Source organism: Mobula hypostoma, chromosome 16, assembly GCF_963921235.1.
Source record: "Mobula hypostoma chromosome 16, sMobHyp1.1, whole genome shotgun sequence".
Taxonomy (NCBI): Eukaryota; Metazoa; Chordata; class Chondrichthyes; order Myliobatiformes; family Myliobatidae; genus Mobula; species Mobula hypostoma.
In genome coordinates, this window is record NC_086112.1 from 46,312,320 (window position 1) to 46,434,215 (window position 121,896).

A 121,896-nucleotide genomic window follows, 5' to 3' on the forward strand; every position below is an offset into this window, starting at 1 on the left:
TAATATTTAGCAGAGGTAAAAAGCCTACAAGTTTGTGCTCGATGACCGTTTGCTATAATTCTTCAAATGTCTGGAAATAAGACAGAATATAGCATTAATGGTAAGACTCTTGGCAGTGTGGAAGATCAGAGGGATCTTGGGGTCCGAGTCCATAGGACAGTGAAGGCTGCTACGCAGGTTGGCTCTGGTTAAGAAGGCAGACGGTGCATTGGCCTTCATCAAGCGTGGGATTGAGTTTACGAGCCAAGAGGTAATTTGCAGCTATATAGGACCCTGGTCAGACCCCACTTGGAGTACTGTGTTCAATTCTGGTCACCTCTCTACAGGAAGGATGTGGAAATCATAGAAAGGGTGCAGAGGAGATTTACAAGGATGTTGCCTGGATTAGGGAGCATGCCTTATGAGAAAAGATTGAGTGAACTCGGCTTTTTCTCCTTGGAGCGACAGAGGATGAGAGGTGACCTGATAGAGGTGTATAAAATAATGAGAGGCGTTGATCATGTGGATAGTCAGAGGCTTTTCCCCAGGGCTGAAAAGGCTAGCACGAGAGGGCATAGTTTTAAGCTGCTTGGAAGTAGGTACAGAGGAGATGTCAGGGATAAGTTTTTTACGCAGAGAGTGGTGAGTGCGTGGAATGGGCTGCCGGCAGTGATGGTGGAGGTGGAAACAATAGGGTCTTTTAAGAGACTCCTGGATGGCTACATGGAGCTTAGAAAAATAGAGGGCTATGGGAAAATTTTAGGTAGTTCTAAGGTAGAGACAAGTTCGGCACAGCTTTGTGGGCCGAAGGGCCTGTAGTGTGCTGTATGTTTTCTATGTTTCTAAGACATTTTATTTTATTATCGCCCAGCCAACAGTTTATCAGTGTTGGATTGGAAATTATCAGTATGAAATGGCATAAGTAATATGGTGGATAAGGCTGTAACGTGGACAAATTGTGAATCTGTAATGCCACATGTTTGAAATGAAGAGTTTTATCTTTCGTTATTAGGTTGACCCAAAGCTGCTGTCAATTGTACATAAACCGGGAGCATAAATCTGAACTCACAAAGTTTACGACAAAAAAGAAGGCAGAATCTAAGCTTTTGCAAAGAGGATTTGATAAAATTGAACAAAATTAATATTGCAGAGTCTAATTTTCAGCTCAAATCCTGGATATTTTGAATAGCTAGAATTTAATATATAAAAAAGAAAGTTAAAAAATGGAAAAGCTGCGTATATTGTTTTATAGCAACATATTCAGTATAAAACAAAAAGATCTAAATATTAAAAATTGTTTAATTTTGAGCTGGAGGTGAGTATACTTATCAATATCATCAAAAGTTAAGGGGAAAGGAAAATGTTCAAAATCTGAGCTAATGAGGAGTCAGTTAAATGTTAACATTTTTCATCTTTTCACTGACCTGCTGTTTCTCATAATATTTGTCAGGAAGCTCTCAGAATTTTGCAGAATGTGCAATGGTATCTGCATCAGGAAGCTGAGAGGGTATTTATAATTGAGAATCTGACATATCTTACAAACTGATTTCAACAGAACCACTTGGATTTATTTTTAAGAGTAAATACATCATTTCCATTTGAAAGATAAGCAGAGTAGAAATGTCAGTCCTAGTGAAAGACACTCTGCAGGCCTAAATCACACTAAGCATGTAAATTGGTTTCATTCAAAAATTTATTCTTCTTTTAAACAAAATGTTGTCTAAATAGAATAAGGTTCTTATTAATCATTGGTAAAAGCAAAAGGAGCAACAGCCAATTAGAAGCGCAATTTTTGATTTTGTGTTTTAAATAATAATCTCCAATAATTACTCTTGTCCTGGGGCACCATGAACAATAGAAAAACACAATGTCATTTATCTCTTAATCATGATTATGAATATGAAGGTGACCACATCATAACATAAGATATGAGAACAGCAGTACATCAAACCTCCCCTCAGACTTATTCCTTCATTTTATTGACTGATAAGATCATTACCATTGACTAACTTTCCAGGATGTTCCCCATTATATTCCTCTGCTATTATCAAAAAATCTGCTTTTCTCAGTCTTAGATATACTTAATGATTCAATATCCGTGACTCCCATGAGCGGCACTTGAAACAGTTATCGCTTCACAGTTCCAGCAATTCAGGCTTGATCCTGATGTCCCATGTTGTCTGTGTGCAATTTGTGCAATTTCTCTGTGGCCAAGCGGGTTTCAAAGTTCAAAATTCAAAGTAAATTTATTATCAAAGTACATATATGTCACCATATCTGCGCTGATTCATTTTCCTTGAGTGTTCCCGTTTCAAAGAAGTGTGTTAAATAGATCTAAGTTGCCTAGGTTTGTAGGTCAGTTTTGGAGTTAGTGGAAAGGTGGCTAAAGTAGGACACAAGGAGAAGTAATGGGGAATGGGATTGCTTTGTGACTCAGGGGGCTAAACAGCCTCCTATTTTGTAAGGAAATGTAGAAACTTGGGAAACTTTCAGTAACTTTCACAGCTCTCCCCATTTGAGTTTTAAATGGGCTATCTTTGATTCTGAAATTAAGCCTCCTAGATTCCCCAATTTGTACAGTTTGGAAGTACCTTAAATGTTTTAACCAAAAAACAAGTTGCTGGAATTACTCGGTGGGCCAAGCAGCATTTGTGGAGGGATAAAGATAATCAGCATTTCCCTCCACAGAGGCTGCCTGACCCAGTGAGTTCCTGTAGCAGTTTGTTTTGTGCTCCAGTTTCTAGCATCCACCATCCCTTGTGTCCTCAAAAGCTTGATTAATTCTTTTATGAATTATCAAGATGGTAAAAGGTTAATCTGTAGCATAATGTTTAGTGTAATGCTTGAGAGAACCAGCGATTGTGATCGGGGTTCAATTCCTGCCACTGTCTGTAAGGAGTTTGTAGATTGTCCCTGTGACCACATGGGTTTCCTCCCAATTCTAAAGACCTATGGGTTAGCATTAGTAAGTTATGGCCATGCTATGTTCATGGAATCATAGTGAAATTTACGGACTGCCCCCAGAAAATTTGTGTTCGTTGATGCAAATGACACATTTAGTTGGACTGTATGTTTCGATGTTTCATAGTTCTGTAACAAGTAAAGCTAATCCTTTAATCATTAATCAAGGTTGGCAGGTGTTATGTTTTGTAGAAAGGAAGGACATCACATTCGTTGATTTCAGCAAGAATGCTAAACTTAATATGAATCTACTTTTCTTCCAACATAAGTGAATAAAGGTATAATCCATTTTTAGCACGTCCACTGAAATGAATAATGGCATTAATATCTAACATTATACACGAGAGAGATATTAAGAGCCAAGATTTATAGAAAAAAAGGTTACACTTACCAAATGCTGATTTCTAGAGGGCAAGCTAATTCCAAACCATAGTGATGACAGTCTGTGTACATCTGCCATAAATTCTGTCACATTGTGTTGGGGAGTGTTGGGGAACAAATCCCACCTTCAAGGAAGATGAAAAGCTCTCTGTTTATAAACTATGCCATGACTCTGTCAAAGGCATTGGAACACTATGTGGATATTCTAAACTAATCAGAACCCAAAAACATATCACTTAAAATTAATTATTGAATAATTAAAAAAATAAAAATATAACTTCAAATATTTCAAAATAATTTGAAACATTTAAACTATTAAAAATATATAAATTTGCTAAGATTTACCCTAATACCTTACCCGCTGCAAGAGTTTGTGGTTAATTCCACAATCTAAGTGCTGGGAACAGCTACAGCTTTACATTCACACACTGTGTTTCTCGATCCTTCAATGAACTGTGACCAGGAAATTTGGAAGTTCCACTGTCGTGCTTGCCTACACAGGAATCCTGAATCCTGCAACACTTATCTGGGGAAATCCCAGCAATTCTACACAAATTAGCAGCATTTCCTCACAATATTTGGGCTATTCATTCATAAATATGTAATTATGGGCGAAGCACGGGACCTTCTCTCTTCCTTTTCCATCTGAAAGATGTCTTCACTTAACCACCTTTTGATTAGAGAAACATAGAAGTTACTTCTTTTAGTGTTCAGTTGTTGTTCCAAATTTTTGACCAGAGTTAAACATTGGTTTAATTTGAAATCTCAGATCCAGTAATTTTGTTGATCATATGTAAAACAATATGAATGTGAGTTGAGTATAGGAGCAAAGAGGTCCTTCTGCAATTGTACAGGGCCCTGGTGAGACCACACCTGGAGTATTGTGTACAGTTTTGGTCTCCAAATTTGAGGAGGGACATTCTAGCTATTGAGTGAGTGCAGCGTAGGTTCACGAGGTTAATTTCCGGGATGGCGGGACTGTCATATGTTGAAAGATTGGAGTGACTGGGCTTGTATACACTGGAATTTAGAAGGATGAGAGGGGATCTGATTGAAACATATAAGATTATTAAGGGATTGGACACGCTGGAGGCAGGAAACATGTTCCCGATGTTGGGGGAGTCCAGTACCAGAGGCTACAGTTTAAGAAAAAGGGATAGACCATTTAGAACGGAGTTGAGGAAAATCTTTTTCACACAGAGGGTTATGGTTCAGTGGAATGCTCTGCCTCAGAAGGCAGTGGAGGCCAGTTCTCTGGACTCTTTCAAGAAAGAGTTCGATAGAGCTCTTAAAGATAGGGGAGTGAAGGGATATGGGGAGAAGGCGGGAAAAGGGTACTGATTGTGGATGATCAGCCATGATCACAGTGAATGGCGGTGCTGGCTCAAAGGGCTGAATGGCCTACTCCTGCACCTATTGTCTATTGTCTATTGAGTATTAGATAAAAACAGCAAGATGTATGAATCATTCATTATTCACATATTCTGATATTTCTGGTAATGTCTTATCCCCTATTCCATTGCTAAAAAATTAATAGTTGCTTGTTCAGCTGTGATATTGCTGACCCTGGAGCTTATGAACAGCCATCCAAATTAGTCCAAAGTTTTTAAAACCTTCATGTCAAAATCCTTTCTTTGGCAGTGTGTTTGGTCATCAATTCCGTGAGACTGAACTAAAAAAGAAATCATTTCCGAGCTGTTTTGCTTCACTCTGGTAATTTGTTCGGACCCTTTTGGCCTGATTCCCACACCAAACGTGCATTAAAAAAATAAAAGCTCCACCTCAAGCAAAGTGGAGAAAATTAGACCATGAACTTTCACTAACTAGGAGGACACTCTTGCCGTTTATCCCTCAGCCCATGTCACGGCATATTACTGATTGTCCCTCTATTACTTCCCATGTCACAGCAGACTCTCCAATGAAGCCAAACCTATTGAATACACCGGCAGAGTTCATCGAATCCTATTATCTGCTAATACCTTGATCCACTCACATCTCCCCCAGACCCACAAATTTTCCACATTTAGAGCAGGGCTTCCCTACCTTTTTTATACCATGGATCAATATCATTAAGCAAGGGTTCCATGAACCCCAGGTATCTCTGGAGTACTACAGCACAGTAAAAGAGCCCTTTGACCCATCTAGTCCATGCTGACCTGGTATTCTGCATAATCCCACCTACCTGCACCCAAACCACATCCCTCCAAACCCATCCCATCCATGTACAGTGCCTATAAAGTGTATTCACCCTCCTTGAAAGCTTTTACATTTTATTGTTTCACAATATTGAATCAGAGTGGATTTAATTTGGCTTTATTTGACACTGATCAACAGAAAAAGACTCTTTTGTGTCAAAGTGAAAACAGGTCTCTGCAAAGTGATCTAAATTAATTACAAATATAAAACACAAAATAATTGATTGCGTAAGTATTCACCCCCTTTAATATGACACACCAAATCATCACTGGTTTTAGAAGTCACATAATTAGTTAAATGGGGATCAACATGTGCAGTCAAGGTGTTTCAATTGATTGTAGTAAAATTATACCTGTATCTGGAAGGTACAACTGCTGGTGAGTCAGTATCCTGGCAAAAACTACGCCATGAAGACAAAAGAACACTCCAAGCAACTGCACAACAAGGTTATTGAAAAGCACAAGTCAGGAGATGGATACAAGAAAATTTCCAAGTCACTGAATATCCCTTGGAGTACTGTTGTCAATCATCAATAAATGGAAAAATATGGCACGGCTGTAAATCTGCATAGAGCAGGCCGTCCTCAAAAACTGAGTGACCGTACAAGAAGGGGACTAGTGAGGGAGGCCACCAAGAGACTTATGACAACTCTGATGGAGTTTCAAGCTTCAGTGGCTGAGATTGGTGAAACTGCATGTAACAACTGTTGCCCAGGTGCTTCACCAGTTGCAACTTTATGCAAGAGTGGCAAAGAGAAAGCCACAGTTGAAAAAAACTCACATGAAAACTCAGCTAGTTTGCCAGAAGGCGTGTGGGAGACTCTGAAGTCAGCTGGAAGAAGGTTCTATGGCCTGATGAAACCAAAATTGAGCTTTTTGGCCATCAGACTAAACGCTATGTTTGGCATAAGCCAAACATCACACATCATCAAAAACACACCATCCCCACCGTGAAGCATGGTCGTGACTGCATCATACTGTGGGGATGCTTCACTGCAGCAGGGCCAGAAGGGCTTGTGAAGTTAGAGGATAAAATGAATGCAGCAAAATACAGGGAAATCTTGGAAGAAAGCCTGATGCAGTCTGCAAGAATACTGCGACTACAGAGATTTATTTTCCAGCAAGACAATGACCCCAACCATAAACCCAAAGCTACACAGGAATGGCTTAAAAACAACAAAGTTAATATCCTGGAGTGGCCAAGTCAGAGCCCAGACCTCAATCCAATTGAGAATTTGTGGCTGGACTTGAAAAGGGCTGTTCACTCACAATTCCCATGCAATCTGACAGAGCTTGAGCAGTTTTGTAAAGAAGAATGGGGAAAATTTGCAGTCCAGATGTGCAAAGCTGATAGAGACCTATCCACTCAGACTCAAGGCTCAAGTAGCTGCCAAAGATGCATCTAATAAATACTGACTTGAAGGGGGTGAATACTTAAGCAATTAATTACTTTGTGCTTACTAATTGTAGGTAATTTAGATCACATTGACACAAAAGTATTTTTCTGTTGATCAGTGTCAAAAAAAGCCAAATTAAATCCATTGTGATTCAATGTTGTAAAACAATAAAACATGAAAACTTCCAAGAAGGGTGAATACTTTTTATAGGCTATCCAAACATCTTTTAAATTTTACTGTTGAACCCGCATCCCACCACTTCTGCTGGCTGCTCGTTCCACACTCAATTCCCTGAAAAACATTTCACCTTTCACACTAAGCCTAGTCTTAGTCAACCTGAAGGGGAAAAGCCTGTATGCATTCACCCTCTCTATCTCCCTCATAGTTGTGCATACTTCTATAAGATCTCCTCTCATTCACCTGTCCTAACCTATTCAAACTTTCCCTGTAACCCAAGTCCTCAAGTCCCAGTGACTTTGAGCTAGTACTGTGGTTTATCACCCACACAAATCCTACAATCTGTAACATGCATATCATTCCTGTAAAAATATATCATTCCATGACAGCTGTCAAAATTGGTAGAGGACTCTGTGCATAGTTAATTCAATATACATTTTTCATGAATTGAATAAGTTCTAACCTATTAGGTAACCATGTATTTTAGCACTTCGGTTTGGTTTAACTCAATTTCCTTTCCAGGGATTATTGTGTCAAATCCTGCCAAATATGGAATGATTTTACAATGCCCATCATTGTATTTATTTGCTAGCAGATCCTCGAGGAATGCGTGCGTTATTCTGAGCTCCATTCTGAGTTTGGTTCTATTTCTCTGTGAAACTTATAGTGTGAGGTGTACAGCATTTTAACAATGGAGTTGAAGATGTGCCAGAATCAGTACAGCTGAGCAAAGCTAGAGCCAAACAAGTTTTTTTTGTATATAGGCAAAAGCATTCTGAAATGAGAAGTATTATGTTTCCTTTAAGGAAAAACAGTCTTTTTAATGCAAAGCTTCCCTGCCCCTTGAGGGTTTGAATTTTCAAGGAATCTGAAGAACTGATGATAAATGTATCAGCTGCACTTAAGCAGCAGTTTTCATAACATAGAACATAGAACACTACAGCACAGTACAGGCCCTTCAGCCCACAATGCTGTGAGAACTTTTTAACCTACTCTAAGATTAATCTAACCTTTCCCTATTACATAGCCCTCCATGTTTTCCATCCATGTGCCTATCTAAGAGTCCCTTAAATGTCATTAATGTACCAGTCTCTGGCACCACTCCTGGTATGGCATTCATGCACTCACCACTCTCTGTGTAAAGAATTTACTACTGACATCCCGCCCCCACACGTTCCTTCAATTACCTTAATATTATGCCCCCTGGTATTAGCCATTTCTACCCTGGCAAAAAGTCTTTGGTCATCCACTCAATCTACACCTCTTATCATCTTGTACATCTCTATGAAGTCACCTCTCATCCTCCTTCGCTCCGAACAGAAAAGCCCCAGCTCGCTCGACCTATCCTCATAAAACACAATCTCTAATCCAGCCAGCGTGCCGGTAAATCTCTGCACTCTCTCCAACATTTGTACATCCTTCCCATAATGGGGTTGACCAGAACTGAGCAAAATTTCAAACTATCAGGGTTTTATAGAGCTGTAACATAATCTTGTGGCTCTTGAACTCAGTCACCTGACCAATGAAGGCTAACACACTATACACCTATGAACCACTCTATCAACGGATGCACTTCTCCGTGGATTGTCACCTTGTCGCGGTGGAGAAGCTTGTGTGGTCCTGAGATCCCGAGAGCGATGCCGTCTGGAGCTATGCTCCTGGTAGAGTCACCCATGGCAGTAAGGTCGAGGGTGAGGTCCCTGACAAAGAACAATCCAACAAAGACCTCAACGGAGGAACAGGCGGACAAAGTTACTTCAAACTCAATGGCTGTGAAGGCGGATGAAGGCTGCAACAAATCCATCAGCTCCAATCGTCGTGGTTACCATGCTATTGGAATCAGTTGGTTGATTTGTGAAGTATCGTGTGCTTCTTGGAGTGCAACATCAAGTACATGTTAAACAAATATACACACAGGCATCTTTGCTCTGTAGGTCACTTGATCAACAGAACGAGGACCATCATCCTCGACCTCCGGATAGCCACCACGACGATGACAACGGGTGCAGCAACTTTGTGGTCATGGACCCCAAGATCTCTCTGTTCCTCCACATTGCCAAGAATGATGCCATGAACCCTGTATTCTGGCTTCAAATTCAAACTTCCAAAGTGAACTACTTCATACTTCTCTGGGTTGAAACCTATCTGACAATCCAAAGCAGCTCACAGCCAAGAGATTACTTTGGGTCTGTGGTCATTTGTGTTGCAAAGAAATTACGTCCAAATGTTTATATGCAGATGATAATAAGATGACTAATTTGTAATTTTTTTGAGTGGTGGTGGCATCCGTTAGTCTCGCGAGAACATGAAGCTGCGCCTGGAAAGTCTTCACTCTCCAGGGCGCAGGCCTGGGCAAGGTTGTATGAAAGACCGGCAGTTGCCCATGCAGCAAGTCTCCCCTCTCCACGACACCAATGTTGTCCAAGGGAAGGGCAAGGGCTGACACAGCTTGGCACTAGTGTCATCGCAGGAGTTGCCAGAACGAGGTTGAAGACAACATTGGACTGCCTTAGGGGCTCCAGCTCCGGAATTGTCCTCAGGGTTTACTCCCGAAGCCTTTCCCATGAGTGGGTATGGCCGCAAGACAGTGGAGGTTTGAAATCAGAGTTCTTCCTCTCTTAGATGGACTGCCCTCCTAGCAGAGTGGTAAATATTGGATAAGGTACTTCTTTAAAGTTTCATGGGGTCTTTTAGAGGGCAGCAAAGCCTTGAAGACCATTTTATAGCAGAGTCTCGTTCAGTCCATGAGGACAACTCAGTTGCAGTCACTCTGTCCCATCTCACCCAGCTTATCCAGGGTCTCCTTCACTATTCAATGAGTTCCAATTTAAGCTTGAGGAATAGCATCTCATCTTCCATGTGTGCCCAGGAATCATCACTGTATTGAACCGTTTCAGATCATTTGTGTTTTTTTAATTTTATCATAATTAGACTGTTCGACAGCAGGTCCACTTCAGAATCAGAATCAGAATCAGGTTTATTATCACCAGCATGTGACGTGAAGTTTATTAACTTAGCAGCAGCAGTTCAATGTAATACAGAATATAGAAGAGAAAAAAATAATAAATAAAATAAAAAACAATAATAATAATAAATAAATAAGTAACAGTATGCGTATATTGAATAGATTTTTAAAAGGTGCAAAAAGCAGAAATACTGTATATTAAAAAAAGTGACGTAGTGTTCACGGGTTCAATGTCCATCTAGGAATCGGATGACAGAGAGGAAGAAGCTGTTCCTGAATCGATGAGTGTCTGCCTTTAGGCTTCTGTACCTCCTACCTGATGGTAACAGTGAGAAAAGGGCATGTCCTGAGACACCACTCCCTAAAGATGTCCTGGATACTTTGTAAGCTAGTGCCCAAGATGGAGCTGACTAGACTTACAACCTTCTGCAGCTTCTTTCGGTCCTGTGCAGTAGCCCCTCCATATCAGACAGTGATGCAGCCTGTCAGAATGCTCTCCGCAGTACATCTATAGAAGTTTTTGAGTGTATTTGTTGACATGCTAAATCTCTTCAAACTCCTAATGAAGTATAGTCACTGTCTTGCCTTCTTTATAACTACATCAACATGTTGGGACCTGGTTAGATCCTCAGAGATCTTGACACCCAGGAACTTGAAACTGCTCACCCTCTCCACTTCTGATCCCTCTATGAGGATTGGTCTGTGTTCCTTCGTCTTACCCTTCCTGATGTCCACAATCAGCTCTTTCATCTTACTGACATTGAGTGTCATGTTGTTGCTGTGGCACCACTCCACTAGTTGGCATATCTCACTCCTGTACACCCTCTCATCACCATCTGAGATATTAACTCACCACCTTGTAATATTACATCATTTTTTCTCTCTCCACACTTACTGCCTGATCAGTTGAGTAGTTACAAAATTCTCCTTTTGGCTCCAATAATAGCTCTGACCATTTCACAGCTTTGACGTGCCTGCACCTGCTTTCTCTCCCTTCCTGTTCTAATCTATTATCGAGCCAGCTCGCTAAACATAAGAATCGATAGGGGAACTCTGCCCTCACTCTATCAGAGATATCCTTCCCTCCCTCACCTTGCCATCCCTCTCCCACCTCCAACCTTCACAGTAACTTAAAGCCTACTTGTTTGCTCACTTTCCCACACAAAGGGTAGAAGTGGTGAGCATGGGAAAGTACAGGAGAGGCAAGGGAGGAACTAAGTGCTCCTGGCAGATCATATGAGATCTCAAGGCGAAGAAATGAGAGAGGTGAGCTGTTCCAAGGGCCAGCAAACTAAAGCACTTTTCACATAACTTATTCTAAAAGCACATGACAAGTCATTGGCAGAAGCAGTGTGCAGATGTTAATGGATGAACGTTTTTTTAATACAGTATCAGGCTTCCAATTCGAATGCCAGTTTTCCTTTCAAAGGCATCTTTAATTTTCACTGTAATAAAAACAAGACTTCAGTCAGCCAACACAAAGAACATTTGATTTTAATTTTGAATTAAATTCTGAAATTCCTTTAATTCCCCACAATGCTTGTTGTTGTTTTTGTTCACCATATAGAATATAGCTGTGCAAGCACATATTTGCCATAACACAATATCATTCTTTTTACAAAAGCAAGATCACTTTATCTGTGATGGAAATGTCCCCAATGATGATGAAAGGGTGGCGGTAGATTTTGAGCTGCTTTTACACAATGACCCTGCTGGAATTGCAAAAAGTGGGTAACTGAATGCACAGGATAGTGGGCTGACATGCCAGTGGGGACATTGAAGGCACCTGGTGTGATGGTAGCCAGGACAATTGGAAAGGTGCCTCTCAGTACAGCAGAAAGTAAAGAGACTAATGAGGCCCAAAGAGAAAGCTGCTAATTTTTGTAAGTTCTCCAATAAGTTTGCAGAGGAATTTAATATCTTCTGGGATCAATTAACTCTTCCTAGTGCAGTGATGGGGCCTTTGTTAGTCACTGGCCAAAACTCCCACCCCTCTTTTATTGCAATTTTTGAAGAAACTCACACAGAGCAGAAATCTAATAACATTTCAGTTTTCAGTTTACAATCTCATTCAATCTCTGTTGGAGCATCTGATCCAGATTTCCAAACTACTACATACCTGTACTCCCTCAAAATTTAACCCACCGCGACTTCCATAATTGTATGAAATCAAAATTTATTTTAGTCAACTGGAAGAACTCAATGGGTCAGGCAGCATCTACAGAAGCAGAAGGATGGTTGATGTTTCAGGTCAAGATCTTGCATCAAGACTGAGAATGTAGACAGAAGATAGCCAACGAGGGTGTGAAGGGGTTTGGAGTGAAGCAGGGGCTGTCAGATGATAGGTGGAACCTAGTGAGGAGATGATGGACAGATGGAGACAGGTCAGGTGGGTTTAGGGTTGGGGCAATGGCAGCTGATCAGTCACAGCTGGAAGTGGATATGGAAACAGGGCAAAGGGGAGCAAACACAGTCAGGTATGGGAGGGTGGTTGTGGGGAATGTGGAGTTGTGGGGAATGTGGAGTTATGAGACAGCAGCTAGAATATGATAAGTGGAAATAAAGGAAACTACTGTTGTAGGATCTGGTGTAATGAAGATGCAACTGGAATCAGATAAGGGTGACAGGGTCAGCAGATGAAACCAGGTAGAAGAGATGAGCAGTGTTGGTTGGGGATTGAGAATGGCTGAGAAGTGGTTGGATGAAGAGAAATGAACACAGGAGATTGAGGATTACCCGAAACTGGGGCTTTCAATATTCATTCTATCTGGTTCTAGATTACCCAGGTGGAATATGAGGTGTTGCTCTTCTACGTTGCACTCGGCTTTGCCATGGCAGTGGGGGGAGGTTGAGGATGGACGATCTGTGTGGAGATGGGAGGGGAAGTTGAAATGGTATTCAACTGGGAGCTCAGGATGACCAATGTGGACAATGTGGACATCCTCTCACTTAGTTCCACCTGCCAGCCACTGCTTCACCCCACCTCTCAACTCTTCAGAGTAGCATCTCCCCTCTACCCCTCTACCCTCTGAGGCAGAATCTTGACTTGAAACATCAAAACCACCTCTCTGGCTCCACAAATCTACCTGACCTGCAGAGCTGGTTCAGATCACAGCATCTGCAGTTTCTTGTGTCCACATTAAATCTATTCATTCATTGTATGCCGACGTTATTATGCAGCAAGGTATGCTGCTCAGTACTGTAACCAAGATGACAAAAGACATCTGGTGATAACATATACAACCTTAAATCTTTGTGTGACATAGGAAAGTGATAAACAGTTGTGGAGGTTATTTCATTCTCATCTTTTCAGCTAACCTGCAAGGATATTTCTTTAGTCACATACATTTGAAATAAACTGTATATGGATAATTTACTTTATTAGGCTCTGTCTGAGAAGAGGTGATAAATAGCTTCCCTAATAGATGTAATGGGACAATCTACATTATTTTCTCAATGATACAAAAATATTGTTCCTCTTCTTCCATATTTGCATATAGTAGCTGCTATCTGACGAATGAATCCTTCTAACCAATCTGGAATTGATAAGTTCCGGAAAACTCCCAACTCGTCTCCATGGAAACCTCTGTAGAGCTGAAATTTGTTTTTCTGATAAAGGTCACCAATGATGCAAGAAAGCCACAGTGACAGGCCAGGATGGGAAAGCAAGTGACTGTCCAGTTCAGTGGGAGACATTGAATCAACAATCTCTTTCACGTCTTTTCAGAAAGATATCATGTGCGTCAGCACACAGCTCAAAACCTATTGTAGTGTCTGGACTGCAAAGGATAACATTAGAGGACTAACTTCATCTTGTCCTGTGTTTTATATTCAATTTAAAAACTAAATGCTAATTACCTGCTACACTGTTCTTAGTTGGATGTAAGCGATAGTTAAAATCTTTAAATAAGATAAATGGATTCATTCTCAATTGGATTAATGAATTGAAATAACAGACTAATTCTACACTGTTACGCTGCTGCCTGGAAGAGTTCCTCTTGCCAAGAGACTCTTTGTCACTTTATTATTTACTGTCAAAGTCATCTTATGTACAGATAGTTCTGTACCTAGTGTATCATTATATACAATCAATTATTTATATAGGCTAATCTTTGTATTAGGCTAATCTATATAATCTTGAAGGTCCTGTATTGTGCTGTAGATTTTCCGTGTTTTCTGTTTTCTATACACAGCCACACTCTAACAGTTATTTGTACATTGTATTTATAGGATTTCTTTTATATTTGTATTTATTGTGCTCCTTTTGTTTTTTTAATGTGTTCTTTCTCCTTATTGTGTTGTGTTTATGCAGCATCGGATCTGAATTTAGCAATCCTTTTGTTCTCTTTCGACTCGTGCACTGAAGTTGACAACAGGCAATCTTGAATCTTTGCTGTATAATTCCTACTTGTCTTCAGTGTTCTCAGCAAGTGCTGGGTAGAAGTCATATAGGTTCTGTCTGGCAGGTGCAACAGAGATTTACAGAGCAGGGAAGCAATAATCAACTTCACCCAATCACCCATAACACCATCATCACGATAACTGCAAACCCATTATCACTCCAGAAGAACTATCTTTCATTCATTTATTTTGCAAACGTATTTGTATTTACAGATACAGGCCCACCCTGCCCAATTGCTCCACCAACCCACACATTCTTGGAACGTGGGAGGAAACCGGAGCACCCAGAGGAAACCCATGCGGTCACAGGGAGAAAGTACAAACTCCTTACAGACCACGGCGGAATTGAACCAATATGTCACTGGTGCCATAATAGTGTTACACGACCACGCAGACCCCAAATTTCACAGGCCCACTTGTCTCCCCCTGCACCCTCTCCTCATCCCTAGCCCCTGATCCTCCCTTCCCTGCATTCAGATCATTCTCCAGCATAACTTCTGCATAATCTCCGCTCCCTGCCATGATGGCGTCTCGCACTGTTTGTGCATGAACAGTGGATACCGTCTTGGCATTCATGATAATGGGATCATTGAGGATGAGGAGAGAGTTATGGAGCAGCAGGTATGTAGAAAACTTCAACTGAAGAGCTGAAAGAAATCGAATTATATCATTGACTGTTGTTACAGAATCCCTGCCATGGTCCAGGGATTCTGTAACAGACTCTTAGGCCTGACTTTCCTGTGCATGGTCGTCACTGTTCACGTGCAAGTTAGCTTGTATGCAGCAATAGTAGAAACGTGTACTGCGTAATGATTGACATTACATCTGTGTGTCCAATGTACTTCATGCCTATGACCCTCACATGTACGGAAGCATAGGTCTAAGTTCAAAACGTGCCATGTACAACACTATGACAGCTTGGGGCATTCGGAGGTCAGAGTTCAATTTCGTAGGGAGTCTCTGTACATCCTCCCTGTGGAATGCGTGGGTTTTCTCCGGGTGCTCTGGTTTCCTCCCACAGTCTGAAGATGTACCGGATCGATTAACTGGTCATTGTAAATGTCCCGTGATTAGGTTAGGGTTAATTGGGGTTGTGGGGTTGCTGGGACAGTGTGGCTGGAACGTTCAGGAGGGCCTACCCTGCGTTGTGTCACTAAGTAAAATAAGTAATAAATATTCAGTGATGCATTTCATACTTCATAAAAATCATGTGGTGATTGGTTGAGTTCCTTAGCCTCAGAGTGTCTGGAGCATCCAAACAACGTGACTTTGAAGGCAGTTTCCTTCTCTCACCCCAGACAATGTGAAGGGTGAAAGTGCAGGCACATTCCAAACCATGGGTTCTCACTACCCCAGCCCAGCCGACTGGTCTAAGGAACCAGCTGGACATGGAAGATGGCAGGGAACCCTCCAAAAGTGTGGAGAATGGAGAAACAATCTAACAGAGTTGCATTATTACTCTAAAATTGTTAAGTCTGATCGCACCATATATTTTTATTATCAGTTCCTTTGATAAGGTCTCCTTCCTGCAATAAAATCCTAGCTCTATCCACCTTTAGGAAGGCTATGTACCCTTCCAGACAGCAGCTGAACATTCAGCTTACACTGCACTACTTCGAGGCAATTGTATTGTACCTGTGAGGCTGCAGATGCTCACCCTGTTGAATACAAGTGAAATGCCACCCCACCAACTCTGCCTTGCAGAGCCATCTGGAGGGATTTATACCTGGCATTCAGAGCCAAGCTGCAAGGAGAGAATTCTGAGGAACCTTATGTAACGCCCTGGTTGAGATTTTTACTGCTGCGCTGTAGGTGTTTCATTTCGGCAGTTCTGTAACAGCAGTCTGTTCTGCTTTCAGCTTGTTTGGGTTTGATTTGAGATAAGGGGCTTTGTTGCTCGACCGGAATGTGGTGTCAGCCAATCAAGATGGTGAAATTGGGCGGAGAGTTTGTGTGAGGGACACTGGTGTGGGCGGGGGTCCTTGTTGGCAGGAGCTGGGAGAAGACAGGAGAGAAGATGGCTGAGGACGACAACCCTGTTGCACAAGGTGCTTTGCGCAGATGAATGGCTTCAAGGAGGAAGGACCAATACTCCGTGGGAGAGCCCGTTTGGTCAAGGAGGATTTCGGGCGACACTCGGAAGGTGCAGTGTGTATGTTGAAAACAACGGCTTCTGGAAGAGTTAAGCTCCACTGTGCACATGTGACTGTTGTATAATGGGTCCTTGCTATTTTTTTCTTTTTTTCTTTTAATAACTGGTTACTTAGGTTAACATTCTTAAATATTCTTCTTTATAATTGTATGCAATGTACGATCTGTTATTTCTTGCTGGCAGGTGATTGCCGGGGGCAGTAAATCACACGGCATTCACCCAAACCGGGGTTTGGGTGGGTGAGACATCCCAACCTCATGGATTTGGTGGGACCAAAGTCGTATACAGCCTAGATATACTGAGCCTGAGAAAGGTGGGTTTCTTGCTGCGGAGTTCAGTGGCTGTTAGTGAGGGGCTAACAAACCGCATTTCCAGAGGTGCTCAGTAAAAGGGGGTTTCACTTTTATAAGAGCCAAGTTAACAACTCAAAATTTAGAAATGATGAAAGTCATTGGAAGTTCAGAGATGGGCAGTATAATTATCTAAAACATGATGAGTTAACACAAACAAAACCTCAAATTATTAAATACATATCTGTTTTTGATTTTAAAAATTTAAGATTCTGGTAATAATTATGATAGAACAGATGAAGGAGCTCAATTGGCAGAACTGATGATATCAATAATGAGTGTCCATAAATCCGATAAAGCCACAAGGAATCTATTCTAACTCAAAGCAATGTGTGCAGCTATTTTTGAATAAATGATCATGTGCATTGTACATAGTTACTCTGGAAGAAACAGTTTTATAATAGAATAAATGAGCAGATGTCATTAAAATGAATGTTACCATGTTCATTTAAATAGTTATCTTGCCGTACTTATCGTTGTTTAGTAATTTTGCTCAGATATGGTACAGATTACCAAAAAGCAAATAGTTGCAGATGCTGGAAAATGGAAATAAATATTGGAATTATTTAGCAGCTCAGGTAGCATCTGTGGTCTTTGAAGAACCAGTCTTTGACCTAAAATGTTAACTTTCTTTTGTTTCTCCACAGACGCTGCCTGACAATACCTCCACATCTTGCTTCTGCATGCAGATTATGTTCTGTGATGCAGATGAACCTATGATTCCCAGAGTTTGATTTTCAGCCCTGCTCTAGCCTAGTTAATGCATTATTCGAAAGAAATAACAAGGATCAGATTAGGGAAAGAGGAGGGGAATATGTTTACAAAGTCGGCTCAATAGAAATGATTGTTAGTTTTGTTCACTTGACCATTTTTTTCCATACAATATTTTACACTTTCATTTCACTCACTCTCTAGCTTGTCTATCTGTTGCAATGAAAGGAAGAGCTCTGTATTGTGTGGGGTTTTCCTCTTTACTTCCAAAGCAGTGAGTGTGTGAATATAAATTACTGTATACGTTGACATACTAGGACTACAATTCATAGTCGACTGTACAAATTTGCAATGTTATAATTGACCATTGTGTAGAACAATTCAATTCCAAGAACAAAATCCTGTCGTATAATGTAAGATTTATTTCAGCATTATTACAGCATTAATTTCCTTTTTTCTTTTGTGGAAACATAACATTTAAATACAAGATCATAAACTTAAAATTGTCTGACCTGTCAAATAAAATCAATAATATTTAACAGACATGCAGTGGGGATGGAGGATTTTAATTGGGTTTTATCTGTCCATCAACATGGTTTAAGAAAACATGGTTTAAGGAGGGAGGAGAAGATGGTGGCGCGATGAAACTTGCAGCAGCCACTCCAGAGAATTATATCTGTTATCTGTCAAGTAGGGTGCTGTGCACAATCCTGATTTGATGGAGACAGACGTGAGAGCATGGAGGAACATCTGTGAAACTTCTGAAATACCTGTTTCGCTGCCGCTGCTACTGTGTGATTCATAATCTCCGGAGGGGAAGGCCCAGAGTCCTCGGCTTTGCTTGCTACTCGGCAGCTGGGGCGGGGTCGAAGCGCTCGGCAGAGATGGTGCTTGTGCTCGGTGTCAGAGACTCGAAGTTTTTGGACGGGCTCAGAGTCGGCTGCGGTCGGGTGCTTCTAATGCATCGGCAAGTTTGCGGCGCTTCGAGTTCGTGGCAGGGAGACTTGCCCATGGTCTGCTCTTTATCAAATTACGGTATTGCTTTGCACTGTTGTAACTATATGTTATAATTATGTGGTTTTGTCAGTTTTAGTCTTGGTTTGTCCTGTGTTTCTGTGATATCTTTCTGGAGGAACATTGTATCATTTTTTAATGCATACATTTCTAAATGACAATAAACGAGGACTGAGTGTCCTCATAATCTAATCTAATTCTCAACTGGTGTCATCAGCTTGCATCATGGGTGCACAGCTCCAGTTGTAGTCATTTGCTTACCACAGTGAATGGGAAGAGGCAGGTCAACTTCAGTGCAATGGAGACTATTCCCTAACACAAGGACTAAATGTAGGAATGAGAGGAAGATGAGGCATGCTTAGGAGAAAGGAGGAGATGTGTAGAGCAGGCTGTCCTTGTGAGTCGCAGGGAGATAATTGTGTTCCTGTCCCACTCAGCACTCAGTGACTTTGGATGGCCCCCTCTTCTCTCTATGACAAGCTGCTGAAATACTATCATACTGCTATTCTGGGAGGATGAATCTTGACATGAATTGAGGATATGCTGGTTAGACCTTACAGACATTTCCAGATTGAAATAAATACCGGATCACAAGCTCAAAGAACTAAGAGATTCTGCCTAATTTATATAGAACAATATTTACTTACAGACTACAGGCTACTCTTAATGAGCAGCTAAAGTAGCAGAGAACCCCATCAAATAAAGCAGTAGGCCCACGTGATTTTTTTTAAAAGAAACTCCCTATTTTGAGCATAACCACTTAGAAGAGACGAGAGTTTCCATTCACCTGGCCGTAATCCAGTAAATTGGTCAAGGAAGGAGTTCTTGCTGAGAAGAGGCATTCTTTCCTAATTTCATAGATCTTTGTTGCATAAGTAAAAACACTGGAGGCTTAGGAAATGAAGCAGTTTGTCTGACAATGTTGCTGGTTTAAAGCAAGTTACAAACTGGAAGTACAACTGTCAGATTGACCTTGTTCTCAAGCCAGAGGACGTCAGCCAGCACTGAAATATAAGGTTAATATAGAGCTGATGTTTTCTTGTAAATTAGTTAATAATGAACCTTAAGGTGCAAATTCGATCTAATGGATATTGCAACTAATCGAAACACTGTTCAGCTTAGCTCATTCAAAGTTACGTCGCACTGGGTACTGTCATGTCAAAACTGTTGTACATTAATACAGCATAACTGACCTGTGAGCTTATAATGCTGAAATTGATAAGAGACAGTGATATATTGTGAGTTAATTAGGTGGCCATGGAAATAAATAAAATTTACAGAGCTCTAAATTGCTGACTACATTTTTTGCAACTCATTTCAAGCTGACTTAATACAGAAATAATTAATTTAGAAACAACTGACCTTCCTATTGCTGAATATTAAGAGAATAAATTAATTACTCTGATATTTGGGATTTTTAAAACTCAAAGCGTAGTTGTGTAGTGATCTGAATGAGTGAAAATGAATAGTTTAGAAAGAGGGCAAGACAATCATTTTGAGCTTCTATTCATGACAATTTCCCATTGACTAATCACTTGGATATTGCATTTCAAACAGTTTAAACAGTTTAAAACTAGTCACAAGAATACCAGTCACCAATCTTTGTATCAAGTATTACCCTACTCATCTGTTAAACAGTTGCAGTTTGTGATAGTAGAGATCTATATATATATATAAATAATACATTGAACAAGTTAATAAGAATTCATCATAACATATATTGTCGAAAGTAATTTCACATCGTTACTAGCCTTTGAAACACAATAGAATGCACTCATAGGTTAGTTCTTGTAAATGCACAACCTTCATGAAACAAATTTCTGCATTTTCTAAGTAGGGGAGATAAATGTCTTAGCCTTTTAAAGTATAGTTCTTGAAACCAAGTAAACAGAGATGACTACACTTTCTATAAAAAGTTGAAAGTAAAAGAGTTTATGAGGAGCTTTTAAGAGATGCCAAACATTTTTCCATTGCTTGTTTATTTCTGTAATTTCCAGAAAATTACAACTTTTTTTTAACACATGTTCAATGTAGGAAACGTAGTAGGCTTTGCTAATTGCTCAGGCATCAGTAAGATGGGAAAAGCAGAGGAAATGCAGGGAATGGCAATCCTTCCTATTTTAGTTCATGTCTATAATGCTGCTGTCAGGAAGGGGTTTCTAATTAGAAAAGTGAGTGCAGATGGTAGTCCGGAGTACTCTGAGAACATTTGCTCAATGATTAGTTGAAGGTTAGACTTAGTGGGTGGGCAGCATTGGCTCTCACTGGGCTTTCAAAGCACGGCCATTCATGGCCAGCCTCAGACAGTAACCAGTTTATTTATTTAAATAACAAACATCCAACCCTGAAACAAGTGCAGCAGCAGAGGACACATCCTGAATAGGATGAGACAGTGTCTTTATTGCCGCCCACCCACATAGCCTCAGACATGTTTCATAGGTGACTTGCAGCAAGGAAATGCCAATATCCATTCACACGTCAACTAGAAAGAAGTCACAAATGCCTGTTTTACCACAGTCAGTTCCTGTTCACTGAATGTCCACACTGTTTTAATCGCTTTTGATAAATATTTACTTCAAAGGAATTCACACTGAAATATCCATGTATGTTCTTTAGTAAACTAATCTCTTTTGAATCATTTTTTGCAGTATTTCCTCTTTCTCCTGAGTTAACTCACAACATTCATGTTAACCTCTTTGTCAGGTAGACATGGAGCCTTTCATCCAAGTTTTTCCAATATTTTATTTTGACCAAACCACCAAAAACTCAACTGCAGCTATGGGGGAAATACCCCACCTCCTCTCAGAACTATTTCCTGCCAGAACTCAGGACAGGTAAAGCTCTCACTCTCTGACTGGAACTGTGGATATTACACAAGACTGGATTTGATGGCTGGTGTTTAATTACAGTCCAAAGATCTGACTTTCTAAACAATGGTTCACTTTTAATGTTCTTCCACATAAAAGAGGACTTTGAAAGGAAGATTAGTACAGAAACATCAATTTAAATAAATAATCTTCATTCATGACTCTAAGGAACACGGTGCAGTTACTAATAGACCATTTAGTTTTCTCTCTTATTCCCTCTTTTTGCCCATGTTTGTTAATGGCAATTTAGGCTGGAGTATGAACTCATACTATACTTGCCAGATGCCTGCTTCTTGTAAACCTGCAGGGAAAAAAAGCATTTTTCAGGTTTTTTGACAATAGGGAGCTTGCTTGATGACTGCACACAAAGGTGCACATTTCATTGGGTTCAGAACTTGCTAAGTATCCATTTTCTAATCCCACTGCATTTCCCCAAACCTTGGGTCAGTCGTTATAATATTGCTTGGTACTCTGAGCTGTCCGTTTCCCAGGGTTGAAATGTCCACTATCAGAGGCATGCATTCAAAATGTGATGGGATAAATTCAAAAGAGATATGGGAGGCAACTATTTTTTATTCAGAGAGTGATAGGTACCTGGAGTGCCTGAGGCAGTGGTAGGGGCAAATATGATCGAGGTGTTCAAGAAGCTTTTAGATAGGCAATGAGTGTGCAGAGAAAGGGGGGCTGCGAACATTGTGCAGGCAGGAGGGATTAATTTACATAGGCTTTTAATTACTACTTTAATTGGTTCAGCACAATATCATGGGCTGAAGGCACTATTCCTATGTTGTACTGTTCCATGTTCTGTCCTGGGATTGAAAAAGAGTTTTAAACTCAGGAATCGATTTCTAAAATTTCATAGAAGTATCATGGAACAAGAAGTAATGTTAACACTGATTAGGTTTGGGATAAGTGAGAGCAAGGATAGGGTAGAGTGAGTGTAGAATGAATTCTTGGCATTCATTAATATTTATATAGAATGGGTGTAAAGAGGTCAAGATTGACTTGGTAATTAGAAGCAGAGGGAATGGTGGAGAATTGTTTTTGTAATTCGGGTCCTGTGATGTGGGGGGTTGCAATCGTTACTAGGAATTACTGCTTATGATATACATTCAGAATTTAGATGTAAATATAGGAGGTACAATCATTAGATTTGTAGATAACCAAAAATGGTGATGTTGTTGGTAGTGAGGAAGATACTCTTAGAACACAGACTAATATTGATACATTAGTACAACGAGCATAGAAATGACAGATGGAATTTAATCCTGATAGGGTGGTATGGTAATGTAGCATTTAGCATAATAATTTTCAAGTACCAGCAACCCAGGTTCAGTTCCCGCTGTGGTCTGTATGTTCTCCCCGTGCCTGTGTGAGTTCCTTCAAGTCTCCTCCCATATTCCAAAGACATACAGGTTAGTTGTTTCTGAGCAAGCTATGTTGACAGTAGAAGCGTGGCAATATTTGCAGGCTGCAGTACTTACAGTGAAATACAATATGCTATTTGTGTCACGACTATCACAGTCCAAAGGTGTGCTGGGGGCAGCCTGCAAATGCTGCCGCACTTCTGCTGAAACATTCAGCTGAATTCTAGATTCAACTAGAATCTAGGCTCTGAGGGAGGAGGTTGACCAAAGTGTGGTTGCTGTATTGAGATGGAGAGTTGGTTGAGAGTGGCAAGCAGGTGGTCAATAGTTTCCTGCTGCTTCTGGACCTCGTACTCATGTCAGCAGATATTTTTCTTTAGGCAAGCAAACCGTGCTGAGTCAATCACAGGTTTGCTCATCCTGTCAGGAAATGCAGAGCAATGGAGACAATTTAACAGTGAACAATAACTTCAAGAATAAACTACAAAATAACAAGACACAAGGAACCACAAAACAAGAAAGAACAAATACTAACACAACAAGGCAATAAGGTAATTGAAGGCTAGGAGCAACTGGCTGAGGCTGGCTGGTTTGATGTGTGAACAAGGATTGTGGATGAGAGCTGGGTTTAAATAGGCTGCAGGTGCTGAATGGGAAATCAGTGGCGGGTGATTCCTCTTAGCTGAGTGGGAACTGGGAGGTGCCTGCCTGAGCAGGCCTGAGTGTGTCATTGGTGAAGGTAACGAATGAGGTGGCAGGATGATTACTAATCTAGTAGATTACTCTATCCTAGGTAGTAACCTTCCTGATATTGATTATTGTTGGAGCTGCGGTTATCAAACTAACTCATAAACTGCACTGTAGATTTCAGGGTGTCTTGCTGAAGGATAACCAGTCTCTGACTTGCTCTTGTATCCTTGGAATTTAAGTTTAGTTTCCAGTACATTTTGACCCTTAGAATACTAATAGTTTGGTCTCAGTGATGAGAAAGCCCATGAATAACAGGGTTACATTCTTTTTTTTATTCTTTGAGGTGATTGGGTGCCAGTCATGTTAATTTTGTTACTTACCACTTAACAGCCCATGCCTACATATTGAATTTGGTGCTTTCTTCTTGAGAAAACAGTGACTTTTTCTTTGCAGAACAGTAACTGAAAAATATGTGGAGCAACATCTAAAAAACGGCAATACAAGCCAACTTGTGCAGGAGTAACTATGTGATTCTGTCATGTTGCTGTGCACAACCTGATGTCCAAATTTCTCAGCAAGGTGATCGATTGTAGACTGCAGATTGAATATGTGCCTTGTAGGACAGGGGATGCAAGTAAAGCACATATTTGAGGGCTTCTAATGAGTGAGTATTTACATCCAGAGATAGAAAATATTTCTTAAACTTGGCCCTTTACCCTGGTAAATGGTGTGACTTGTAATCTTACCCCGTCACATTCCTGCTGCCCTGCTTCCCATTCCAGTCCTATGGATATGGTACACAGAGCTGAGCCATACTGCCATCTTCTGACAAGCAAAACCCACTGCTATCCTCCAGGGAGGAGGCTCCAAAGTTTCAAACAAACTCGCCCTCTTCACACCCAACTCGCACAGCATAATTCCTACTTGTCACAATTGTAGAATCAGTTTCAACCTTTTAAAATGCTTATATATTGAAAATTCTGTTAGCCTTCACATAGGCTGACAAGAGTTTCAAAACATTAAAATCACATTCAAGGCTTAAGTTCAACTCCAAACATACCACTTATCTTGATATGATTATATTTAGTAAGATTTGATATATTTGCTATTTTTGCATTCTGCATTAATCTACACGTGATGCTAAACAAAATGAAATTCAGTCTTTATGTCAATAAGTTAAACACCGCTGAATGTTGGTCCCATGTTCAATCTAATTCCACTTTACCAGAACGGCATTACTGACTCCCGAATTCCACCATCCAGTTTACCAATCAATTCAACAAGAGGTATCTTTTCATTCATCTGCTTTTCAGCAACCTGCACAATCCAGACCTTCTACAGACAAGTTGATTGAACTTGCTGTACATATGAGTCTACTGCCTGTTCACTACATTGTTATTCACAGCGTTTTCTGGAAGTCTGATGCCTACAGTCCAGTATTGAGGAAAGGGCAAATCCAATCGCACCTGCCTTAAAGTTGCTTGGCCAATCTTTATCCAGTATTATTAACGGGCCAGAGTTATGTACTGTATGAGTAAATCAGTTTGACGTGCTATGGATTGAGATGGGGAAGAATGGCAGGTATGATGTTGTGGGTATCACTGAGTCATGGCTGAAAGAAGATTATAGTTGGGAGCTTAACATCCATGGATGCACACTGTATCAAAAGGATAGGCAGGTAGGTGGGGGGTTCTAATGGCAAAAAATAAAATCAAACTTTTAGCAAGATGTGACATAAGATTGGAAGATGGAGAATCAGGGTAGGTAGAATTAAGGAACTGAAGTGGTAAAAAGACCCTGATGGGAGTTCAATACAGGCCTCCAAACAGTACCCAGGATGTGGACTACGAATTACAATGGGAAATAGAAAATGCATGTCAAAAGGGCAATGTTACAATAGTCATGGGGGATTTCAGTATGCAGGTGGATTGGGGAAATTAGGTTGGTGCTGAATTTGGATCCCTAGAGAAAGAATTTGTAGAATGCCTACAAGATGGCTTTTTAGAGCAGCTTGTAGTTGAGCCTACTAGAAAAAAGGTGATTCTGGATTGTGTGTTGTGTAATGAACTGGATTTGATCAAAGAGCTTAAAGTAAAGGAACCGTTAGGAGAGAGTGATCATAATATGATGGAATTTACCCTGCAATTTGAGAGGGTGAAGCTAAAGTCAGATGTATCAGTATTACAGTGGAGTAAGGGGAATCACAGAGGCATGAGAGAGGAACTGGCCAAAGTCAATTGGAAGGCGACACAAGCAGGGATGACAGCAGAGCAGCAATGACTGGAGTTTCTGGGAAAAATTCGGGAGGTGCAGGATAGATACATCCCAAAGAAGAAGTAGGATTCTAGAGATAGGATGACACAACCATGGTTGACAAGGGAAGTCATAGCCAACATAAAAGAAAAAGAGGGGACATGTAATATAGCAAGAATTAGTAGGAAGTTAGAGGATTGGGTCGTTTTTAAAAATTAACAGAAAGCAACTTAAAAAGCCATAAAGAAGCGAAAAGATGAAATATGAAGGTAAGCTAGCCACTAATATCAAAGAAGATATATAACGGCTTTGCAGATATATAAAGAGTAAAAAAGAAGCGAGAGTAGATATTGTACCGCTGCAAAATGATGCTGGAGAGGTAGTAATGGGAAACACGGAAATGCTGGATGTACTGAATAATTATTTTGCATTATTCTTCACTGTGGAAGAAACTAGCAGTACAGGTATACAGGAAGTTCGAGATTGTCAGATGGCAAAAGTGAATGCAGTTCACTTTTGAGATGGTACTTGGGAAGCTGAAAGGTCTAAAGGTGGATAAGTCACTTGGACCAGATGGACCACGCCCAAGGGTTCTGAAAAGGTAGTTGAAGAGATTGTGAAGGCATTAGTAATGATCTTTCAAGAATCACTAGAATCTGGCATGGTTCCGGACTGGAAAATTGCAAGTGCCACTTCACTCTTCAAGAATTGAAGGAGACAGAATAAAAGAAAATATAAACCAGTTAGACTAACCTCAGCGGTTGGGAGCTTGTAGGAGTCGATTGTTAAGAATGAAGTTTCAGGGTATTTAGAGGGACATGATAAAATGGGTCAAAGTCAGCATGGATAGAGCATTGGCTGACTGGTAGGAAGCAAAGAGTGGGATAAAGGGAACCTTTTCTGATTGGCTAGCGGTATTCCACAGCGGCTGGTATTGGGACCATTTCTTTTTACTTTGTATGTAATTATTTAGATGATGGATTGATGGCTGTCTGGCCAAGTTTCCGAAAATACAAAGGTAGCTGGAGGGGCAGGTAGTGTTGAGGAAGCAGGGAGTCTGCAGATGGACTTAGACAGATTAGGAGAATGGGCGAAGAAATGGCAGATGGAATACAGTGTTGGGAAGTGTATGTGCATGCACTTTGTAGAAAGAATAACAGCATAGATTATTTTCTAAATGGGAAGAAAATTCAAAAATCTGAGGTGCAAAGGGACTTGGGAGTCCTTGTGTAGGATTCTCTAAAGTTTAACTTGTAGGTTGAGTCAATGGTGAGGAAGGCAAATGCAATGTTAGTATTCATTTCAAGAGGACTAGAATATAAAAACAAGAATGTAATGCTGAGGCTTTCTAAGGCATTGGTGAGGCCTCACGGGGTATTTTGAGCAGTTTTGGGCGAACATTGGAGAGAGTTCAAAGGAAGCTTATGAAAGTGATTCCAGGATTGAAAGGCTTATCATATGGGGAACATTTGAAGGCTCTGGGCCTGTACTCATTGGAAGTCAGAAGAATGAGGGGGGGATCTCATTGAAACCTATTGAATGTTGAAAGGCCTAGGGAGAGTGGATGTAGAGAGGATGTTTCTTATTGTGGGGGAGTCTAGGACCAGAGGGCATGGCCTCAGAACAGAGGGACAACCATTTAGAATGGAGATGAGGATGAATTTCTTTTGTCTGTGGATGGTGAATCTGTGGAATTTGTTGCCACAGGTGGCTGTGGAGGCCAGTTCCTTGAGTGTATTTAAAGTAGAAGCTGATAGATTTTTGATAAGTCAGGGCTTGAAAGATTGCAAGGAGAAGGCAGAAGAATGAGATTGAGAAGGAAACGAATCAGCCATAATCAAATACTGGGAAGAGCTGATGGACAGAATGGCCTAATTCTGATCCAATGTCTTACGGTCTTATTGTCTTATTATTGTTGATGATGAGAGAAGAAATAGAGGAAAGTGAGTTGAAACATGAAGGAATGCCATCAATTGCAGTAATTTTAAACACAAAAGGATCCAGCCTGTTGTGCTGAACTGCATGTGGTGTAAGGGTTAGTGTTAGGTTATTGAGATACCTTTCCGTGGGCCTTATTATTGTGCAGTGCAGTGCAGATTGCAGGCCTTCTCACAGAGGGCAGTTCATGCCTCTGGGGTGTGAACAAAGTTACAGTGCCTCCAGGAAAGATGATGGGTGTGGTGAAAGTGAAGCCAGTGACAGGAAGCAGAATGCAAGCCCCAAACTATGAGAAGCAGGTCAGGGATGGTTTTAAGCTCAATTTGGGCAAAATCAAGAAGTCAATGGCAGGCCATTTCACACTGCAGTCTGGTACACTGAGCAGTTTGAGACTGGTTGCCATGCAATAAGATTGTCTGTACTACAGCTGCAAAACTATACACTTCACATCATTTCAGTCAATAATAATACATTTGATTTTGATTAAATTCAGTTGTGCTTCTTCTAGTGTGTTACTTAGAACTCAAACACATTCAATGGTTATGAAGTGGGCAAATAAGATCTTGAGAACTGCTGTGGAATCCAGCATCGACCCTTTCTGCACTATGGAACCCTACTGAAGCAGCCATAGAACTCCCATTGAAATTTGTGGTCATCAGCAGAAAACTTGCATTCCGTTTTTTGTCAAAAGTATAGTGGAATAGCTACTGTGGAAACACCTTTTTTAGTAAAATAGCGCTGTTCTGCGAAGTTTCCACCAATACTAAACATTCAGCAGAAAGATAATTCTGATCAACTTCCTCTGGTCTGCCTTCTGTCTTCACGAGGTGGGGGCGTGTGTTCTTCTGCAACAGTTCTGGAAGAGTTTAGCAGGATGTGAGGTGTCCCTATGGAAACATGGAAGATGCTGTGGGAAATTGACAAGATGTATACTGAAAGATTCATGAACCCATGAACTTAACCTCACTGTTCCCTCTTTGGACTGTTTATTATTTATTTCTGTTGTAAATTATAGTAAATTTTATGTCTTGCACTGCACAACTGCCTCAACACAACCAATTTCACCACATATGACAAGGCATAATAAACCTGGTTCTGATTGTTCCAATCCTGGCGGGCTGGGGGGGTGTCCTTTGGTGCAGATATACAGAACTCAGTGCCATAAGTGATAGTCCATTTCAGTTGGACATATACAAGAATTTCTTCATTCAGAGGGTTGTAAGTCTTCGGCATTCTCTGTCCTCAGGGAGTTGTAGTGACAAAGTCATTGATTATCTTAAGACAGAGAATGGCAGATCTTTCAATTACAAGGGATAGGGCAGAACAGATTACAAGGGATGGGCTGACTGGCTCATGCCTGCCATTGTTTCTGATGTTCTTACAGTACGTGCTTACAATACACTGTGTCTGCTCAGCTTCTGGCTCAGAAGGCAAATGACTCCAGAGGAACCTTGATCATCAAAAGCAAAACTCATTGGCTGTGGCTGTAGTGAAAACAGAGCCTCCTTTCATATTTCTCATATATATCATATTTCATTGTGACAGAGAGGTTGCCATTCAACCAGCTGAGCCTGTACTGTCCCCACAGTGTTCCCATCCCACTACCATATTTGAACCAATCAAGGTTTTCAAACGGAATTGAGTAGTTTGTGGAAAAATAAATTGTATTGGGAAAGGAACAGGAGAATGGGGCTGATAGAGTGGCCCATCCGGGATCCAGTATATGGACAGGATAACCACCTCCTGAGTTGCAGCACTTCTTTAATTCCGTAACTCTGGATGAACCACTTTAAATGATAAACATTGTTTGTTCCTCTTGATCAATGCTGGGTTTCTGCGGCATTTTATGTCTGTTGCTCAAGATTTTCAACATCTGCGGAATCTATAGTCTGACTTTAAATGATGATCCTTTCTCTTTTTTCCAATGTTATCAAAGCACTTAGATTCCAATTGTTTCTGGAAATCATTCCATTTCAGACTGGATAAATAACGGCCGTAAAATACTGAGGACAGAAAGAGGACCAGTGGGATGGCAGAACCTTGAGGGGGATTCGGGTGGTGGCCAGCTAAACCTGCTGGGCTTGGCTTCATTCCTCAGATTATGCAAAACCTTGGGAAACATGGGGCCTCCTCATAGGAAGTGACAGAGCTGGGCAACTTCTTGAAGTTCCTGGTTGAGATACGTTTATAAGGCTGAAAGAATTCTTATGAGTTTCGAGCTCGTGTGATTTACTGGGATTGGAATTTGCTGGGGAAAGGAGTGCCAAAGAGGACTGATTGCCTTTTCTATTATTTTGTGGAGATATATAGAATGGAAAGAGGCCACCAAGTCCACCCAAACCCTCAACCACCCACTTTTACACTAATGTGCTCTAACCCCACATTGATTTCCCTGCATTCTCATCGAATTCCTCTAAATTCTATCACTCACCTGCAGACTAGGGGCAACTTACAGTGGCCAATTCACATACTAACCTTCATGCCATTGGCATGGGAAGTTGGAGATAGGGAATCATTTCTTCTTGACCTGCAAGGAGACTTGGAAAAGGAACTTTATTGTGGGATCAGCAGTTCCCTCATCCAATTCACCAGGAATCAGGAACAGAAACTTGATATCAGATTTTCAACTCCACAACGGTACCTAATTTAAAAGTCTTTATAATTGTCCCATTCCAGTTGAAGACGAATCCACTAAAGTATAGCAACAAAAAAGAACATGATGTGGTCATTGTCCCCATGTTTCATATACCTAGATCTTTAACACACATTGGCCCCACCCCACAACCCCACAATTCTTGCTACAGATCTTCTCCTGCCTTTTATATGAAGGGTTAATACTATTTCCAAAAAAGTCCTAATACAAGAGTATATCTGGCCCATCCAGCCTGAGGTGGTTCTTGAAAGCTTCAAACAAACGGTGTTTAGCCTTTCCTCTGTAAGTTATCGTCTTTTCAAGTATTTATCTAAAATCAGACTTTTGCACAATTTTAGTGTCCATTAGTGTTGCAATGCAGTGGCAGGCATTTCACTTCAGATGAAGGCACTACTTCCCTCTCTCCCTACTCCAGCAAGGGTAGGATCTTTGTAGGGGACAGATCTTCCATGGAGACTCAAGAGAATTCGGATGCCAGAAACCTGGAGCAGCAGACGAAGGAGCTGGAGGAACACAATGGGTCAGGCAGCATCTGTGGAAGGAAATGAACAGTTGATGTTTCAGGTTGGAACCCTTCATTAGGACTGGAAAGAAAGAGGGGAGATAGCCAATACAGTAATATGAGGGGTAGGGGTGAAGCAAGAGATGGCGGGTGATAGGTGGATCTAGGTGAGGGGAAAGAGCGATAGGTAGCTGGAGGAGGTAGTGAGTGGGAATGAAGTAAGAAGTTCGGAGATGATAGGTGGAAATTACGAATGGCTGAAAAAGATGAAATCTGATAGGACAATGGACTGTGGTCTAAAGGGAAGGAGGTGAGGAGGGAACCTAGAAGGAGAAATGTGCAGGTAGATGGCGGATCGAGAGAATGAGAGAGAAGAGAAGGATGAGATGATGTGCTGAAATCCGGAGGGAAACACACAGAGGGAGATCACAAAGCCGAGGAAAGAGGACCAGGTCGAGACAACAGAGACTTTTGGAGAAGAGGAGTTCGGTAGGTAATACCGTTCCGACTGACCGGAAGTGCACTGAGAGCGGTAAGCGTAAAGGAGTTAGGTGCTTACTGTTCTGGCTAACAACAGATGGTGCAATCCGGGGTATATCACGATTGAGGAACGTGTTTGCAGACTGGATATTGAACTTTTTACTGTTGGGCTTTGGCCACATTCCACCGTGATACAATACTTGGCGGCATGGGAGGTCGTTCCTGCCTGTGGCCATCGAACGTGCAGCTCCTCCCATGGAAGGTCAGACACCCTGAGCCAATAGACTGGTTCTGGACTTATTTTCCATCTGGCATAGTTTGCACTTTGTTGTCTGATTGTTGGGGTTTTTTGTATTGCTATATTTAAGCTCCATTCTTGGTTGGTGCGGCTGTAACGAAAGCAAATTTCCCTCGGGATTAATAAAGTATATCTATCTATCTATCCATCTAGTAGAGCAAGGAGAAAAAGAGCAGGACAGAAGGGAGTGGTATTGGTAATTCAAGAAATCAATGTTCATGCCATCAGGTTGGAGATTACCAAGAAGGAACACAAAACTCCCATAGAATATTAACAAAATATTCACATTAGCCAGACCATGAAAAACCAACTGTAGTCTAGACCACAACCACAGGACAGGTGCAGAGTCAAAGAGCCAAGTGTATGTTGGAAGATCTGCTGATGGGTTTAACATGGAGCTGATCCCAGGTGAGCATGATAGTTTCCTTCTCTTCCAAGTATCCCATAATTGTTCCTCAGGACATAAATGAATCCCGATTCTTTCTTCACATACTTTTTCAGATGGCTTAAGGTACTTCAGTAAATCCTTGTATGAAGATAGTTTTGATTCTTCTTTCAGACTGTACAGTTATAATTTTGTTTGACATTGTTAAAATTAGGTTATAAGTAAATCTAAGATTTGGATTTTATTTTATAAACTTCATCAGACGAACCAGTCATCTTACAAGAGAGAAAGGTAAATGCTGAATGAGACATAATGGTTGCATCACCTGTGTGGGATCTTAAACAAAACCTCTAATTATATGCATGGAATGCAACCCAGGTAGGTCCTAAAGACGTTTAGTTAAATTCCTCAATACTCCCTACCTGTCAAAGAAATCCAATCCAACCTGTTGTCAACACTTCAGTGAAATTGTAATTTTAGTCAGCACTGATGACTTAAAGCCATTTTGGGACTCTCATAAGGGTGAGGACGTTGCATTTTTTTTTCGAAGCTATTCAGAGGATGCTGTTGAAGTGTTTTCTCTGTCCTCATGGATGTCCTTTGGTGACAGAGTTTGGAGGAGAGTGCTTGCTATGGTGCCCAATATGTGGACATGTCCCAACCATGAGAAGCTATTTGAACATCATCAGACTGACACTGTTGGGCTGGGAGAAGACACTGACATTGAAAGATAGAGGGGACAGAGTAATAGGAGAGTATAGGACCAGAGGGTGCAACCTCAGAATATAAGGTTGTCCCTGTTTCCAGGCCTTCCAGTTTGAGCTCAGTGAAGATCCCGGGTACCTTCATTCAATTGATGGCTTCTCCTTCCAGAACCTTTGAGAAATGAAGAGGAACGTCTTTACCCTGAGTGTGGTAAATCTGTGGAATTCATTACCACAGAAAACTATCGAGGCCAAGTCATTGGGTATATTTAAGCAGAGATTGACAAGTTCTTGATTAGAGGGTCTAATGGACAAATTCTGCTCCTATGTCTTATGGTCATATATAAAATTATGAGAGGCATGGATAGGATGCTCAGTCAGTTTCCCAGGGCAGAAATACCAAATACTAAGGATCGAATGTTTACGATGAGAAGGGGTAAGTTTACAGGAGATATACAGGGCAAATAGTTTTTACACATAGAGTTTAGGTGCCTGGAATGGCCTGGTATAAGGTGGTGGTAGAAACAGGAACCTTAGTAACATTCAAGGGACATTTAAATTGACACATGAGCAGGCAGGAAATAGAAAGATAAGGATAGAAATATATTGTATAAGAAATGTAAAATGGGATTAGCTTATTGGCACCATGATCAGCACAGACATGATGGGCCAAAACTTCATCTGAGTGTTTCAAACATTTGTTGCTTTAATTTCAGATCCTGGGTGCCAACATCTCTGAAGATCTATTCTGGGTCCAATATATTGACGCAATTATGAAGAAGGCACGTCAGAAGCTATATTTCATTCGGAGCTAGAGGAGATTTAGTATATCACCAAAGACTCTGGCAACTTCCTACAGAAGTGCTGTGGAGAGCATTCTAACTAGTTGCATCACCGTCTGGTATGGAGGGGCAACTGCACAGGATCGGAAAAAGCTGCAGAGGGTTGTAAACACAGCCATCTGCAACATAGGCACTGAGCAATGCTGAGACGTCCACAGAACTGAGGGCATCTTCAGAAAGAGATGCCTCAAAAAGGTGGCATCTATCATTAAGGACCCCCACCATCCTGGGCATGCTCTTTTCTCATTACTACCATCAAAGAGGAGGTACAAGCACCTGAAGACACACACTCAACATTTAGGAATAGCTTCTTCCCCTCCACTTTCTGATTTCTGAGTGGACAATGAACCAGCTCATGAACACTACCTCACTATTTCTGCTCTCTTTTCACGCTATATATCTAATTTATTTTATTGTAGAGCAAGGAGCCTACACCTCCAGTCTAAATGAAAATAATGTTGGCACCCTGAGAAGCACCGGGGTTTCATACGTCACACATCAAACATGAGGGGACGTACGCTGACAATCGGCAGTCAGGACTGACTAAAACTATAATTTTACTGAAGTTGTGGTAGAAGGTTTTTAATAGGCAGGAATATTGAGGATTATAGATCCAAGGTGGGTGGATGGATTTAAGATACCAATCAGCCAGTATCATCAACAATAGCATGAGAATCGGACGTTGGCAAGATGACACTGGAGTGGGACAACTCCCTGAGCTGACATCAGCAGATCCATTCATTGCACTTATTATAATTGTTCTGCTCTCTTAAATCTCAGCTCCAAGAACTGTAAGAATTACTAAGAATGTTCTACATAATATTCTGTTTTTTTCTTTTTGCTACTTCAAAGTACTTTAGTCTGGAATGATCTGAAATGCTACAAACAAGAAGATTGATTGATCTTAGAGCAGGTTTAAAGGTCGATACACTATTGTGGGCTGAAGGGCCTGTACTGTTCAAAACCTATCCAATGTATCTCAGTCCATGTGACAATCATCAACCAATTCCAATTTCAAGCCATTATACAGCCGGGCTCGGGGCGGAGTGGGACTACACTCTGTGTTCCAATAGGTTACTACAGAGATAATTGGTAGATGAAAGTCCCAGCAGATCACCAGCCCTGTCAGCAAGAGGAGAAAATCCTCTTGTGCGATGATATCGTTGTCAGCAGCAATGAAGAGTTCCTGCTTCTTAAACACCAAGGGGACCCCCTTGACTGCTGGATTTTCCATTAAGCTGGAGAAGAGATAGCAGATTTATTTGGCTAGCTCTGCGATGTAAAGTGTTGCAGGCTTTTATCTTAAAGCCTGCCTTCTTTACCCCCAACACCTCCAACTCCTCCACCCTGTTCACAGCCTTAATGAAGAGGGACGCTGTACGCTGAAGTAGCCCTGTTTCAGATTCCAGGGAACAACTGTGTGCAGTGACATTCACTCTGATAGCGTTGACTTGCACTGTATTGTGCAGCAGAAGCACATATGCATCAGAACGTCAACCCAGTCACCGTATGCCAGTGTGCAACAGCAATGCCCCCATCAGAAACTATTACTATTCAGAGCTGTGCGGGGGCAGCTGAAACTCATTCTCTTGGGTGGTATAGGGGGTGGTGGGGGGTGGGGGGGTGACATCTGCTTGATCCGTGACCTCACAGCTTCAACCCCCCACTACTACATCTCCAGGGCTGCACACTGTGGTTCATTCTTTCATCCACAGCACTCCCAGGGCCTGGCAACCAGCTCTGCTTCAATATGTAAACAAAACAGAAATAACGTCTTTGTTTCTTTCCTCAAATCTCTCTGCGAGCATGTCGGCAGACGTCACACTAATTTGGGCCTATATTCTCTGTGCATGTCGTCCTCTTAGTTCAATAACTAGCCCATCCTGTAGTGGGGTAACCACTTTCGACTATGTGTTACAGGGACTACATGGGGACTTTCATCTCCAGTTTAAATCCAGCCCCAGATAAAAGCTCCTTCTGTTTATCAGTCAGAATGTTCCTTCGCAGTTAGTGCTTGGGGTTGACACAGTGGGAAATGATGCACAGCACAAAACTGCTCCTACTTCAAGATCAATTGATCTAAGCATTCTGTTAAAACTAGAAACAGTATTGTTGACACAAGAGACAAAAGAGACAGCAGGTGCTGGAATCTTCTGCAGCACCTTGTTGCCTCTGTCTGTCACCTTCCAGCCTCTGTCGCTATTACCACTCTCCCCACTGCCATCTGACTATTGCCCCTCCTCACCTGGATCTACCATTTACTTGCCAGCTCTTGCTCGACTCTTTCCCCTCATCTCCTTTTACTGGCCCCCTCCCTCCCTCTTAACCTGAAATGTCGACTGTGCATTTCCCTCTATAGGTGCTTCCTGCTGAGTTCTTCCCGCAGTCTGTTTTTTTTCCTTCAGGAAAGAATATTGTTGTTTCTGAGTTTGGATTGAGACCCATTTGTGGGTCAGAGAAGTTGAAACTTTATTTTGCATTTGGCTCTTCTACAACTGATCGCAGTATGTTTGATGGTTAGTCCATTTTCAGGCAATAATCTCGTTTCCCTGAATATTAACATTAACAAGCTATTAAAGTTTTTCGCCAGTAATATTTACAAACTATTGCCTCCCTTAGTTTCTTCTCTATTTTCCTTGCTAGCCCATGATATCCCATTCAAACTACAAGATGCACTTCTCAGTACAGTGACCCATCTCCCGTGAGGAGGGCAGTCTGTTTCTGGAAGACCTAATCTAACTTAGCGTTCTGTTCCCTTTGATCACATTTTGATCACCATTATAAGACCACCATCCTGTCAGCACTAAGTGATTCTGTGCAGGCGCTGACGTAAAAATAGTTGTATCGGTTAGGAGTCAAGCCAGACCAGATTCCTGGTGGCACTTGAAGTCTCGGATCCTTTTCAGGAGTCCATCCTTCTCAGTTAGATTTCTACTGCTGACTATTAGATCAGAAAAATCGGAAGCTATATCTGAAAGGTGTTCAAGCATCCGTGGGTTCCATTGCTATTGTGTCCTTCCAGTATTAAAGAAAATGAAAATTGGCACAAGATTATCCAATTTACAAACTTTGTAAGAGGAAGAATAGAAAGGCAGTATGTTATTTAAGTGGTGTTAAACTATTGAATACTGGCTTACAAAGAGATATGGATGTCTTGATGCAAGAAACACACAAGTTGGCAAGAAGGTGCAGAAAGTAGTTTAGAAGAAGCTGAAATGTTGCCCTTTATTACAAGGAGAATGGAATAGAAGAGTAAGGAAGCTTTGGAGCATTCAGTGAGTCATTTTCGGTGAGATGCCATCTGGAACATAGCACACAGTTGTACATTTGACAATGGATATACTTGCAACAAAAATGGTAAAACAAAAATACATCAGGAAAATTCATTGAGTAATTGTATTGGCGAATGAGAATAGGTTCCTTTTAGTTCATCAATCCAGAAGATTGAACATGTATAAAGAAACTAACTGGACCTTGAACAAAATTTAGAGTGATTCAGGAAATGCTGCCTCTGAAACATAACTGAATATGTCCACAACTACTGTTTTAAATGTGTTAACCAACCAATAATAATGCTCCATCAATTTGTAAGATTTGTGTTAGTAATGTAGAAAAGATTCCAAAGTGATTCAAATAGAATGAACTGCTGGTGTAGTGTAGGCAGCCATTGATCCCAGGGGATCATGGGTTTGCACTGTGTGGACCATGTCCTCTCCAGGGTGCAAGCCTGGACGGGAAGATTTGAAGAACCAGCTGTTGTCTATGCAGTGGGTTCCCCCTCTCCACGCCACTGATGTAGTCCAAGGGAAAGGCAAGCGCCAATACAGCCTGGCACCAGTGTCGTCGCAGAGGTTGCCAGAGTGACATTGTAAACAACATCAAACTGCCTTAGGGACCCCGGCTCCAGACTTCTTCCTTGGAGCACAAAGTAGGAACTGTTGGACAGGGTAGGAAAAAACAACTAAATACTTGGGTCTTAGAGGAGAAGGTGGGCTAGCAGTTCAATGGCCTTACAGAGGAATCTCCAGCTACTTAACTAAATAGTTAAATATCAGAGGTCCAATAATGGAGCAAAAGTGGAAAGGAAATAATGAATAATTAGCCTAGAAACAGAGGAACAATGTTTAGGGCAGATTTATACATCTAGATAAGGTTGTATAAGCAGGAAAGGTCAGGGTGCATACCAGCATTAACTTATGCCATAGAAGGAAGCCATCTGGCCTAAAGAATCTATGCTGGTTCTCAAAACAATCCCATCAATCCCATTCTCCCACTTGATTCCCTGTAATTTACTCTCCCTTACATGTTCTTTAACATGACCTGATTCTTCCAACAGCCATCTATCGAATATAGAGTGGACATGGAATGGATATTTCCGATAGTGGAGGAGTCCAGGGAAGGCACAACCTCTGCATACAAGGCTGGCCCTTCCAGAGGAATTTCTCCAGCCAGAGGGTGATGAACTTGTGGAATTCATTGCCACAGACAGCTGTGGAGGCCAAGCAGTTGGGTTTATTGAAAGCAGGGGTTGATAGGTTCTTGACTAGTAAGGGTGTCATGGGTTACCGGGAGAAGACAAGAGAATGGGGTTGAGAGGGAAAATAGATCAGCTATGTTTGAACAACAGAGCAAACTCAAAGGGCCAAATGGTCTATTTCTGCTCCTACGTCTTATGGCCTTATACTCTGAATTAACAATCATTTACAGTAGCCAATTAACCTAACAACCGTGTGGCATTGGGACATGGGCTAAAAAACAAATAGATAGGTATATGGTATGTGGTCACAGGGAGAATGTGTTGGGAGATCGCTGGAGCTGTGAATGGGCAGCTGTAACTTCAGTCAAATCATGAAAGTTAGGAAATGAAGTTTCAATTTCAAGCCATGTGGCACTGACAGTTCATGCCAGCTATTAAAGTTCAGGACTCTGAGATGGGATGGGGGAGGACTAGGTGTAGAGTTTTTAAAGTTCAAAGTTCAAAGTAACTTAGAGTTTTTCTAATTAACTGGAATGTATTAAATATAAAAAGACAGCAGTATAAATTTAGCAGTTACCGACTCAGGAAATAGGAATAGCAACAGAGGTTTACCAGAATGTGGCCTGGATTAGACGACCTTAATTATGGGGAAGGGATTTGGTAGACTGGAGCAAAGGAGGTAGATGGATAAGCTGTAAGATGTAAGATATAATATATAGAATCAGTTTGTGCCATTCAGCCCATCAGGTCTGCTCTGCTATTCAATCATGGCTGATTTTCTTCTTCAACCCCAATCTCCCACCTTCTCTCCGTAACTCTTAACCCTTAACCTTCTTATCAATCAAGAACCTGTGAACCCCTGTCTTAAACACACCTAATGACTTGGCCTCCACAGTTCTCTGTGACAATGAATTTCACAGATTCACCACTCCCTGAGTGAAGAATTTTCTCCTCATCTCAGTTTTAAAAACACACATCTTTTATTCCGAGGCTATGCCCTCAGATCCTGAACTCTCTTACTAATGGAAGCAGCTTCTCCACATCCAGGCCTTTCAGTATTCAGCAAGTTTCAATGGCCTTCCGCCCATCAAGTAAAAGGCAAGTATATATGTTTATGAAAGACATAGGTAGGGTAAATAGTCCAAAACTTCTTTCCATGATTGGGGTATCAACAAGAAAGCACAGGTTTAAAGTGAGACAAATCAGTTTTAAAGGGGTCCTGAGGGAAAAGTGGGCAGAAGAGGTCGTGGAATCAGAAACAATTACTACTTTGGGTTAATGATTTCAGTGCTCTACTATTCTTTGATCCTGGGTCTCTATGATTTTATGACAAGGTGATGATAAATCAAAAAACAATGTAAAGATGTGGGGTCACCAACAGCCCATGATCGTACACGATGCTGAGACAGTAATTGACCAGCCTTAGTCGAACAGTAGCCTGCTCATAGAGATAGAGAGTCATAGAAAAGTACAGCACAGAAACAGGCCCTTCGGCCCATCTAATCCATGCCAAACCATTTAAACTGTCTGCTCCCACCATATTCAGAGTCAGAATCAGGTTTAATATTACTGGCATATGTCGTGAAATTTGTTGTGCTACGGCAGCAGTACATTGCAATACATAATAATAGAGAAAAACTGTGAATTACAGTAAATATATATATTAGTTAAATTAAATAAGCAGTGCAAAAATACAAATAAAAAAGCTGTGAGGTAGTGTTCATGGGTTCAATGTCCATTCAGAAACTGAATTGCAGAGAGGACGAAGCTGCTCCCTGAACCATTGAAAATAATAAAAAAAAATTTTCATGCATTTTTTTAGAAAAGCAATCAAAATTGAGTACATTTTTAAGATGGTTAAATTGTGAGCAGTATTCTGACTAAGGATCAAATGACCATTAGTTGCAGATTCACTTTGTAATGCTTGATGCCTTGTAAATGCTTTTACAGGATCTGTAACTTGTCCTCCTTAATCTATTTCCTATATAGCCGCTACTCAGATATTCAGCCTTTTTGCCACTTTCTGATGTCCAACAAATTCCAGCAATGTAATACATATTTTTTAAGATATTATTTTGAAATGAATCTATATTTTTGACTTACTTCAACAGACGGGCAACCAAAATCAAGCAGAATGGTGAAATGAGCTCTCAGGGGAGGATAGGGGTAGTTTGAGAAAAATCTATGGAGAATGACAAGAAAATGCATTTATGTGTTGAGGTCATGAGAAGGTTGAGAATCTGTCCCCTTTTTTTTACATGCTAGAAACTGCTTCAAGTATAACTAACTGTTCCCTAAATACTAACAGATATACAAGAGCATGGGTGGCCCACACTTGAACCTTGTTAACCTCAGATAAAATTCTGGGCATCTTTAGTCTATAAAGTTGAGAAACCAAGACCACCCAAGTTGAAAGCACTGCTTCACCCTCCTTGGACCCGTTAGATCAGAACCCCCTAGAACTGTGCCATGATTCTTTCCACAAAAAAAACACATGGCTTTCCGGGAATAACCCTTCTGAAATGCCTGTGGTGGCAACGGCGATCTTTGTGAGAGAAGCCAGCTTTTCAGCAGCTCTTTTTTTTACAGCAGACAGGTGAAACACAATGTTAGTTGATTTAGTAACTTATAGTTGGGTGGGCGTGCATATTTATCTTCAAACACTTTCTGAGATCACTGCGAAAACTTGCTGGGAGCGGAATAACTGAATGCCGTCCAACTGCAGTGTGGTACTGGTCTCAGAATCACAATTTGTTTCATGTGAAATTCTATTCTAGACAAGCTCCAGGCTCTGTCAACATTCATCCTTGTTTAATAACCTTGGCTACAAAGCCTTATTCACACTAGCAGACTCCCGCTGATAATAATGTATTAACACCAATCCACTCCAATGCTGCTCATCAATATCTAGCACCGGATACTTGGCCAGAAAGGTACCAAGCAAACTTTCAAAAGCATGAACTTTGTGCTGGAATATACAACTCTTTCAGTGGGACCTGGAGGAACTGGTTCCCTGATACTGCTTAGGGCTAAAAGGGAAACTGGCTTCATTCAAGCTGCCTTGTAAAATGAAGAGAGGGGTTAACTGTAGGATCAGAGAGACAGAGAATTTATGTGTTGCAGGATTTTTTTTTGTTTTTGACAATGTAGATTTGCTAGCTCGTGATGGCAATTGAAAGAGGAGTCCATGAACCACCAGAATTTGTTTTATTTAGTTAAATTGGCTGCTTATTTCTATACTGATTCTGCATACGGATGGTTAGATTAGATTAGATTAGATTATTTTAGATTATGAGGACACGCAGTCCTCTTTTATTGTCATATAGTAATGCATGCATTAAGAAATGATACAATGTTTTTCCAGAATGATATCACAGAGACACATGACAAACCAAGACTGAAAAACTGACAAAAACCACATAATTATAACGTATAGTTACAACAGTGCAAAGCAATACCGTAATTTGATAAGAACAGACCATGGGCACGGTCAAGTCACAGATTCTCTCGAAAGCATTCCCTATTGCTTAGCTCATAAAGGTTCCTACCCTGTCAGATATGTTAAGGGTAACACAGTACAGCAATATGTGCAAATAAAATATTTTCAATTACAGTTTTCATTTTCAAACAGAAAGTGCAATCTGAATTGGAAGGGACATAAAATGAGTATTTACAGCTAGGTCCACAGAGAGATTACCTCCTTCATGTTTCTTCGCGCCTCACATGAGCCCCACCTATTTGTTTAATTTTGCTATGCCCTCCTGTCCTCTCCGCTTTCACTCAGCTGAACAACAAACTGGCGCGCATTACCTCGGCCTGCCAGCTCACTACACTGAGCAGCTCTCTTCACGTTCTGCCCGCACCCACAAAACAACAGACGTACAAGGCACCTTTGAGTAATTCTGCTTTGAAATGGCAATAGCCCTCACCACAGCTATCCCAGTTTCCAGCCTGGCTGTAACTCATGGATGTGGTCCAGCACCACGAGGAAGGTGGGAATCGTTATTCCTCACACTTCCAAAGTACCTCACAGCAATATTTACAGATGAAACCAGATTAAAAGTATCTCATTTTCTTCTTGCAGCTGTCTTTTCTTTTGGCTTCTCCAATTTTCACCCATTTTCTCTCTCCTGGAAGAAATACATATCCACACATACTTATTTCCCTTGTTATGTACTTCATGTTATAAAAAGCGAATCTCAGCAAAAGAAAAATTGAACAGAGGAGGAATTATGAACAAAGAATCATCCAGAGTTGCACCCGGTGAGGGAGAGATGTGGGGGCAGGTGAAAAGGGAATGTTTGGCTGGTGGGGGTGGAAGCATTGGGAGAGGAATGATGTTAAAATTTCTGGGACCTGAGTGGTCAGTGCAGGGTGGGGTGGGGTGGAGTGGCTGTTTATTAGGTAGTGGTTTGTGGCCAGTTGTGATTGTGTGGTTGGAGGGTGGGTCCATTACTAGGGATCTGAAGGCGTTGCTGCTGGCAAAGTGCGGGGAGCCAAATGTTGAAAGACGTAAGTAAACTGTGGATTTGTCTGACAGGCATCAGGGCCCAGTGTGTATGGAAGAGGCTAGTTTCAAAGAACCATCAAATCCCTTGGCACAGAATAGGGCCATTTTTGTCCACCTCGTCCACACCAACCATAATGACTCTTTATAGTCATCCCATCTACTTGCATTAGGCCTGTATCTCAGAATGTCTTTCATACCTAAGTATTTATCCAAAAGCCTTTTAAATGATAGAAATGCATCCGCCCCCCCCCCCCACCAGTTCCTCCTTCAGCTCGTTCCAAGCAACCACTAACGACTTGGATAAACTTGGATTGTTAAATCCAGAGGGATGTGGAATGAAATGATGAAGTATATGAAATTAAGAGAAGCATAGACAGGATTTATAGTCAGAGTCTTTTTCTCTCAGAGCAGCAAGATCAACTACGAGAACAGAGGTCCCCAACCTTGAGTCTGCGGAGCCCTCAGGTAACGGTAGAGGTCTGTAGCGTAAAGAAGTTTGGGAACCCCTGTACAAGAGGATAGAGGGGAAAGGTTAAAGGGGTTTTACAAGGTGAGTTCTTTAAACAAGTGTGGTAAAAGCCTGGAATGCGTTGCCAGGGGAGGTGGTGGAAGCAGGTATGGTAGCAACGGTTAGGATGCTTTTAGACAGGTCCAGTAACAGGCAGGGGGTGGAAGGGTGCCGGCCACATTCAGGCAGATGGGACTGGTTTGGTTTGGCATCATGTTCAACACACGCTTCGTGGGCTGAAGGACCTACCCCTGTGCTGTACTTTTCTCCACTCTCTGTGTGGAAATCTTACCCCACAGATCTCCAGTAAATTTCTCCCTTCATGCCTTAAATCTGTGCCCTGTAATTCTGGACTTGCCTGCCTGGGAAAAAAAGACTCTCTTATAATATTTACCTTATCTATGCCCTTCATAATTTATAACTCTCTATAAGGTTACCCTCAGTCTCTTATTCTTCACTGAGAATAAAGTCAAACTACCCACCTCTCCTTGTAACTACAACCTCCCATTCCAGCCAACTTCATGTTCTCAGCAAGGCTCAGAATTGGTCACTTTCAGGGTAATACTGCCCCTGGCCCCTACTGATATCTGGTTTCAGGGACTTTTTGTTAGCAATGATGGAAGTCAGCAAAGGGAACAGTGGCAGACACCAGTCCTAACTGTGATGGTGGCATTGAAGTAATTTCATAATCAAAAAAGTTCTTTCATCTTGTGACACTTAAAGGAGGGCTCTAGGCTGGATTTTACAAATTAGGCCTGTCAGCATAAGTCTCGCCTTTCAGCCACACTGATCCATATTCAGGATGAACACAGCAGCCAATTTTCCTGCTGCAATGGTCGGGTTGAAAAATTATGGGTAACATTAGGCTGCCTTTCTGATTTGTATTAGCAAGTGCTTAGTTCCACAGGCTCAGTTATAACGTGTGAAATTCAGATCAAACTCATTTTGATCTTACTTTGCGCATTTAAGACCCAGGGGTCAGACTCAGATCTAATATCACTGACTTCTACGACATGAAATTTGTTGTTTTGCAGCATCAGTACACTGCAAAGGTGGCATGGCCATGTAGTGGTTAGCACAACGCTTCACAGTACCGGCGACCTGGGTTCAATTCCGTCCACTGCCTGTAACGAGACTGTATGTTCTCCCTGTGACTGCGTGGGTTTCCTCCAGGTGCTCCAGTTTCCTCCCACAGGCCAAAGGAGCAACAGTTGGTAGATTAATTGTAAGTTGTCCTGTGATTAGTCTAAGGTTAAATCAGGGGTTGCTGGGCAGGAAGAACCTATTCCATGCTGTCTCACAATAAATAAATAAAATACAATTACTATAAATTACAAAAATAATTAGAATCAGAGTCCGAATCTGAATCAAGTTTAATATCACTGACATGTGTGATGAAACTTGTTGGCTTTGCGGCGGCGGTACAATGCAATACTCAGTAATAGAGAAGAGAGTGAATTACAGCAAGTATATTTTTATATTAAATAGTTAAATTAAATAAGTAGTGCAAAAATAGAATTTTTAAAGAGGTAGTGAGGTAGTGCTCATGGGTTCAATGTCCATTCGGATATCAGATGACAGGAGGGAAGGAGCTGTTCAGAAATTGTTGCCTTCACGCTTGGGTATCTCCTTCTTGATGGTAGCAATGGGAACAAGGCATGGCCAGAGTGATGGGGGTCCTTAATGATGGATGCCGCCTTCCTGAGGCATCGCTCCTTGAAGATATTCATGGGTGCATGGATTGTTCAGAAATCTCTTGGCAGAGGGGACGAAGCTGTTTCTGAATCGTTAAATCTGGGTCTTTAGGTTCTTGTACCTCCTCCCCGATGGTAGTGATGATAAACGGGCTTGTCCCAGATGCTAAGGTCCTCGGTGCTCAACTTCTCCATCATTATTGTTTCAAAACTCTTCGTATTGAGTGTCTATGTGTACGCCACTATTAAAACACAATGGTAAACTAAAATTTGGCCAGATTTGTGATTTTTTCTAAAGATCCAGAGCAAAGCTGCATTGATATATTCTCCTAGTTGCTTCCCTGCTTGGTTTATCATGATTATAAAGGCTATTTTAAGGATTTTTTAAAAAGATGCACTAGTCTTTAAGAATATTTTGATAAATAGAGCCATTTCTTCTATATTCAGGTGGAAAATGATTGTTTATTGAAGATAAAACAGAGATTGTGTGATAAATGAATCAGGCTTCAGAAGAGGGAGAGATAGTTCCCAACATTGGATGCAAAGAATGGATTCACCTTACCTCTTCACCCACCCATTATCACTCTCTGGTGCTCCTCCCCCTTTTTCTTTCTTCAGTTGTCTTCTGTGTCTTTCACCAATCAATTTCCCGGCTCTTTACTTCATCCCTCCCCCTCTAGGTACATACGTAAGGCTCCTTTTCATTGACTACAGCTCTGCCTTTAATACCATCTTTCTAAATAAACTGATTCCTAAGCTCCAGAACCTGGGCCTTAGCACTCAGATCTGCAGCTGGATCTTCAACTTCCTCACAGACAGGACCCAGGCTGTAAAAATAGGGGACAAGCTCTCCTCTACAATCACTCTGGACACCAGTTCCCCACAAGGCTGTGTACTCAGCCCCCTGCTGTACTCACTGTACACCCATGATTGTGTAGCTAAGTTTCCATCAAACTCAATATATAAGTTTGCTGATGGCACAACAATTGTAGGCCGTATCTCGGGTAATGATGAGTTTGAGTACAGAGAGGAAATTAAGAACCTGGTGGCATGGTGCGAAGACAATAACCTATCCCTCAATGTCAGCAAGAGGAAGGAATTGGTTGTTGACTTCAGAAGGAGTAGCGTACTGCACGACCCAATATACATCGGTGGTAAGCAAGTGGAACAGGTCAAAAGCTTTAAGTTCCTTGGGGTCAATATCACAAATGACCTGACTTGGTCCAACCAAGCAGAGTTCACTGCCAAGAAGGCCCACCAGCGCCTTTACTTCCTGAGAAAACTAAAGAAATTTGGCCTGTCCCCTAAAACCCTCACTAATTTTTATAGATGAACCGTAGAAAGCATTCTTCTAGGGTGCATCATAAACTGGTATGGAAGTTGTCCTGTCTAAGACCGAAAGAAGCTGCAGAAGATCGTGAACACGGCGCGGCACATCACAGAAAACCAATCTTCCGTCCTTGGACTCACTTTACACCGCACGCTGTCAGAGCAGTGCTGCCAGGATAATTAAGGACACGACCCACCCAGCCAACACACTTTTCGTCCCTCTTCCCTCCGGGAGAAGGCTCAGGAGCTTGAAGACTCGTACGGCCAGATTTGGGAACAGCTTCTTTCCGACTGTGATAAGACTGCTGAACGGATCCTGACCCGGATGTGGGACGTACCCTCCAAATATCCGGACCTGCCTCTCGGTTTTTTTTTTGCACTACCTTACTTCCCATTTTTCTATTTTCTATTTTCATTTTTCTACTTATGATTTATAATTTAAATTTTTAATATTTACTAATTTTAACTATTTTTAATATTTAATATTTGTAATCCAGGGAGTGTGAAGCGCAGATTCAAATATCGCTGTGATGATTGTACATTCTAGTACTAATTGTTTGGCGACAATAAAGTATAAAGTAAGTAAGGTTTCACCTATTACCTGGTGTTTCTCTCTCCTCTCCCCCACTTTTTAAATCTACTCCTCAGCTTTTTTTCTCCAGTCCTGCAGAGGGGTTTCAGCCCGAAACATCGACTGTACTCTTTTCCATCGATGCTGCCTGGCCTGCTGAGTTCCTCTAGTATTTTGTGTGTGTTGCCGGGTTTTCCAGCATCTACAGATTTTCTCATTTGTGAATGGATTCACTTTGTATTCCAGCAAATGGAAGAACATTGCCATCTGCTGGAGATCAGGGGTATTAGGCAAACCCTTGACTGTGTGGTTGGAAAGGGACTGGGCCAGATTTATTTAGTGAACTGACAAGCTAATACAACTGCTCCGAAAAGATGGAGCGAGGAGTGCAGCCTAGAGCACCAAGGGCCAGGATGGATGAGGAACTGTAATATATCACCAGCAGCTTTCAGGATTTGGAAGTAAAGATAACCTGGCATCGGCCATTAGGTAAAAATGGACAAAACATCACTAGGCTAATGATCTCAAGACTTCAAAATGCCATTAAATGGCAGGTCAGTGATTCCTATGAAGGGATGATGAAATGATGATTATTCTTTGAATGTAGCATAAACATAATGTCTTGTTAGTTGTGCCAAGCATCATATCCCCAGAGCACTGAAACATAAGATAAATTTACTCAGAATCTGCCATTCTATTTCTTCAGCCTATTCCACCACGGTATTAGATTGCAATTGATCTTAATTGCACCTAGCTACCTTCACTTTTTAATTATTGGTACATAGACTGAAGAATCACATTACTGAAACCTCCAAATAGCCCTTCTTCATGTCATTACATGCACAAGAGTTCCATGTTTTCATGTTGTTTTATATGAAGAAGTGCTTCCTTATATCACTCCTGAATGAGCTGCTCTAATATTATACTATACTTTTTATGGACTTTCTGCCAGAGGAGGTAGATACTTTAAATGCATATTACCTATTCCTTTTATTCAACTTGGTCTTCTATGTCCAAGGGAAATCAGGCAAATTCTATGCATCATTATCTCAGCCCTTTCTTTGTTAGTGTTATTTTGGTAAATGTGCTCTGGACTTCCTTCAAGATATATTAAACTTGAAGAGAAGCAGTCAAAAATTAATAACATTCAAGTTTCTAATGATGTGGAAAGTGAAGTCCTCCACATACAGGTTAATCAGAGCTTTACATATCAATAACATAACCTGTTTCTGCCTGCGTTACAGTCCTATTGAAATAAATAGTGTCATTGCATAGAAAATCTTAGAAAATACTATTTCTTAGATTCATCATGGATAACCTCTTGGAATTACGCATTAAGTGCTGTGTATTACGATCTGCCTAGCCACCTAATCACATCCATGTGACTTTATATACAACATGATGTGTCATCAGTGAACTTTGATAAAGTTATTCCTTCATCCTCATCTTTCGAAAATGTCATGATCACTTAAATATTTTGTTTTGACTTTTTATTAAAGTTTGACTTTATGCAAGAAGGCAAGGGAGGCAGTCTATCATCTGCACTAGGTGTCTATGTTGATTTTGATCATTTACTGTTATCAAAAGAATGTAGCAGCACACACTTGATGAGCTCCTCCATCGAAAACTATCAGGAACTAGTACACGGTTTTGTAGTAATTTAGTAGTGTTGGTAGTGGTCTAATTTATTCTGTATTTCATCTAAATACATAACTTCTTATTCAGTTAAATTATAGTTTGTCTTTCCATGAAATTTTTGCTAATTGGGACAGCCACTTAATTGGGCCAAAATGTGCTGATCCCGGTGTGCCCCAATTAACTGGACTCCACTGTATTTAAAGTGGAGGTTGATAGGTTCTTGATTAGTAAGGGTATCAAAGTTTACCGGGAGAAAACAGGAGAATGGAATTCAGGGGGAAAAATAAATCATCTCTGATCAAATGGTAGAGCAGACCTGATGGGCCAAATAGTCTCCTGTTTCTTATGGTCTTATTGTATCAGTTCTGTACTGGATTATCATTAGGAGACCTCAGTCAGTATGGATCAGTGATAACATCTCCTCTTTGCTGACAATCAACACAGCGTCCTTCAAGTGTGCTCTACTCTCTACATTCATGACTGTGTGCCTAAACACAGCTCGGATGCCATCTATAAACTCACAGAATTACCATTGTTGTTAGCAGAAACTCAGATGGCGACAAAGAGATAGACTGGCCAGTTGAGCAGTGTCACAACAGCAATCTCACACGTAATATCAGGAAGACCAAGGAATTGATTGTGAAGTCGGAAAAACATACACCCGTTGTCGTCGAGGAGTCTTGGAAATTTCGATAGAAGTGCAGTGGAAAGCTTTCTGACTGGATGCATCACCACCTGGTACAGAGGCTCCAATGCCCAGGATGGAAAGAGGCTGCAGAGGATTGTAGATTCAGCCAGCTCCATCACAGGCACCACGCCCCCCCCCCCCATTGCTGAGGGGATCTTCAAGCAGTGGTACCTCAAGAAGGTAGCAGGGTCATTAGGGACCCTCACCATCAGGACACGGCCTCTCCTCATTACTACCAGCAGGGAAGAGGTACAAACCCACGTTCAAAATTTCTTCTCCTCCACCATCAGATTTCTGAGCAGTCAAAGAACACTACCTCATTATTCCTTTTTTTGCACTGTTTACTTATTTAGTAGCTATAGTAATTTTGTGTCTTTGCACTGTAAAGCTTCCACAGAGCAACGCGTTTCATGTCATACAGTGCTGTGCAAAAGTCTTAGGCACATTTATATAACTAGGGTGGCTAAGACTTTTGCACAGTACTGTATGACATGAAATGTGCTCTTTTGTAGTACTGTGCAGCATTAGTACAGTGCAATACATAAAATTACTACAATATAAGACAGTGATAATACACCTGATTCTGATTACGAACTCGTATGAGGCTTAAGAAGTGAAATTACAAGAAATATGAGCGAGGGAACAGAAAACTCATGGATAAGTGAGCTTCAACAGGCATGAGAGATAGGGGAAACAGAGAGAAGTTAAAGAGGATTGCACAGTGAGAGGCAGGATGCAAAGGAACATTTGAAATTTGAGCTGGTGAAGATTTCACTTGAGAAAAGAACAAATTCTTCCAGATTTTGGCAGGATAGATATGGAGTTAATGTTTTCCCTGGCTGATGTTTCTAGAACTATATGTCTGTATTCAACAAAATGACAAATCGCTTTACACATGTAGTGAATCTTTAGAATTTCCTACTGAAGAGGGCTACAGTAACTCAGTGTTGAATATGTTCGAGCAGTGATCAATAGATTTTAGATATTAAAGGAATAAAGGGATATGATTAGTGCTAGTTATAATCAACTGTGATCTTATTGCATAGTAGGACAGGCACTAAGGGCTGAATGGCCTGTTCCTGCTTTTAATGTTCTTAGGTAGAAGATGTGGAACAAGATGAGATGCTCGAAGGACAGTCTGCCAGAGGGGAAGAGGGGAAAATCATGGTGTGATTTGATGGTGAGATCCACATTGCCACCTTAATAGTCTGGATGAGACAAGTGATAGAAGATGTACCCAAGTTGGGAGGATATACTGAGGCAGAAATGTCTTCCCTATTGGCCATATTTCCATAAAGACCATGATGTTGATACAGTTTTACATAATGTCATAGGTAGCTTCGGCATTCTTCAAAGATGAGGTGATGCTGTGAATTTTCTAATGCAAGGGAAAAATTTGTGAAAGGAAAAGGTTTGAGATAACCATGGTTTAAGCAGTAATCTCATCTACTTGCTAATGCCTTTGAATGGAAAGGCATTCTTCTCTGTTTTCACTCATATTCAATCTAGTAAATTCCTCATCCAAACTATTTTTAATTTCTCTTTGTCTCAGATACTCTATCGTCATTGTTTGTTGCTTAACTGCCATCCTTCACTTGTGGGACTACATTCCTGTAGCCATGATAATTCTCTTAAAATATTCAATGTTGTTCAATACCCCTCATAATCATTTCCTTTTGTTTTCTTTCCACAGCCCTTCAAAGTTCGAAGCACATTTATTATCAAAGAATGTTTCAATGATATAACCTTGAGATTTGTCTGTAGCCACAATGCAAGGAACCTAAAAGAATCCAATTTAAAAAAAATAAAGACCAACCCCAATGCACAAAGAAAATGAAAAAACTACAAATCATGCCTAAAATAGAAGCGAGCAATAGCATTCTGAACCAAATTGAGTCCTTAGATCTAAATCCCTGGAACAGAGCGAAGTAGGCCAAAAGCCTCAGTATCAGTTCATCATATCAGCGGGGCAAGTCACCGTGTAGCTCGCAGTCAGGAAGCACAGCAGCTGGGAGCGGTGTCAACGCCGTGGAGAGAGGTGAACATTGCGAGACAGCCAGCGAAATCGGCCGAACTCTCACCTCCGATCCCGACGCCTTGCCTTTCCTTCACTTACATTCCTTTGTTGTTTATTGGAACTCTTCTCACAGAATCTCTCCTCCTCCAAAGCAAAATATAGATTTATACAAAACTAATATGGATATGAATCACTAAGGAGAATATAACTGATAATTGATATTATGAATTACTGTTTCCAATTGACACAAGGTTCCTTTCTCAAGATCTTTGAGTCAGAATTTAAAATCTGCAGCATGGTTATTAGCTATCTCAGTAGTGTGATGTGGAGTTTAATGTTTGAAGTAAGCAAACTAAAGATATGACAATCGACTAATGCTTTGGCAGCTTTTTTCACTTCAAATCAAAGCTTTGATGGTGGAAAACATCAGCATTCCACTGATATGCAGTATCTGTGCCTTGTAGGAATTGCTAGTGTTTGCACAATATGCAACCAGTCAACTTCTCCTTGATAAAGTTCCTCTTCACAAGATCACAAGACAAAGGAGCAGAAGTAGGCCATTCAGCCCGTCAAGTCTGCCCCACCATTCCACTATGAGCTAAACTATTCTCCCATCTAGTTCCAATTTCTGGCTTTTTCCCCATATCCTTTGATACCCTGACTAATTAGATACCTATCAATCTCCTCCTTAAACACCCTTAATGATCAGGCCTCCACAGCTGTATGTGGCAATGAATTCCATAAATCCATGACCCTCTGGCTAAAAAAATTTCTCTTCATCTCTGATTTAAATAGGTACCCTCTAATTCGAAGACTGTGGCCTCTTGTCCTGGACTCACCCACCAAGGGAAACAGCCTTTCCACATCTACTCTGTCCAACTCTTTCAACATTCGAAATGTTTCTATGAGATCCCCTCTCATTCTTCTATACTCTAATGAATACAGTCCAAGAGTCGAAAAACACTCCTCATATGTTAGCTCCTGCATTCCAGGAATCATCCTCGTAAATCTTCACTGAACTCTCTCCAACATCAGTACATCCCTTCTAAGATTGGGGGCCCAAAACTGCACCGTATTCCAAATGAGGTCTCACCAGTGCCCCATAGAGCCTCATCAACACCTCCTTACTCTTATACACTATTCCTCTTGAAATGAATGCCAACATAAGATTTGCTTTCCTTACCGCCAATCCAACCTGGTAGTTAACCTTTAGGGTATCCTGCACGAGGACCCCCAAGTCCCTTTGCACTTCCAATTTTTGAATTTTCTCCCCATCTAAATAATAATCTGCCCGATTATTTCTTCTTCCAAAATGTACAACCGTACATTTCTCAACATTGTATCTCATATGCCATTTCTTTGCCCACTCTCCTAAACTGACCAAGTCGCTCTGCAACCTTTCTGTTTCTTCAACACTTTCTGCTCCTCCACCTGTCTTGGTGTCATCTGCAAACTTAGCCACAAAACTATTTAATCCGTAATCTAAATCATCAGTGGCTCAGCTTTTGCAAATGTTGGAAATCTAAAATAGAAACAGGAAATACTGGGGAGGAAGCTCGACTTGTCAGTCAGCACCTGTGGAAAGAGACGGACTCATCTTTTCAGGTCACTGACCTTCCCTCAGTTTCGCTGGATCATTGATCTGAAATGTTAACTCATGTTCTTTCTCCACAGACACTGCCTGACCACTTTGAGCCCTTCCAGCCGGATGAATCGAAGGTCAGCGACCTGAAAAGCTGAGTCTACCTCTTACCACAGATGCTGACTGACAAGTCGAATATTCTCCACATTACTTCCTGTTTCTATTGTAGATTTCCAAAATTTACAGGCTTTTTTTTTTGTTTTTCAAAGTAATGACAAACTTAAACCTTTAAAAATAGTTTTCCTGTTTTGACTATTCATTCTGTGGCAGCATGGCTCTGCTCACGTTCAGTACCTGAGGGAATTAGCAGCTTCATGATATGTGAGAAATTGTTTGCTAAATGAAACGATAAGGTCAATGCAGCACAAGTGTATATAATCAATCTCAGCTACAAACGGCAGTTTCTAGATTCATTGCCCCTTCCCTGAGATCTCTCTAATATTGGCAAGATTAGATTAGAATTTCCTTCTTAGTACTCAGCCAAGAATCTTAGGTCATTTTCCAGATAATGTATTTCATAATACCACTCTAGAGAGATTCAGATTTGCTCCTTAATTGGCAAGGTGAAGTCTTGTTATCTGTGGGGTTTTTTTAATCACAAGCAAAAAGTCAGAGAATTTTTTCAGCAGCTGGGCATCATACTTTAAAAGGAGCTATATATGCTGGGCAGAAAACTCCTGGTACATCTTCACTGAATTACTTATAAATATTGCAATATAAGTGGAGAGGGGTGGAGATGTGTCTCTTCCAAAGGAGGTGTAAAGCGCGCTAGCCTGCAAGTCACCCTTGGATAAGTGGTAGCACCTGCTTAACCCCGTCCTGATCAGAGTCATGTGAAACCATGGGAGCAGGTGGTGGATGGTCATATGAACAGCTGGTGCATATCACAAGTCCTGGTTGTGCGACCACCAGCACCAGACAGACAATCTTTGAAGAGTATTGGTAATGGCTGGGGTCACACATCTTGTAAAGAGACTGCCCAGAAGAAAACAATGGAAAACCATTTGTAGAAAAATTTGCCTAAAGCAATCATGGTCATGAGACCATGATCACCTGCATCATTAAAGTTCAAGGATACACATTGTATCAAAAGGACAGGCAGGAAGGCAAAGAGGACAGTGTTGCTGGGTTGGTAAAAAATGAAATCAAATCATTACAATGAGGTGGCATAGGGTCGGAAGGTGTTGAATCGTTGTGGATAGAGCTAAGGAACTGCAAGGGTAAAAAGACCCTTATTGGAGGTATATACAGACCCCAAACAGTAGTAAGGATGTGGCTTATTAGAGCAAAAATTAGTGGGAAGTTGGAGGATTGGCAAGCTTTTAAATACCAAGAAAAGGAAACTAAAAAAGTCATTAGGAAGGCATAGATGGAATATGAAAATAGGCTAGCCAATAATATTAAAGAAGATGCCAAAAGTTTCTTCAGATACAGTACATAAAGTGTAAACAACAGGCGAGAGTGGATGTCGGACCATTAGAAAATGATGTTGGAGAGGTAGTAATGGAGGACAAGAAAGAGACAGATGAACTGAGTAAGTATTTTTCATCAGTCTTCACTGTGGAAGACATTAGCATTATGGTGAAAGTTCCAGGAGTGAGGGGTCATAAAGTGTGTGAAGTTACCATTACTCGGGAGAAGGTTCTTGGGAAGCTGAAAGTTCTAAAGGTAAATAAGTCACCTGGGCCAGATGGTGTACACCCCAGGGTTCTGAAAGAGGTGGCTGAAGAGATTGTGGAGGAATTAGGAATGATCTTTCGAGAATTACTAGCCCGACCTCGGTGGTTGGGAAGATGTCGGAGTCGATTGCTAAGGATGTGGCTTCAGGGTACTTGGGGGCAGATGATAAAATAGGCTGTAGTCAGCATGATTTCCTCAAAGAAAAATCTTGCCAGACAAATCTGTTGGAACTCTTTAAAGAAATAACAAGCAGATAGACAAAGTTGATATTGAGTACATGGATTTTCAGAAGACCTTTGACAAGGCTATTTAATAACATATGAGTCCATGATACTACAGAAGAGATTCTAGCATGGATAAAGCAGAGGTTGATTGGCAGGAGGTAAAGGGTGGGAATAAAGGGAGTCTTTTCTAGTGGGCTGACAGTGACTAGTAGTCTTTCACAGGGGCTCTGTTGGGATTGATTCTTTTTACATTATATGTCAATGATTTGGATGATGGAATTGATGGTTTTGTTGCAAAGTTTGCAGATGATACAAACATAGGTGGAGGTGCAGGTAGTTTTGAGGAAGTAGAGGGGCAACAGAAAAATTTAGACAGATTAGGAGAATGGGCATTGAAATGGCAGATGGAATACAGGTGTCCCCCGCTTTTCGAACGTTTGCTTTACGAAACCTCACTGTTACGAAAGACCTACATTAGTACCCTGTTTTCGCTTTCAGAAGGTGTTTTCACTGTTACGAAGAAAGGCAGCGTGCAATAAAAGGCAGCGCGTGTCCCGAGCAGCCACTCTCCTCCAGATTCGGAACGGCATTGCTTTAACACGTTGCATTGAGCAGTCATTAGCAAGATGAGTTCTAAGGTCTCGGAAAAGCCTGAAAGAGTAAGGGTGTTACACTTAGCGTAAAACTAGACATAATTAAGTGTTTCAATCGTGGTGAACGAAGCAAGGAGTTTGGCTTGTGGAAGTTGATGAAGATGATGTTGAAGAGGTTTTGGCATCCCATGACCAAGAACTGATAGATGAAGAGCTGATACAATTGGACGAGGAAAGGATAACAATTGAAACCGAATGCAGAAAGTGAAGCAACTGCAGGAGATTTTCGCTACAACGATAAAGTACAACTTTAATTTTGAAAGGGTACGTAGATTTAGGGGATATTTGCAGGATGGTTTGAGTGCTTACAAACAACTGTATGATAGAAAAATGCGTGAGGCTCAGCAGTCAAGCAAGCCTTCCACATCAGCCACAGCAGACGATGAACCTCGACCTTCGACATCGAGGCGGGCAGTCATAGGAGAAGATGAGCTGCCTGCCCTGATCAACAATGAGATGACACCCCCGTGTCCCACCACACCAACACCCAGGCCCCGGACTGATACTATACCGATTCACAAAGAACGCAGTGGTAGCCAGGAGGCACACAGTACATCTTTAAGAAAAAAGCCGAAATAAACATGCTAATTAATTAGGTGCCACCTAGCATGTAATTGTCGGCCCAGATCAGAGGCGATGCAATCAGCAATCGCCTCTGATCTGCACCGACATTTACGTGTCGGGCAGCACCTAATTAATTAGCATGTTTATTTCAGCTTTTTTCTTAACGATGTGCTGTGTGCCTCCTGGCTACCGCTGTGTTCTTCGCAGCAATGTATTGGGTCGGCGGCCCGGAGGGTGGGGGCCACTGCACCACCCAGCCTGTGACGACTCAGTCTAACACACCATCATCAGTGTGCTCGGCGCTGTTTTCCCAATTCCGATAAGTGATACTACACTGTACATACATTATTTCTACTTTATTCGGCCCATTCAGACTGCTTCCCCATTTCATCATGGCTGATTCATTTCCCACTCGGCTCCATCCACCTGCCTTCTCCCCATAACCTTTTATGCCCTGACTAATCAAGAACCTCACCCTCCACAGCTGTCCAGCCGTCTGTGACAATGAATTCCACAGATTCACCACCTTCACTGGCTAAAGATATTTCTCCTCATGTTTCCTATGCTGGGGGAGTCCAGGATCAGAGGGCACAACCTCCGAATAGAGGGACGTCCGTTTAGAACAGACATCCCTCTATCTGGAGGTTGTGCCCTCTGATCCCGGGCTCTCCCTGCATAGGAAACTTCCTCAGCACAGCCACTCTATCTATAATGTTTAACATTCGATAAGCTTCAATGAGATCCCCCCTCATTCTTCTGAATTCCAGCGAGTACAGTCCTGGAGCCATCAATCACTCCTCATATGATAACCTTTTCATTCCCGGAATCATTCTCATGAATCTCCTCTGAACACTCTCCAATGTCAGCACATCCTTTCTTAAATAAGGGGCCCAAAATGCTCTCAATACAGCAAGTGTGGCTTCATCAGTGTTTTATAAAGCCTCAGCATTACATCCTTACATTTAAATTCTGGTCCTCTCAAAATTAATGTATTTGCCTTCCTCACCGCAACTCAATCTGCAAACTTACCTTTGGAGAGTTCTGCATGAGGACTCCTAAGTTCCTTTGCACATTAGATTTTTGATTTATCTCCCTCTTTAACAAATAATCTATGCTTTTATTCCTTCTACCAAAGTGCATGACCATACACTTTTCAGGAATGTATTCCATCCACCATTTCTTTTCCCACTCTCCTAACCTCTCTAAATCTGTCTGCAGCTTCCTGTTTCCTCAACACTACCTACCCCTCCACCTATCTCCATATCATCTCCAAACTTGGCCACAAAGTCATCAATTCTGTCATCCAAGTCATTGACACACAATGTAAAAAGAAGCGATCCCAACACCAACCATTGCAGAACACCACTAGTCACCAGCTGCCAATCAGAGCAGCCTCCCTTTATTCCAAATCTTTGCTTCCTACCAATCATCCAGTGCACTATCCATGTTAGTATCTTCCCTGTAATACCATGGGCTCTTAATTGTTAAGCAGTCTCATGTATAGCATCTTTGCAAAGTTGTAAATCCAAATACACAACATTCACCAATTCTCCTTTGTCTATCCTGCTTGTTATTTCCTCAAAGAATTCCAACAGATTTGTCAGGCAAGATTTTCCCTCAAGAAAACCATGCTGACTTAGGCCTATTTTATCATGTGCCTCCATGTACCCCAAAACTACATCCTTAACTAGCAATTCCAACATCTTCCCAACCACTGAGGTCACACTAACTAGCCTATAATTTCCTTACTTCTACCTCTCTCCTTCCACGTGTGGGCACGTGGCCAAGTGGTTAGGGCATTGGACTAGCTACCTGAAGTCCGTGAGTTCGAGCCCCAGCTGAGGGAACTTGTTGTGTCCTTGAGCAAGGCACTTAATCAGACATTGCTCTGCGATGACACTGGTGCCAAGCTGTATGGGTCCTAATGCCATTCCCTTGGACATTGGTGTCATGGAGAGGGGAGACTTGCAGCATGGGCAACTGCTGGTCTTCCATATAACCTTGCCCAGGCCTGCGCCCTGGAGAGTGAAGACTTTCCAGACGCAGATCCATGGCCTCGCAAGACGCACGGATGCCTTAATGACCTCCGTCCTTCCCTTCTTGAAGCATGAAGTGACATTTATAATTTTCCAGTCTTCTGGAACCAAGCCGTTAATAATGCCTCCACAGTCCCTTCAGCTACCTCTTTCAGAATCCTGCAGTGTAATCCATTTGGTCCAGGTCACTTACCTACCTTGGGACCTTTCAGTTTCCCATGCGCCTTTTTCCTAGTAATAGCAACTTCACTCACTTCTTCCTCTGACACTCCTGAACTTCCAGAATACAGCTAGTGTTTTTCACAGTAAAGACAGATGTAAAATACTTCTACAGTTCATATGTAATCTCCTTGTCCCCCACTACTATCTCCCCAGTGTCATTTTCCAATATCTAGTCTTGCCTCTCTTTTTATTTACCTGATCAAACTTACGGTATCCTCTTTGATATTGTTGGCTAGCTTACCTTCCTATTTCATCTTTTCCCCCCTTATGGTTTTTCAGTTGCCTTGTGTAGGTCATTACAACTTTGAGGAGATTTGATATGTCATCGAAGATTGTGACAAATTTCAATAGACAATAGACAATAGGTGCAGAAGTAGACCATTTGGCCCTTCGAGCCTGCGCCGCCATTCTGAGATCATGGCTGATCATCTACCATCAATACCCGGTTCCTGCCTTGTCCCCATAACCCTTGATTCCCCTATGCATAAGATACCTCTCTAGCTCCTTCTTGAAAGCATCCAGAGGATTGGCCTCCACTGCCTTCTGAGGCAGCGCGTTCCACACCTCCACAACTCTCTGGGAGAAGAAGTTCCTCCTCAACTCTGTCCTAAACGACCTACCCCTTATTCTTAAACCATGCCCTCTGGTACTGTACTCTCCAAGCATCTGGAACATATTTCCTGCCTCTATCTTGTCCAATCCCTTAATAATCTTATATGTCTCAATCAGATCCCCCCTCAATCTCCTTAATTCCAGCCTGTACAAGCCCAGTCTCTCTAACCTCTCTGCGTAAGACAGTCCGGACATCCCAGGAATTAACCTAGTGAACCTACGCCGCACCTCCTCCACAGCCAGGATGTCCTTCCTTAACCCTGGAGACCAAAACTGCACACAATACTCCAGGTGTGGTCTCACCAGGGCCCTGTACAAATGCAAAAGGATTTCCTTGCTCTTGTACTCAATTCTCTTTGTAATAAAGGCCAACATTCCATTAGCCTTCTTCACTGCCTGCTGCACTTGCTCATTCACCTTCAGAGACTGATGAACAAGTACTCCTAGATCTCTTTGTATTTCTCCCTTACCTAACTTCACACTGTTCAGATAATAATCTGCCTTCCTGTTCTTGCTCCCAAAGTGAATAACCTCACACTTATTCACATTAAACAACATCTGCCAAGTTTCTGCCCACACACCCAGCCTATCCAAGTCACCTGGAATTCTCCTAACATCCTCATCACATGTCACACTGCCACCCAGCTTAGTATCATCAGCAAACTTGCTGATGTTATTCACAATGCCTTCCTCTAAATCATTGATGTAAATCGTAAAAGCTGTGGTCCCAATACCGAGCCCTGTGGCACCCCAGTAGTCACCAGCTGCCATTCCGAGAAACACCCATTCACTGCTACCCTTTGCTTTCTATCTGCCAACCAGTTTTCTATCCATGTCAATATCCTCCCCCCAATGCCATGAGCTCTGATTTTACCCACCAATCTCCTATGTGGTACCTTATCAAATGCCTTCTGAAAGTCAAGGTACACCACATCCACTGGATCTCCCGCGTCTATCTTCCAGGTTACATCCTCGAAAAACTCCAATAGATTAGTCAAGCATGATTTGCCCTTGGTAAATCCATGCTGGTTCGGCCCAATCCTATCACTGCTATCAAGATATGCCTCTATTTCATCTTTAATAATGGACTCTAGCATCTTTCCCACTACTGATGTTAGGCTAACAGGGCGATAGTTCTCTGTTTTCTCCCTCCCTCCTTTCTTAAAAAGTGGGATAACATTAGCCATTCGCCAATCCTCAGGAACTGATCCTGAATCTAAGGAACATTGGAAAATGATCACCAATGCATCCGCAATTTCCAGAGCCACCTCCTTTAGTACCCTAGGATGCAGACCATCTGGATTTGTTAGCCTTCAGTCCCATCAGTCTACTCATCACCGTTTCCTTCCTAATGTCAATCTGTTTCAATTCCTCTGTTACCCTATGTCCTTGGCCCATCCATACATCTGGGAGATTGCTTGTGTCTTCCCTAGTGACGACAGATTCAAAGTACTTATTAAATTCGTCTGCCATTTCTCTGTTTCCCATAACAATTTCTCCCAATTCATTCTTCAAGGGCCCAACATTGTTCTTAACTATCTTCCTTCTCTTCACATACCTAAAAAAAACTTTTGCTATCCTCCTTTATATTCCTAGCTAGCTTGCGTTCATACCTCATTTTTTTCCCCATATTGCCTTTTTAGTTAAGTTCTGTTGCTCCTTAAAAATTTCCCAATCATCCATCTTCCCACTCACCTTAGCTCTGCTATACTTCTTTTTTAATGCTATGCTATCTCTGACTTCCTTTGTCAACCACTGTGGCCACTTTGCCCCCTTTGAATTCTTCCTTCTCCAGGGGATGAACTGATTTTGCATCTTGTGCATTATTCCCAAGAATACCTGCTATTGCTGTTAGAATTGCTGTCTTTTCTGCTAGGATATCCAACCAGTCAACTTTGGCCAGCTCCTCCCTCATGGCTCCATAGTCTCCTTTGTTCAACTGCAATACTGACACTTCTGATCTGCCCTTATCCCTCTCAACTTGCAGATAGAAACTTATCGTATTATGGTCACTACCTCCTAATGGCTCCTTTACTTCAAGATCACTTACCAAATCCTATTCATTGCACAACACTAAATCCAGAATAGCCTTATCCCTGGTCGGCTCTCGTACAAGCTGCTCCAAAAATGCATCCCGTAGGCACTCTACAAACTCCCTATCCTGGGGTCCAGTACCAACCTGATTTTCCCAGTTCACCTGCATGTTGAAATCCCCCATAACTACTACAACATTTCCTTTGCCACATGCCATTGTTAACTCCCTATTCAACTTGCACCCAATATCCATGCTACTGTTTGGGGGCCTGTAGATAACACCTATTAGGGTCTTTTTGCCCTTACTGTTCCGCAGTTCTATCCACACTGATTCTACTTCTCCTGATTCTATGTCCCCCCTTGCAAGGGACTGAATCTCATTCCTCACCAACAGGGCCACCCCACCCCCTCTGCCCACCTTTCTGTCCCTTCGATAGCACGTATACCCTTGTACATTCAATTCCCAGGTCTGATCCCCCTGCAGCCATATCTCTGTTATCCCAACAACATCATAGTTACCCATTCGCACCTGAGCTTCAAGCTCATCCGCCTTATTTCTGACACTTCGTGCATTCAGATATAGAATTTTTAATCCATTTCTCCTCTCTCTGTTTAAATCGCTGCCTATTGTGCATAACCCAGCTCCCCGAACTCTCACCGGGCTATACGCCCCTTGAATTTTGTTGTCCTTCTTAAATTTACTTACTCTTTCTGCACATTTAACTCCATGCTCCGTCAGACCATCCCTCTGCACATGTATCCTCCTTATCACTCGTTCCACCTCACCTTTCTATACTTCATACTTAATATTCCAGAACCATGTAGTCCCCACCTGTCCTTTATACTTCATCTCACTATCCTCTCTCACATTCTGGATCCCTGCCCCCTGCAAATTTAGTTTAAACCCCCCCAAGCAGCACTAGCAAACTTTCCTGCAAGAATTTTAGTACCCCTCCAGTTCAAGTGTAGACGATCCCGTCGGAACAGATCCCACCTTCCCTGGAACAAAGCCCAATTATCTAAAAACCTGAAGCCCTCCCTCCTGCACCATCCTCTCAGCCACATATTGATCTGTATAATCCTTCTGTTCCTCGCCTCACTCGCACGTGGCACAGGTAGCAATCCCGAGATTGTTATCCTGGAGGTCCTGCCCTTCAGTTTCGCATCTAACTCCCTGAACTCACTACGCAGGACCCCCTCACTCTTCCTACCCACGTCGCTGGTCCCTACATGGACCACAACATCTGCATTCTTCCCCTCCCTCTCGAGAATAACCTGCACCCGATCTGAGATGTCCCGGACCCCAGCACCAGGGAGGAGACATACCATCCGAGACTCCCGATCTCCCCCACAAAATTTCCTATCTGCCCCCCTGACTATAGAATCCCCTATCACTACCGCTGTCCTCTCTTCCCTCCTCTCCTTCTGAGTCGAGGGTCCAACCTCAGTGCCAGAGACAGGACCACTGCAACTTGTTCCTGGTAGGTCATCCCCACCAACAGTATCCAAAACGGTATACTTATTGTTGATGGGAATGGCCACAGGGGTGCTCTGCTCTCTGTGCCTGCTCCCCCTCCATCTCCTGACAGTCACCCAGTTGCCAACTTCCCGTCTTTTTGGTGTGACTACCTCCTGATAACTCTTATCTATCTCTGTCTCTGCCTCCGGAATGATCAGTAGTTCATCCAGTCCAGCTCCAATTCCCTAACTCGCTCTGATAGGAGCTGCAGCTGGATGCACCTTCTGCAGGTGTGGTCATCAGGGACAACTGCGCTGACCCTGACCTCCCACATACTGCATACGGAGCACACCACTGCTCTAACTATCTCCCCCATTACCTGATCCCAGATTAATCAGAATAAATGAAAAAGTACCTACCGACCTTACCTTTTTCCCTCAGCAAGCACGTACTCAGGCTCACTGATTACCTCTCACCGAAGACCCCCTTACACCAAAGCCCAGCACAGCTAAGAACTTGTTGACTGCTTGCTTTACGGCTTATTATTAAGGTTCCAGTGCACAGGATCATAAGAGGCTGCCGCCAGTTCTATCACATGCACAACCCTCCTGAGGATATCTTCAAGTGTTGGTGTGTCGTGTAGATGCTGTCCATTTATAAGGATCCTCTCCTTTCGGGAGTTGCTCTCTTCTCATTACCATGATCTGAGAAGAGGTATAGGAGCTTGAAGGTACACGCCCAACAATACAAACTCAGCTTCTTCTCCTCTACCATCAGATTTCCGAACAGTTCATGAACAACACCTCATTATTTCTTAATCTCTGCACTATCATTTATTGTTGCAATGTTTATGTCCTTGCGCTGCTTTACTTTCGCAAAACAACAAAATTTACATCATCTTCAGAAGTCAGTGAAAACAACCCTGATTCTAATTATGAAATCAAGCATCCTGCTTCAATCAGCTCACTGGACACTTTGCTTTAACCCCTGACTTTATTTTCATTAATAATTAATTGATTATTAACAGTAATTAATCCACTTCCATTCTGAGTCACTTTAATGGTTTGGCCTTTATCACCTGACAGTAATCCCATCACCAAACCCATTGTTAGGTGGATTAAACAGGGATTTGGCAATTTAATCAGTCACTAACTGCTGCTTTTTCCATGAGATATTTTGACTTTTGACTAATTGATCAATATTATTTCTGTTCGCTGTCACCTACCTGAATTAAACACATACGGAGATGATTATTGGAGGAATGGCAGAGCAGACTCCATGGGCCAAATGGCCTAATTCTGCTCCTATATCTTATGGTTTTATAATTACATTTAAACCCATCTTGAAAAAAGGTTTATGTCTAGCAAATGAAAAAAAGGAAAATTAAGTACGTTTTTGATATTACAGTCAATGGAAATAAATGATTGATGGAGAATAAGCATTCTGGGCAAAAAAAGTACCTAAATTAGACTTGTGCATGATGCAGGTGAAGCAAGCCCTGTGTGTTCTCCCTACTTTAAAAATGTGATGTCAATGGAGGCTGTTGTTAAAATCCAAAGATTGCAGTCAAAAACTCTGCATTTGAATGGAATATGACCCAAGACCATTAGAGGGAGCATTGAGTCATTTCATTGAAAGAAAGGCTACTGTAAAGACAGTGTTTTATTGAAGAATAAGTGTTGCCACGTGACATAAAATGCCCTCATTTTCAATGTGAAACCAACATTCAACAAGCAATGACAACAAAACAAAACCCCTTTCCCACCCTCCCCTACCCACACTAGCAAGCTGCCCCAGGCACATTTCAGATTGCGTTGGTTGTTAATGCATACAAAGCATTTCACAATGTGTTTCAATGTACATGTGATTAATAAATAATAATAATCTACAGAAAACCAAGACACACAGCATACCCACAGAGCACAATGTAACATGAGGAGGATAATCTTAGAGCCTATTGAAGGAAGTAGAATGACTGATACCAATAACCAGAAGGAGAAACGCAGATAATGACAGCTTGATTTGTCTCCTGGTTGCGTTAGATAATTAAGGACCTTCTTACCCTGAATCTAGAAACCTGTAGCTGACCTCCTGAGCAAACATCAGCCATGCCATATTTGTTGGCTTTGCTGTGCTTTCTTCATGATATGGGATAGGAGATCTCTCTCCAACTTCTCTCAGTGCCCAGCAATACACCATACAATGTGCCATTAAAGCAAGGCGTAGGCTTTGACTGAGCTGAAGCCACAGTGAGAGCTCGCCCGCTCTTGGTTCAAGCTCTAATTTCAGCGTTACCATACATCATTGGATTTGGTCCTTTAAGTCAGTGGTCCCCAACCACCGGGCCGCGGACCGGTACCAGGCCACAAAGCATGCTCTACCGGGCCGCGAGGAAACGATATGATTTGGCGATAGGAGTCAGCTGCACCTTTCCTCATTCCCTGTCACACCCACTGTTGAGCCATTACGCATGCGAGGTCATTACCTGCGCGTCATCCATTTCAGCGTGGGAAGAAGATCAACTCCTCGAGCTTGCAAATGACGGCGGGCTGAAAAGTATGTTTGACATAACATCTCTGCTGGCATTATGGATCAACGTCAAGGCTAAATATCCTGAGAATGCCACGAAAGCACTGAAAACGTTGCTTCCATTTCCAACATATCTCTGCAATGAATGCAACGAAAACTAAATTGCGGAATAGACAGGACATTAGGAACCCCGTTAGAGTATCACTGTCTCTCGTCACCCTTCGATAGGATCGTCTTGTTGCAGGAAAACAATCCCAGGGCTCCCACTGATCCAGCGATATTGGTGTGTTGGAATGATTTTATATGTTCATACGGGGAAAATATGTGCTGCGTGTTTAATATCCAAACGATACTTAACATGTTATGATGCTATTGACTTATATAACTATATAACAATTACAGCACGGAAACAGGCCATCTCTGCCCTTCTAGTCCGTGCTGAACGCTACTCTCATCTAGTCCCACCGACCTGCACTCAGCCCATAACCCTCCATTCCTTTCCTGTCCATATACCTATCCAATTTTTTCTTTAAATGATAATATCGAACCTGCCTCTACCACTTCTACTGGAAGTTCATTCAACATTTACTTCAAGCTCCCCTGTCCTCCCCTGATAATTGATTTATCACTATATTCATGCGAGGAAAATATGTGCTGTGTGTTTAATATTAAATTCGTTAGATAAACACTTTCAGAAACGAAATTGAGTGTATTAGCTAATTATCATCTATATTCCGGTCGTGATTAACACCACCCCGCCCCCGAACAGAATCACCAAAAACGATTTGTAGAAAGAATCGTACACGCATGCGCACTGGTGCCCACGCAAGGCTTCATGGTCATTGTAGTCTTTTCGGGGAAAACCCAGCGTATTTGACTGCTACTCTTGTCCGCTGACAACCCTACCCACCCCCACCCCGGTCGGCCGGTCTGCAAGAATATTGTCAATATGAAACCAGTCCGCAGTGCGAGAAAGGTTGGGGACCCCTGGTTTAAGTTGAAATCATCTTATGCAAGCTCTTTGCATCCAAACCAAACACAGAAGAATAATCAGAGTTGAAATGGTTAACTACATTATACATTCTTGCACGCTTATCACAAACATTGCACCATTCCTCTGCTCCAACTCCACCAAATAGATATAAGGCTATTATAAAGACTTACTTACTATGGTTTTCCAATTCTTATAACAGTTCCAGGGTAGAAGCGTTTAGCCCTCGAGGACATGCAGCTAAGGTGAAAGGGGAAAAGTTTAAAGGAGATGAGCAAGGCAAGAACTTTTTTTAAACAGAGCCAGGTAGATGCCTAGTACAGGCTGGCAGGGTAATAGTGGAAGTGGGATACCACAGTGGTGTTTAAGAGGGTCTTAGATAAACAAACAAAATGCAGTGAATGAAGGGATATAGGGATACAGTGTTGGCCCAGACGTTGTAGATTGCAGGGCCTGCTGTTATGTTCTAAATTTTACATGTTTCATCACAAGAGCCAGGGAATTTACTTTCATTTCAAATCTTTTTATTGTATATAAAGGAAAAATAACATGAGTACATCGAAGTAACAACACCTACAATGCCTCAAAAAAACTATCATCTTAAAGATTGAAAACAAAATTTTGTGATAACAAAAAAAAACAACTGAGCAAAAAAGTAAGAAAAAAAGAGAACCCATTAGGTTTACAACCCCAGAGCCATGCGTCATACAAAAAGCTTCTAAAAATAAACATCAAACCGCCAGCAAGAGAGCCAGGGAATTTAAAATTAGATCATGAATCAATAACATTTGGGATACAAAGCTGGCATCAAGTATGATGAATAGTTGAATAGCTGGTATGATGAATCTACTGGATTGTCATAAAAATCCAAGTGTTTGCTCACCTATCTCAAAAGAAGAAATCAGTCATTGTTGTCAGGTCAGGCTATTTCACTGTTAATTTTCCACAGAAATTTCCAGCCAAATCAATCAGTTCAAGGGCAATAGATTAGATTAGATTAGATTATCTAGAAAAGAAATAAACATACCAGTGATAATAACAACCCATGAATAATTAAGAAAAAATATGTCAGATAAAATAGAGCAAATATTGTTCAATGTAGCTATAATTTGTAATAATGTTGATTTGATCTATATGTAACAGTGGATGAAGGATGCTCATCTGGCTTCAGTTTTGCTTTGAGCAGTACCTTTCTTTGTTAACCCCATCAGTTGCTCCTGAACTGCATCATTGAAAGTAATCCATTGAGGGATTGCTCTGAAACAAATGGCCTGAAAAATGGATGAGTTATTCAATAGACGATCTGATTTGTAGTGGATACTGTATGTTTCTATTACACACTCTTGAAAAGATTACCATTGATCCATACATAAATCTGAAAACAAGATGAACTTGCATTGGAAGTGATTACCTGTAGTTCATGCATCAGACACCCACTACTTCGATCCCCAAGCAGGGCACAGTTCAACGATTCTCTTGCAAATTGTTCAGCGCTCTGAATTGTCAATCCAGGATCAACTTTTGACATTTGACTAGCCACACCGTAGGGCATTACACACTGAAAAACAGAGAATAAAAGGGATCACCCATTTTGAGAGTATTGCCATGCCCCAGCGATCCAGGCACAAGCCTAACCTTCTGACACTCTGTGTGGAGCTTGAACATTTTCTCTGTGACAGTGTCAGTTTCCACCAGGTGTTCCAGTTTCCTCCTTGATAAGTTAATTGACCAGTTAAATTGCCCCTAGAGTGTAGATGAGTGCTAGAATTTGGGGGCAGTTTGCAGGTACAGTATTAATGCACATGTGTCAAGAAAAAAAACATTAGGTGGGATACTGATAAATTAGTGCACGCTAGTCAGTGTGAACTCAGTGAACCAAAGGACCGGTTTCTACTTTGTATCTCTCTTTACGACTTTTAAGATTTGAGACTCAAAATTAGAGTGAGACTTCAAATTAATTATGAGGAAATGTATATATCCATCAAAATATGGGTGCACAGGAAATTCCTAATTCTCAATGCATGGACTTGAACATTGCTTAATCTTGGGCACCTGATATCTAATTGGTATCTTCAAACAGCCTGGCTTGACAGGAAGCTTGAAGATTGGGGATTTATAATGTAGGAAATTCTCAAAGGGAACAAAAAGTTGGAAACATTTGGGAGAGGGGATGATTATGAGGGGCGAGTAGAAGTTAGGTCATAATGGGAAAGTGGGGTAGTTGTAGGGGGTGGGTTGAGGTGGTTTTAGCAGAAGTGAGTCTTATTAAGCTTTGGTCCCACTATTTCACGCAGGACATTATTGTACAGTGAGAAATATTGCTGCCCTTGCAGGCTTTACATGCAGCTAAATATATTATATATTTGGCTGGGATCTTCCATGATTTTTATATTTCATGTGGATTAGGTTTTCCTTAATGCAATCAGCATCAATACAATCTTACTCAAGGCAAAGTAACTGCTCTATAGATCAACAAATATAAAATATTTCCGACGCAGGAAATCTAAAATAAATTTTTAAATGTTGGAAACACACGGCAGGCCAGACAGTGCTACTGGAGGGAGATGCACAGTGGGCATTTCAAATGTCCATTCCTGTCATCAAACTGGCAAAACTTCTCTTTGCCTCTTTTCCATTTTTCTGGAAGTTGAATCTTCTTCAATCTCTATTTTTTTCTCATTTCTAATTAAAGGTCACCACACTACAATGTAAGCCCTATTTTTTTCCATCTATAGTTACTATCTGTTCAGTTGAGTATTTCCAAAATGTAACCATAACATTACACGGCAAGAAATTTGACCCTTTGGCCCAAATTGCTCATGTCAAGCAAGATGTCTATCTGAACTAGTCCCATTTCCCCCACAATTCACCCATAACCTTCTTAACCCTGTTTATCCATGTCTTTTAAGCATCGTAATTATACACCATCCCTGGCAGCTTGTTCCCTGCACGTATTACTTCCTGGAATTACCACACAGATCTCTTCTAAATCTCACCTGAAACTTATGGTCTCTTGTTTTAGCTTGCCCCTTCCCTAGGAAAGAGAGAGTAAACCTACACAAATCATTATTTTATAATGTGAAACATAACTCAGTATTTTTATTGTCCTAATAATGATTTGACCTCTCCTTTAGCAAGTATCAGGAGACCACCAGAATAGTACACACTACTTCTGAGGCACTCCTGGGCAACGTACTGTACTTCACTGGTTCTGCACACATGATAAAGAGGAGCAGGCGGAGATCATGTCCTTGATCTCAACACAACTTTCTTCCTCTCATTTCCCATACCCTTTGAATCCCTTGTACTTCAAATGTCTGTCAATCTTCTCTTCCGGTAAGAAGGCAGTGCACTCGGCCACAGTGGCCTCTCGGGGGCCAACCAAAGGTGTATTTTTTTTAATGTCTTGTTTACAATTGCAAGACAATGCTGGACTCCAAGAACTTCGGGTACTCCAGGTCTATCCCATCAGTGAGCTGCCCGTTGGGGAAGAAGCTAAACTGGGTGAAGAACATGCTGCTGCTTGCTACAGGAAGGCATTGAAGACATCGGAATTGGTGGGCGAAGACGGCGTGCAGTATAACCATAGGTGGTTGTTTTAAATGTTTTTCTCTTGTGATCACAAGACCCTATTAGACATTGATAATGTAAGATACCACAAGCCTGTTTCCCTTGTTTGGTGGCACGACAGATGGCAGGTGAACTGCGTGGCCTCAGTTTTAATGGGGACTGGGCCTCAAGCCGCGGTCTTGCCTGCTGCTGCAGTGCAGGAGAGGAGACACGAGAGGCAGTGTAATGTGGTAACTTTGCTCAGTTGGAGGCTGGCCTCTCCCATCGGTGCTGCCCTCCAGTGCTCGATTGGTGGATTGCATGCATGTGCTTGTCTATGGACTGCTGAGAATTGCACTATCAATTTGCAGGACAGGTCACCCTGGGACTTGGGCTGTATATATAATTCTTTTTGCATGACTCTGTGTGTGCTTGTTATCTTGATTATACTGTGTGCCTTGTGCTGTGTATGTTTTGCACGTTGGCCCCAGATGAATGCTGTTTTATTTGAATGTATTTATGTATAGTTGAATGATTATTGAACTTGAAATTGATTCGATGATTTGATTGATTTAAACATACATTCAGTAGCCTCTTACCTAGGAACACCTGCTCTTGATGCAAATATCTAACCTGTGGCATATCTAACATGTGGCAACAACTAAATGCACAAAAGATGCAAACGTAGTCAAGAAACTGAGTTGTTGTTCAGACCAAACTTCAGGATAGGGATAAATATGACTTAAGTGACTTTGATCGTGGAATGATTGTTGGTACCAGACGGGCTGGTTTGAGTATCTCAGAAACTGCTGATCTGCTGGGATTTTCACGCATAACAGCCTCAAGAGTTTACAAAGCATTTGCAAAAGAACAAAAGCATCCGATAAGTGGCTATCCTGTGGAGAAAATGCCTTGTTAAGGACAGAGATCAGAAGACAATGTCCAAACTGTTCCAAGCTGACAATAAGGTGACAGTAACTCAAACAATCAGGTGTTACAACAGTGCTGTGCAGAAGAGCGTCTCCGAATTCACAACCTTGAAGTGGTTGGGCTACAACAGCAAAAGACCATGATCACACACTCAGTGAGTGGCCACTTTATTAGGTACAGAAGGTACCTAATAAAATGGCAACTGAGTGTATCCAATAATTTTGTCTCATAGCTTTCCAGGGGTGGAGTCCCAAAGATTCAAATCCTAGAGAGAAGAAATTCTTCCTTATCTCTGTCTGAAATGGGAAACTCCTTGCTCTGAAATTCTGCCTGCTAGTTCCAAACAGTCACACTAGGAGAAACAGCATTTCAGCAAGTTCCCCTCAAAATCTGACTGATTTACATACTATCAACTCTCATTCTCCTAATCCCCACTGAGTGCAAGTCCATCTTGCCCAATCTTTCTTCAAAGGGAAATCCATTTATTCCAGGAATCAATCGCATGACCTTCCCTCAAACACAGGTATACCCTTCCTTAACTACAGAGATCGAAACCAGACTCAATATTTTAATGCAGCTCAATGGAGTAATACATAAATTTTGTGGCTGCCTTTAATTCCTCCTTTTCCCCAGTCTAAGCTTTGAATTGTTTAACTTTTATTTTTTGGATCTTGGTGGGAAATAGTGGTCATTATATCATATCCTTTAAGAACTGGAAACAGCTTTTTGAACCCAGCAATGGAAAGGGAAAAACTTCGAAAGAAAAATCAGAAGACATGGCTGTCTGGGCTGAGCGTTTGGAACATGCATTCATGGGTCTCAACAACTAAATGGACAACAACACTTCTGAGTTGAAGTCATTCCAACAGAGTTTACAGACTATTGAGGAAAATATTGTTTCCTTGAATACTGAGTTTAAAGAATCGAAACGTCAGATTGTGGATATTTCAACCCACTTGGAACAGGCTCAACGCAAAATTGTCGATTTAGATGCAAGATTGCATAGAAATAACATTCGAATTGTGGGTCTTAAAGAAGGCTCTGAGAATGGGAATTTATTGGATTATTTTGCTAATTTGTTTCAATCTCTGTTTCCGGATATCCTATCTCAGCCTCCCGATATTGAAAGAGCTCACAGAATTTTCACTTCGTCAGATAAAGCTCGACCAATTTTAGTCAACTTTCTTCACTTTAAAGTTAAAGACCAAATTATAAAATGTGCAAGAAAACAGAAAGTTTTTAAATTTAACAGTTCCAAGATCCGTTTTTATGAAGATTATCCATGGGAAGTTATGAAACAATGGATCAAATTCATACCTGTCATGAAGATCGCACATGAAAAAAGACTTTTTCCATCTCTGAGATATCCAGCGAGATTAAAATTATTTCCTAAAGATTCTACTCCTTGTGTCTTCTTGGATCCCCAAGCAGCATCGGATTTTGTCAACTCTGTTGTGGTATCGACTGATGTATGAAGGATATTAGAGCTTCTGAATAATTTTCTGAAAGAAAACAGGCTTTGAAGATTTCGGTATGCTGAAGGTATCCTTTGATCGATGGATTACTTAAAGAAGAGGTGATCTTCTTAGTTTGACTAAAGAATGACTTTTTTTTGAAGTCTGTTTAGTATACGGAGTGAATTAATACAGCAGATAGATTGTTAACTGGTTTGGTTATCTGTTTCTATTGTTACGTACCCCGTAACTGGGTTGCCAAACCAGCAGAAATGGACCACTTAGTTGGAGTCTGGATTACTGGAACAAAGAAATAAGCAACACAATACTCTAATAGTAAGGATATAAATGCAACCGGTTAGCAATGAATAAACACACATGTACGTAGAACTAGGATAATAGGATCAATCAAGCTCTATCGCAGTCTAGGGGTAAAATGATCAGTCTCAAGTGACACAGAGTTCAGTTCAATTTAGTTCAGTTCACAGTAATGGCTGTTGTGCCGTTGGGGAGGGAGAGAGAGAACGAATGAATATGCAAATCAGATTCCAAAAAAACCTTCGATATTCCTCGCAGTTAGCTTTCGGGCGAGCCCTTTGTAATGTCTTCTGAGGTCACCGACTGTGACCCCTCCGTTCCAGATACGATCGTCTTCTGCAGTGAACCCGGCACCCAGGCAAGGGCGGACACACACACCGGGTTCCTGCCCGACCGTATCTTTCCACCCTGTGCATCTATGGCTGGTCCCACGACCAGACCTCCAAAACTCTCACCAACTTGTGGGGGCACACTGCTTCCAGGGTCTCGTTACCTCGTGGTGTCGTGTGTGTGTTGCCTTAGCGAACCTGTTCCTTTTATCCGCCTGCTGGGGTATCACCTGTCCATCAAACTTCAAACAGTTCGGGTTCAAAGCAACCGGTCTCTGACAATACTCGGAACTGTGTCTCCTTTCGGTAATCTCTCTCGTCTCTCTCTTATTAGCATTTTGAATGTTCCCCCATTGTCCTCTTATCGGCATCAATCTTCTGATAATTTGGTCTGCTGTCACACTATCTTCCTTTTTTCTTTATTAATTAAGTGATAGTTTGTTTACAGTTTATATAGACTTTTTTCTTATATTATGGAGTGTTTAGTAATAGATAATTAGCTTTAGTTCTTTTGTTAAATAAAGTAGTAAGTTAAAGAAGAATGGCGCTGCTTTTCTCTCTTTAGAGATTAAACTCTTTGGGCTAATAGTATTGCTTTGGCGTCTCTGGCGTCTTATGCAGTTTCTCCTAAGGTTGATTTATTTAAACAAAGGGTTGAACTTCAATCACAATATAATTTACTATTAAATTATCCTATTGAAAGAAATTTGCTTAAATTAAAAAGTCAATTTTATATGTTTGGAGATAAAAGTAACAAGCTATTAGCATCTCAACTTAGAGCAGTTAGAGCTAAAAGATAAATTTTTAAAATTCGTAAGGGAGATGGTAGTTTAGCTTGTAATTAATAAAATTTTTCAAGACTGTTACAGTGAACTCTATAAATCTCAGTTTCCAGCTGACCCTTCTAATATGTATGCCTTTTTACAAAAGATTGATTTTTCTAGAATATCTGTTGAAGATCAGCAAATTCTTGAAGCTCCTTTTACTAAAAGAGAAATTCAGAAAGCTATTCTTTCAATGCAATCTGGTAAAGGTCCTGGATTGAATCGTTTTTCTGTAGGATTTTATAAAAACTTTGAAGATTTGCTTACTCCTTATATGTTGGAAAGGCTTGAAGATTCTTTTCTGCTAGGAGAGTTACCTTCCACATTTTATGAAACTTCTATTTATTTAATTCTTAAGAAAGATAAAGACCCTACTGATTGTGCTTCATATAGACCTATTTCATTATTAAGTGCGGATGCTAAAATCCTTTCAAAACTAATGGCTAATTGGATGGAGAATATGCTAGCTAAAATTACTTCTCAGGAGCAAACGGGTTTTATAAAAGGCCATTATTCTTCTAAAGCTTTAAAAATCAATTTTCAACCTGATAAACTGACAGTTTCGTTTGGTATAATCCCTCAATATATTCACGGTATTTCTGTATCAGACCAACACGTAATTGCATTTGTCGCATTATTGGCTGGAAGGGCTATTTTATTAAAATGGAAAGATGCCTCTGCTCCCACTTTGATACAATGGTTCTCTCAGGTGATGTTATGTCTTAGTTTGGAAAAAATTAGAAGTTGAACTTTTGATCCTAGATTTGACTTCGAGAAAAAGTGGGGTTCCTTTGCCCGTTATTATCATTTGATTTGAGTAAATAAAGATGGTCCTTTTCTGATGCTTGGGTATATGGATATGGTTGGAGGTTTGATGTCTTTTTTTTATGGAAGCTTGTATGGCGTATAGCTCGAGGTTTCTGCTCCAAATGGGGTTTTTTCCCCGTTTTTTGTTATTAGAGTTTTTTTGTTTTAGTTAGTAGGGGTTCTTTGTTCTTTCATTCTTTTTCCATAAAAAAAAGCTTTAACATTTTGTTTTTTTTTATTATTGATACACTGTTCAGTTTGGTTGATAGTTTAACTCTAATCCTACATATGGATATGTTATCTTGATTATTTTGATGTATTTTTCTCTGTTGTTGATTTTCAATAATAATTAATAAAAAATATTTTAAAATGAAAAAAAAGAAGTGGGATGCAGGGGATTCGTGGCTACATCTATGACCAGTCTATTGAAGAAGATGGGGGTGAGGGGTCACTCCTTCCAACAAGCAATCAAGTCCTTGTCAAATGCAGCAGAAGAAAGCAGCAATTGGATTTGGATTAAAAGGAAAGACAACAAATGGGCTGCAAGATGAAGACAGGAGGGTATGGAATTGAGGGGGGTGTATCTGGGATGCCAGGTAGCACCGTTGAGCCCTCTGGAGATGTCGTGGGCTTATCAACGAAACGTCAAAGAAGGAGGGTGCCCACCTGATGACCCCAATGAGGTATCCACCCTCCTTGTCACCACTCCAAGCCCACTGCCAACATTGAGAGTGCCGACTTATCATAGGGATTGAAACATCAAGTCCTATTACGTTTGTAGTTCTACTAGCCCATTTAAGCAGTTACCCCAATTAGCCAAAGTTTCATAGTTAAAAAGGTATAAAAAAGACAAACTGAGTAACAAATGATGTATTACAAAGAAATTAAGAAATTAGAACACAACTAATACTACTGCAGTACTAAAAAACTGTGTATTAGTTCCTAATACTTATCAACAGAGGAATTCATCCACACTGTGTTCTTTTTACTGTAAAGAAACAAAATCAGCAGAGGCATCTAAGTGCAGATAATGGACTGCCTTCATACAACGCTGTCAACGATTGCATCCTCCAAATCTTTTTTTTTCATAGCATTCCACATGATTGCTATTCCCTTAAAATACTTCATAATTTCTAACTTGTTGAAGTAGTGAAATCCAATCCAGGCCATTTCTGGCATCTCTAAGCCTGAATGCTTAAAACTGCGGTGAGCAAAATTGTTCTGAATTGTCTTACTCCTTATTTCTGGTCAAATATCAGTGACAAAGATCAGTGCTTTTTGAACACAAAGGCATGTAACTGACACTATTTAAAAACTGTTTGCTTGAAGCAATGTGCTGTGTCTAATGGCCACGCAAATGCATGCAGCTGATGCTAGTTAGGAACTTTTCGGCAACAGTCTCCTGCCCCAGTCAATGTGTGTCTGCGCGCACGTGTGTGTGTATATATACATATACAATCAGGCACGTATACACACATCTGTTTGGCACCATGTTACATCCTTCTAGTAGACCCTTTCTTTCTCACTGGGAAATCAATTTCTTGAGGTTTATGAATGTTTTGTTAAACATTTTTCTTTTTACTTTACAATCTATTTCGTTGGTCCACTTTGACTAAATCATATTGTTGTAATTACCTCTATTTAAGTTAAGGGCAGCAATTTCAGGCCCAACTTTCTTCCCTCAGGTTATGTTTGGAAATTTTGCCATATTATGTTCACTCATTCCTAGATGATTCTGGATGAGAATTATTAATTTAATCTGTATCCTTGCATAATAAGAATGTAACAACTCTGAGTAATGAGCACAACCTCAAGGCTACACTTGCCATTTAGATTTCTCCATAAGATCCAAGTTCAATATTGATCTGCGTGGCGTTTAAAAGTTCTCTGTATGACCATGTGAGTTTTCTCCATATCCCAAAAACCTGCAGGTTGGGGGGTTAACTGGCTGTTGCAAATAGCAACTGAATGCACTTTGTATCTGTATATCAATGCACTAGTGAGCTGAATGGAAAGTCCAAAAGTGGAAACGAAAGGCTAATGTGCCAGCAATATTCCTTCCTATTAATCATTTTTTATTAAATAGGAAGAGTTCCTATTGGGTTCTTTAACACTTATGCCTAGCTTCCAAATTTACAATCTCAGAGTAACATTTCAAATCAGAAACACAGATCCCTAATATCTACACCGAATTACCAGAATATAAGGCAATCAATATGCTGAGCAGCTACAAGTATACTGCTGGAATTTGGAGGCTTCCTTGAAAAATATGATACAAGAACATCTGGAATATTTTTGGACCCAGACCTCTGCCCAAATTACATCCTGTTTACTGGTGAACTCAATTAGTCCTTCTCTCAGCTGTGTTCTCAGTAAGTGCTGGAAGCAGAGGATATAATCTATGTGGGAGTGCTGTCTAGCACTGATAAAATGTGTCTTCCTTGCTGAGACTCTCCTTTCAGATAAGGGATCGCGCCTGGATGCGTTAGCCAGATGGTTTCTTTCACCATGTGTAATTATCTCAGAGAAGAATCGTGAAATTGTGAAAATTAATCATGCATTTTTCAAGGTATCAATCAGTTAACAAATGTATTTGTCTACTGAGGTGGAATGTGTGAATGGCACTAATGCAAGATAGGACACAAGCAGATGTTTGGCTGGACTCAAGTTAACAGAGGGCATGAGTTGACAGGCAAGGTGAGATTACATCAAAATAGACTATTGCAGAGACAATACCAGTAGGTCCAATAAATGTTTGAAATTGGGAATGTAAATAGCATTGGTATGTACAGTAGCTGGAAAGTCATCCAGAGTCAAAACATTTCACCATATATATGAAGGATTTGATTTGATTTCAGATTTTTGTGGTGAGAAGGATTGATTCAATGCCAGGGACTGAAAACAATTAGTTTGATCATTTGGAAGGAGCTTCTGCTCATCCACTCCTGGAGGTCAGACAGGGAATCTGACATTTTAAAAGTGTGGAGGGACCAAGGCCGGTAGTGGTGCTGTGTTGTTGGAGTAGAAGCAGAAAGTCATATTGTGTTGCTGAAGGCAATGTGTATAAGCAAAACAAAAGACAGTCACTTCCTTGGAGTTATCAAAGAAACAATTGCACTGAATTTTTCCTTGTAAAATGGGGGCTTCAGTATTATTTTCTGTCTCACCTGGGTTCTTAAAGGAATATTTTTGTTGATTAATGGTTGCATTTGTTTTTCTGAGTTGAAATTCACATTTTGAATTGCCGTCTGTCTGATTGGAAAGTTATTCAACTTGGGTATGTTGTTTATGAACATTTCCCCTGTCATCCACCTCTATTCTGTGACTGGTCACTTAATCCAGTTAGTTTGAGGGATCAAACACTCAGTTATTAATTTTGTTTTTGGTTTAGGCTTTCATTTCTCTGGGCCAGTACAATAGCTAAAATGGAAGATAAAGCACTGAATAGCACAACACAGTGCGGGGCTTTCAGTCCACAATAGTGCGCTGACGTGCAATCCGTGGCCACTATTAGGTTCACCTGCTCATTAATGCAAATTTCTAATCATCCAATCTTCTGGAAGCAACTCAACGCATAAAAGCATGCAGACATGGTCAAGAGGTTCAGTTGTTGTTCAGACTGAACATTAGAATTGGGAAGAATGTGATCTAAGTGACTTTGACCGTGGAATGATTGTTGGTGTCGGACAGGGTGGTTTGAGTATCTCAGAAACTGCTGATCTCCTGGGATTTTCACACACAACAGTCTCCAGAGTTTACAGAGAATAGTGCAAAATGCAAACTTGAAGTGGATAGACAATAGAAGCAGAAGAGCACACCAGGTTCCACTCCTGAACATATTAAAGTGGCCACTATATAAACCTACCCTATAACCAATCTAACTATTCCCTCCCACACAGGCCATACACTCCGTTTCTTACATCCATGTTCCCATCTCGACTCTCTTAAATGTTCCTATTGTATCAACATCTATCACCAGCCTAGGCGTTGCATTCCAAGCACCCACCACTCTGTGTAAAACACCTACCTCTGATATCTCCCCTAAATTTTCCTCCATTCACCTTAAATGAGATGTCCTCCAGCATTGGTTGTTGTCACAAAATATTCTGCAGATGCTGGGGTCAAAGCAGGATGCACAACACGCTGGAGGAAGTCAACAGGTCGGGTAGCATCCATAGAAACGAACAGTCAAGGCTTCGGGCCAAGTCCTGACGAAGGGTCTGGGCCCGAAACGTTGACTGTTCATTTCCACGGATACTGCCCGACCTGCTGACTTCCTCCAGCGTATTGTGCGTATTGGTGGTTGCCACCCTGGGAGAAGAGTGCTGGCTGTCCACTCTATCTATGCCCCTTGTAATCTTAAACACTCCCTCAAGTATCTCTCATGCTTCTTTGCTCCAAGAGAAAAAAATCATCCTTGTTCAAACTTTCCTCTTAGATACATCCATACAGCATCCTAGTAACTCTCATCAGCAGTCTCTCTAAAACTTCCTAAAATGAAGTGCAAAGATCAAAACGCAACACTCTAAGTGTTGTTAACCTGAGTTTTACAGAGCTGCAATATTACCTCACAGCTCTTGAGCTCAATGCACTGATTAATGAAGGCCAGCTTAACATAAGCCTTCTTAACCACTCTTCCAGCATTCTGTGACTTGCAGCCCAGGATACCTCTGTTCCTCTAAATGACTATAAATTGATTGTATTAATCATGGGAGAAGGTTGTCATAGCTACCTATAGTACAATCATGAAGCAAAACTCATCACCTACATTGTATTCAACTTGCAATATGAAATGTGAAAAATCTTTCACCTGCACCTCTGAAGTTACTGCATATGCATGAATTTACACCTCAAGAATAGTTGAAAAAAACACAGGGGAATATTTTAACGTGATGTGTATTCTTGTCCTGTCCTGTCCATACTGCACCAACCGCCGCTGCTGGGCTATAAATGTGCAGGAGCAATGTGTGGTTAAGTGCCTTGCTCAAGGACACAACACACTGCCTCAGCTGAGGTTCAAACTCACAACCTTCAGATCACTAGTCCAACGCCTTAGCCACTCGGCCACGCACCAACTTGTGTGGCATTCTTTCCTACTACTTCTACTGAGAGTCTCCAAACGTTTGCGCAACTTTAACACAAGAACAACAAAATACCTGGAAGTAACCCGGTACAAGTAACAGGTTATAGGAAAGGATAACAAGTTGGCATTTTATCTTTGATAAATAAAAAAGGGAAGTAATTTCTTTCAAGATTTTTAAACTTGAAAATTTCAAAGTTCAAAATAAATGTTGTTACCATAGTACAGTATATATGTGTCACCATATACAAGGTATAATTTAATTACTAGTGTCTAAATCTTCAAATTGCTGTTGATTCACTCTGACGTATCTTGCCAGTTATGGTGTGTTAGAACCAATATGTCTGCATATTGACTTCATCGGCAGCTAAAAATTCATCCTAGCAAATTCTTTGAGTGTGAATTTCAAATATAAGTTAATTTAAAAATGCAAGAATGAAAGATTACCTTTGTGCTCAAAAGGATAATATAAAATACAAGTCTAAGGTCAAAGTTCATGGCCAAGCTCTGTCAAAGTCTGTCAGGAGCATTTCAATGGTGGGTCCATGGCTCCATGTCACACATGGCAGAGTCACTCCTGAGACCTTGCCACCCAACTCCAAGGTGCAGAAGGTCAGTAAGATTAGGTCTCCACATACAACTCAATTAAATACGGCAAGGTGGGAGCTGCAGATGGCAATTCCCAGCAGCCGACAAGTTTTGCGGAGATCCAGCCCAAGAAGTCAAATCTTTAAAGATGCCCCAATATTATGACAAAACTAGAACTTTTCATCCCTGGAATAATCTTGTTACAGTGTCTAAATCTTTACATTGCTAGTGATTGTAAATAAAATACCTTAGTCAGAGGTTTGAAATAGTTTTATTTTTCATATACACCTAAAACAATATTTTGATATGTAGTAACTACAACCTGTTAAAACATAAATTTTGACTGTATATTGGAAAAACTGGGCAGCAATTTTTTTTGAAAATGTTAGATCACTTAAAGCTGAACGCAAATATAATTTCATACCACTTGTAGCACATAGGAGTTTACAGAAACAAGGAACTAACTGTTATTGAATATAATGCATTTAATTGCATAATTGTGCTAACGATTTGCAATAGTTCAACTAAGCTAAAAATGTTTTCTTGATGATTTTCATTTGTACTCAATGTCTGGGGCTTCTGCTTAAGTGTCAAACAATAATCAGCCAGCATTAATGGATTCCAGTTGCCCTGATAATGTTTCTCTATGACCGCAATGCCCTTTCACCGTGCTCATCACTAATAGTGCCAAGATTTTCAGGGAAGAAGTCTAAATGGGAATGCAGAAAAAGAATCTATAGTGACATGTTGCACTTCATGGTTTTGTATGCTTGAAACATGTTGTCAAACAGCTGGTTCTCTGGTTGCCATGGAAGCTTTCAACAGCATCCTTGAATGCCTTCCATGCAATCTTCTCCGGTCCCACTAGAAGTTCTTCAAATTGCCTGTCATTGATGACCTGTTTGATTTGTGGACCAACAAAAATCTTAGCATCAATTATTCTGGGAAACGTCTGTCTAAAATATCAAAATCCTTCACAGAAATTTTGTGCCTTGTGACTGTAGATTTTGTCCTTGCAGTGTTGAACCCAGTAATTCGACTTTTGCCTTGAACAAACACAGGTCTCTGACCACGTCATTTAATTCAGATTGAGTTATCAGATGATGCTCAGTCGACGTAAAAGGCTCAAAATCTGTATCAGTGTCAGTGTCGTTTTCCATTCCCAGCTCATGCATCATGGCATCTTCTTCTGTCTCCTGTAGACTCTATATCCATGCAGCATCCACCCAGCCTAAGCATGCCCAGGCATGCCTGGACAATGCGGAAAACTTTTCAGCTTACATTGTCGGCAAAAATTTAACTGACTTGAATTATGAATTGATATAATGAACATAGATGATTTCAAAATAATGGTGGATGATAGGGAAATTGCATAGTGATTTTCATGATCAGCAGTCCAAAATCCATAAGGTATACCCAAAAGTATTCAGGAGGCAAAAGCTTTTTATCCAATGTTGTTTACTTGTGAACAAGGAGAATAGGTCAGACTCTGTCACTGAACTGCTCTGAAGTTTGAACAAAGGAATGTCATTTGATACAGAAATTGTCTAGACAGATGCAGATATTGACCAATTGGAAACGTTGTGTATGTTCATATTCCCTATTTGCATAATCAATCACACTGCAATAATATAGGTGTTAATAGCTAATGGTCAATAATACCTTAGAGTTAGTAAAGTGATTGTCCAATAGTTAGTGTGTGCCTTGCGTCCACTGTTTGCACCTTTATCTTGGGATGCCAAATGGCCTCCCGTCCCATGCAGCGCAAAGAGGAGCTAGGGTCTCAAGGACTGTTCTTGCTTTGGCTGGCTGAACACTGTCTGTAAACCATCCTTGTCTGCATATTATTTTGACCCTTACCCTGCCACAGCATCCAAAATATCATAAAAAGCAGCCATTACAAACCTGATTCTCATTCTGAACTATTTCTGTAGCACCTGTAGCAGGGTATAAGACACAACGGCAATACATCATAAAGCAAAAACTAACTGCTAGTAGCAACCAGTGGGTCAAGCAACATCTGAGGAGGCAAACAGGTGGTCAATGTTTTGGGAAAGCTTCTGAAAACAATTGTAAGTTATGGGTTATGCTCATTTTCTAAAGAAAATGCCATATTAGGAACCTGGAATTGAAGATCAAGTACACTTCGGCATTTGAAGGAACTTTTTTTTTCATATAACAAAAACAACAGTTATTAAACACACTTGGACAAGCTTCCAGCCAAGATGGCACTGAGCTACAGTCTCTATCAAGGTCGTTGCTCAGAAAAGTTTTTTTTAGTTTATTTTAATTCGTAGGAACAGAGAGGAGAGTTTGATCAGGCAAGGGTTTAAGGAAATGGGACACTGGTGAGTTAGAGGTGAGATCCGAGTCTCGGCTTCTGCTCTGCATTCAAAGACCAGCGACATGGGCGTATGAAAAAGGACATCCATGGTCGAATGTCAGGTTGGCAGACCAGCGCAGACTAGGACTGGTTGCCCCTCCTCCCCCCAGGTCAATGAGTCGTAGGCAGGTTCTGGGATCAGAGCTCCATGTAGGCAGGAAGCATAACAGCCAGTTAACCCCCAAGTACATGAATCGACGAGGCCAGATTTCGAGGCTCCCATCATCGGACATTCCGGAGTTTGAGGCTGGGAGTTCGATGTCCTCACCCAGGGTCCTTCTTCATGTCACCAGCAAGCACTGAAGTTGATACCAAAGATCATACCCTGAAGGTCGATCGGAAGCCCAAAGTCAATATCCACTGGCTACATGTTAGATGGGGAAGTCAAAGGCACAATGTCTGCGAATCGACAAGTACACTGGTGACTTGGAGGTGTGTGTATGTGTGTGGGTGGGTGGGAGGGAGGAATGTGGCTTGTTTTGCTGTTGTTGTTTTGTTGCTTGTTATGTTCTGCCAAGCATCGTTGGCCTGCTACGCTGGCACCAGAATGCATGGCAATATTTGCGGCTGCCTGCAGCACACCTTTACGTTGCGTTGGTTGTTAATGCAAACAATGCATTTCTGTATGCACTCCATCTTCACACCACCTTAGCAGTGATAGAGTTCCTCTCGTCCTTACCTACCACCCCATTGGCCTCCACATCCAACACATTATCCTCCGCAACTTCCGCCACCTCAAAAGGGATCCTACTACTAAACACATTTGCCTCCACCCCCACCGTCTGCTTTCCACAGGGGTCGCTCACTCCTCCATGATCCCCAATGTCCATTCATTCGTCCCAGCACTTACCCATGCTGACGGCCAAAGAGCTACACCTGCCCGTACACCTTGTCCCGCATCTCCACTCAGGGCCCCAGGCAGACCTTCCAGGTGAGACAAATCTTCACCTGCGAATCTGCTGGGTCATCTATTGTGTCCGGTGCACCTGGTGCAGCCTCCTGTACCTTGGTGAGACCTGTCATACACTAGAGGACCACTTTATCGAGCACAAGCTGGACTTCCCCGTGGCCAGACATTTCAAATCCCATTCCCATTCCGACATGTCGGTCCATGGCTGCCTCTTGTGCCAAGATGAGGCCACTGTTAGGGTGGAGGAACAGAAAACCCTTATATTCTGTCTGGATAGTCTCCAGTCTGCTGGCATGAATAGAGATTTCTCCTTGCCCACCTTCAGTTCCCCACTCTTCCCTTTCACCTCTTCTCACCTGTCTATTACCTCCCCCTGGGCCCCCTCCTCCTTCCCTTTCCCCTAAGGTCCACTCTCCTCGCCTGTCAGATCCCTTCTTCCCAGCCCTTGACACTTCCTACAGACCTGGCTTCATCTATCACGTTCCAGGTAGCCTCCTTCCCCACCCCCCCCCCCACACCTTTGCATCTTCCCCTTCCTTTACAGTCCTCAAGAAAGGTCTCGGCCCAAAACATTGACTGACTATTCATTTCTATAGATGCTGCCTGACCTGATGAGTTACTCCAGCATTTTGTGTGCATTGCAACACATTTCACTGTATGTTGTGATGTACATGTGATAAGTAAAATTGAACCTGAATCTGGATAAGAGGGACATGGATCAAAAGCAGGCAATCAGCCCAGTTTAGGTGGGAAACCTGGTCAACATGGACCAGTTGGGCCGAAAAGCCTGTGTCCATTCTGTACGACATTACACTCCTATTCCATATCTAATAACTGGCGTTACTAACATGTTACAGCACAGTTCACATGCTCTTTGTTCTTGATTAGCCAGAGCATCCAAGGGTATGGGGCGAAAGCAGGGGAGTGGGGATGACTGGAAGAATTGGATCAGCCCATGATTGAATGGCGGAGCAGACTCGATGGGCCAAATGGCCTACTTCTGCTCCTATATCTTATGGTTTTATGGTCTTATAATATTGCTCAGGTAAACATGTTCAACAAACTTATCATTTTGGCAGCCATCTTCTTCAATCCCTATAGGAAGTGTTGGCCAGGCTGCATGCATGCCTTGATATGCATTCAGGCAGGCCAGCCTTATAAAGGGCTCAACATCTCAACTGTTTCAGAGTTGAAGTTTCATTCTCTGCATTTATCAGCATGGTGGGTAGTGCACCTATGGTGCAGAATGGGAATCTGTTTGCCACCAAGCATTCTGCCTATTTATAATATACATCAGTCAAGTTCTCAGCTGCAAAGTTCACATCGTACAGATTGGTAGAGGAGCTACAAATCAATATGAAGATAAAGTTCCAGAAAGATTGCTTTGCTTTATGCACTATATTACTAAAGGAAGAATTGAAAACGTCAAAACAAAACAATTAAATTTAATCAATTAAATATAGTACAAAATTGTGGATAAATAAAGCAAGGCATATTTCTGTTGATTTGCCTCCGGATGAAACAAATTAGAATATAGGGTTTTAAAACAGATATTACTCAAAATGTTAAAAACTAAATTCCAGATAAAATATAACTTTAAGTAGTAGAAAATAATGGCTGCATTCTTGTTTCACATTATTCCTCTCAGCTTCTAAAGTTGCAAAAGATATTGAAATTTGTCCTTGGGTACCAAGCAATTCCACTCCAATGTCTGTACTTGCAGCAGGGAGGGAAATTATTACCTGGAGTTTTCACAGTATTAAGGTATAACAAGACCAAGGCCACAGTAAAATCAATCATTTCAGTAGTCTTTATATTAGCGAATCCAAGCACAAGATGATACACTCATAGTAATATGCTGTAGTGCATCACATGATCTGTCTAGTCTTTATGCTGGTTATAAAGCACTCTTAGTACAAAAGAATGTTGTATACCAACAATGTCAGCAGAGCAAGTCTTTGCCAATACTTGGAAGAGGCAATGTCACCACCAGCATTACACAACCAGATTAGCTGCTCAAAGATTGTGCAATTGTATTCAACAAACAAAGTAAGAAATCAGCAAAGATTTACCAGTTGTGATGCTACGTCTTGTATGGTATTAAGGCTGCAGTTCATTTAACAGGGAAGTCAAGATGGCAAAAAGAGGCCATGAGGTAGCATTGGCAAACAACGTAAAGGAGAATCTTAAGAGATTCTGTAAGTATATTAAGAGCAAAAGAGAGAGAATAGCTGCCCTTAAGGATCAACGGGTGAAGTCACAAGGGATGGGTGAGATCTTCTTAGTGTGCATGCGCCGGTCGTGCATGCAGCCTGTTACAGCCATTCCGATCAGTATTTTTACTTTTTTCTTCTTACTTTTTAACTTACATTTTTTTAGTATTTTTTTTTCATGGTAACACGTCGAAGCTGCACCCCCTCTAACATGCTGGTAGAGAGAATTTTATTTGGGTTCTTAGCGCTGGAAACAGTTACATTCCGACACGTCTCATTAGCGGGACAGAAGCATGGTCGCATTGTTTATTCCAGGGACCAGCTGCTTGCGCTTATGCCGGCCGGTTTAGCGAGCAGAGTGACGGACACCCCTGCTGAAATCTGGAGGAAAACACACAGAGGATGCAGAGGGGGATCACAAAGTCAAGGAAAGAGGACCGGGTCGAGACAACAGAGACTTATGGAGAAGAGGAGTTCGGTGGGTAATAAAATGGACGAGTTCAGGGCACTAGCAAGGCGTCAGAGAACATTTTGGGAGTGCAGTGTCATGTGTTTCACTGGAACGGGGCTGCACGAGGACATACCCAATCAAGTCTTTTCCATGGACGGCTTCCAGACCGTTCAGGCTGACCGGAAGTGCACTGAGAGCGGTAAGCGTAAAGGAGTTGGGTGCTTACTGCTCTGGTTAACAACAGATGGTGCAATCCAGGTCATATTATGATCGAGGAACATGTTTGTAGACCAGATATTGAACTTTTCACTGTTGGACTTCAGCCGTATTCCACCGAGATACAACACTGGGTGACACGCAAGGTCGTTCCTGCCTGTGGCCATCGAACTTGCAGCTCCTCCCGTGGAGGGTCAGACACCCTGAGCCAATAGACTGGTCCTGGACTTATTTTCCATCTGGCATCGTTTGCATTTTGTTGTTTGATTGTTTGTGGTTTTTGTATTGCTATATTTATGCTCTATTCTTGGTTGGTGCGGCTGTAACGAAACTTGATTTCCCTTGGGATCAATAAAGTATATCTATCTATCTATCGAAGGAATACTTCCCATCAGTATTTACTATGGAGAATGTCATACATGCTAAAGAATTTAAGGTATTTGAATTGTGATGTCTTGGAACGTATCTACATTATATAAAATAGAATAGAATCAGTCTTAATATCACTGACATAGGTTTTGAAATTTGTTTTTTTGTAGCAGTAGTACAGTGTAATACAATACATCATAAACAGAACTATAAATTGCAATAAGAAATTAAAGTTAACTTAAATAAGTGGTACAAAAAAAAGAGAAAAAATAGTGAGGTAGTGTATATGGGTTCATTGTGGGTTCGGAAATCCGATAGTGGAGGGGAAGAAGCCTTTTCTAAAACACAGTGTGAATCTTTGGGCTCGTGTACCTCCACCATGATGGTAGCAATGAGAAGTGGACATGTCCTGGGTGATGGAGATCTTAACGATGGATGCTGCCTTTTTGAGGCATCACCTTTTGAAGATGTTCTTGATGCTGGGGAAGCTAGTACTCACGACAAAGTCTGAGTTTGCAATCTTCTGCGGCTTTATCTGATCCAGTGCAGTGACCCCTCCATACCAGATGGTGATGTAACCAGTTACAATGCTCTCCATGATACATCTGTAGAAACTTACAACTCATTGGTGACATACCAAATCTCCTGAAACTCAGAATGAAATATAGCCATGGTTGCGCCTTCAATATGTTGGGATGAGGATAGACCCTCAGAGATGTTGACACACTTGGAAACTGCTCACCCTTTTACTGCTGATCCCTCGATAAGGACTTCTGTGTGTTCTCTTGACTCCCCCTTCCTGAAGTTCATAATCAATTCCTTGGTCTTCCTGATGATGTGTGCAAGATTTCTGCTGCAACACCACTCATCCAGCTGATCTACCTCACTCCTGTACACCTCCTCATCACCATCTGAAATCCTGCCAACAACAGTCACGTCATCGGCAAATTTACAATGGTGTTTGAGCTGGGTGTATAGTGCACGTAGACAGAGTAGAGCAGTGGGCTAAGTATCCATGCTTGAGGTACACCAGTATTGATTTTCAGCCAGGAGGAGATGTTATTTCCAATCCACGCTGACTGTGGTCTCCTGATGAGGAAGTCAAAGATTCATTTGCAGAGAGGTGAACAGAGGCCCAGGTTTTGGAGCTTGTTGATTAGTACTGAGAGTTTGATGATGTTAAGCACTGAGCTGTAATCAATAAACAGCAATCTAAAGTGGGTATTGCTATTGTCCAGGTGGTCCAAGCACAGGAACTCCACTTTCCATAGATATCTGTACCATTTACATCAGCATTTATGGGCAGGATGCGAATGTTGAACAGACTGATCATGATGAAGATGCAGATATGGTTCAAAGACTGGAAATCAAAAATATCTCCACAATCCTCTCTGAAGTTGAGGAAGAAAAATAGAAAGGGAAACTGGGGAGAACACACAGACCTCAAGGTTGAACATCAGGAACAGTTCAACACAAACCAACAGGAGGAGTTGCAATCTTTGATATGCAGCCAACAGAAGGAGTGTTGTGAATTGAGACAGAATCATTTGGAACTTGGACAAAGACTCACTGATCACATGGATGTAGTCCAGGGCTCCATTATGAGGCATGTGGAGTGATTAACAGCCACACAGCAAGATTGAAAACAGAGATGACCAGATATGATCTTGGCAGAAGGGTGTGAAAGAAAGGAATATGTTGATCAGAGTTCTCAGAAAGTCACTAATATGAATGCAGCAAATGAAAGCAGACATTTGTGGAAACAAATAGCAGACCAAAAGGGATTATTAAACCACCGCAGAGAAGGGTTGAAAGCAGCTGAGTGAATAAGGGACTATAGTTGCTCATTACATTTGAAATTAATGTAAGTATCTTTGTTGGAAAGCATTACTGTTTCTTGCAGGTTTATGAGGATATATTATTGTATTTGGTTTTTCTTCAAAGGGAAGATGTGTTATTCTATATGTAATAAATAATAAATAACTGCAGTTCCCAGTGGGCAATGCAAGCAGTTCACCCGGAACCAGAAGTGATGTTGGTGAGATTAGGTCGCATGTGCTCATGTTGAGCTGGAAGTCTTTAACCATAAATAAATGTGTGTTAGTGTTCTTACTCATGATGTTTGTCTTTATTAATAACAAACAAAACACCAACCTCTAGACATTTACTGTCACCATCTGCCTTATATGGGCAAGCCAATTCCAAATCCATGAAGCCAAGTTTCCCTAGATCCCATGCCTCCGGGCTTTTTGAATGAGCTTACCATGGGGAACCTTGTTGAATGCTTTACTATGTCCATATTTGCCACAGTCACTGCTCTACCTTCATAGATTAGGCCTACAATAAGCGGTTAAGTCTATTACCTACTGGGAATCCACCTGACTATGATTCCGTGTGCTGTTTCCATGGCCTTGGACCTAGTTAGAGAGGTTTCCTTTGAGTTCCACTGAAGCAAATTACATATTCATTGCAAAAGTCAGTTTCTTAACACATGTGACATAATGCTGAGGAAGAAACAATCAAACACATTGGTTACCATTGAACATGCTCAAGTGCCCCGATAGGTATGTGTACAATGTATGTAAAGCACCAGAATTAATTTGCTGACCATAGCAAAATAATGGTAAGTTTTCAATCACCTTCTGTGATTGTTTTCCCTGTTAATTTCTGTACTATTGTGCACATAAACACTCAACTGCATAACAGAGTCTCTAGGCCTTTGTTTTCTAATAAGATTTACGAGGAATTATGTGAAATTACCTGGAATATATAGTTGATATGTCAAAGCATTTTCTGACCATAGTTGACTATGTCTAGAAAAATGCTTCAAAGTACATAGTGAATATCTGAAATATTATCCTGCAAACTAAAATGCTAAGAATTCACATAGTGAAAATTAAGTATAGATTTTATGATTTTTCATTTTTAAAGACATTCCAAATGACATAATCTATTCTTACCTGTATAATAACATCCTTTGATCCATATTCTGCTTGACAGCCTCTCGAAAATCTTTCAACAAAGATCTAGCGAATAATTTATTTAAAAAGTAATGATTTATTAAGTTTAAATTATCCAGAATTCTTGGACCAGAAACTATTTTAAAGATCTCAATTCATTATACATTTAAAACATCTTTAAAAATTTACAATGTGCATACTACTATACATTCGGGCTTAACATTCACAAAGACAAAAAAGGTGTAAGCCTGATAACTCATTGTTTTATTTTAATTAACATTTATTACAGCAAAGATAATAATCATTTTCTGGAGTATACATTAGCACCTTCTGAAGCTCCTTCTCACTGATTCATAGTATCTTCAATTCACTGTTCACTGAGCTAAAAAATGATCAGTTAATGAAAAGATAATTCGCTTAAAGGTCACAATCCTCATTAAAAACACTTGGCATCGTTTCATTCTTGGCCCAGCTTGCATTAAGGGAGATTTCAACTTTTCCATTATTAAATGTAATGGAAATAATGAACAAGGCATTTGTTGATTATATCTTCAGTGTTCAGGTAAGACAACTAATGGTATTAAGTTCTACATCTGATTTTCAATAATGATTCTGATATACAATTTCCATGCAGCTGATGAATCCAAAGGAATGGCCAAGACCAATACAGTTTGGCACCAGTGGCGTCAGAGGAGTTGCCAGTCAGCTTTGAACTCAACATAGGACTGCCTTTGGGATTCCTGATCTGGATTTTTCCCTTGGGGTTAATCCCAAAGCTTTTCCCATGGAGTTGGTATGGCCGCAAGGCAGCAAAGGTTTGAGATCAGAGTTTTCCTTCTCCTAGATGTGCTGCCAACCACGGCTGATGAGCTTCAACTGCCCGAAGTGGCTGGTTTTAAGGCACCAGTAGCACACCTTTGCCCCTTCTCCTGTCAGTAGAAATGGCTCCACCAGGCCTAGTAGCAAAGCTACACATGAAGATCAGGAGCTGGACTTGAAGCTATTTGAGATGCATGTCATAGAGAGCATTTAATAGGTAGTGGGAGGTTATCCCCACTACCTCCCCCAGCTATGACAACCTTAAGGAAGCTAACTACAGTAAAACGCATTCCATTCAGAAATCCTGATGATTCAGTGTCTGGCTCATAAGGTAATGTTTGCTGTACTGCCTTCCAATTCACTATTCCTGGGTCCCAAATTTGAATCTAATTCACTGTAGCCCAATTTCTCATGCTCCCTTTCAACTCTCCAGGAATCTATTTCCCCCAGTTCTTGCACTTCCTGTTCCCCCAGTTCCTGTGCTCTATTTCCCCTCAATAAGGTTCCATTTCCCAATCTCCCAGATCACAGGGGCCCCAATCCCTACACTCACTCCTAGATTACTTGGTTCAATGGGAAATTTATTATAACACTGTATAAAAATAGTGAATTAAAAATATGTTTTAATAACATCTAATGATCCTAAAATCCATTATTTTGACAAGTCATGAGCACGCTAGGTCTTCAAAGTATTCTTTAAGTTTCATGTGATATTTTTAATCAGTCCAAAGCTGCAGCCAGATTTTGAAATCCAGGAAATGTCTTTGTCAGCATGTCTTTTAGAAAGACATCGTTTAGAGCAAAGATAACTTAATATCCTTAAAAGTAATGTTGGTCTAACTAATTACATGGGCTGCTTCTGATATTAGAATGCAGCTATAAAGAATGATTTTACTGAATTGATCTTGGGATTTTTCTCATCTCTTTCAGGAGAATATATGGCTGGGATGGCAGGGAAGGGGGGGTAGAATTAGCATTTAATTTATCCCAAACTGGGGGAAAAAAATGGAGAATTGGTTTTAAATCTAGAAACAAATCACCAATTTTACATTTGGTTTTGCTTACACTTCCTGTATATTTCTGAATCAAAATAAATAGAAATCGGAACAATTAAGTTCTTCAGAGCTGTTTCTGTTCCACTGTCACAGGTTGACCAATAGAATATCTATTTATCTGGTGATAAAGTTACCAGGACAGAGCAGTAGTAGATTTCTGGAAAGGTCAGCCTTAATTATACATTCAATATTCTCACATGAATGGCCACACCAAGTTCAAAACAGAGGAATGCAAAAAAAACACAGCTCATTTTTGAATAAAAAGAAAGCATAGAGTTAACTTTGTCAAAGTGATAAACGTACCTTAGTAGATGAGTACAGACAGAAGAGAGGACTTGGGTAATTAGCAACTCCAGATGAAATGTTCAGGATCAAACCCTTTCGTCTGAAAGTATAATATTTCTGAATATACAATAGTTGTATGTACTTTTACAGGAATCTTTTGCTGTGTTTCAAAGTATAAAAAGCCTTACGTCAGATGAGATGTGGAATATCTGGTTATCTGCTGTAAAGACTTTTTCAATCCCTATCTAAAGGAATTCCTTACCTCCTTTCACTCCACAACCAATCAATTTCTTTTTCACCATTGAAAATCTTGAAGCCTCCCTTTAGAAGCAAAAGCATAACTATTCCCCATTTTTTAAAATCAATCTATAACCCCAACCTACCTGCCTGGGACATTTTTAATTCCATACATATGCACATTGTTGCTGATTAGAAAAATTATGCCTAATTTTTAAATGAGATGCCTATACCCATTGATTCTTTGAAGATGATGGCCCTGCTAGAGTGAGGTAATGGATGGAAACACAAGGACAACAGGGAGCCAATTATTCGCAAAAGGCCATGATCTCTTGTCAAAAAGTGATAGCTATACGACAGAAGAGAATATGTTGTGTCTATGAATAATATCTCTTCAATATTCAACACAAAGAACAAAATATTATCGGCTTGTTGCACTAGCAAGCTCACTTCAAATGGAACAATGGATTTATTCTGATATTTTCCAGAGTTCCTTCCTTCAAATAACAATGTAGCACCTATTGGCCAAATGCCTGCCAGGCAGAAGTGACCATGCCACAACACCTCTGCAACTACAATTGTTAACAAGTTAGGTCAACAATGTTAGATTGGGGAAATTGTGGAAAAATAAATAATCTACATTTATGCTTCTGCAAACAAATATTTATCAGAAGCAATTCATAAATGTGACTGTGAATAATAAGCTGATTCATTTATTTATACTTCTTCAAAAAAAACTGATGGTTTAAGGCTTGCCCACCACTCAAACCTTGCTCAGTTTTGTAGGACAGTTAGAACTGAGGCATCGAGGTTGAGGGCATGAAAGGGAAGTGCAACCATAGATCTGGTACAGGGGTGTAAATTGCAGACTGCACAGGATCCTTTTCTTAAAACACGAAGTACAGTATGGCCAGTAGTATAGTACTGTACACAACTGGGTCATAATCTGATAATTTTGATCGCGTCCAAGATATCCTGAAGTGGGAGGGTGAGGAGCCAGAGGTCATGGTACATATAGGTACCAATGACATAGATAGGAAAAGGGAAGAGGTTCTGAAAGGTGAACATAGGGAGTTAGGGAGATGAGAAGAAGGACTGCAAAGGTAGTAATCTCGGGATTACTGCCTGTGCCACACGATAGTGAGAGTAGGAATGGAATGAGGTGGAGGATAAATGCATGGCTGAGGGATTGGAGCAGGGGGCAGGGATTCAAGTTTCTGGATCATTGGGACCTCTTTTGGCGCAGGTGTGGCCTGTACAAAAAGGACGGGTAGCACTTGAACCCTAGGGGGACCAATATCCTGGCGGGGAGATTTGCAAAGGCTACTGGGGAGACTTTAAAATAGAATGGTTGGGGGCTGGGCATCAAATTGAAGATACTAGGAGAGAGGAGGTTAGTTCACAAATAGAGAAAGCTAGTAGACAGTGTGTGAGGGAGGATAGGCAGGGAACAGAGAACGGGAGCACTCAGACCGAAGATGTAGGGGAGAAGAAAGAAAAAGATAACAAAGTTGTTCGCACCATTAGGGATAAACAGAGACTAAGAGGCGGAGAGTTTCTGAAATGCATCTATTTTAATGCTAGGAGCATCGTAAGAAGGTGAATGAGCTTAGAGCATGGATTGATATCTGGAAATATGATGTTATAGCTATTAGTGAAACATGGTTGCAGGAGGAGTGTGATTGGCAACTAAATATTCCTGGATTTCGTTGCTTCAGGTGTGATAGAATCAGAGGGGCAAGATGGAGAGGTGTTGCATTGCTTGTCAGAGAAAATATTACAGCGGTGCTTTGGCAGGACAGATTAGAGGGCTCATCTAGGGAGGCTATTTGGGTGGAATTGAGGAACGGGAAAGGTGTAGTAAAGCTTATAGGGGTGTATTATAGACCACCTAATGGGGAGCAAGAACTGGAGAAGCAAATTTGTAAGGATATAGCAGATATTTGTAGTAAGCACAAGGTTGTGGTTGTGGGAGATTTTAATTTTCCACACATAGATGGGGAAACCCATTCTGTAAAAGGGCTGGATGGTTTGGAGTTTGTAAAATGTGTGCAAGATAGTTTTTTGCAGCAATACATAGAGGTACCAACTAGAGAAGGGGCAGTGTTGGATCTCCTGTTAGGGAATGAGATAGGTCAGGTGATGGAGGTATGTGTTGGGGAGCACTTCGGGTCCAGTGATCACAATGCTATTAGTTTCAATATAATTTTGGAGAAGGAGAGGACTGGACCCAGGGCTGAGATTTTTGATTAGAGAAAGGCTAAGTTTGAGGAGATGCGAAAGGTTTCAGAAGAAGTGGATTGGGACAATTTGTTTTATGGGAAGAATGTAATAGAGAAATGGAAGTCATTTAAAGGTGAAATTTTGAGGGTACAGAATCTTTATGTTCCTGTTAGGTTGAAAGGAAAGGTTAAAAGATTGAGAGAGCCATGGTTTTCAAAGGATATTGGAAACTTGGTTCAGAAAAAGAGAGAGATCTACAACAAATAGGTAGCTTGGAGTAAATGAGGTGCTCGAGGAATATAAAGAATGTAAAAGGAATCTTAAGAAAGGAATTAGAAAGCTAAAAGAAGATATGAGGTTGCTTTGGCAAGTAAGGTGAAAATAAATCCAAAGGGTTTCTACAGTTATATTAATAGCAAAGGGATAGTGAGGGATAACATTGGTCCCTTAGAGAATCAGAGTGGACGGCTATGTGCGGAGCCAAAAGAGATGGGGGAGATTTTGAACAGTTTCTTTTCTTCAGTATTCACTAAAGAGAAGGATATTGAATTGTGTAAGGTAAGAAGGATATAGAATTGTGTAAGTAGGGTAGTTATTATATAACATAGAAAAGAGAATAGTACAGCACAGTACAGGACCTTCGGCCCACAATGTTGTGCCGACCCTCAAACCCTGCCTCCCATATAACCCCCCACCTTAAATTCCTCCATGGAATTTATGGAAACTATGATGATTAAAGAAGAGGAAGTACTGGCGCCTTTAAGGAATATAAAAGTGGATAAGTCTCCAGGTCCTGACAGGATATTCCCTAGGACCTTGAGGGAAGTTGGTGTGGAAATAGCAGGGGCTCTGACAGAAAGATTTCAAATGTCATTAGAAACGGGGATGGTGCCGGAGGATTGGCGTATTGCTCATGTTGTTACATTGTTTAAAAAGGGTTCTAAGAGTAAACCTAGCAATCATCAGCCTGAGTTTGATGTCAGTGGTGGGTAAATCGATGGAAAGTATTCTTAGAGATGGTATATATAATTATCTGGATAGACCGGGTCTGATTAGGAATAGTCAAAATGGATTTGTGCGTGGAAGGTCATGTTTGGCAAATCTTATTGAATTTTTTGAAGAGGTTACTAGGAAAGTTGACGAAGGCAAAGCAGTGGATGTTGTCTATATGGACTTCAGTAAGGCCTTTGACAAGGTTCCACAGGGAAGGTTAGTTAGGAAGGTTCAATCGTTAGGTATTAATATGGAAGTAGTAACATGGATTCAGCTGTGGCTGGATAGGAGACGCCAGAGAGTAGTGGTGGATAACTGTTTTTCAGATTGGATGATGGTGTCCAGAGGTGTGCCTCAGGGATCTGTACTGGGTCCAATGTTGTTTGTCATATATATTAATGATCTGGATGATGGGGTGGTAAATTGGATTAGTAAGTATGCAGATAATACTAAGATAGGTGAAGTTGTGGATAATGAAGTAGGTTTTCAAAGCTTGCAGAGAGATTTAGGCCAGTTAGAAGACTAGGCTGAAAGATGGCAGATGGAATTTAATGCTGATAAATGTGAGGTGCTACATTTTGGTAGGACTAATCAAAATAGGACATACATGGTAAATGGTAGGGCATTGAAGAATGCAGTAGAACAGAGGGATCTAGGAATAATGGTGCATTGTTCCCTGAAGGTGGAATCTCACGTGGATAGGGTGGTGATGAAAGCTTTTGGTATGCTGGCCTTTATTAATCAGAGCATTGAGTATAGGAGTTGGGATGTAATGTTGAAATTGTACAAGGCATTCGTAAGGCCAAATTTGGAGTGTTGTGTACAGTTCTGGTCACCGAATTATAGGAAAGATGTCAACAAAGTTGAGAGAATACAGAGAAGATTTACAAGAATATTACCTGGGTTTCATCTCCTAAGTTACAGAGTTGAACAAGTTGGGTCTTTACTCTTTGGAGCGTAGAAGGTTGAAGGGGGACTTGACTGAGATATTTAAAATTATGAGGGGGTAGATAGAGTTGACTTGGATAGGCTTTTTCCATTGAGAGTGGGGGAGATTCAAACAAGAGGACATGAGTTGAGAGTTAAAGGGCAAAAGTTTAGGGGTAACACGAGGGGGAGCTTCTTTACTCAGAGAGTGGTAGCTGTGTGGAATGAGCTTCCAGCAGAAGTGGTTGAGGCAGGTTCGATGTTGTCATTTAAAGTTAAATTGGATAGCTATATGGACAGGAAAGGAATGGAGGGTTATGGGCTGAGTGCAGGTCAGTGAGACTAGGTGGGAGTAAGAGTTCGGCACGGACTAGAAGGGCTGAGATGGCCTGTTTCCGTGCTGTAATTGTTATATGGTTATAGTTTTTTATCAACAATCCAGAGTTCACTTTCCAGCACAGAAGGCAGCAAACTATAAACTGAGGCATACAACTAATTATACCACATGATAGTCTCATTGGATTTTGTACTGCTCCACTAAGGCATAAACTTTTATCATAACTCCCGCCAGAAACTTTAACAGGAATCTTTCACTGTGTTTCAAAATATAAAAAGACATATATTAGATGAGATGTGGAATATTTAGTTATCTGCTGTAAAGACTTTTTCAATCCCTATCTAAAAGAAATCCCTACCTCCTTTCATTCTACAGCTTGTTCCTCAACACAGCTACTTTGGCTAAAAATTCACTTCTCTGATGTTGTCTGATCTGCTGAGTAGATCCAACCTGTTCTCTACTTTAACATTAAATTTCCAGAATCTGCTGTATTTGACTTTGGGAAAATACTGGTGCATGTCTGGCTATTAAATCTTGAGACCTAAACAATGTGTTTGGCTCTTCTCTCTCAAACAGTTTGGAAAGGCACAAGTTGTATTCCAGCTCTATGACAAAATACAGTAAGTACAAAACAATCCAGCATTGAACTGGGCAACCCATTCAGACACAGGCGAAGATATATCCAGTCGAGTCCAATTCTGTATAATATTGTTCAAAAATTACAAAAGCTCTCCTGCCAGTTAATCAAGCATTGGCAATATTCTTGCAGAATTATATCTTTTAGTCAATACGCCAGAGTCCACCATCATTATCCATAGATATATCCTATCCCACTGCCAGAGATGGTAGCAATAACTATTTACATTTATACAAACTTTTTAACAGCATAACATTCCAAGTCTGTCCAGCCAAGTTATTTTGAATAACATAAGGAGACTTTTGACCAAAGATTTAGACAAAGAAGTAGTTTTCAAGTAGGGACTTAAAGTAGGAAGAGGAGATAGAGCAGTTTTAGCAGGCAGTTCCAAAGTCTACAGCAAGAGTGGAGCGATTAACTCTGGACAAAAAGAGAACAGAAGAGGAGGAGTATTATCATCTTGAAACTGGATTATGTTATATAGATTAGGAAGGATGAGATGATGGACTGATTTAAAAGCATGGAGTGAACTTTAAAAATGGAAGCATTCCTTAATTGGGCCCAGGTTAGTGAGCACAGGATAAATGATCAAACACAAGCTGGGGAATAGGGAACAAACAAGAGAAAATCTGCAGATGCTGGAAGTCCGAGCAACCCACACAAAATGCTGCAGGAACTCAGCAGGCCAGGCAGCATCTATGAAAAAGAGTACAGTCAATGTTTCGTGCCGAGACCCTTTGGCAAGACTGAGGACTTGGGGAACAGGGAGAGTTTTGAGTTGTCTCTAGTTTACAGAATAAATAAACATAAATAACTTAGTCACTTACCACCAAGGGAAAATGAGCCAAAAAACACTCAACATTGACTCAGGACCCCATGAATTCTTGTGGTATCAGGTGAAATTCAGGCAAGAAAATCCTCTTGCTAATTTTCACTGAATACTTTATTTAGCCCCATCAAACGACTTGTGCTATTGATTAATTAGACCCGTCAGATTATGATTGAAGTTTTTGGTCTTACCGTTCTCTCATCTTTGGCAGGACAAGTTGAGTCATCTACAAATTACAGAAAGATATGATTACATAGTTAGGCTTAATTGTTCCAGTTTAAAGAGTACAACTTTCTACTTCGTTCACCAAAAACTCATCAAGCTACAAAAGTATATGCTAGTGACATTAATTAATGTCCAATAAATATTAATATGTGCAGTTCAGTGGGGCTGCTACCTCACAGCTTCAGTGAGATGGGTTCATTTCTGATTTACAGTGACAGTTGTGTAGAACTTGCATCTTTACCCTGTTTTCTCTGGGAAGATTAGGGTTTCCTTTTGCTTCACAAAGCCCCATTGCAAATGACTCCTTGAGCAGGTGGCTGAGAGGAGGGTTAGGAGATGTTAGTGGACAAGTGTGAGAGAACCAATTACAAGGAAATAAATAGGCAAATGGGACTGGTTGGTCTGTTCTGAGAGAACAGCTTAAGCTTGCTAATCCAAATGGCCTCCATCTGCGTCATGAATAAATACATAACATTTACCTCATTACAAAAGTATATGTGATGGCTAGGAACTTAGGAGGGAGATATATATTAGTATATTAGATTATTATTGTCACATGTACCAATTTACAATGAAAAACTTAGTTTTGCATTCTATCCATACCAATTATTTCATTACAAAAGTGCACTGAGAAAATGCAAAGAGAAACAATAACAGAATGTAAAATAAAATGTTACTGTTACAGACAAAGTGAAGTGCAGGTAGACATTAAGGTGTAATACTATATTGAGATAGATTGTGAAGTTAAAAATCCATCTTATTATATTAGGAGACCATTCAATAGTGTTACAGCAGCTGAACCTGTCCTTCAGCTGGTGGTATATGCTTTCAGAATTTTGTTTCTTCTGCTTGATAGGAGGTGGGAGAAGAGAAAATGTTTGGGCTTACAATGATAAAGAATCTTAGTTTGTACCTTAATAGGTTGTTCTACATTTCGCCAAGATATCCCATTACCTGATCCACTTTGTTGTTGGGTATGGTCTCCAGTGACTGCAAAACTCTCAGAGCTCTCACGGTGCAAGGATAAAAGCAACAAATTCTAAGAATCTCCAAAAACAATAACCAAGGCATGGGGATTATAAAAACAGGGAGGTTATGGTACAACTGTATAAATTATTCATTAGGCCGCAGCTGAAGTACACTAGATCGCCTCAATATAGAAGGGATGTAATTCTTGTGGAGAAGTTGAAGAGAAGATTTAGCTGGGAGAAAGCATTTCAACTATGAAAAGAATCTGGATAGGCCACTTTCGCTTCCTCTAAAGAAGAAAAGGCCAAGATGGACTTTGTAAGAGTCCTGTTAGAGGTAAAAAAAAATTATGAGGGACATTAATATAAATGGTAGAAGGATGCCTTTTCTTTTAGCATAGGTTTAAGTTTCGGGATAGGAGATTTAGAGAGGATTTGAGGAAGATTTTTTTCACCCAGAGGACAATTAAAGACTGGAATGTGCCACCCGAGAATCTTACACAATTTACCAAGTATTTAGATGAGCACTTAAAATACCATAACATGCTACAAGCCAAGTGCTGAGGAACAGGAATGGAATAGATAGGTACTTGATGGCTGATATGGACAAACTAAGACCATGAGACATTAGGCCATTCAGTCTGTTCCTCCATTTGATCATGGCTGGTTCATTTTTCTTCTCAATCCCATTCTCCTGTCTCCTCCATATAATCTTTGAAGCCTTTACTAGACAATAACCTATCAACCTCTACTTTAAATATAGCCAATGGCTTGGCCTCCATAGTCATCTGTGGCAATGAATTCCATAGATTCACCACCCTCTTGCTAAAAAAACTCCTCATCATCTTTTTTCTAAAGGTATGTCTTTCTATTCTGAAGCTGTGCCCTCTGCTCCTAGACTCTCACACTAATGGAAACATCCTCTCCATATACACTCTATCCAAGCCTTTCAATATCTGGTTGGTTTCAACAAGGTCCCCCCCCCATTCGTCTAAGTGAAGACCCAGAACCATCAAATGCTAGTCATATGATAACCCTTTCATTTCTGGGATCATTCTTGTGACCCTCCTCAGGATCCTCTCCAATGTCAGCCCATCCTTTCTTTGATATGGGGTCCAAAACTAGTCACAATACTCCAAGTGTGGTCTGACCAATGCCTTATGGAGCCTCAGCATTACACCCTTGCTTTTATATTGAAATGAATGGCAACATTGCATTTACCTTCCTTACTACCAGCTCAACCTGCAAGTTATCCTTTAGGAGATCCTGCACTCGGACTCCCAAGTCCCTTTGCACCTCCAGTTTCAGAAGTTGCTCCCCATTTAGAAAACACTAAATGCCTTTATTCCTTCTGCCAACATGCATGACAATACACTTCCTTTTCATCTGCCACTGTTTTGCCTTCTTTATTCTGCAGCTCTGCCTTTAATACCATCATGCCAAATAAACTGATTCCTAACCTCTGGAACCTGGGCCTTAGCACTCACATCTGCAGCTGGATCTTCAACTTCCTCACAGACAGGACCCAGGCTGTAAAAATAGGGGACAAGCTCTCCTCTACAATCACTCTGAGCACTGGTGCCCCACAAGGCTGTGTGCTCAGCCCCCTGCTGTACTCACTGTACACCCATGATTGTGTAGCCAAGTTTCCATCGAACTCAATATATAAGTTTGCTGATGACACAACAATTGTAGGCCGTATCTTGGGTAATGATGAGTTTGAGTACAGAGAGGAAATTAAGAACTTGGTGGCATGGTGCGAAGACAATAACCTATCCCTCAACGTCAGCAAGACGAAGGAATTGGTTATTGACTTCAGAAGGAGTAGCAGACCGCACGACCCCATTTACATCGGTGATGCACAAGTGGAACAGGTCAAAAGCTTTAGGTTCCTCGGGGTCAATATCACAAATGACCTGACTTGGTCCAACCAAGCAGAGTCCACTGCCAAGAAGGCCCACCAGCACCTTTACTTCCTGAGAAAACTAAAGAAATTTGGCCTGTCCCCTAAAACCCTCACTAATTTTTATAGCTGCACCATAGAAAGCATTCTTCTAGGGTGCATCACAACCTGGTATGGAAGTTGTCCTGTCCAAGACCGGAAGAAGCTGCAGAAGATTGTGAACACAGTGCAGCACATCACACAAACCAATCTTCCATCCTTGGACTCATTTAACACCGCACGCTGTCGGAGAAATGCTGCCAGGATAATCAAGGACATGACCCACCCAGCTAACACACTTTTCAACCCTCTTCCCTCTGGGAGAAGGCTCAGGAGCTTGAAGACTCGTACGGCTAGATTTGTGAACAGCTTCTTTCCAACTGTGATAAGACTGCTGAATGGATCCTGACCCGGATCTGGGCCGTACCCTCCAAATATCCGGACCTGCCTCTCGGTTTTTTTACACTGCCTTACTTTCCCTTTTCTATTTTCTATTTATGATTTATAATTTAAATTTTTAATATTTACTATCGATTTGTACTCCAGGGAGCGTGAAACGCGGAATCAAATATCGCTGTGATGATTGTACGCTCTGGTATTAATTGTTTGGCGACAATGAAGTATAACGTATAAGTATTCCCACCCTCTGCTTTCTGTGAATCAGCCAATTCTGGTATTTCTTCTTAAGTACCATGGGTTCTCATCTTGCTCAGCAGCCTCATGTGCAGCAGCTTGTCAAGGGCCTTCTGAAAATCTAATTAAGTAACATCTATTGACTTTCCCCTGTCTATCCTATTCGTTATTTCCTCAGACTTCCAGCAGACTCCAAAAGACCTGTTTCTATGCAGTATGATGTTATTTATTCAGGTACTACTTTTAACTGTTCTAGAGTCACGCATTCATTTATAAAATATAATTATCAGTGGAAGATTACGTACCTTGACCACAGATACCATATTAACAGAAATCATATCATTGATGGTCTAATGTACAAAGACAAAAGAATATTACTAAGTACTGTAACATAGCAATTATTTCCTGAAACAAGTTTTAATTATCCATACAACAAAACCAACATTGGGTTCTCATAAAATTATACTGTATAAAATTAGTTATAATATATAGTTGGTTTGAAAGTAGCCTTCTCCATGGCAAAACTACACTCCATTTAATAGAATGGCCTGAGAACAGAAGAATAGGGACAGAGAGGTGATACAACTCTGCTACCAAGCAGGAAGTCAGCAGTTATGCTGGTGGTCAGTTTAACAATTATCATTGCAATGATTGTGGTTGTGAAAAATCAGGTAGTGTATTCAGAATATTATCAAAAATATTTTAATAGACATTAAAAACAATAATTAGATAGCAACATGAAAAAAAAATTTACACTGAAGAGTCTACTCATGCATTCTCCTGATGTAGATCATATTAATGTAATTAATAATATGGACCATTTTCTCCACTTCAAATTCACACTCCTCAAGGTCCAGGTCTGGTGGGCCGTGGGGCCACTGGCATCAGTGGCCTTCCATTCCCTCACAGAGTTCATTCAGTTTATGGCACCCTATAAGCAAGGGGCAAAGTTGCTCCAAGGAAAATAAAAAGGAGCAAAGGATCCTCAACAGATTCTTCCACTGGCATGCTGCCAGGAATTTTCCTCCATCCACTGCCACATCTGCCTCTGCCAACTTTCCAGGTTCCAACCATAATGTCTCATATTAATATTGGGGATTTCAGGATGCTTTTTATCTCAAGCACCAATGAATTTGAAGAAGAGGTGGCACTGTATATTGCAATTGCTAGCAAGCTACTGGGGGCAAATACTGGAGGAAGAAAATGAGCTCTCGAGGACCTCCCCTTCTTTACAAGACCTTAACAATTTCTGGACCGATGGAAGTTCAGCAAGAATCTCTTTTTGACTTGAAGATCACAAATCATCTTTGCTATTTGAGCTATCATGTATTGGTATATTCAGTGTTTATGCATATACGAAAAAGAGAATCTCTGCTTTAAAATACAAGCAGTCGTAGTCTATATACTGAATAAAATAGTCATGTACCTTATCCAGGTCATTCATATCGAGAAATTTACATAGGAATGGTTCCTGCATTATTCCAACATTATTTACTGTAAGAAAAAGTAGTAGTGTTTTCTTTTAAAATAGATACAGATAATGCAATTTTGTATATACATCTATAGATACAATCAGCCTCAAAATAGTGACTGGAACTCACCCGATAATAATTAGAGAATCACAGAATAATCACAGGAACATACAGCTTAGAAATAGGCCTTTATATTCCACCTTGCCCATGTTGACCCTGATGCCTGTCTATGCTAATCTCATTTGCCTGAATGAGATCTGTATCCCTTTACACCTTCCTTATCCAAGTACCAGTCCAAATGCCTTTCAAATGTTGTAATAGTATCTGCCTTCACTGTCTTCTTCATTAGTTCCTCTCTCTCTACTTGCAAAACTTAGTGTTCAGATCTTTAAACTTCTCCCTTCTCACCAACCAGTTTATGATAGAGCCAATCGCAATGGATCCATGTTAGACGAAGCTGAATCATTGCACCATCACTTTCCTTAATCACAGCGTGTACCTCACCCTGAATAAAAGTTCTTAAACATCATATGTAATGGGAAACTGTTCAGCAAATAGCGTCGACACAACAGAATCAAAATCACTGAAACAACAATAATTCATCTGCAGACAACATTGACATTTGCACAAGCATGGACGCTGAGCTCCCAAACAACATTGATTCGTGCAATAAGAATGAGCTTTACACTCAATGTCATTAAGAGCAAGGCCCTCTACCAATTTCCCCCTCTTCATCTCACTGCAATCTGACGATAAAAGCTCACAACAAAAGCCAGAAACAGAACTGGCAAACATGGATCACTTTGCATATCTCAAGAGCCACTTCAGTTTGAAAGCAGACATCAGTGAATAAATTAACTATTTCCGTCAATGTGCTAGCAAAGCCTTTGGCTAACTGAGGAAAAGGTATCTGAGGATCAAGGCCTCAGACGTGGAGCAAAATTTACAGTCTACAGCGAAGCAATGATCTCTATCCTCTGATAGGCTTCTAAGGCTAGGGCTTCCTAGAGCAGACATCAGATGGCACTGGAAAGATACTATCAACATAATCCCCACAAAATCCTTGAGCTCTGACAGAAACAGGCAATTCTGTTACAGAACTCACCAATTATTGACAATCAGTTATGGAGATGGTGGGATGGTTATCAGTATCTTTTGGGCAGATAGATCAATCAGTTGCAGTGTCAGAAAGCAATTACTTTATTGTGTTTAGTTTTGTCGTACTGAAAATGAGAGTTGCTCTGGCCATGTCACCAACTAACTGAACCACTGACAACTCATTCTCATTCATGAATTACACTTTGTTTACTTGTGCACAAGCAGAACAGCTCAGACACAGTCACTGAACTGCTCTGAAGCTTGAACAAAGAAATACCATTTTTATACAGAAATTGACTAGCTGGATGCAGATATTGACCAATTGGGAACCTTGTGTATGTTCAAATTCATAATTTGCATCATCAATGACCAGTCACTCTATGATAATACAGGTGTTACTAGCCAAAAGAAACTACAAGCTAATAGCCAATAATGCCTTAGAGTTGCCCAATAGTTAGTGTGTGCCTTGTACTTTTGTTTGCATACTTATCTTGGAATGCCAAATGGCCTTGCATCCCATGCTGTGCAAAGGGGTGCTGTGGTCTCAAGGACCTTCCTCACCTTGGTTGATCTACACATTCTGTAGCTATCGTTGCCTGCATATTATCTTAACCCTTGCCTTGCCACAGCATCCACAGCCTCAGAATTGCTCACCTTCACCAAGCTCTTCACAAATGAAAAAAAAACAGTAACAGGATGCGATAGAAGGTTGTGCTATTTTGTCACCCAGTACAAATTTTACCCCAGCTTCCATCTGACCTTTGCAGTAGTTTTCATAAATATCTGTGCTACCACTGAAATCAAGAATAACTTTTACCTTCAGTCTCTAATTTCTCCATGAAATTCTAAAAATCACTTCTCCACTTTCTCACTTCCATTTTAAAAGATGATAAACCACTTGGGTCACTCTTCTTAGCTCTAACCCCAGTTTCTAGTAACATACATATGAACATATGAAGCCAATTTTGTACTGCCATACTCAAGAATCAGCACTCACAATCCAAAGCAAGGGAGTATCGTGTCAAAGAGTAAATTGTTTTAACTTACTTAGGATCCCAATATCAAGGCCTCTCAGATTTTTTTCAATGTGTTGATAAATGTCTGTATTAATAAAGTTTGCCTGAATTATTTTTACATTTCTTCCTGTGGCTTGCTCTGTCAAGAAGATGGAAAAATAAATCATTGAAATAATGTGGTAAAAATCACTCTGGACTCAACCAAATTTTATTAAACACAACATTATCATATTACTTTATTCCACTGCAATAATCAATTTTATATTGTCGGGATTACTCATGATGGCATTTGTCAGCAATTGTTACATTCCTTTAAACAAGTGCTGACTTAATGGTAAATACTTGTTTTCAAATACTTCACATTGATAGCCTGAGAAGCCTGTTGGTTAACTTTCAAAGAAATACCTTCTCTGTTCTATATTGCTACAATCAATTCATTCTCATTATTTCCAATCAAGATACTTCCTATCTCAGCTACAAGACACGTTCCCATCAGTAACCATTTCCTATATGTGATTTCTGAATAAAAAGATAATAGGCTATAAATTCTATGGCTGCCTGCAGGTGTGCTATGGAACAGTTTTTTAGTTAAATTTTTTTTTCAGTTCTCAAGTATATATTGGATTATGCTTGTTGTGACTACATTCTCCTTTCTTGGCAAGATGCAATGTTTCAAAATCTGTTCCATCCCCAGATTTCGTAATCTTCCATCAAAGATGCTCCAGTCCAAGATCTGGTAATCAGTTATCTCCAGGTGTTTTTTTTTTGCCTGACCAAAATATGATATGGATCATCTGTTGTACCATTTTGATGATGCAGCGATGCCAGAGGTCAGGAGCAACACCTTCGGTGATTATATTTTTGTTCCAGATACTGGACCAGACTAGGTAGAAGCTAAGCTATGTTTTCTTGCTTGTAAGGACAGAATGACAAAGAAATATATCATCATAAGCAAATGAAAAGGCAAATATAGGATCTGGGATGATGCCAAAAATGATTCAAGGATTACTCAGTAGGTGGAAGGTTATTTAGATTGAATGCAGAGGCACAGGGATGAGAGAGTTCTGGTTGTGCTCTTTCTTGTAAAAATTAAGTAGAATTTATTTTTGTTTTTCTTGTGAATGTTGCCTATCTAATCTTATGTGCCTGAGATACTCCTTCAAGTATGTTTTTCACTGCACCTGTGTGTTCATGTACTATTATGTAAACTGGGGTTAAGCCCAATTTTTGTCTGTCTGCTTAGCCTTCTATTCCAGCCAGCCAACAGTGGGAGTTCTAAATCAAAAGGCCATTTCCAGATAATTTTGAAGTGGTTGAAAGCTATACAAGTTTTTCAAAGCAATTGATGCTCAGATTTTCAGCCCACGAAATATTCAGTTATTAAGTGGGTCCTCCTATCAGGCTGGCAAATGTTCTTATTCACAAACAATAGAAAATCTGCAGATGCTGGAAATCAAAGATTTCAATGTCTTCCAAATATATCACAGAATTTTGAACAATATGATTTTTAAAGTACCTTAAAATAATCCACAATTGTAAATATATCAAAGGAGGACTATAGGGCTTTTGATCTGGAATGTTAACTCCTTTTTCTTCCGCAGTTGATTCCTGATCTGCTGAGCGCTCTCTGCTTTTACTGTCTATATTTCAGATTTCCAGTATCCACAGTTCTTGATTTTCAATAAATTCATTATGATGCCAACTAGACATAACTAAGCCTTGACTTTTCCATGGTTTGTCCAGAGTTTCTGTCACTCATTCATCACAGTTGCAGAGAAAAACCAAAAAAATTCCCAATGTTGACACTTAATTGAAAAACTGAAAATAGTGATCTTACCAATTTCACCTGCAACCTTTTGTAACTTCTCTGTAGACCTGCTTATGAGTAATATGTTTAAACCACGCTTGGCCAACTATAGCAAAGAGAGAACAAAAATAAAATCATCCCACTGTATTGTAAAGAAATGAGTAAAGTTCTGTTAATATTTATCAGTTACAGATGGATAAAAACTGATAGAAATTCTGTCTGAAAGAGCTATGCTACTAGGATTCAGAAATAAATACCCAAAGGTAAATCAGGACAGTAGCATAGCAATTAGCCTAATGATATTACGGCACCAGTGACACAGGTTCAATTCCTTCACCGTCTGCAAGAAGATTGTTCATTTTCCCTGTGACCATGTGGATCTCCTCCGGGTGCTCCGGTTTCCTCCCACATTGTAAAGACGTACAGGTTACTAGGTTAACTGGCCACATGGTGTAATTGGGTAGCACGGGTTACTTGGGCTGGAAGGGCCTGTTACTGTACTGTATCTCTAAATAAAATGAAAATGAAATAAAAATAAATTATTCGCACAATCAGGACTTTCACTGACCTAGGAGTGCATTGCTAATTAGAGAGGGAAAATGCATGCAAGGGAAGTTTTATATTTCCATTTCAATTAAATTGAATTGGTGCATAAAAATTGTAGAACAATAATTCAGAAAGCTCCTGGTGACTGTTTGTCAACTCCAAGTAACTGGACTCTTACAAACTCATGTTCATCCAGCAATCACATTTCATTTACTTGTGCACCAAGGGGAGCAGCTCAATCCCTATCACTGGACTGCTCTGAAGTTTGAACAAAGCTATTCCATCTTTATGTAGAAATTAACAAATTGAGTATAGATATTGACCAATTAGAAACCTTGTGCATAATCAATCACCAATCACGCTATAATAATACAGAATTCTATGGCCAATAGAAACTAGAAGTTAATGACCAATAATACCTTGGAGTTAGTGAAGTAATTGTCCAATAATTAACAAGTTAGATAGCATCTATGGAGAGGAATAAGCAGACAACAATTCAGGCCGATACCCTTCATCTAAATTGGAAAGGAAGGGGGCAGCTTGCCTGCCACCCGTCCCTTTTTAGCTCTTTCCAGAGCCAGAAGTAGACCTACTGCTCCTTTTTCAGCCTAAAGGAAGCAGTGCAATTTCATCAGCGTTGATCACAAATGAATATTTAAATAATAAATGGGGATCTTATCTGAAGATTTTTAACTAATGGCTCAGTGGACCCAGAGAGCAGTAGGGCAGGATTTGGGATGTATGTGTCTCAACTTGGAGTTAAGATTGGTCACCGGGTTTCAGATGGTGTTTCTGTCTTTGCAACAGAATTATTAGCAATCCTCTGGGCCTTATGGTGGATAGAAGACTCTCGACCAGGTAGGGTTATCATCTGTTTGGATTCCGCTGCTGCCTTAGAGTCTATAAAAGGGAGTAAATCAAAAGCTCATCCTGACATAGTTATTGAGATTCTCTTAGTGTTGTTTAGAGTAGGGAAGATGGGTTGTGAAGTCAGATTTACATGGATACCTGGGCATGCTGGGGTGGAGGGAAATTAAATTGTGGATGGCATTGCAAAGTCTTCCTTACAGAGCAGGCAAGTAGAAATTAGAGTTCCCCTAGGCAGAGCAGAATTGAGAAGTAGGATGAAAAAAGGTATAGAGTAGAAGTGGCAGGAGGATTGGAAAAATGAATTAAGGGGCAGGCATTATTTTTCTAGTCACCCACTAGTTAAAAAGGTCTCAGACTGTTACCTTTTAAGTCATAGAGATATGGTGAAATTTACAAGACTTAGGTTGGGGCATTGTAGGCTAAACCATTATTTAAAGATAATATTTTGGTTTTCTATTCAATCTTTGTTTGGCCATCAAGAGAATCAACATCTGATTGAAGAGTCTATTATTCAGTTTATACATAAGACCAGATTGTATTTGAGAATTTGAGTTACTTGAAGTTCTATAATTAATTATACATCCTGTGGAGGGCTGTAATATGGGAGGAGGAGGAGGAGGGGAGAAGGAGGAGGAGGGGGAGGAGGAGGAGAAGGAGGAGGAGCTGCTGCTGCTGCTAGCAGGTGATACCTGAGACCAGGTGAGGGGAAAGGTGGGTAGGTAAAGGAGGGATGAAGCCAGAAGCTGGGGAGTGACATGTGGAACAGGTAAAGGGCTAAAAAACGAGGAATCTAATAGGAGCAGGCAGTGGACCATGGAAGAAAGGGAAGGAGGAAGGGAACAAGAGGGAGGAGGTGGACAGGTGAGGAAGAGAGAAATGCTGAGAGGAAAAGCTTCTGGCCCTTCCTTCCCAGTCCTGATGAAGGGTCCAGGCTTGAAATGTCAACTGTTTATTCACCTCCATAAATGCTGCCTGACTTGTTAAGTTCCTCCATCATTGTTTGTGTGTGTGTGTGTGTGTGTGAGAGAGGGGGGGGGAGTGTGTTTTGTTCAAGTTTTCCAGCATCTTTGGAATTTCGTCTTTGTGCGTGCCCTGCATTATTTGTTTCCATTCCTATCTTGTGCTGGTATGTCAATTGGTCACGTATCCCATGTTGTGTAAAGGGTGACTGATCTCCTTCAAGGACTTGTCAAACCTCATTTGACTGCATACTGTCTGTAAACTATCCTTATCATAACCCTTGTCTTGCCACATCTCATTTGACTGCATACTCTCTGTAAATTATCCTTATCATAACCCTTGTCTTGCCACAATATGAATATGCTAAACAGTTTATCTGACCTTTGGATCATTGGTCAAGACTGAATAGCATACTAGAATAAAGATAAGTGGAGCTTTCTACAAATAGCTCTCCAACATGAGTCCCTCCATGTTTAGTGGGCAATATCATCAAGTTGCATTTTTCATATTTCTAACTAATCTATTATTGTCCTCATCAGCCATGACATTTCTCATGGTTCAGTCAGAGTGCTCTGGACCTTCACTCATAGTACAGACTCTGAAAGCAAGTCATCCTCACTCTTATGAAAAAAAGGCATTGACTCAACCTTAATGCATCTACTTATGAAGAAATGGCCTGATCTGACCTGAGTCCAAAGCATTTGCTTCCTTTTTGACAATGAAGCATCTTTGCACACAAATATAATCAGAGAGTAATCAGAATCAGAAGAAATATACAAGGATTTAGATGTGCATTATGGAGAGGTCCTGGCAATATCTTACCTCATGTGCATATGCTTTTCCAATACCATCTGTTGCACCAGTGATAACTGAAAATAAATATAATTAAAAACCATGTATAGTAGGTGAACTTAAATACCACTTTCCTGAAACTACTTTTGTCCCAAAACGCAAATAGTCTGACTGATCACTGACAATTAACAACTAATCACCCATCTCCTTGATCCTTAACCTTGATTTGTCCATGTGGAGTTCAGTATTTGGAGATAACATTGTGATAACAAGGAGAAGAGGTTGTAAGTTTCTTTGTAAAACATTACTTTCCTTTATTTGCTGCTTGTCTTTTTGGTGCTTTGATTATTTAGGTGTTGAGTTAAAACTTTACGGTGGAGCTTTTCCGTAAATGAATTTTATTTCCACATAGAAATGTTTCTATTATCTACAGGTCCCTTTCTATTCGGGCTCTGGTCTATCATTTTGGGATTTATGTGCTCTTTTCTGCCCGATTTATTCACTGTGTATACAGTATATATATTTTTTCATTTCTCTAAGTGGAGCAATCGCGTGAAATTTTAAAAGCTAGTACTGCAGCATAGCTTTCACTAACGAGGGAACTTGAGCTAGCCAGAAACACGGCGAGATTGGTAACGTGGGTCGTTTTATTATGTACTGCAATGTGCTGCATTTTTCAATGCGTCCGGTAGTTCTTGAGGACCCTCTCGGATCTCCCTGAAACTGGATTTCAGTGTTGGGGATTCAGTCATCAAACTGAACGGGAGCTATTTATACTTTTTATTTCTGGTATTTGTTATATAGTCAGAAAAGTCTTAGAATGGTACAAAATCTAGTTATAAAGTCACGTTTGATTATCCGTATGTTATATATGGTAAAATAATTTTCATGGGAATTACTTATTATTAACAAGTTTGGCATTGCACTGCCTTTCCCCTAGCAGTTCGTGTATTTCCCTATTGCGTTCTAGCAAGGAGTTGAACATTTCGATTGTGGTGATGCTTGATCAGAACATATTTCCTACACAGTATCTCACATGCCTGTTGTCCTGTTAGTCGAGAAAGTGGATTTACAGATGGTCGTGAGGGTGAACACATCAGGAAAGTGTTTAAACTCCAGCCGGAGATAGTTTTGAGCTGGTTTTCATTGAGATGACACATTTCAATCCCAGAATATCCAAATGCAATTTACAACCTACTGTTCTGAAGTATAGCACAGCTGAGGCACTCTCGGAAAAAGGGAAGGCAATTGGCGGTGCAGAGATGCCAGATGCGCTCCTAAACCCCGAAACGCGCGGAACCTGACTCCAGACACTGCATCGCGACGTGGAAGTTCTCAGAACCAAAAAACCAGCTAAATATAACAGTCAGTCTATTGAACAATTTGAAGAATGCTTCCCCCGGCACCTTTTGCTATTCATCTCTCACTGCCTGGCTCCTAGCTCCGCAAAAAAAAGTACCGCATCAGCTGTAGCACAATTAACACAAGAACGCTGTCAAGCCCAATCCCATCATTGTGAACACTTCCATTCTTTCCCTAAAGGAGAAAGCACTATTTAGGATCTTATTGCCCTAAGGTTAAATGTCACCAAGAAACGCGATTGCTGCCGCCATTAGAGGCAATCCCCTCCTGGTCCATCTGCCAAATACAACGTAAGAATTGCCTAATGCTTCATAGGTTCCTAATGCTACTAAACTGACAGATCTTTCAGTAACTTTGCTACCATCCTGCAATGCTACGTGTAAGAATAACAAATATAAAACCTGCTGAAAAAAAAATTCTACTAATCTTACCTGCCCATTCTCCCATGGAAGTGAAGAAAGAATTTGGTAACCCATACCATTTGGTAAGTAGGAAATACCTAAGGCATTTCTGAATGGGTATTAAAATAATTAAAATCCCGATGAGAACCAAGAGCTGTTCCATCGCTGCAGTAAATCAACGGCACGCACTACTAGTTGTTAGATAAATTCAAGGCGAGTTCAAACTTCTCGGATTACGTAAATCATCTGTGGCCTCGAACGAACATCTGGGACAATTCAGTGCGTCAGGTAGCATGCATGGAAGGAAATGTTTCGGGTGCAGCATAAAGAGGTGAAGGGAAGGGTTGGATCAAGTGCTGGAAAGCAATGGTAAATCCAGGTGAGGGTGAGTGACGGCAGGTGGAGGAGGAGTTAACCAGGGACAGTGAGCAGAAGGCAAAGGTGGAGGTGACAAAGGGCTGCGAATGATGGACTCTGACGGGAAAGGAAGGTAGAACATGGAATCAAGTAAGGGAGGTGACATGGGCAGCTGGGGCCCGGGAGAAGTGAGAGAAGTGAGTGGGTGAGGAGACGAGAGAAACTGAATGAGTACGTATTGGAGGTTTGGGTGCAGAAAAGTCTACAGAAAGTAATGGAAACCGCCCAGTCTATCACAGGCAAATCCCACCCCAGGATTGAGAACACTGACAAGCAGCACTACCACAAGAACGGAGCGTCCGTCATCAAGGACCCCCACCATCCAGGCCATGCTCGTTTCTCACTACCACCATCGGGCAGGAGGTACAGACACCTACAACTGTCAGGCTGCTGAACCAGCGTTCATTTGCCTTAACCATGAACTGATTCAGCAACCCACAGACTCACTTCTAAGCACTCCACAACTTGTGTAATTTTTTTTGCGCAATTTGTCTTCTTTTGCACATTGGGTGCTGGTCACTTTTTACTCGTCACAGTACATCAGCATTTGAATTACCTCAAAAAAAGAATATAGAGAATTGCACTAATAATAAGATTTCTAGCTTTATGATCTGCCCACATAGGAGTAGCATATAATGCCACCAACGGCATGGTGCCTCTCACAGTCTAAGTTTAATGAAAGAATGCTGCACAGGTATAGTTGGTTAGTTACTGCCTGTTACGCAGCTGGCGTTTTGGGCAGCAGTGAACGTCCTCCATCTCTGTCTGTCCTGGCCATCTCCTCTATTGTGCCACTGGTGTGGTTCAGGGTCCTCATTTCTGCCTCTATGGTACAGTGCCAAGTTGTCTTAGGTCTCTCTCATTTCCTCCACCCCTCAGGGGTCCAGTGAAGTGCTGTCTTGATGATGGATTTGACCTCTCTTCTCATCAAGTGCCCAATCCACCTCCAGTGTTTGCTCATAATGATTGTGGCCATGTCCTCTTGAGGACACTGAAGGAGTAGGGCATGGTTGGAAATCTTGCTTGGCCAGAAAATACAGAGGATCTTCCGGAGGCTTGTGGTGTGGAATGACGACAGCTCGGCAAGGTCATTTTCTGTCATGCACCAGCGTTCTGACCCGCACAAGAGTGTGGACAGAACACAGCTCTGGTACAGCTACATCTTGGTGTGGATGCCATACCTGGTTGATCCGAAATGTTACTTACTGGTCTGAAGATGTTTCTAACTTTGCTGAGTCTGCTCTGGATGTCGTCCTTGGTCCCACCACCCTGGTGACTGATGCTGCCCAGGTAGGTGAACCTGCCACTGCTGGGTCAGTTGATGCCGTATGCCTCAATGGGAGGAGACTCTGCATAGAGAGTCGTGGTTTCAGTCTTTCTCTGGTTGACTCTGAGTCCAACCTGTCCACCAAAGCTACACAGGTGCTGAGTTTTCTCCTGCAGATTCCGGTAATGTGAGGTCATCCACAAAGCCAACGTCTCCTAAATAAGAGACCCCAGAACCAGGCAAGGACATGACATGGCTTGAGGCTGGGGTCTTGGGTCTTGAGCTTGGCTTGGGATCCTCGAGGCTTGGAATCTTCGTCTTGAAATGCGAAGGCTGATAACTCAGACACTGGAGCTGAGAGACAGACTGGGAACTGAACATCAACATAGAGCCGGGACTTATCCTTCAACAAGCCAGGACTCGTCTTTAACACAACACAAACATGAGACAGGACAGAACATAGACAAGGAGCTGGGACTTATCCTATGACAAGCCGGGACTCAACTTCATCTCCACACCAAGGTGGGACAGGTCTCTCCGTCAGGTAATGGCAGAAAGGCCGGACTTACCCAACAGAGGCAAGGACAAGAAGAGACAAACACCAAAAAACAACAGACAGTTCCATCTCTGCTCCGGGGAAGCTCCGAGTCTCAGTTCGGCCAGCAACCTCAGCTGGCTAAGGAAACAGCCAGATCCCTACCTAGCTTGGAGTGGCTGGCAGCCACACAGCTGGCCCGGGAAACAGCCGAATCCATACCACAAAGACCACTCCAACGAGTGGCAACAAGGCTCCATGAAGTGGTGGTCCTCCAACCAGGCCTAGAGATCACAAATGGTTTCACTAGCCTTCCATCAGCAGGTTGCTCCAAGGGGGACTGACGAGACAAACCAGCAGCCCACGCTCAACCCCAAGGCTACGTATATTGCAAGCCCAAAGATGGGAATCAGGTGCCTATGATTAACTCAAACAAGGGTCAGCTGGAAGACCCAGAGTCCTGAGTCCACGGACCGGACCATGACAGCTACATCAGACCTTACTTTCTCCCTATTAAATTTCAAGTTGAACACAACCGTGTTGTGATCATTGGTTGCTAAGGGATTTTTTACCTTGAGCTGCCTAATTGCCTCCAGTTCATTACATAACGCCCAATCCAGTATAGCTGATCCAGTAGGCTCAATGACAAACTGCTCTAAAAAGCTATCTCTTAGGCATTCAACAAACCCACTCTCTTGAGGTCCATTACCAACCTGATTTTCCCAATCAACCTGCATGTTAAAATCTCCCATGACTACCACAACATTGCCCTTTTGACTCGCCTTTTCTATTTTCTGTTGTAACCTGTGGTTCACCTCCCAGCCACTATTGGGAGGCCTGTATATAACTGCCATCAATATCCTTTTACCCTTGCAGTTTCTTAACTCAACCCACAAGGATTCAACATCTCCTGATCCTATGTCACATCCTTCTGCTGATTTGATACCATTCTTTACCAGTAGAGCCACCCAACTCCCTCTGCTATAATATGTGTCTTTGGACATTCGGGATTCATTCAGAATTCGTTCACCACTCTAATGTCTTCAGTATGGCACAGTGAAGTGGCTTGGAGTATTTAACTCTGCTAGAAGGGTGATATTTTTTGTTGAAAGTGGTTGAATAATTAGTAACGCCTGTGGACTAACAGGTTTCAGAATAGACAAGGTTTGATCAGTGTTTTGGCTCTGAACATGATATGAAAGTGTAAATAATGAAAAGCTAGAATAATAAAAAACAAAAATGCTTTGGGTTTTAGCAACCAGTCCCAGCGTTCATCATGCTGTTGTATCTGTTGTACACAGTATCAGTGAGGTTATTTTAAACCCAGTCTGAGAACCGTCCATAATTTTATCACATATTCTACTGTGCTTTGAATCTGCTGTGTCAAAGTATTTAGGATGTAAACCTCTTCACTCATTGTAGATATACCAAGGGATCACAAACATGGGGAGGCTTTCGAAGAAAAATTGGGGAGGCTTTAAACTAGATTTGCAGGGGGATGGGAACCAGAGTGCCAGAGCTGGCAGTGTGGCTGCGGTGAAAATAAATGATGTTAAAAGTTCAAGCAAATCTGCTAATAGAAAGGTTGTGAGTGGTGGTAAAAATCTTCTGAGGTGTATATATTTCAATGCTAGGAGTATTGCGGGGAAGGCGGATGAGTTGAGGGCGTGGATTGACATATGGAATTATGACGTTATAGCAATTAGTGAAACTTGGCTACAGGAGAGGCAGGACTGGCAGCTTAATATTCCAGGGTTCTGGTGTTTCAGATGTGATCGAGGCAGAGGAATGAAAGGTGGGGGAGTAGCATTGCTTGTTAGGGAAAATATTACAGCAGTGCTCAGGCAGGACAGATTAGAGGGCTTGTCTACTGAGTCCTTATGGGTGGAGCTGAGAAACAGGAAAGGTATGGCCACATTAGTGGGATTGTATTACAGACCACCCAATAGTCAACAAGAATTGAAAGAGCAAATCTGCAGAGAGATAGCAGGCAACTGCAGGAAACATAAAGTTGTGGTAGGGGATTTTAATTTTCCGTATATTGATTGGGACTCCCATACTGTTAGGGGTCTAGATGGGTTAGAGTTTGTAAAATGTGTTCAGGAAAGTTTTCTAAATCAATATATAGAGGGACCAACTAGAGGGGATGCAATATTGGATCTCCTGTTAGGAAACGAGTTAGGACAAGTGACAGAAGTCTGTGTAGGGGAGCACTTTGGTTCCAGTGATCATAATACCATTAGTTTCAACTTGATCATGGACAAGGATAGATCTGGTCCGAGGATTGAGGTTCTAAACTGGAAGAAGGCCAAATCTGAAGAAATGAGAAAGGATCTAAAAAGCATGGATTGGGATAGGTTGTTCTCTGGCAAGGATGTGATCGGTAGGTGGGAATCCTTCAAAGGAGAAATTTTGAGAGTGCAGAATTTGTATGTTCCTGTCAGGATTAAAGGCAAAGTGATTAGGAATAAGGAACCTTGGTTCTCAAGGGATAGTGCAACTCTGATAAAGAAGAAGAGGGAGTTGTATGACATGTATAGGAAGCAGGGAGTAAATAAGGTGCTTGAGGAGTATAAGAAGTGCAAGAAAATACTTAAGAAAGAAATCAGGAGGGCTAAAAGAAGACATGAGGTTGCCTTGTAGTCAAAGTGAAGGATAATCCAAAGAGCTTTTACAGGTATATTAAGAGCAAAAGGATTGTAAGGGATAAAATTGGTCCTCTTGAAGATCAGAGTGGTCGGCTATATGCGGAAACAAAGGAAATGAGGGAGATCTTAAATAGGTTTTTTGCGTCTGAATTTACTAAGGAAACTGGCATGAAGTCTATGGAATTAAGGGAAACAAGTAGTGAGATCATGGAAACTGTACAGATCAAAAAGGAGGAGGTCCTTGCTGTCTTGAGGAAAATTAAAGTGGATAAATCCCCGGGACCTGACAGGGTGTTCCCTCGGACCTTGAAGGAGACTAGTGTTGAAATTGCAGGGGCCCTAGCAGGAATATTTAAAATGTCGCTGTCTACAGGTGAGGTGCCGGAGGAGTGGGGAGTGGTTCATGTTGTTCCGTTGTTTAAAAAAGGATCGAAAAGTAATCCGGGAAATTATAGGCCAGTAAGTTTAACGTCGGTAGTAGGTAAGTTATTGGAGGGAGTACTGTGACGAGAATACACATAAAATTAAGATGTTTGCTGGCCTGTGTTAGCATCAGTGACATCAGCAAGTGGCCTGCCACCTGCCCTCAGGGGAAGGAGAGATAAGGAACAATGGAGCAGCGTCTGGAGATGTGTAATGAAGGGACGTGGGAGAGAGAGAGCTGTCTGGAGCGGCTCCCCCTTTGAACCCTGAACTGTTTGAAGTGATGGACAGGCGATACCCCAGCAGGGGGATAAAAAGGGACAGGTTCGCTAAGGCAGGACACACGCCACCCGAGGTAACGAGACCCTGGAAGCGGTACGCCTCTCACGAGTGGTGAGAAGTACCGGACAACGCACAGGGTGGAAAGGTACGATCAGCGGGAACCCGGTGTGTGTCCGCCCTTGCCTGGGTGCCGGGTTCACTGCAGAGGATCGACCGCATCTGGAGGAGGGGTCACAGTCGGTGACCTCAGGTGACATCACCAAGGACCCGCCCAAAAGCTGCTTGTGAGCAATATCGCCGGTCTGTGAGTGAAGCCGTGTCTGAATGATCAGTCGTTCCCGTTCTCTCTCTCTCTCCCCCCACGTTGTCCATCGCCATGGCAACGATTACTGCGAACTGAACTTTGAGTCACTTTGAAATTTGGTCATTTACCCCTAGACAACGATAGAGCTTGATTGATGCTGTTATCTTAATTCTGTGCACATGTGTGGTTAACATTGCTGAACTGTTGCATTTATTATCCTTTCGATTACTGTGTTGCTTGTTTCTTTAATAAAACTTTCTTAGTTCTAGTACTCCAGACTCCAACTGAGTGATCCATTTCTGCTGGTTTGGCAACCCAGTTACGGGGTACGTAACAGTACTAAGAGACAGAATCTACAAGCATTTGGATAGACAGGGACTTATTGGGGAGAGTCAACATGGCTTTGTGCGTGGTAGGTCATGTTTGACCAAGCTATTGGAGTTTTTCGAGGAGGTTACCAGGAAAGTGGATGAAGGGAAGGCAGTGGATATTGTCTACATGGACTTCAGTAAGGTCTTTGACAAGGTCCCGCATGGGAGGTTAGTTAGGAAAATTCAGTCGCTAGGTATACATGGAGAGGTGGTAAATTGGATTAAACATTGGCTCAATGGAAGAAGCCAAAGAGTGGTAGTAGAGAATTGCTTCTCCGAGTGGAGGCCTGTGACTAGTGGTGTGCCACAGGGATCAGTGCTGGGTCCATTGTTATTTGTCATCTATATCAATGATCTGGATGACAACGTGGTAAATTGGATCAGCAAATTTGCTGATGATACAAAGATTGGAGATGCAGTGGACAGTGAGGAAGGTTTTCAAAGCTTGCAGAGGGACTTGGACCAGCTGGAAAAATGGGCTGAAAAATGGCAGATGAAGATTAATACAGACAAGTGTGAGGTATTGCACGTTGGAAGGACAAACCAAGGTAGAACATACAGGGTTAATAGTAAGGCACTGAGGAGTGCAGTGGAACAGAGGGATCTGGGATTACAGATACAAAATTCCCTAAAAGTGGCGTCACAGGTAGATAGGGTCGTAAAAAGAGCTTTTGGTACATTGGCCTTTATTAATCAAAGTATTGAGTATAAGAGCTGGAATGTTATGATGAGGTTGTATAAGGCATTGGTGAGGCCGAATCTGGAGTATTGTGTTCAGTTTTGGTCACCAAATTACAGGAAGGATATAAATAAGGTTGAAAGAGTGCAAAGAAGGTTTACAAGGATATTGCCGGGACTTGAGAAACTCAGTTACAGAGAAAGGTTGAATAGGTTAGGACTTTATTCCCTGGAGCGTAGAAGAATGAGGGGAGATTTGATAGAGGTATACAAAATTGTGATGGGTATAGATAGAGTGAATGCAAGCAGGCTTTTTCCACTGAGGCAAGGGGAGAAAAAAACCAGAGGACATGGGTTAAGGGTGAGGGGGAAAAAGTTTAAAGGGAACATTGGGGGGGCTTCTTCACACAGAGAGTGGTGGGAGAATGGAATGAGCTGCCAGACGAGGTGGTAAATGCGGGGTTTTTTTTAACATTTAAGAATAAATTGGACAGATACATGGATGGGAGGTGTATGGTGGGATATGGTCCGTGTGCAGGTCAGTGGGACTAGGTAGAAAATGGTTCGGCACAGCCAAGAAGGGCCAAAAGGCCTGTTTCTGTGCTGTAGTTTGTATGGTTCTATGGTTCTATGAGAAATTCTGTAGATGCAGGAAATCCAAAGTAACACATACAAAATGCTGGAGGAACTCAGCAGGACAGGCAGCATCTATGGATAAGAGTAAACAGTAGACATTTCAGGCCGTGACCCTTCATCGGGACTCCAAGGGATCACCAGATTCTCTAACCCCCCGTTTCTTTCTTTCCATTCAGCGTGTGTCCACGTTTGCCCAGTGTTCCAAAATTTATCAAGAACCAGTTCATATTCTCCCTGGGGGTGCAATTTTTTCTAATACAATTCCACAAAAGTTTTGAGGTCAATAGCATTAAGACTTTCACCACCTATTATGCAGAAGAAAAAGATTAGAACTGCATTAACATCAGCACCTTCCGGTAAGATGGCGGCTTCTACAGTGCCAACTAAAGGTATTAATGTCTTTTTTACATATATACTTTTTTTACAATTTCAAGACCCTGTTGGACATTAAGGACTTAAAGAACTTCAGGTCTACCCCATCAGCAAGTTGCTCGTTGGCGGAGAAACTGAAGGAGCGGGACTTGATGCTGTCTGCTACAGCGAGGCATCGGAATTGGTGCGCAGTCAGACAGCAAATCATTGTCTTCGTCACATTCTCTTGTGATTGCAAACTCTATCGGACATTGACAACGTGGAATAGAGCAAGTCCAGTTCAATGGTTCATGGGCGAATGGTGGGTGGCGACACTGGGGGAGCTGCACAGTCTCAGCTGGTGCGAGGACTAGACATCATGCTGCAGCGTCCCAAGGAGAGGCATCAGAGTCGGTGCCAGGGGCGTCCGTGCTGCCCTCCAGTATTCACTTTGCAGTTGTGTTCAACTGCAAACTGCTGCATTGTGGACTAGGACTGTATATATTTTTGCTTCACTGTATTTTACAACTATTTTACACGTGCTATGTGTGCCTTGTGCTGTGTATAATTGTTGGTACAGCGTTTTGCACCTTGGTTCCAGAGCAACACTGTTTCATTTGGGTATTCATGTGTGGTTAAATGACAATTCAACATTAACTTAATTCCTTTTCCTTGTCATTCTGTGTTTCAGCTGGATTTCAATCATTGCTGCCTCATTGCCCTTCAGAACAGTGCAGCCTCATGGTTACACAGAACTTGGAACATGAGGATGATACAGATGCAAGATGGCAGAACAGGCGGTTTTCACGCTCCATACTAATCGGTATCCAATAGGCACGAAGTGTGAATGAAGCCGAGAGTGGGTTTAGGCTGTGAGGGGAAAGGGAAACGAATTGGAGAAGATGCAAGTGCAAGAAATGAGACGAGCTAGGCAGGGAAGGGGCTGGATGGAAAAGAAAAGAAAGGATGATGTACAGGAGCAAGAAAACAGACCGAGATAGAAGAAAGCAAAGGAAAGATAACGGTGAACGAATAGAACACACCGAAATAAAAAAACAACCGTAGAGGAACAAATATATGAGAAGTGACTTGAAACACTAAACATATGGTAATAGAATAGAAGTGGGAATATTATTTGCATGTTTGTGTGGATGATATCTTAAATAATGATGTCAAGAGTGCAAGAAGGAGATAGAGAGCTTGGTGACAATGTGTTATGACAACCTTTCTCCCAACGTCAGCAAAACAAAAGAGCTAGTCGTTGACTTTGGGGGGTGGGGGTGGAGGTGGTGGGCAGTGCACATGCTCCTATCTACAGAAACAATGCTGACGTCTAGAGGGTTTAGAGCTTCAAATTGGTAGGAGTGAATATCACTAATGGCCTATCCTACACCAACAGTGTCGATGCCATGGAGAAGAAAGCTCACCAGCGCCTCTGCTACTCCAGGAGGCTAAAGAAATCTGGCGTGTCCCCTCTGGCCCTCCCCACTGTTCATTGATGCACCATAGAAACCATCCTATGCGGATGCATCGCCGCTTGGTATGGCAAATGCTCTGCGTGTGACCGCAAGAAACTGCAGAGAGTTGTGGACGCAGCGCAGCACAGCACAGAGACCAACCTCCCATTTGTGGCCTCTGTCCATACTTCTGACTGCCTCTGTAATGCAGTCAACATAATCAAAGGCCCCACACACACGCACGTTCTCTCTTCCATCAGGCAGAAGATACAAAAGCCTGAAAGGATGTACCACCAGGCTGAAGAAGACTTTCTATCCCATTGTTATAAGACTATTGAACTCTTCCTAAGAATGAACTCTTGACCTCACAATCTACATCATTATGACCTGACACCTTATTGTATATCTGCACTGCACTTTCTCTATAACTATAATACTTCATTCCGCACCATTATTGTTTCACCTTGTACTACCACAATGCACTGTTGTAATAAATTGACCTGTATAAATGGTAAGCAAGACAAGATTTTTACTGTACCTTGGTACATGTGACAATAATGTTCTTACAATAAAACAAATTTACCAAATAGAAAATATACAAGATTTTTATGCAAAGCTGATATACCATGAGGCTAAACAAAATGACATTGAAAATGTGTAGCCACTTACAATATACAGCAGCCTGACACACTTAATAATTTCCAACACTAGACAGTTGTTATGAGCTGGAGTGGGATGTTAAGGTTTTGGAGTAGGGTTGGGCTTCAGATGAGTGGTAAGGCTGTGAAGAAAAATAGGAGGACAGTTGTCTTATTAAGGAGGAGACCACTTCCAATGGCTTTTCTATTGCCAAACCAACACCTAAAGTTTGGTTTTAAACTAGGAGTTGAAATTGATAACTGGTTACTTTCAAATTTAAAGTAATTTTATTATCAAAGTACATATACATCACCATATACAACCCTGAGATTC

General features: G+C 41.2%; 1 protein-coding gene and 1 long non-coding RNA gene across 8 annotated transcripts; one reads left to right on the forward strand and one right to left on the reverse strand.

The window, feature by feature from the left end:
- Positions 1–21,627: 21,627 nt before the first annotated feature.
- Positions 21,628–111,942, reverse strand: hsd17b3 (hydroxysteroid (17-beta) dehydrogenase 3). Of its 7 annotated transcripts, none has more exons than XR_010020609.1 (16): positions 111,586–111,939; positions 109,823–109,869; positions 106,655–106,730; positions 104,849–104,956; positions 102,658–102,725; positions 101,537–101,581; positions 97,655–97,689; positions 91,299–91,380; positions 89,122–89,187; positions 67,152–67,298; positions 66,624–66,746; positions 65,918–65,980; positions 64,706–64,885; positions 31,513–31,822; positions 28,518–30,983; positions 21,628–21,851 (listed from the first exon to the last, which is right to left on the reverse strand). XR_010020609.1 is itself a non-coding variant. In XM_063068873.1 (12 exons), the coding sequence occupies exons 1-12, from the start codon at positions 111,716–111,718 to the stop codon at positions 66,733–66,735; spliced, it is 903 nt and encodes a 300-aa protein (XP_062924943.1). In that variant the 5' UTR covers positions 111,719–111,942; the 3' UTR covers positions 65,992–66,732. The 7 variants fall into 7 exon arrangements, 2 of the variants coding, with proteins under 2 accessions (XP_062924943.1, XP_062924942.1); XR_010020605.1 differs by having other exon boundaries at positions 66,624–67,011; XR_010020607.1 differs by lacking the exon at positions 31,513–31,822 and adding an exon at positions 40,243–40,321 and having other exon boundaries at positions 28,518–28,685; positions 66,624–67,011.
- Positions 111,943–112,158: 216 nt separating this feature from the next.
- Positions 112,159–121,438, forward strand: LOC134357562 (uncharacterized). Its single transcript, XR_010020652.1, has 3 exons — positions 112,159–112,335; positions 120,159–120,290; positions 120,867–121,438. It is a non-coding gene; the product is annotated as an uncharacterized LOC134357562 (long non-coding RNA).
- The last annotated feature ends 458 nt before the right edge of the window (positions 121,439–121,896 follow it).

What these genes read in the sequence shown, in the direction of transcription:
- hsd17b3 (XM_063068872.1), bottom strand. Translation starts at nt 111,718, where the DNA reads ATGGAACAGCTCTTGGTTCTCATCGGGATTTTAATTATTTTAATACCC. An exon ending in TTCCATGGGAGAATGGGCAG is followed by an intron (nt 109,870 to 111,585) that starts GTAAGATTAGTA and finishes ATTTATTTTCAG; the next exon opens with TTATCACTGGTGCAACAGAT. An exon ending in GTCTGTACTCATCTACTAAG is followed by an intron (nt 89,188 to 91,298) that starts GTACGTTTATCA and finishes ATTATTCGCTAG; the next exon opens with ATCTTTGTTGAAAGATTTTC.